The 143,451-nt window shown below is 42.3% G+C and overlaps 8 protein-coding genes and 1 long non-coding RNA gene across 14 annotated transcripts; 5 read left to right on the forward strand and 4 right to left on the reverse strand.

Annotated features, from left to right (window-relative positions):
* The first annotated feature begins 20,287 nt into the window (after positions 1–20,287).
* pld3 (phospholipase D family, member 3) lies at positions 20,288–33,601 on the forward strand. 3 transcript variants are annotated; one of them, XM_048264648.1, is made up of 12 exons: positions 20,288–20,445; positions 22,267–22,339; positions 22,758–22,808; positions 23,534–23,688; positions 26,175–26,355; positions 26,646–26,763; positions 27,372–27,499; positions 28,158–28,355; positions 29,139–29,278; positions 31,178–31,343; positions 31,765–31,864; positions 32,122–33,601. In XM_048264648.1, exons 2-12 carry the CDS (start codon positions 22,301–22,303, stop codon positions 32,322–32,324), a joined length of 1,479 nt encoding a protein of 492 aa, XP_048120605.1. In that variant the 5' UTR covers positions 20,288–20,445; positions 22,267–22,300; the 3' UTR covers positions 32,325–33,601. The 3 variants fall into 3 exon arrangements, with proteins under 3 accessions (XP_048120605.1, XP_048120606.1, XP_048120607.1); XM_048264649.1 differs by having other exon boundaries at positions 20,290–20,441; XM_048264650.1 differs by having other exon boundaries at positions 20,294–20,429.
* Positions 33,602–33,958: 357 nt separating this feature from the next.
* LOC125307923 (homeodomain-interacting protein kinase 4-like) lies at positions 33,959–37,302 on the reverse strand. Its single transcript, XM_048264054.1, has 3 exons — positions 36,159–37,302; positions 34,551–36,003; positions 33,959–34,102 (listed from the first exon to the last, which is right to left on the reverse strand). The coding sequence occupies exons 1-3, from the start codon at positions 36,713–36,715 to the stop codon at positions 33,959–33,961; spliced, it is 2,154 nt and encodes a 717-aa protein (XP_048120011.1). The 5' UTR covers positions 36,716–37,302.
* A 106-nt stretch (positions 37,303–37,408) lies between these two features.
* On the forward strand, positions 37,409–41,683 carry LOC125308268. The gene is made up of 3 exons (XR_007195860.1): positions 37,409–37,613; positions 38,571–38,982; positions 39,856–41,683. It is a non-coding gene; the product is annotated as an uncharacterized LOC125308268 (long non-coding RNA).
* A 6,332-nt stretch (positions 41,684–48,015) lies between these two features.
* On the forward strand, positions 48,016–78,390 carry prx (periaxin). Its single transcript, XM_048264262.1, has 8 exons — positions 48,016–48,181; positions 57,065–57,120; positions 59,539–59,646; positions 60,500–60,628; positions 61,444–61,603; positions 61,846–62,039; positions 62,141–65,831; positions 70,262–78,390. The coding sequence occupies exons 4-8, from the start codon at positions 60,593–60,595 to the stop codon at positions 77,350–77,352; spliced, it is 11,172 nt and encodes a 3,723-aa protein (XP_048120219.1). The 5' UTR covers positions 48,016–48,181; positions 57,065–57,120; positions 59,539–59,646; positions 60,500–60,592; the 3' UTR covers positions 77,353–78,390.
* Positions 78,391–79,235: 845 nt separating this feature from the next.
* On the forward strand, positions 79,236–90,005 carry si:ch211-14c7.2. Of its 2 annotated transcripts, XM_048265626.1 has the most exons (7): positions 79,254–79,362; positions 79,448–79,636; positions 80,206–82,550; positions 84,161–84,324; positions 86,269–86,393; positions 87,726–87,849; positions 88,817–90,005. In XM_048265626.1, the coding sequence occupies exons 3-7, from the start codon at positions 80,258–80,260 to the stop codon at positions 88,940–88,942; spliced, it is 2,832 nt and encodes a 943-aa protein (XP_048121583.1). In that variant the 5' UTR covers positions 79,254–79,362; positions 79,448–79,636; positions 80,206–80,257; the 3' UTR covers positions 88,943–90,005. The 2 variants fall into 2 exon arrangements, with proteins under 2 accessions (XP_048121584.1, XP_048121583.1); XM_048265627.1 differs by lacking the exons at positions 87,726–87,849; positions 88,817–90,005 and adding an exon at positions 86,606–87,091 and having other exon boundaries at positions 79,236–79,636.
* Positions 90,006–90,710: 705 nt separating this feature from the next.
* Positions 90,711–101,383, forward strand: kcnk6 (potassium channel, subfamily K, member 6). Its single transcript, XM_048264652.1, has 3 exons — positions 90,711–91,137; positions 95,402–95,797; positions 99,498–101,383. The coding sequence occupies exons 1-3, from the start codon at positions 90,822–90,824 to the stop codon at positions 99,731–99,733; spliced, it is 948 nt and encodes a 315-aa protein (XP_048120609.1). The 5' UTR covers positions 90,711–90,821; the 3' UTR covers positions 99,734–101,383.
* A 6,219-nt stretch (positions 101,384–107,602) lies between these two features.
* Positions 107,603–109,444, reverse strand: LOC125308548. Its single transcript, XM_048265111.1, has 2 exons — positions 108,433–109,444; positions 107,603–108,220 (listed from the first exon to the last, which is right to left on the reverse strand). The coding sequence occupies exons 1-2, from the start codon at positions 109,330–109,332 to the stop codon at positions 107,852–107,854; spliced, it is 1,269 nt and encodes a 422-aa protein (XP_048121068.1). The 5' UTR covers positions 109,333–109,444; the 3' UTR covers positions 107,603–107,851.
* A 7,598-nt stretch (positions 109,445–117,042) lies between these two features.
* Positions 117,043–121,010, reverse strand: sertad3 (SERTA domain containing 3). Of its 3 annotated transcripts, none has more exons than XM_048264786.1 (2): positions 120,796–121,010; positions 117,043–120,174 (listed from the first exon to the last, which is right to left on the reverse strand). In XM_048264786.1, exon 2 carries the CDS (start codon positions 120,160–120,162, stop codon positions 119,314–119,316), a length of 849 nt encoding a protein of 282 aa, XP_048120743.1. In that variant the 5' UTR covers positions 120,163–120,174; positions 120,796–121,010; the 3' UTR covers positions 117,043–119,313. The 3 variants fall into 3 exon arrangements, with proteins under 3 accessions (XP_048120743.1, XP_048120744.1, XP_048120742.1); XM_048264787.1 differs by lacking the exon at positions 120,796–121,010 and adding an exon at positions 120,311–120,512; XM_048264785.1 differs by having other exon boundaries at positions 117,044–120,174; positions 120,800–121,010.
* A 21,242-nt stretch (positions 121,011–142,252) lies between these two features.
* On the reverse strand, positions 142,253–143,254 carry LOC125308359. The gene is made up of 2 exons (XM_048264814.1): positions 142,399–143,254; positions 142,253–142,368 (listed from the first exon to the last, which is right to left on the reverse strand). The coding sequence occupies exons 1-2, from the start codon at positions 143,251–143,253 to the stop codon at positions 142,309–142,311; spliced, it is 915 nt and encodes a 304-aa protein (XP_048120771.1). The 5' UTR covers position 143,254; the 3' UTR covers positions 142,253–142,308.
* Between the last annotated feature and the right edge of the window lie 197 nt (positions 143,255–143,451).

Here is a 143,451-nt window from a genome sequence, read left to right on the forward strand (position 1 = left end):
GAGCTCAAAGCTGAAAGCGGCCCTCCGCTTCAAACAAAACTCGTCGGGTCAGTTCCCTTTATCTGTTGGACAAATACTACACTATTCCTCAGCATGTTATAACTCTGCGCAGATTCAGAACGCACTTATCTCACACAGTCTCTCTGGATATCAGGACTGATGAGGCATTTTACGTAAGATTACAGGATGTGCCATTATATGCCAGTGAAATTACGGTTGGTATTCTTAAAAAGAGATCGTTTTCTTCCACATCTATTTTAACCTGTAGCCCAACAGTCATTCTGACACTTTTGGACCAAATTCACTAAAAATCGTCCAGTCATTTAAAATGGCCAAAATGATTATTAGCATATCGAATATCAGTAATATTGTGTATCCCTAGCAGAGAGTATAAGTATATGTCACTAGCTGGGGTCTTAACTGTGTCTGTGAGCTGATAGCTGCTGCTCGACTACACCTGGTGGGACTGTGGGTGGGTCTTGGGTGTTGGGTGTTAGCTGGCGGGGGGGGGGGGTTTGGTGGTTGGGAGGACACAGAGGGATCCTCCGTGGCTTTTACAACTAAGCAAACACAGAGCTGATTGCTTTTAATGGGATCAGCTCAAAGTCAGTGTGTAGGGAGGGCAGGTCTGCCACCGCTGATAGTTGGGGGAGGTTGGGGGAGTTGAGGGACTGGGGTGGAAGGGGTGGGGGAGTTAGAGACTGGGTAATCCTAGACCTGGCATAAACACAGTCAGGTCAAACACTCACACAGACACACACTCATACATTCATGAATACATAGCATGCATCAAACTACATGAAGTACACGTATGTACAAGAGCATAAAAGGCATAGGAGCACCATGGCACTGATGGACAAACACAAAGACTCTCTCTCTCACACACACACACACACACACACATATAGATGGTGGTGGTTGATCAGGTATGGCAGCCCCACCCCCCCACACACACACTCTGACCGATCACAGAGGACTGAAGGTAGAGAGGTCCACAGGACAATGGTGAAGGGAAGACCACCAAGAGAGCAGCAGAGAGGTTGTGCTTTTTTGGGGAGGACCCACCTGGAGATTAACCCCCCTCACACACACACACACACACACACACACACACACCCTTAAGACAGTCCTCCATCTCCTCCTTAACCCAGAGGTTCTCATTGTATCTCACAATATCTTATTCAATGCAGAGTCTCCTGTTTGTTTTCTCTGACAATGCACTGCATTTGTCAGGGCCTCGTGTGGACTAGGTCCTCTTCCACTACCTGCTCTGCTGCTTTGTGATGTAAAGTGTTGTTTGGATAGCTTATTAGTTCCTGATATTGGCTTCTCCTATAACACCTCTGCAGTAGCACAGTGTGTAGCCCTTATCATTATGGTTCACAAATGCCAGTTTCCATCAGTGTGCAGTCAAAAAACTCCAATCCAGAGAGAAGAACAAAGAGTCCCTGGTGTATTAAGGCTAGGAATAGGATACTCAAGAACTTTTAGAGAGGATATTTGTTTCATTCATAAGAACTTACATGTAGCTAACAAAATGACCCTCCTGACTATTGTTTTGCCAGTGGTCTTACATGAGTGTTTACTATGAACTCCAATAAAGTGGTACAAGACAAAGAAGAAAGAGTAGCTGCCTGTGTGCATATTAAGGATTGTGATGATGTGAATTATCACTACCTCCAGACAGGGCTTGGAAACAAAATTATTTTTCAAACGTTCCGTTCCGAACGGTTCAGGTAGGCCTATGTTTAACGTTTTCGTTCTTGCATGCGTTCCGCCACCAACATATCGGTCCTGAACCGGTTCGAACATAAAATATCGATTCGTTCTTAAAGTTCCGGCAGTGTTTGGCAGGCCTATCAAGACTATTTTTGTGGACTTTACCTGAGAATAGACGTAGGCTACTCATTATTTCCCCTTGATTTAGCCTATACCGTAGCTATGCCCAAAAATAATAAATCACAGGCGGCATCCAAAAACATTCAGATGGGCTATCCATCCCATAGCCTACAGACTTACTGTAGGCCTAACCTATGCCTAAAAATAATTTCTTATCAAAAAATATTTCTGGATCGCCCTAAACTCCTTACCTGGTTATAGCCTAAGTTTTATCCATATGGAGATCTTCAAAGGCTTGGCGCTATAATTCCAACCCTGTTTATAAACTTAACCTGTCTGTTGCTGACAAGGCCTATCTCAAATTTCCGTTTAACTCTTCTACATAGAATAGGTTATAATTGCGCAAACATTTCAAATCTCGACTTTAAAACGTCAAGGCGTGGACAGGCAAAATAGGCTATTACGCATAGGCTACAAACAATTTCCAAATCAGTTTCAGTAGCCTACGCTACGAGCTGGCCTAAGATCCGAAGTGGCAGACGGATAGGTTACATTACAACAGCAAGACAATATATACACATTTGGACCAAAGGTCCATTTATTCATTTTTTTAAATGGACCTTTTTTCAGGTCCATTTATTCAAACTGCAGAAATCAAATTATTAGGCTGTTATATAGAGAACGAAAAAAAAACGTTATTAACCGGTTTTGTGGATTTCAGAATAACGTTTCTGTTCCGGAACAGTTGAAGACCATTTTGTTTTCGTTTCCGTTTCCGCTCCTCGTAAAATTCCGTAAAATTCCGTTCGTTTTCGGTTTTCGTTTTCGTTCCTTGAACCGGTTCGGAGCCCTGCCTCCAGATGATAAAGCAACATAGAACGTACAGTAATTTCCAGTGTATTAGCCGCACTGTGTATAAGCCGCAGGACAGTGTTTTATGCAAGTTAAGAAAACAAAACCATATTAATACCATATTAACTGCCGCCGTGTATTAACCTCATAGCTGAACATTTTTTGCAAAATCAATGTATTAACCGCGGCTAATAGTTGGGAAATTACGGTAGTTCTGTTCCCTTAAAATAACGTCTTCAAACTCATTTTGATGCTACACTGAATGTCTCTGACATTGCTAATGCTCCCCTGGAACACCTGGAACACCTGGTTTTGCATGATATAACACTGCTGTTGCGGGTAGGAGCCTTTTCGTCATCCAAACTGGGTTCTCCCTTAGCACTAAATGGGTACTCAGTATGTGTTTACCATACTGGGTAGGGTACTCCTTTAGCACTAAATGGGTAGTCAGTACGTTGAAAATGGACAAAAAGCATACTTCCTACACTGTGCTACGCTAACATCACTTCGCACATGCAAATTTTCACTCGAGCCAAATACTCTTTCGAAGTCCCGCCCCCTTAGTTACTGTTGCTAAGTCCGACAACCTCAGACGGAGTTGACTAGAACTTCAATGGTAGCTGTAAGCTTGTCTGTAAAAGTTACAACCCAAGAGGCTTCTTTTAGAGAGCCACGGACCTGATTTCATTTAGAATCCGTTGAACGACTCCAGTATGACATGGAGACACATGTATAAAAATTCTGGACTGCCATTGGCTCATCCGTGTTGGATGGGCGGGGCTTGCGATAGGTCAATTGTCACCACCCCTGTGCAATGTGCAGCCTGACCATGTCTCAGACTTTAGCGTTCTTGTCACCATGCCAACAGTTTGTTGTCCAGCATGCCATAAATTCTACAGAATCCCCATGTTTCGAAAGTATGCTCTTGTGGTAAAACATTGTTTTGACTGGTATATCCAATAATCATTTACCATTTAATTGACTAAACACAGTGGTAAGCATAGCCGTAAGGGAACAATTGCCATGCAATAAAGTCATTACAACAGGCCCTGCCTCATTGATGGCCTAAATATTACAGTAGTACAACGTAAAAAAGTTTTTATCCTTTATGGCACTTATTAGTCTTATCAGTTGTTGAACTCCTTCTCCAAAACTACACTTCCATTAATAATCCCCTAAATGCATTTAAAACAGTGACATACGCTATCAATGCAGTAAGCCTTGTGCAAGGCCTAAATACTTCCTTGTCACATCACGAGTGCTTAAAGGCAGTACAAAGTTTATTTTAGTTTTCCTCCTAAACATCAAACAAACATAACACTAGGGTTGAAACATTCTAAAGAAAGTCTGGGTTCATTTGGGAGTTTTAGAACCTTAAACTGTGATAGACTGGAATCTTTTGGTAGAACGTTCAAAACCTCCCTGCTAAAGGGTTAACTGTGAGTTACTGTGAATCAACTGTGGCCACAAAACCATTAACTTTGCACTGGACCGGTCTCAGGTTGGGGTCAGATCCTTTCAGCGGTCACACGCACAGACCCATCCAGCTCAACTAAGGGTCAGCCACTGGATGGGGGCTTTCTTCACTAGACAGTGGTAAGGTAGTCTAGAGGTGAAACTCCCAGTTAGAGAGAAAGAGAGAGAGATGGAGAGAAAAGTAGAGAGAGAGAGAGAGAGAATTGAGAAAGCTGTGACTGATGACCCATGACTCATTATTTTGAGTGAGTGAGAGAGAGCGAGAGCGAGAGCAAAAGGGAGAGAGAGACAGAAAAGCGAGAGAGAGCAAGAGAGCTAAAGAGAATACGCAGCAGAGAGAGCGTGAGCCCTGAGACAACACTGGCCGTTTGGCCAGGGATCAAGTGTTGGTCAGAGGTGACACCCGGAGCAGAGTGAAGGATGAGGATTCCAGCGCGGCGATGTAAATAGGGCTCCAGAGCGGCTCCCAGACTGGCCACATTGTCCTCCTGATGGACCTCTGACAGCACGGGCCTGCCAGAGCAGAGCTGGCCGTGTTTGGAAATACTGGTTCCTGCAAACACTCTCAGAGTGTGTGTGTGTGGGGGGGGGGAGAGAGAAAGGCTGCATCCATACTACCATACTATTTAATTCTGTCTGCATTTTTTAAACGTTTCGTTTTAAATACGGTCTCCATTCACAAACACGTTTGCAAATGACGTAATCTTGTCCGCACACAACACCATAGTCAGTGGGGGACACCTGAAGCTCGGATCACATGACCATTCATGCAATTGTCAGCAGTAAAATGTAGAATGTAATGCACTGCAGATATTACCAAAGACAGCAAGGCCAGTAAAGCTTGTATTCAAAGCCAGTAAAGATTGTCTCCATGTCATAGTCACTGCTGACAGGCTAGTAGTGGAATTCGAAGTGAGTCATGGAGAGTCAAGAAACATTTGACTGACAACGTCCAATCAGGAAGGGAACATAGGATCATTGCCAGATTTACCTGTCCACATTAACAGTGCTCAAAACCTCACTGTGTGCTCTATGTGTTCACTAATTCAAGGATGGGATTAATGCAGAGACCAAAATTCCTTGTATACTATGTAAGTATACTTGGCCTATAAACCTGATTTACATTTACATTTACAAACGAATGCAGCGTCTTCAAATCGTTCTGTTCCAGGTGCTTGAAAACGCCAAAGTAGTAAGAGACACAAAATTAACAAAAGTGTTTCGGATTCAAACAATAATGGAATAGTGTGGTTGTAACCATGTGGACTCGAGTCACATGACTTGGACTCGAGTCAGACTCGAGGCATGATTTTAATGACTTCAGACTTGACTTGATAAAATTCGGCATGACTTGCGACTCGACTTGGACTTGAATACTATTCACTTGAGACTTGACTCGGACTTTGCCTCTTTGACTTGTGATGACTTGACATGTCTCGAATCAAAACTACATTTCCTGATCGCGGACCAGTCACCCCACAGACGCTTTCCCGCGACTAAAAAAAAAAAAAAAAATAGCGGAGACAAGCGGCCAGTCCAGAGCACACAGTACTGCCGCTACCCCCACACGCGTTACGCACTGTGTGTAGGGCACCAATAGACAGAGGAAGGACCAACATTTAGCCAATCACTAGTAGCTTTACTGCAAACTGATTTGCACTCTTGTTAGAGAACGTTTAATGTCAAAAAGCACCAACAGCATGTTACATAAAGTTGATACTTTTCGAGTCCTCTCCATTAAGATCCAACTTTAACTTATGCTAGCCTACTGCATTTAATTGAGAACGATCTAGCACGCCACGAGAGGGAGAGAAAATGAGTAGGTTCCAGCTGGCTTGTCATTGTTGATGATGATTGATATCTTCTTTTAAATATAAGAAACATATAAAAGGAAATCGTGGAAGGCAACAAATCGAGATTAGAAGAGATTGTGAATTATCCGGTTCTCACTAGCCTACTGTACTGTTATAAACTATGAGATCCAGGTCACTATGACATAGCTGCACTCACTGTGATTTGGAAAGTGGACAAGAATATTATGAAGAGTTGTCTTTGCCTTGTGTAATGGAACTGGTCTTAATAGTCTTGAAGTATTCAATAATTTATTTACATGAAGCACATGATATGCCGATTAAAACACATTTCACTCAGCTGTAGCTAGGTGGCTACTGGCTACCAGGCTCATAATTCACTTTTAATTGCAAACAGAAAATGTCATACATGCATCATGTCATACATGCTTCTCTTTCCAAGGGAATGAAAGCTGTTTGTGCCAACTTAATATCATGCTTATCATTGGTAATATTGTGCTATACATGTGGCACAAACAATGTTTGAGTTTGTGGACTAGCCATATGCTATATTTGAACGGAGCTGGTAAAAAAAGATCATTATGAGAACGTGTGACACAATGGGCTTAAAGTGACAGTGCACCATTTACAAATGAGATAAACAGCATCAAATGTGTAGTATTTCTTAAGAAATACTTTAAAACAAAATTACTGTCATTATTATCTTTTAAATAATATAAAAGTGTTGACCTTGGCTTCCCTTATGAGTCAGTCTAATAAATTGTTTGCAGGCAAATCTGTGGCGTAGCGTAGTGAACTGCCATCAGTCAAATTATTACTCATCCTTACAGTGGGCTCCGTATGGAAGCCTGTTTGCGCCACATACAAAAAAAATCTGATCTATGATATCTCATTATTGTGAGATACTATCTCGTTATTCTGACATAGTATCTCGTTATTGTGAGATAGTATCTCGTTATTCTGACATAGTATCTCACAATAATGAGATACTATCTCACAATAACGAGTTACTATCTCAGAATAATGAGATACTATCTCACAATAACGAGATAGTATCTCACTAGCCTGGGTGTTCCCATGCTGCCTTGCGCGCGATTTGATTCACGCTGCTAAGGCAGCCTGGAGACCATGGAGCAAATTTTCGCCTGAGATAGGGAACCAATCACAGAACAGGGGGGAAAGCAAGACGATGATGAGCTATGCACAGACGCATTTGATAGACATCCGTGGCACCCAATAAACGGATCTTGGCATTTTTTTCAAATACGAGAAAATGAACGTTTGGTTCCCAGACCACGTCTCATTGAGAAGTGGTGGCGCTAGCCAGGCTAGTATCTCACAATAATGAGATACTATCTCACAATAACGAGATACTATCTCAGAATAATGAGATACTATCTCACAATAACGAGTATCTCGTTTTTGTGAGATAGTATCTCGTTATTGTGAGATAGTATCTCATTATTGTGAGATACTATCTTGTTCATAGACCAGGATTAGGCAGCATATTAATTTCAGTTTCGCTGCCCATGCACGCATGCCACAGTTGACGAGCAGATGGGGTGCACATTTTGCCATTCTTAAGTTATTTACTCAGAACCACTGTATTGAGTGTTGTCCACCGATTTCTGACCTTTATTGTCCATGCCATGATACTGCTAATATCACCTCATAGGCTGAAGGCAACACAACGTCAACCTAGCCTACATTTGAATGATTTTGTGACATCGCAGGAACAGTACAGGGGTTTTTAACATCATTACCCCATTGTGACTATATGAAATGTATATACAGTTTCCGTCAAGTCTACACATTATGCGCGTTAGCAAACCTACACTAGCCTACCCCATGCAGCAGGAGCAGGCTAAAATTAGCTCTGGAGTTTGTTCGAGGCGCCTGAACTACTGATTAAGGAAACCAATGAAAAATGCTGATAAACATCACCAAATGCCATTAGTTTTTGAACATTACGTGTTGGTAAACATCACGGTTCTGACAACACTCTCAATACAGTGGTTCTGAGTAAATAACTTACATTAAGAATTCACAATAACGAGATAGTATCTCATTGAGATACTATGTCAGAATAATGAGATACTATCTCACAATAACGAGATACTATCTCACAAAAACGAGATACTATGTCAGAATAATGAGATACTATCTCACAATAACGAGATACTATCTCACAATAATGAGATACTATCTCAGAATAACGAGATAGTATCTCACAATAATGAGATATCATAGATCAGATTTTTTTTGTATGTGGCGCGAACGGGCTTCCATAGCTCCGCAATTTGGAAAAACAATATATATATTTGCAGCTGTGCTGAGTGTTATGTAGCTATCCGTTTACAGATTACACAGGTATGCGCATGCATATGTCGTAAAAGATTACAAGAAAGAAACATTGAAAATATTTTAATCTGTATTTATAAACAAAAAATACTGTGGATTAGATGGAAGTGCTAAAATTATGATCGATAGTCTAATAATGGCATTATTAAGTGAAGAGTACCTGATGACTTGTTCAGGACTTGAAAAAGATTGGGACTTGGACTTGGACTCGACTTGGCTTTGATGTGACTTGGACTTGGACTCGACTTGCCCTTCTCTGTATTTACTTGGGACTTGACTTGGACTTGACTGCTAAGACTTGGGACTTACTTGGGACTTGCCAAACAGTGACTTGGTCCCACCTCTGGTTGTAACCAAAGAAAGAGGTAACTTAGCTAGAAACAAACAGACAAAAAGTTACAGAGAAAAAAAAAGGGATAAGCAGGAACAAAAGAGAGTTCAAAATATTTGGAGCATTTTATCACCTAACCTTTATTTCTCGGAACTAAAACTCTATTTGACAATTGTTTTTCTATTTATCAGGCTGGCACAGAACAACAGTCTCATGTCATTTCATTCCTGTATTGAAACTGTAGTTCACCAAGTCTCTCTCTTGCCTGTGTGACTAAGTGCTCTCTTTGTAGGTCTCTAGGTTGTGAAACCCTGTGCACGCTTTGTCCACTGCAGCCCACTGATAAAGATTAGTGTTTCACCCCTTCAGTCCCCATTCCGCCACATTGGCACCACGCCAACAGATAAAGTGGTCACATACCATCCAAATTAATGATTGGTCAGCTCCCAAACACCACCCAGCCCACAACCACCAGGAAGCTTCTGGAGCCCCCAAGATGAAGAATTCTGGATTAATGAGCTCTTTTGACTCCACCCAAAGCAAGAATGGCATTCCTACCATGCTGAATAGACGCTAACCGCTAGCCAGGGAATTAACCAAACAGGAGAGAGAGAGGGGGGGTATTTAGTCACTCTCAACATTTCAGAAGTAGTGAGTTAGAGGCACTTTGCCTGTGCAATGATCTAACTCTAACTCTAAATCTCTTAAGGAAGTCCCCCTTATTCCAGGCAACTTTGGTGTGGCTCTGCGGTATATACTGTAAGTATACATACTCTTATGATCCCGTGAGGGAAATGAGGGTGAATGAGGTTGAATACAGGTGAGGTTCCTAACCTAGTCAGACAACAAAACATGACTGGAAATCAGAATAAAGCTCAAAGCCTAGAGGACTAGAGAAAATAGAGAACTTACAACCTAAAGGGCATACACCTTACAAATGCCAACGGCACCACAGTTGGCACTGATAAAAGATTACACCAACGCTGACTGATATACTTTGGCATTATAGTTGGTGATGCTGTTGTGAAAACTTCTCACATTTTTGCAGAAGTGGTTTGACCTGGACCACCGAACTGCATAGTCTAGTCTTTGCACGGCCATACAAATGAAAGATTTGCAGATGGTACCAACACAAGATCCATTTGAAAACTTACATCACAACGTGACATATTTCTGCACACTATTGCTTTGAGGATTTTTTTTCTCAGTGCCTGATAAGATGTAACTGGAATTTACAGGTATCTAAGACTGCGATAGTGACATGGGAATTTTTGGCCATTTGGTGTGTGTGTCTGTGTGTGTGTGTGTGTTCTGTAAAATACACCACAATAAATGACATATATGTGTCTGTCTGACTCTTCCCTATGCAAAGTTTGGGGAGCTTTTTTGGGGACCTGCTCAATTCTTCACTCTTTCTCTCGTCTTAAATCTCTGCTCTCTCCTTCCTTCTCTTTCCCTCTTTCCTCTCCTCTACTCTTTCCCTCTCTCCTCTACTCTACTCTTTCCCTCTCTCCTCTCCTCTACTCTTTCTCTACTCTTCCCCTCTCTCCTCTCCTCTACTCTTTCCCTCTCCTCTCCTCTACTCTTTCTCTACTCTTTCCCTCTCTCCTCTACTCTACTCTTTCTCTACTCTTTCCCTCTCTCCTCTCCTCTACTCTTTCTCTTCTCTTTCCCTCTCTCCTCTCCTCTTCTCTTTCCCTCTCTCCTCTCCTCTACTCTTTCTCTACTCTTTCCCTCTCTCCTCTACTCTACTCTTTCTCTACTCTTTCCCTCTCTCCTCTCCTCTTCTCTTTCCCTCTCTCCTCTACTCTACTCTTTCTCTTCTCTTTCCCTCTCTCCTCTACTCTACTCTTTCTCTACTCTTTCCCTCTCTCCTCTCCTCTACTCTTTCTCTTCTCTTTCCCTCTCTCCTCTCCTCTACTCTTTCTCTACTCTTTCCCTCTCTCCTCTCCTCTACTCTTTCTCTTCTCTTTCCCTCTCTCCTCTCCTCTGCTCTTTCTCTTCTCTCCTCTCTTGTCCTCTCTAGTCATCTCTCCTCTGCTCTTTCTCTTCTCTCCTCTCTTGTCCTGTCATCTCTCCTCTCTCGTCTCTCCTCCTCCTCCTCCTCTCTCTTTGGGCAGCCGTGGCCCACTGGTTAGCACTCCGGACCTGTAACCAGAGGGTTGCCGGTTCGAGCCCCGACCAGTAGGCACGGCTGAAGTGCCCTTGAGCAAGACACCTAACCCCTCACTGCTCCCCGAGCGCCGCTGTTGTTGCAGGCAGCTCACTGCGCCGGGATTAGTGTGTGCTTCACCTCACTGTGTGTTCACTGTGTGCTGAGTGTGTTTCTGTAATTCACGGATTGGGATAAATGCAGAGACCAAATTTCCCTCACGGGATCAAAAGAGTATATATACTTATACTCTGGTCAGACTGCGGCCCCTTACAGTGGTGTGCAGGCCAACTCCTCTAGCTGGCCACTCGGCTGCACTGCTGCGGATAAGAGGAAGTGCTAGTTAATGAGTAAACGGCTCCGGTGCGCCCTGGACCTCTGCTGCTGCCGCAGGTGGAGCAGGCCAAGGACAGGCACTGATAAGGGCAGCGCTGGCCTGCACAGACGGAGTGGACCAAACACAGGCTCTGGGGGGGGGGCCTAGCCTGACAGAGAGGCAGGAAGTGGAGAGACAGAGAGGGAGGGAGGGAACACCCCTGGAAGGTCATGCGTGAGTGGTTCTGCCCGCTACTGGTGAGGTGAGAGGAGAAGAGTACTGATAAGAATGAGAGAGAGAGAGAAACAGAAAGAGAGAAGGAGGGAGATAGGGAGGGAAGAAGTGAAAGAGAAACAGAGAGAGAGGGAAAGAAACAGAGCGAGAGAGAGAAACGTATAGAGAAATATAGAAAGAGAAAAAGAGAGAGAGAGAGAGAGAGAGAGAGAGAGAGAAACAGAGAGGAGACTCACCTCTGAACTTTAACCTAGAGAGGCTCTATCTTGGATTGATCTTTCAGCTTCATACTGCACTGTTCATTAACTACATGTGTCTATGAAATCTAAAACTAAAAGATGTGTGTGATTATTTACATTAACGCCAACATAGTTATGACTTGAGGACTCAAACGTCTCCCTTCAACATTTCAGCTCATGACCTCATCATCATTTCGTCAGAATTCTTTAAGCTACAAACTCATTTAAATGTGACATTTGCATCCCAGCAGTGATAGCCCCATCTGTGTGTGTGTGTGTGTGTGTGTGTGTGTGTGTGTGTGTGTGTCCATGTAGGAGTGTCAGTATGAGTGGATGCATGCATGCGTCTATGCTTGCGTGTGTGTCTGCGTGTGTGTGTGTCTGCGTGTGTGTGGGTGTGTGTGTGGGTGCGTGTTTGTGGCTGTGTGTGTGTGTGTTTGTGTGTGTTTGTGTATGTGTGTTTGTGGCTGTGTGTGTGTGGTGCTTGGGTGTGTTTGTGTGTGCATGTTTATGTCTATATTTCTGTGTGTGTCTGTGTGGGGGTTTGGCCATTCTGTCCATCTGTGTTAGTTCCAGTAAGGTGTCATGGCGAGTGAGGCATTAGTTCAAGATCAATAGATTCCAATCTGCACTCTCTTTCCCACTAACTGGACCCGTTCGACCGGACTGGCTAATGAGTTACCTGGGCTCTCTCTGTGCCCTTCTGCTGCATCCCCCTGGAGAGACCTTACAGGTCCTTAAACCCTCTTACACCCCACCTCACACTCTTTAACCCTCTCTTTCTTCTCCTCTCTCTCTCTCTCTCTTCCTCTCTCTCTCTCTCCCGTCTTACACCCCACCTCACACTCTTTAACCCTCTCTTTCTTCTCCTCTCTCTCTCTCTCTCTTCTCTCTCTCTCTCTCCCCGTCTTACACCCCACCTCACACTCTTTAACCCTCTCTTTCTCTTCCTCTCTCTCTCTCTCTCTCTCTCTCTCTCTCTCCCGTCTTACACCCCACCTCACACTCTTTAATCCTCTCTTTCTTCTCCTCTCTCTCTCTCTCTCTCTTCCTCTCTCTCTCTCTCCCGTCTTACACCCCACCTCACACTCTTTAACCCTCTCTTTCTCTTCCTCTCTCTCTCTCTCTCTCTCTCTCTCTCCCGTCTTTCACCCCACCTCACACTCTTTAATCCTCTCTTTCTTCTCCTCTCTCTCTCTCTCTCTCTTCCTCTCTCTCTCTCTCTCTCTCTCCCGTCTTACACCCCACCTCACACTCTTTAACCCTCTCTTTCTCTTCCTCTCTCACTCTCTTTAACCCTCTCTTTCTCAATGTTTCTCTCTTTCTCTCTCTCCCTTTCTCTGGTTCACCCCATCTATATTTCTCTCTCTCTCTCCCTTTCTCTGGTTCACCCCATCTATATTTCTTTCTCTGACTCCTCTATGTCTCTCTAACTCCCCCACTATTTATCTCGCTCCTCTCTGATATGACCCCCCCTCTATCCATCTTTCCATCTCTCTCTTTGTCTGGCTGCCTAACTGCACCTCTCTCTCTCTTTCTCTCCCACTCTTCCTTTCTCTTTCTCAATTTCGAGTCAGTTGTATTGAGCTTCACTGGCATTATATCAAATTGAAAGTCGGACAAAACACATAAACACCACACACTGTTTAAACACACAAAACAAAACAAAAACTACACATATGCATCCAAAATAACATTCTCTCTCTCTCTCTCTCTATCTCTCTCTCTCTGCCCCCCCTCCTCATCCATGCATTATCGGCTAGCCTTCACCTGGTGAACAAACTGTTCAGCACTCTCTTCTCTCCCACTCACCTAACCCTGGGTCACAAAGTCCAAACTGTGGGGGTTGGGGTTGGAGGAACCTCAGGACCAAAGACCATATATATTGGGTCATTGGCCCGGTGGTCGTAGCTTGGAAATACGACAACTTACCGTGTTCTCCCCCCTGTGTTTCTATTTTCACTAGACAATGAACTGAGCATTTTTAGCAGTGTTGGGCAAGTTACTTTAAAATCGTAATGTATTATGTATTACGTATTACTGTCATTTCAAAGTAATTTGTTACATTATAATATTACTGTCTCTGAATTGTAAGGCATTACACTACTATTGCATTACTTTTAAGTTACTTTCACCAAAATATCTAGAAATATGGATTTGGCATTCTAAATGTAGTTTATTACGCTCAATGCAGCTCATTGCTCTTCCAATGGAGGGAGATGTGGTATAGCATAATGACTGAGCTAGGCTTAAGGCTAACAGTAGAATGCAATAGGAGCAGTGCTCATGATGCAATACAAGGAACAAGGAATTTTGTTAAAAACCGACAAAAGGTCAAAGTCTGGTAAATTGTGATAGAAATACTGTAACTTTAAGGCCTAGGCCTCCTCATTAAAATCAACAAAGCCTAAATCAAAGCTTACATAAAGAAATTTCAATATGGTGGCCTGCTGGCCATTTCGGTGCCCTAAGTGAGTGGCTTTGAGTGAGTGACATTTAAATGATAACTCAAACACCTAAAGTCATAGCCTGGCTAGCGCCACCACTTCTCAATGAGACGTGGTCTGGGAACCAAACGTTCATTTTCTCGTATTTGAAAAAAAATGCCCAGATCCGTTTATTGGGTGCCACGGATGTCTATCAAATGCGTCTGTGCATAGCTCATCATCGTCTTGCTTTCCCCCCTGTTCTGTGATTGGTTCCCTATCTGAGGCAAAAATTAGGGTGGTAGTTTCCAGGCTGCCTTAGCAGCGTGAATCAAATCGCGCGCAAGGCAGCATGGGAACACCCAGGCTACTAAAGTCAAATAAAAAGGCTTCTAATTTAAGACCATTACTGTGTGTTTTTAAACATTAATTTCTGAAGAAATGCTGTTTTACTTATAAATGGTGGACTGTCACTTTAACAACATTGATCTTTACGTTCTCATGATGCCCTTTTGCCAGCTCTTGTTTATTTGAGTTCTTTGATTATTTGATAGCACAATATTAACAATAATATGCACAATGTTAAGTTGTTATAAGCAGCCTTCATTGCTTTGGAAATGGAAGTGTGCAATGACATGTTGCTTCACATTTCTTTTTGCAATTAAAAGTGAATTATGAGCCTGGTAGCCACCTAGCCATCTGAATGGAATGCGTTTCAGTCGACTCGGCATATCATGTGCTTCATGAAATGCTTGGAAAACGAATTATTGAAGACCCACCAGTTACATTCTAGTACTACGTGGTGGAGATTGAGAGAAAAAGTATCAAACTTGCATGTAACATGGTGTTAGTGCATTTTGACATTGTAAACGTTATTGAGCGAAACGCCGTTTGCAGGAAAGCTACTTTTTATTGGCTATATTTGGGTGACCCCTCTGTTCTTTGGTGCCTGATGTGCATGATGCGCGAAGTGCATGATGCGCGTGGTGAGAGCGGTGGCACTGCCAGGCTACATACAACTTTTTTTCTGCATTTCTATCCCTTTATTCTCTTTAATTCAAGTTCACAGCACAAAGCTGACATGCACTACTAAGAGCATAGTTTGTGTTTTAACAAGAATCAAAAAGATTAGCATGGCTCACTTTAGATGTTTCATTAAATTACTTGTGCTATTTCGCGAGGCATAGAGAGATCTTTCGGTTTTGCACACAAAGTGCACTTACTTAACTACTATCCTTGTCTCTGAGAAGCTGAAAATAATGAGCTTAGGCTTATGTCTATCCAGCAAATAGAATCCGACTTCGAGTCTGCTGCAGCCACAGTCATCTTCAACTAGTATCAGGAGATAACGTATTATGCGCGATTTTTTCTTCTCTGTTGTTCTCGCGGTGGTGTTTGCGAATATGTATAAAAAAAACACCACTTAATTTCGGGTTCAAATGCATTGTAATGCGCGTTACTGAAGTTTGTACCGAGTAAAATATTACCCAATTTTTTTTAGTAATGCCTTACATTGCCGCGTTACTGCAAACAGCAATATATTACAGTAATTACATTACTTTTGTAACGCATTACTCCCAATTTTTAGTGACATTTAACTCTTAACACTGGTTCAGAATAATTGTTTACTGACCAATGGCCAGTCACTGAATTGGATGGCTGCTCAGGTTGTATTTGGGCATACACCGCCTTGAGCTGGGGGTTCAGATCGATATATACAGCCTGTGGTTCAGACCTGCTCAAAGAGCAGTTACTAGTTGGGCCTCAAAACAATATTCCATAAGGCTTGAGATAAAATATTTGTGGATATGGAGTAGCATTCAGTTGTACTAGGCCAGGTCTCATAAGTCTCTCTCTCTCTGGTCTGGTTTTCTGAAGTCTATTCCTAGTACCTAGTAACGTGCTACAAACTACTGAACTACTAGACTAAAGTGATGTCAATTTGATGACTTTCTCAGGCGGTGCGGTGCAGTGCACACACTGATCAAATGCATCCCTTAGCCATCCTATAGGGGGCGCTGATACGTACTGTGTCTGTTGGCTGGTCTCTGGGCTTGACAGGCTGGCTGGCCGCAGGCCGGGGGAGGCAGGCGAGGAGACTGGAGTCTGTGTGTACACAAATGGGTGTGTTAATCCCATGATGCCCCAGTGCACACACCCAGCCCAATAACACAGGGATACCGGCCTCTTAAACCTCTCACAATGCTCTCAATAGTGTGTGTGTGTGTGTGTGATTGTGTGTGTGATTATGTGTGTGTGTGTGTGTGTGTGTGTGTGTGTGTGTGTGTGTGTGCATGTGTATGTGCATGTGTGTGTGTGTGTGTGTGTGTGTGCCCATAAAACTTTTGACCACTTAATGTGAAACCAGTAAAACTTCAGCAGAGTCAGGAGAGTCAGTCAGAAAAGCAGAAAAGAAGATATATGTTAGAGATGTAAATCTCCATAAAAACTGTGATGCACTCGCACTCGCACACACACACACACACACACACACACAGGCAGGGTGTGCTCAGATATTGCTCACTTGTGTTGAATATGCCATTCATTACACCTGTTTTATGTCTTTGCTTTTCCATGAGAATGTGACTAGGTATCTGTCAGCTGGTCAGACACCCTTTAAAACCCAATCCCTGACATACACTATATAGACAAAAGTATTGGGACGCTTGCCATCACACCACAGGAACTTCAAAGACATCCCATTCTATATCCATATATAATATGAACTTGGATCTATTTTACTCAGGGCTTTCACTCATTTGGGAAGGATTCACTCAAGAAATACAGAAGAGTATTTGTGATGTCGGGCACTGACGTTGGACAAGAAGGTCCGGCTGGCTGTTCCAGTTCGCCCCAAAGGTGTTTGATGAAGCAGAGCTCTGTTCAGCTCTGAGAGTGGCCAGTCAAGTTGTTCACATGGATCTGCACCCATTCTACTCTGTCAATGAGTGGACCTGGTCCGGGACCAACTCTGTTCCAGTAGTCTGTTCTCTAGGGAGTGTGTGCGTGTGTGTGTGCGTGTGAGAGAGAGAGTGCTCTGTGTGTGTTTGTGTGTGTGTGTGTGTGAGAGAGAGAGATAGTGCTGTGTGTGTGTGTGAGAGAGAGAGTGCTGTGTGTGTGAGAGAGAGAGAGAGAGAGAGAGAGAGAGAGAAGGCTGTGTGTGTGTGTGAGAGAGAGAGTGCTGTGTGTGTGTGTGTGTGTGAGAGTGTGTGTGTGTGTGTGTGTGAGAGAGAGAGAGAGAGAGAGAGAGAGAGAGAGAAGGCTGTGTGTGTGTGTGAGAGAGAGAGTGCTGTGTGTGTGTGTGTGTGTGAGAGTGTGTGTGTGTGTGTGTGTGAGAGAGAGAGTGCTTGTGTGTGTGTGTGTGTGTGTGTGTGTGAGAGAGAGAGAGTGCTGTGTGTGTGTGTGTGTGTGTGTGTGTGTGTGTGTGTGTGTTTGTTTGTGTGTGAGAGAGTGCTGTGTGTGTGTGTGTGTGTGTGTGTGTATGTGTGTGAGAGAGTGCTAAGTGTGTGTGTGTGTGTGTGAGAGAGAGAGTGCTGTGTGTGTGTGTGTGTGTGTGTGTGTGTGTGTGTGTGTGTGTTTGTGTGTGAGAGAGAGAGAGAGAGAGAGAGTGCAATGTGTTTTATGATGTGCGGTGTGTCACTCACTATCCACCTCCAACTTCCGTGTTGTCGAGGGGCCATAAGCGTACGCTGTGTTGTCGAGGGGCCATAAGCGTACGCTGTGTTGTCGAGGGGCCATAAACGTACGCTGTGTTCATTGTCTGCGAGTCACGATGACGAAAGAGTCCAGGAGAAGTGCATGGCAGCATGGCAGCATGGCAGCATGGGTGAGAGTGTTCTGCTGTGTCTCCCTCTTTTGTGTCGTGTCTGACAGGTACAACAATAGCTGACCAGAGTCTACTGGGTGATCAGTCCACCTCTGTCAACATTTACACCATCACTGCTTATTTGATTTGCTTTCAATTCTGTATGTGTGTGTGTGTGGGGGGATCCACCATGCAGTCAAACGATTGCCGCATTGTGATTGAGCACACCTATTGCCAACAGCCTGTTCAATGGTCATGTTAATATCTATTTTTTACACCGAATGAGTGGAAGTCATTGTCCTTCTTTCATCTAGCAAGACAACTGAGAAAATATGAGTGGCCTGTGTATGTGTCTCTCTCTGTGTGTGTGTGTGTGTGTGTGTGTGTGTAAGTATAAGTATATACTCTTTCGATCCCGTGAGGGAAATTTGGTCTCTGCATTTATCCCAATCCGGGAATTAGTGAAACACACTCAGCACACAGTGAACACAAAGTGAGGTGAAGCACACACTGATCCCGGCACAGTGAGCTGCCTGCAACAACAGCGGCGCTCGGGGAGCAGTGAGGGGCTAGGTGCCTTGCTCAAGGGCACTTCAGCCGTGCCTACTGGCCGGGGTTCGAACCGGCAACCGGTTAAGTCCGAAGCGCTAACCAGTAGGCCACGGCTGTGTATGTATGAGAGAGAGAGAGAGAGAGAGAGAGAGAGAGAGAGAGAGAGAGAGAGAGAGAGAGAGAGAGAGAGAGAGAGAGAGAGAGAGAGAGAGAGAGAAGCCCTAACCCATAGGAAGAGTCACATTTGCATGAAGTAGCTATGCATGAAAATGTACATCTTGCAACACGTGTGGACAGATACAGTAGTCTACAACACACATCCAGTACCTCCTCCCTTTAGCTTCAACCCTTTACAAATCATATTAAACAGCTTATAAATACACCATGTGTGTGTGTATGTTTGTTTGTGTGTGTGTGTGTGTGTGTGTGTGTGTGTGTATGTGCGTGTGTGTGTGTTCAGGTTGGATTCTGACAGTTTGCCGAAATTAGTAGCTCCAGGATGTAAAATCTTAACCTATTAAAAGATTAGGGTCAGGCAGTTGTTGTAGATCCGGTTGATTTTAATTAGCCTGCATAGTTATTGTTTATTTAGCCTAGTGAAATAAAACTCTAAACACAAAGAAAATTCCAGACTAACTTTTGTTTACACTTTTGTTACACTTATATTAGCCTAGGACTAATAGTAATCTCCCCTAAACTTGGAATGTCTGCCGTTTATTTACATGTAGTTGCCTATGGTTAACAGCCCATATCTATTATTTTACAACAGGCCTATTAACATGGCTAAAATGAATTGCAAATTAGGCTACAATGACCAAATGAATTCATAGTTGTTTGCAACGTTATTTCTCTCCATCCTCTCTGTTGTTTGGAAAGAGGAGCGTGTGATAATGCCTAGTCTACTTTGCAAAGTGCATGGATATCCGGGGCAGTTTTGTCACTCCCGCATTAATTCTACACACCTGACCGTATCCTGGAGGAGTAGCATGGGTTCCTGGCTCTCAAAGACTCGCCCTTTAACTGACAGATCACTCCCTTCAAACGTTGCCATCGTTTCAGACGTTTATGACTGTCAGCCTACTGAGCATACAAGTTGATGCATGGCCATTAGGCCTACCCAACAGCATGCTCTGTTTTTGTTAGGCCTACTACTGGCTATTTTGTGATTGTCATTAATATCCTACAACTGCCACTAGTTTTTTTGTTTTGCTTTTGCTAATACAGATGTAGGCCTATAGATTATTTATTATAAATCTTATATGCTATAGGCTATACAAGCAGGCCTAAGACTTATTTAACGATGACATGTAGCCATGTCGTGAAATTATTTTTTTATTTTTTTTTTATTTTAGTCTAGTTAGCCTAGTAGCCTAAATGCTACTCGTTTCGGCTATTCTAAAATATATGGCATATGCCTCCTTTTAAATGCCCTGGAAAAGACTAGGCTAAATTTAAAAGACCACTTCTACTTGTAAAGTCACATTTCAGTAGGCATGTGTTGTGTAGGCCTATGCCTATATCGTGCTAAGGCCTACTTGTGTATTTTAGTCATACGCATATCGGTCATATTCTCAATTGTAACCTATCAATTGAAACCTATAAGCTTGTGACTTTTGCTTTGTTAATAGAGCTTCCCGAACCATTAAGTTACGGACAAAATCCCGTTGACTTAATGAGTCTGTCTCTGTTCAGTATCGATTTATCCTATGGCGTCCTCTGCTGGTCAAATTAGGCTACTTCTGTGGCTCTGCAAACATCAGGCACGGTCAAAGAAGCCGCGATCACACACAACACAGTCTTGTGTTGAAATGGTTGAACGCAGTGTACGTCAGATGCGTCGTGCGCTGCTATAGGTCGCACTGGCGAGCGTAATCACATGACCAAGCTACCCGGCGTTGTTGGCCACCGTAGAAGGAACTCAAAGACATTATAAATTGTTGTCACTAAGATCAAGCAGTTAAGTGCAACAGAAGTGGAAAGAGAGCTCCTCGAAACACGCAGACCGACATTTCGAACTGTCGGCTAATAAACAGCTGTGAGTTTCCTTGTAGGTATGTGATCATTTGTCTTTTGAGCGTGCTCCCCTATGCCGTTTTTTGCTATGGTTTTGATCTGTTTCTCTTGAATCCAAATCAACACTGCGTTTCCCCCCAGTCACAGTTGTTGTAATCAAACAGGCGTTGCATGTTACTCTACTTTATCTCATAGGCCATTCTAATTTGTTAAGGAGAGACTAATGCTCAATCTCATGTTATGGAGAACTAATGCATGCATTGCAGGCTTCAGGCTACTTCAGCAGTTTTGACTCCAAAGTCAGTCTCACCAAGTCGTTTGTTGTAAACAAGTCTACCCAGGTCTACACAGTTTAACAGGATCCCTTTTGAAATACCAGCCATATATGTCAGTAGGCCTGCATTTAATGCTTATTGGGGTCTACATGGAAAGACTGTAACCTACAAATATCTGATCTCCAATTTGATCCAGTTGACTATGGTAGACGTGGCCTCTATCTGTAGCGTGCACCCTGGGATCTAAATGCGATAAGGGAACACCCGTGACTGCAGCCAGTCATGGCTTTTAGTTTTTTTCCTGTGATTTCCTGGGTTTGAAACATAGCTGTCAGACTTGCAGACTCTTCCATATCCTTTTATCCTTTTATGATTTAAGTGGCTTCTTCTTATGGAGATTGGCATTTTGTTGTTGGGGCAGGTAAAATCAAACCACTATAACATGTTGTCTAAACCAAGCCTTTTACCTTTCCTGACAAGTTTGTAGGCTTACACTTTCTCCCTACCTCTTACACACACACACACACACACACACACACACACACACACCCACCCACTCTCTCTCTTTCTCTCTCTCTCAAACTAAAAATAGCCAAGTTGTCCTTGTCCATTTTTCCCATTTGATAGCTGGCTTTGTGTTTACAGAAAGCCAGGTCACCCATAGACAGGCGTGTTTTTGTGCAAAGTGCAGCACATGAATTCAAGCTGCCACAATTGAATTTACCCGTCTAAATGGAGCGTTTGTCTTTCAAAAAACATCCCTGTTTTTTCCACTGCGGCTCCAATTCCAATGACACCAAGACCACAGAAGTTTGCAAGCCCAGAATAGCGCTTACAAAGGGTTCTGAATATTTACCACTTAGCTGTTTTGAAAATCTTACTGTTTTCATGTTATTATGATGTAACTGTGATGGAAAGGCTGGAGAGCGAGAGAGTGGGGGAGACAGACACGGCAAAGAGAAGATGCTAGCCTAGCTAGTGCTCATTCATATTCCATCCCATCAGCATTCTCTCCGGAAGCCACATCACAGGATCAGATCAGCTGGGTGTCTCTGTGGTGCCAGTGTCTTAGCAGTGGCCCCCACACAGACACACGAAAACACACAACAGGAGTATCACAGGGCCGGAGAAACAGACGTGATGCTTTTTATTATGTTCATTGCTGTTATGTTATGTGTTGACTATCAGGTCTCATTCTGAATATTGGCTTTGCTAACTCCTCAGTGTGATTACTTCTCAAATGTGAATGGAGTGTGTTTGAGAGGGAGGCAAAGAGAGAGAGAGAGGCAAGGGCAGACACAGTCAGATGTCAACAACCAGGATATTTGTGTGTGCATGCTGCAGCACCTGCCTGCCAGCACATTCCCCATTATGGAGCGGGCATGGCCCCCATGACTATAGAAATGCCAGGCCTGTGTAGGGGTGACAATAGACACACACACACACACACAAATTCATCAGGACTACATTTTGTTGGAGATTCATTTAAAATGCTGTCCAAACGGACAGAAACATTGCTGAAATGTAATTCTAATTCTTGGTGAATTTTCACGCGTAAAACATTTCTCTTTTCTTCTGTTCTAGAGCTGCTAAACATCGATGTGAAGGGCTTCTAATCATGACAACAAGGAAGAGCCCTGATGTTGCATATCAGAAGGTAAAGATCGCCAGATGGGCTACACACGCCCACACACAGAGCGTAAACATCGCTTTAGAAGACTGGTCTAATTTTGTTCGATTGGGCGCACTGCTCTCGTCTGGTGTGGTCAGTTCCATTGATTATAGTGAAAGCTAATTCTTGCAGCACACGCTCCACAAACACAACGCTTCAGTCGCACGCCTGCTGTAGCCTGGCTGTTGGTATAGCAAACTACATTCAAACTTCCCAGTAGGCTAAGGCTTTGCTAGACTAACCAGCCTGCATGAATGTTGTTGCGTAAGGTTTCCCATCTGAAAGTTGTGAGTTGTCTTGTGTCACATGATTCCCATGAGATTGTGGTTTCTAGGCACCCGACAACAACATTTGATCTCTGCATTTCTATTTTCATTTTTTGTTTTTGTCGTCCTTCACAAAGATGGCAGATGTAGAGCCGGCCAGGGGGGATAGCCTCGCCAAGTCACAGACGGTAAGGGCTCATTAGTAGTTACTGTAATTAATCATAATGTTACAGCCATTGTCATAAAAGGGTGTGTAGAAAGTGTAAACTTTGTTTGGAGAAGTTATTTTGTTATTTCGAGAAACAAGACTTTAAAGGGGAAGTTCATCAGCTATGGCCAGATAGTTCTCATATAGTTTGTCTGTAATGTGTCTCCGACCTCAGCTTCGTTAAATTTGCTAAATGAATAAATAAAAATGACACTGGCAACCTTAATCCCCCACAGTGACTGAAAGATAACCACAGGTTTTCCATGTGCATGACTTGACTCTCTCTCTTTTCCCCCTCCCTCTCGGTCTTCTACTCTCTATTCCTTTTCTCATTCTCTTTGTTCTCTCCTCTCTCTCCCTTCCTCTATCCCTCTCTCCTCTCTCTCCCTCCCTCCATCCCTCTATCCCTCCCTCCGTCCCTCTCTCCCTCCCTCTATCCCTCTCTCCCTTCCTCTATCCCTCCCTCCCTCCCTCCCTTCCTCTATCCCTCTCTCCTCTCTATCCCTCCCTCCGTCCCTCTCTTCCTCCCTCTATCCCTCTCTCCCTTCCTCTATCCCTCCCTCCCTCCCTCCCTTCCTCTATCCCTCTCTCCCTCCCTCTCTCCCTCCCTCTATCCCTCTCTCCCTCTCTCCCTCCCTCTATCCCTCTCTCCCTCCCTCCCTCTATCCCTCTCTCCCTCCCTCTGTCCCTCTGCCCTGGGTCCAGTATATCCGGTGTGTCCTGCTCGTCACCACCCTGGCCACCGTGCTGCTGGCGCTGTTCTTCCTCCAGGCCCTGCTGGTGCCCGCTCTGCCCTCTCCCTCCACAGACGCCTCCAGCCCCAGGCTGGTCCTGCCGCGCACCTGTTCTGATGCCTGCAGGTACTGTAAGAGTGTTGTCACACTTAGTCCCTTTTAGCCTGCTAAAGGAACTCGGATCGACGATTTTTTTTGGCCAAACTCAGACCCCTCTAAAGCGAACAGTGCGCTCGGCAGTCTCAGGCACGATGCGCTTTTAAAGTCTACGGTGCAGTTCACACGAAGCACCCTGGGGTTCACTTGTTAGCCTATTCTATCCTCCTTGACTTGCCATTGCCTAAAGAGAAGGCAAGTCATCTATTATAAAAACTATTATCATTAGGCTCATGATGCAGACATTGAGTCATTGGTCTGAGTTCGTTTAGAAGGCTACACCCACACACTCACTTCCTGTCACCCTTTACTACCTTATCTGAATGAATGTGAAATGGGCAAAAATATATTTAAAAATAAAATAAAAGTTCTCAGGCACTCTGCTGGAATTCAGGTATGGGCTAGGGTTAGTTTAAGATTTGAAAATCGATTTGATGTGTGTGTGTGTGTGTATTTATATATTGATTTTCTCTTGACCAATATGTTTGTTCTGACTGAAAATGACACTGCCACATGCCAAAAGGTGGTAAGACAATGTGGTAGAAACATTAAAATTATCGTTTTTCATCTTTTTTAACATTTTTATGAAAAATGGCATGTCCAAAATTATTCATACCCTTTTTAAATAATCAATGGAAACATCTTTATTTATCATCAAAGCTCCCAAAATGGTTCTTATAATACCTACCAAGCCTCTCCATGTCTCCACAATGATTTTAGACCGCACCTTTTTAGCAGCAATCTGGGTTTTTAGGGCAGGAATGATTATTTGCCATCACTTTGGCCTTGTGCTAACTTTTTTGACTGATTGAGGTCTGAACTCTGGCTGGGCATTGTTCTCTGTTAACCATTTCTTGCCTTGTTCTTGCCTTATGTTTTGGATCATTGTATGGTTTAATGGTCCAATGATGCCAATTGGGGCAGGTCTCTTGGCACACTGCCTGATCTTTTTCTCCAGAATCTTAGTGTAGCTTCTCTTAGTGTAGCTGTTTACTTTAAGAAGGTCCTGGATAACATAGGTACACCTGGTGATTTTTCCAGAATTTTTTGAGACCTAAGTGCGTGGGCCCTGGTTGAATTGACGTGGAATGACCCAATATAATACTTTTTTGGGGAGAGAAGGAGAGACCACTCCTAGTCATTCAATGGCTCTCATCGGTCATTGGGTGGTTTAACGAAGAGGTGTTAATGAGATTCAGCAAGAGGGATTACAAGGAAGATCACTTCCTTGTAATCCCTCTTGCTGTTCTTGAAGCATTGTACTGACTCATGACAATTGACACTCTTGTGGTCTCAGTTGCAAGTTTATTTTTCCAATAGTAAGTATGGCTAAAGGAAAAAAAAAAAAAACATAATAGCTGCTAATTTCAGACTAGATTATGCAATTATCTGGAGTGACTCCTGATCAACTCCAGATAAAGACTGCATTTGTTTCAGAACCCATAACTCAAAATTATGTTGACTTTGTTGTTGTTGTTGTTGAGAATGGGGAAACAATATCAGGATGCCACACAGTATGAGCAAAGATTGTTAAGGCGGAGCAAGATATTTAACCAGGAGCCACTTCCGGGAACCCGGATCGCACGAGGGGGGGTGGGGGGTCAAAATCCCCCTTTATGCAGAGCAGTGGCAGCGACTGCTCCATTGAAGTCTATGGGCATAGCTCAGAATTTCACCACATATGCTAAGATCTTGGTTCTATAAAGTTAAGAATGGGAATTTTGGGAGTACCTTTTTAGCATTTTTGAACATTCCAGTCTGGAGAAAATCGACCTTATATCAGGTGTGCGCCGGTTATTTATGCCGCTGCTGTTGGCCGGTTGCAACGTACGCTCATCAATACTGTACGTCACCGACACGCCTCTTTATGCAGACAGGATTCGATCCCCATTTCGCGTCCATAGACATGAACTACGATGACGTATCTTGCTCCACCTTAACAATCTTTGGTATGAGCACAGATTTCATGATGTCATTGTTGTGACCTTTTGAGTATTTTCAGAAACCGAGACATATCTGAAATGTGGTGAGTGACAGAAAGCCATGCTCACCACCCATTCAACCACAGCAGGTGCACAGCAGTTCATGGCTCACTTCATTAGTTCTGCTTTCTCACAGATGAACTCTCAGGAGACATTCACACATTTTGCTTTTGACTGTCTGTGATGCAGTCACCCGTGTAGTGGTGGCTTTGAATTTGCATTTCTCAGAAGGAGTTGTTGAGGAACGAACCAGGGTAACCTTGAAGAGATATTGTTCAAAATGATGGTCTCTCCATCATTTAATAATGGGATTTAGACAAGAATCACACCCTGGACTGATTGTAGCCGAGCTGGGAATTATTTGTCCTATTTGTCCTGAATCCCACTATGAATCCAGTACACTATGGCAATGTCTTTGTTAATGGTGTGATCATGTAGTGACTCTCTTGTTGGTCTCTGCTGTTGCTGTTGTAGGATCTCGTTGGTGGAGAGCATTCCAGAGGGGCTGGAGTTCAACTCGAGTGCCACACATCCGTCCATCTATAACACCTGGCGTGGCCTGATCCAAGGGGCTCGCAGCAGCCTGGACATCGCCTCCTTCTACTGGACCATGACCAACAATGACACCAAGACCCACGAGCCCACAGCCAAGCCGGTGAGAGTCTGAACTCTGAAGGAGTTGACCAGGTCAACCAAAATTTGGATACAAAGATATATTGCATTGGATTATTGCGTTGTCAAAGCTGGAAATTACTTTGACTATACTGGTCATATTTTAGTGTGAAGAAACTGACCATTTTCAGTTCTGCTATTTCAGTACACCTAGGTATTCTGTCATCTCAAAGGAGGATTTTTTTTGTGTTATTAATAACTAAAGAATGATCTTCCGGTAACTTAACTACAAGTATAGAGTTGTTATCCAGCTGGTGTGTGCTGTTGTGGCAGGGCGAGGACATCCTGCAGGAGTTGGGGAAGCTGTCTGGCACTCTCCCCGTCCGCATCGCGGTGAACACTCCCACAGAATCTCAGCCCCAGGAGAACATTAAGTTCCTCAAAAGCTCAGGTAAAGAATCTCAGCCCCAAGAGAACAATAAGTTCCTCAAAAGCTTAGGTAAAAAATCTCAGCCCCAAGAGAACATTAACTTCCTCAAAAGCTCAGGTAAAGGCAGCCATGAGATTCTCTATAATTGCTGGACCTTGTAATAATTTACATAAATAAGTGGCTTTGGATATAAGTGTTGTGCCAAATGAATAATAAAAATAAAAACTCAGATTAGCATCAAGCCTTGGTAAAGTAAATGAGAGTTAGTGGTAAAGCCATAGGGTGTAGGGGCTCTTTCCCCATTTGGTTCAGTTCAGTGTTTCTTTTGTGCACATCCTCTTTGTGTATGTCGTTGTCAATAACCACATCTATAATACACTGTACTTTCCCCTGCTGTGTAGTATTGGCTACTTGAGTGCTTTCTGCATTAGTACAATAACTGCCCGTAAGAGACCGAGTTTCACTTCTGGTTCAGTTCCTCTAACTCACTAAACGCAGGATGTTCTGGAAAAACATATTGCTCATCACATATTTCTGTGAAGCACCATGTTGACGAGAACTACAAAAAAAAAAAAAAAAAAAACATTTTGACAGCCTCCATGCAGTGAGACAATGACCTCTTTTGGCAGGTGCCCAGGTGCGGACAGTGAACATGAAGGCCCTGACCACAGGTGTGTTGCACACCAAGTTCTGGGTGATTGACAAGAAGCACATCTACATTGGCAGTGCCAACATGGACTGGAGATCTCTTACACAGGTAAATTCAATACAATTCAATTCAAAAGGTTTTGTCATGGCAAATAGTTTAACATTTGTATTACCAAAGCAATTGTTACCTAAATATATCAGGACAATAGACTCATTAGAGGAGCAATTAGACTCACTCACAGAGCCATTACAAGCTTTGGTGTCAGCAATATGAACTGTGTGAATTAGCTCAGCCTATAGATGGAAAGAGAAGCTAAAGACCATAATTAACTGGAGTAAAAACATATGCCATTCCCTGACCTGGAATCTGGAATCTTGTTGGTGGTATACCAGTTGGCTCCACCTCAGCCCTGGCCATGTTTAGAGTCCTATTACTTTATTATTCTTTAGTGCAGTCTGATGGCAGTGAAGCAGTGAAGCATCCATTGTTAAAAAACAGTGTAGACATGGGGACTGGGAACTGACATGGCTATACCACAATGCTAGATATAATCCCTCTAGTTTTGGTTTGTGTCCTCTATCTGTCTTTTGGGGAAGCATGTTGGCATCTGTATAAAGGTCTCATTTAGTCCCACACTCATTTTCAGTTATTGTTTATTTATATACTGTATGAATTTAGATTTGTTTTATTTTATTTTATTTATTTTATTTGTTTGTTTTTGTCCATGATTTCATCATTCGTGTGTGTGTGTGTGTGTGTTAACTAGGTGAAGGAGCTTGGTGCAGTGGTGTACGACTGTGGCTGTCTGGCCGAGGACCTGGGGAAGATCTTTGAGGCGTACTGGTACTTGGGTCAGAAAGAGAGCATCCCATCTCCGTGGCCCAGTGAGTACTCGACGTCCTACAACAAGAACAAGCCCATGGAGCTGAAGCTCAACGGCACAGACTCACTCGCCTACTTCTCGGTACGTAAACATAAGACAACCATATGTTAGTGTTTTTTTTTGTTGTTTTTTTTAAGTATCTTTTTTGGACTTTTTATGCCTTTAATGACAGTGGAGAGTGACAGGAAGTGAGTGGGAGAGAGAGCAGGGGTGGGATCCGGAAAGGACCACGGGGCTGGAATCGAACCCGGGTCGCCGGCGTACGGTGCAGGTGCCCCAGCCAGTTACGCCACAGCTGGGGCCATGTTAGTGGTTTCCTGACAGTAAATTATATTGTGCTCTAATAGATTATATGAGCAGTTGGCTACTAATTATTGCTCTCTAAAGCAAAGTTGAACAAAAACATGTGTTCATTCAAAGGGCTAAAAGCATGTGATGGTGCAATGAAGCAGAAAGTTTTGAATGAAGGGCTATAAGTAAAACAAAAAAATAAAACAATAGATCAGTCAAGAGTTATGTCACAAAAAAGTTATTTGCCATGATTTCCTTACTGGCCCAGGCATGTAGGCTAAGGACTAGGCTACACCAGGCACGTAACTGAAGCGTTCCGTTCGCGTTGCGTCTGCTGCATCTGCTGCATCTGCCACGATAATCAATGGAAGTAGCTACACCAGATGTGATAGCGGCGCGTACGTTGGAAAAAAATAGACCAGTTATCTCTAAAATGTATTTTACGCGTCGCGAACGGAGCGATTCAGTTACGCGTCTGGTGTAGCTTCCCTGTAAGCCCCTGCTGTCTATATACATAAAGTCTGATTTGATTGATTGATTGATTGATTGATTGATTGATTGATTATGCTGCAGAGCTCTCCACCTTCTCTCTGTGCCGAGGGCAGGACCCAGGACCTGGACTCCATCATCAGTGTTATTGACGACGCACAGCAGTTTGTCTACATCGCCGTCATGAACTACCTGCCCACCATGGAGTTCTCCCACCCCAAACGGTCAGAGGGCCACTTCCGAACCTTAAAAGCTTCTGACTGTGGCGTAGCATTGAGTGCTCTATCTCTCCACACTGAATCCATTAAACATGCTGATCTATTGCGTCATATTCAGAATAGCAAAACAACTTGAGCAGAAAGACCAAGGACCACTTAACCAATAAAACAAAAATCACGGACCACCTAGCTAAAAAAACAAAAAAAAAACAACAGTAGACCTACTTCAACAGTATATTACACAATAGGCCTACTCACTGAACCACCTTGCTTATTGTCTTTGCACCTTGCTTATTGTGTCAGAGGATCCATATGATTTAAACTGGCGTAGCTTACATAGGCAGTGTTGGATTTACATACAAGTTGGTTCAATATTGCAAACAACTGCTCTATATTATATTTTATCACCCGGAGAGAAGAAATACTCTTTTCTGATTGGCTGGCGGGGTGGCTTTTAATTCTGAATAACGGGACACCTATGAAGTAGATCTGGTAAAAAAAGTTTAATCGCCGTTCCATATCAATGCTTATGAATGGTAACTATAACAACGATAGTAGGACGACGGTTAAGCCTGGAGGCAGGCTTCGCAACAATGGAATCAACTGTAAACAAGCTAACTGTCCATGCTATCGCTGTTATAGGGCCACCAAAGTTGTACAACAAGCTGAACTAGTGAGCTTCTTTTTAAACAGAACCGCGTGTTTCCTTTGCTTTACAGTGGCAACCGGGTGATGAGCGGGATAACGGCCTTCGAGGTGTGTCCTGTTATACGGAATTAATGGACGAGGGCGAGGGGCAAAAAACTCCCCGACGCGCAGCCTCCGTCTGAGTCCATTAATTCCGTATAACAGGACACACCTCGAAGGCCGTTATCCCTTACTTACCACGTCTGCTTGCGGACCACTTGTGATAGTTTGCGGACCACCAGTGGTCACCACACTTTGAGAAACACTGAGTTAGAGCATTCCAAATAGCGCTGTGCTATACTTACAACCGGACCCGCGTCACACAGAGCAGGTTGTTTGCGCCATGCCCCTTTTGAGGGGAAAACATTCCCTCAGAACAAGCCAGAGTGAACCGGTAGACATGTACCAACCACATATGGTCCCTGAGTTTCTTTTGCCTACCATGTCCTCCAAAAAAATCCTGACAGAAGAAAATTATGGCTACAAGCCATAAGAAGAGAAGACCGTATGACACTTCTGGTCACTGAGTGGGGTTGTTGCACCACTTTGTACTCGGGAGACTGAAGGGACATGTTTTTATATTAATTGAATTAAGCTTTTGTAGGTATCTTTCACGGTCAACGACCCGCAAAGTGGTTATGTATTGAGTGGTCATATTGATTTGTGGTATTTTTTGTTATTTACTCCTGCGATTTCTGTACGAATTACGTTTATTGACCCTATTTTGCGTTGGAGTCAATGAGGGGTTTTTTGTTTTCCCCCCGAAAGGGGCGGGAACGTTTGTCACGAGTCAAGTTCCCGGATGTGCCGGTCTAACGTATGTCCAGTCCAGTTAGAACATTCCAAATAGCCCTGTGCCATGTCCAGTTCCAAATAGTGAAAAATCAAACTGATTTTTTCTGATAACGCTCACTCATATTGCATGCAGTGAGGACTTTTAATTGGTTTTCCTCAGATTTGCTCTACTTGAGTGTTTGTACTGTAAATTATTATAAGTAATTCAGCAGATGGCATCTTTGCCTTCCGTGTTGGAAAACAATCTCAGGCAGGATTTTTTTAATGCATTTGATTTAGAGTTATATAAGAGTATAAGTATACCCAACACTATGGAAAGTTGTCTGCTAACCTGACTGCTGTTGATTTATATAACATGTCATACATTTCCTCAAGGAGCCTGTTGAAGCTATCATTTGACCTTTGAACCCCCTTTGAATATAGCTATTGGGCGAGCATTGACACGGCACTGCGTCGCGTGGCGTATGAGCGGCGGGTGAAAGTGCGTCTGCTCATCAGCTGCTGGGGCAGCACGTCCCCCCTCATGTTCCCCTTCCTGCGCTCCCTCGCCTCTGTGCACGACGCCAAGACCAACCTGGACATCCAGGTGGTGAGTAGCGCACACCCAGTGCTTGGACAGAGAGCCATCCCCTCATTCTTTCTTTCATTTCTCTCTTTGTTGCTTGCTTTTTGTCTGTCTGTAATTAGTCATGTGATGTGTTGTGTGGACATTGATGTGGTAAGTAACCGGTACTCACACCAAGCTCTCAGACGGATAGCCATGTTTTCTTTCCTTCGTTCTTTCTTTCTTTCTTTTTTGCTCTCCTTCTTGCTTTTTCTTTCCTGCTTTCTGTCTGTCCGTCTTATCTTTACTGACTTTCTTGCTTTCTTTCATTCCTTCATCTTAAGATCCATCATGACAGTCAAATTGTTTTCAGCGTCTTTAATTGGTTTGCACTTTGGTCAGATTTGCCTGTATTTAAAAAAAATAGATATGCTATAAAAGAACTAATTTGCTAACTTTCTCACAGAAAATCTTCACAGTCCCTGCCACACCAGAGCAGAAACGCATCCCCTATGCCAGAGTCAACCACAACAAGTACATGGTCACCGATAAAGTGGCTTACATTGGTGTGTATTACCGTACTTCAGTTTGGATTATCGTAGTCCAGTTCAGATTACAGTAGATTTATAGTGGTAGTGTAATGTGTTAAATAATTTTGAGGTATGGCCTGAATAGATGTAATTTATTCAAATTCAAGCTTCTCAGATCAGTGAAAAGATGACATCCTAGCAACACTAGCACCAATGCCATTACTGTCAGACGTGTCTTGTAGTAATGTTGAATGTTTGAAGTAATGTTTGAAATGTCCCTTTGTTTTGCGCAGGAACCTCTAACTGGTCTGGGGACTACTTTGTGAACACGGCCGGCTCCGCCCTGGTGGTGAATCAGACCCAGTCTCAGTCTGCGGACCCCACGGTTCAGCAGCAGCTCCAGGCTGTGTTCGAGAGGGACTGGGAGTCCCCGTACAGTGCCCAGCTAAGCCACAACGCCATGGACGGCCAAAAGGACCTGTGCCATAATGTCTGACACTACACACACACACACACACACACCTCAGGCTTCTGAAGCCACACATGCGGCAGCTCTGTTCCAAGCCTGATTGGCTCCCAAAGGGAGTTATTTTTAAAACTAAAACTTTTAATTCAGTCAACCACTAACAAATAGCACCAATATTGTCTTAACCGCGAATTCAATCAGGTAGTATTGCTGCTGTGTTTTTGATTGCGCTTGGATGCAACATTGCTATTTTGGTACCTAAATGATCCCAGTGTTGTTAATTGTAGGTAAACTTGTGCGATGAGTATGTTGAGTTGTTTGGGTTCGGAGGAGAACAGTGAGTACTATGCTGGGTAATCCTCATAAGAAGGTATTCAGTGGACTTTGGATTGGTGATTGTGACACAAATGTTTACACCAAGCGGAAGCCCTGTATCTGGATACATTTTCTTTTATTATTTTGGGCACGATTTTTGAGTAAACAGAGAATAAACTGCTTTTTAGTAGTTTTTTTTTAAATTATGCACTTTGTTTTTCTTAAGAGGGGTACATGTTTTTTACTCAGACACCAGCCTTATCTAACCTAATTATCTCGCCAGTATCTCTACAAAAACATTTTTGGTTCATCAACTGAAATACATTGTATATTGCGGTGTTAGCTGCTTTACAAAACCTTCAGTATTTTTTTTTTTAATATGGATTCAACACTTGCAATACCTCTGAAATATACTTTCTCTTTTGTGTCTTGAGAAGGATATTTGGTGAATGGTGAATAGTTGATTTAATCTCAGGAAGCTGTTGTAAACAGGGTGGTTTGTTTATTGATTTGTTTATGAGGTTCACGTTCTTTAACTTACACATTGGAGACCAGGGGGGTATTCCAAGTATGTGGTTTAAAGGCAAACCTGGGTAAGTTAACTCCGAGTAAGTGGTAAACCTCTTATGGCATTGTTTTGTAAGGACAATGAAAACATACAGCATATCTATTAGGAGGTTTACCCCTTACTGAGTTAACTTACCCAGGTTTGCCTCCAAACCACGTACTTGGAATACCCCCCAGTTAAAACATGATCACAGCGGCCACAAACTCACTATGGCTATTTAAAGCGAAATTCTTCATTCTTGGTTCATTCTTGTTATTTTAATACTGAATCTGAACATTTTTTTTTTTTTTTTTTTTTTCAAACTTGCCATTTTCCATCCCATGCCCACTGTCTCTCATGTGACCAAGAGGGAACACTGCTGTTACAAACCTGTTGGACTTTTTGGACAGTTTTGTATTTAAAATAAATGGATTTGTGAAAATTATTATTATTATTATTATTATTATTATTATTATTATTATTATATAGAACAGTCTTCCTCAAATAATTGGTAAATAATCTAATATATTCCTATATCTCATAATCTCATATTTATTTCATAAATATATCATTCAATGGCATCAACTTTCTTCAATCTCTGACATAATTGCAAATTGCCAGGTGCTTCTTGCAGGTTGGAGACAGACAGAGCATCTGAAAGGGTCTTAACCTTGTGCAAAGCTGAAGCAACAGAAAGAAAAAGTCTAGGAGGCTCAAAAGGAGTGATTGGGACCAAGGATGGACCCAACAATTATGTCTGGCGCTTTTCCTTGCTTGTGCATGTGCTGCATCCTCCAAGCCCTCAGTAATGCATGAAGTTGTGTGCGCAACCTCCACTGCGGGCCGAAGGGCCATAGCCGTGGAAGGTGGACATCTGGGCATCGGGCATCCAGCTGTTGGGGTCAGGCCACTGGGGTGGATGAGCCTCTGGCTCATATGGAAAGTACTGGAGAAGAGATGAGACAAGAGAAGGGTCTGGAAGTTTCAAGTGGTAAAGCACTAGAACAGGGCAAAGTCATCATGGGTTTAATTCTCAGGGAATATAAGATCACACACACAGAATTTAAACATTCAATGTACTATGTCATTTTAAACATGACATTGTTAAACAAATGTAATATAAAAGGTTCTGACTATACTTAAACACATTTTCCTTTGCTGTATTTCAGCATTATAAGTGTGGACAGGTTTGTTATTGTTTGTGAATAAAATTGTAATTCAGTCTGTGTAACTCATTTCAAGGCTGACCACTATTAATATTTTTTAATGAATGGCTTTGAAATTAGATTTGATTTGACCCAACTAGCCTCATATATGCTTAAATGTTCAAAGCTGAAGTGATAAAAAATGGCTCTCTTACGTTTGCTCTTACACACTCTTGCGTGCTACCTTACCTGCAGGACATATTCTCCACCAGCCTGCACAGCTTGGTCACTGTATTCAGGATAGTTCACACTGTGGTCATCCACCATGTCCTGGGACATTGGGACATCACCATCTTGGCTTTCGATCACACTCTGGGTAAGAACCTGGGTCAGAAAGTCTTGGGTGACCATATCTTCCAGTAGAAAATCCTGGGTTTCTGCCAGGAAGACCTGTGGCGGATTCACATCTTGCTCACACATGGAGTCGTCTTGAGGGTAGAGCACCAGCGACTGGTCCAGGGTTCCCTCTTGGGCAGGCTCATGCTGTGGTCCACAAGTCCCTGGAGCAATGCCTTCAGTCTGAGGAAGCTTAGCCATTTGCTGCTTCCCACAGAAGCTACTGAAATACGACATTATTGACTCGCCCAGAGATCTCTCCCGGCGAGTGCCAGGGACAGTGGAGTAACCAGTGGCACCCATTTCTTCATCTGTGCCCTTGTTGGGTGCTGGACAGTTGTCTGGGTCAGAAGCTTGCCGGTTTGGAGTTTGATGGGCTCGATCAGACTCCTCAGACGAGATTGTGTCAGAGGTACCCATGTCCTGCTCATCCACGATGCACAGATCGTCCAGCTGCTTTGTAGTCTTACGGACTCGGCTGTAGACCAGATTGTGTTGGCTGTGTACTGCTGAGGTTGCACCACAATTGTCTATGCGATACTTCCCAGCAAAGGCTGCCTGGCAGCTGCCACTGTGGTACTGATGCTCCTGTTTTGCAGCAGCAGAGCGTTGAGGCTGGTAAGCACCCCTTGGGTGAGGAGGTTGGGCCTGTGTCTCTGTCTGGAGACGGTGTGGTCTTGCGCCATCTCCCCCAGAAGTTCTGGCTGGTGTCACTGCCTCTTGCAGACAGCGACGAGACATCTCGTAATATTGCTTGTACTCCTGAGCAGCACGCAAGTGGTGAATGGTGATGAAGTGATGGCGCAGGGCTGAGCTGGGATTGATCCTCTGGTGCGAATCCAACGTCAGCGTTCGCTTTAGGAGCTCTACCATGCAGTGTCGGTCCATAATTTCTGCAGCTATCTCCTCATTATGGAATCCCTCATCTGTTTGAGGAACCTCTACAGACTCAAGTTCATCTAGAGAGCTGAAGATATACTTCCGTCGCCCAGAAGAACCTGCTGTCTCTGTGGACTGGGGGACTCCACCTTTGCCAACAGAACTAGGATGCTTTAGCTGCCATTTAGGTGCCCCACGACTGTTCTTTATGAGTTCGAAATATAGGTGAGCCTTGCTAGCTGAATTGAGGAGATGGGTGTGTGGAATTCCCTGGGTTTCACAAATGTAGCGCACCTGGTCATATTCTGACTCTCCAGGGTACAGAGGCCAGCCAAGAAAAAGCTCTGCTATTATGCAGCCGAGGGACCACATATCCACCTTTTCACAGAATGGAAGTCCAAGAAGTATTTCTGGAGATCGATAGAATCTGGTTGGGGACAAGAATCAAATTTACACAATCTTGTTATAAAACTCTTGAGTGCCAAGAAAGGTGCCTTTAAATAAAATATTATTATTATTATTATTATTATTATTATTATATCTTTACACCTAAAATGATAATCACATTGATGCACATCTGACCTTGACTGGATGTATGGCTCTCTTACAAAACGGACTTCATTGAAAAGACTTGCTGAGCCAAAGTCGATCACCTTGACTCGGAAGGGATGGCGAGACTGATCCACGATCATGACATTCTCAGGTTTTAGATCAGCGTGAATTATTGCTAACTCCTTGAGCTTAGCAAGGGCTTTAAGCACTTGATAAGTAATCGTCCGAATATTGCGTATGGCTAATGGTCTAAATCCATTATCTTTTTGAAGTTGATACAAATTCTTCTCCAACAGCTCAAAAACCAGGTAATGACAACTCTGACCAGGAAAAGCCTCGTAGAATTTTACAATATGACTCTTGTCCAAATTTGCAGAGCAAAGGACGGATATAAGTTTCAATTCATTCTTAATTACGCGACTTTTGTGGACATCCGTTTTCATAATTTTTACAGCAACTAATTCTCCATCACTTCCTCGCCAACATTTTGTGACTTTACCAAAAGTTCCTCTTCCAACAGTGTCCAGAACGTGGTAAACCTCAGTTTCAGAATAAATATCTGACATTTTTGTAGGACACTCGTACATGTAGCCTAAGCAAGATTCAATTCAATAAAAAACAGCACAAAACTGTTCCATATTAGAAGAATGCAAGATGTAACAATTCACGACGTTCCATCATTGATACATGCATTCTATTTGCTACAATGTAGGCCTATTTAGGCGCATATTACACTCCATAAGCAATACACTAGAGCAATCCAGGATTAACAACTTTATTAGACTTTGCATACAGGATTGATTATAGAGGCACTCTGGGAGTTTTTTTTTTTTTTTTAAATAAAAACGGTGAACAGAACTGTGTTCATGGTTAATTTTAGGCCTACGCTATAATCGGCTAGTGTCTCCATTTTCTGTCAATATTTGATATAGCCTACACAAACCTATTTTTAAAATGTTTTAGATTGCATGGTAGCCTATATTAGGCCTGCTGTCTTCATGTATCTATCTATAACGTTGGCTTTACATAAAACTATTGCCAAGGTCAATGTTATTTTCAGCACCACATCCAAAAAAGGAGATTTCACTGTCCATGTGCCCGCCAATTGTCTTTTGTATTACTCTCCAGCTGGCTAGAGGAGGGGCATGAATCGAGTCACGCAGAACGACAGGCTTCCAGAAGAAGCGAAAGATGGCGGTAAGTAGCGGTCTATGGAACACCGTGTTACTTTTGTTTTGAAATACAGTTAAATATTTGCAGAATATATGATGCACTTAATGGTTGCAGCATAGATCACATTCGTCGTTCCAGATGCGATTTGTGTGTGGTATGAACTTCTCAATGAAGTTTCGTTTTAGTGTTATCCACATAATTTGCCCTTTTAGTGTATTTAAAACAACATAATGTTCGGTTATTTTCAGCATCTCCTGTTGCAAAGTTTACTCAAGGTAAACTCTGACAATTCAGACTTTCTATTCAGAGAACGTAAGTAGCCTAAGTAGGTTTTGAATTTCAAATCAGAACTCCTTATGAGAAAGAATCAGATCTGTTCATTTCGCTCTTTGCTTTAGTCAGTATTTTATCAGCATTGTCCTTGACACATGCATTGTCCCTATTAGAAAGTGCCAGGTTTATATCTTATAGCCTATCAGTTTTGTTTCGTGATAATGATCGACATATAGCCTAACTTTTATTACCCAGCCTACTGGTTTAGACGGGGGTTTGTTGTCAAATGTTTTGTTTTCAGCAACATGTAGGTCTAATGTTATTTTGCGTTTGCAAGAAGTTGTTTTAAACAGGACGAGAAAGCTAGCCTAACGCTTCTTAATACAGATTGCATCTTAGTAAGAAGATTATGGCATTCATAGGCTAGTCTACACATATCTCTACACAAGTTTTCTATGCTATTAAAAAGTCCTTAAACATTGAAAAGGACCTTTAAACGTTGAAAACCAATCAATGTCTGACACTCTCAAACATCGTATTTAATCGTGTATGCCTAAATAAAATAAAATGTCATACACTGTCGTAACTTCTTTGGTTCATGTTGTTTCATGGTAGCAAATTAGGTCGTAATAATCCTTTGTTAATATAGCGAATACTCACCACCAGGGGGAGACATTACTGCCTGGTTCAGGAGAGCAAACTCGCTGCTGCTTGTTTTCTTTTTCTTTTCTTCTTATAAGACACCACTATGCTTTTAATACTTTTGCATTACGTTGTGTTACATCTATTGTAATGGTTATAACCCACCATACAGCTTGTTTAATGATTAAAGGCTAATACAACTTTATTACCCCCCAAACAACTTAATATTTTAAATCTTAATGACCTACAATTATCAGTCGTACTCCCATCAAAACTACAGGTATTTATCATAAGCTTAGTAGGATTAAGATCTCAACATTCACTTTGGCTTCTTCCTTCTTTTTTCCTCTGTAGGGGCAAAGGTCATGCAGCCCCACCCAGTCCCGAGTTTGTTTTATCTGGAAAGACGGGAGGAGACGCCCTGTCGTGATGGGTGATCATGATTGCGGACGTGATGGTGGTCAGTGGATGTTCATAGCAAACAACATTCCTGAGCAGGACAGCCCTGTTGGAACCTGGATGTTAAAGTTAAATTGAAAGTTGGCTGACTGGTATTTAGCAGACACTTGTATCCAAGGCGCCACAGACTCGCAGCGGTGGATTCGAGAATCGAACTCAGGTCGACTGATTGTTAGTTGGTGATGTCACCGCCGCTCCACCACGCCCGAGATTATGGCAGAGTGGTGTTACGGGCCACACCGTACCCTCCTTCTGACCTTTGACCCCTAATGGTATGGGCGCCATGCCAGCCAAGCCAAGCCAAGATGTGAGTTTACCAGTGAAACGGTATTCTCAGCAGAGCCAATAGAATAGAATAGAATTGTACTTCACTACAGAAAAACATCATTAAAGGTGCCATGTGTAAGAATTGAGGTTAAAATATCCAAAAAAATTAGCTACACGCATCAAAAGAATGAGAAGAAATAAGGGCGATGATGTAATTAAAAGAATGACAAGGTATAGTGCTGCAGAGATATCAACCTGAATTAGCATGCTAAATTACCAGCCACAGCCCGACAGGTGTATACTCTTTGGTTCAAGTACGCCCACAAGCCGTGCGAGTTATTCGTGTATTGCAGTTTGGCTGGCGGTTATGTTGCCCGCATACCGCCTCCCATGGCAGAAACTGGTATTATGACACCTGTCGGGCTGTGGCTAGTAATTTAGCGTGCTAATACCTCAATTCTTACACATGGCACCTTTAAACCTTAATATTCAATAGTGTTAACATACATGCAACAAGTAACAATAGCAAGAAATCAACAAATCTGCCAACTGTATTTATTCTGAAGTCAGTAGCTATTTTGATAGGATTTTATCATCTACATCTATCATCTACATAAGCACACTGTTAATAAACAGTTTATTATTAGTTCTGATCATTATCCTGATAATGTATGTAATTTCATTAGCCAAATTTAAAGAAAGATTCTTAATTGAGAATGTGGAAAATATTGGTATAAAAGTTTTTCTTGCCTTTTATGAAAACGCAAAGTTTTTCTTGCCTTGTCATACTTTTTTCCCTGTATGGCCATTGATAGTGTTATGGAGTTTAGCGCATCTTGTGATGGATGAAGTGTGTTGTGGGGATAATGCTGGCGTTGTTTTGTTGTTGGTAACCATGTGCTCTGTTCCGTAGCATCAGCATCATAGCGACTGCCTGTTCCAATCCAGCCCCACCTCAGTCTGAGGTGGAGGAAGAGATGGAGTGAGATGGAGGAAATTATGACTGCTGTGTTTACCCTAAATAAACAGTCAACAATGAGTGGAACTTCCCGTTATGTCTCCAGCTGTGAGGTGTGTGAGTGTGTGTGTGTGTGTGTGTGTGTGTGTGTGTGTGTGTGTGTGCGTGTGTGTGTGTGTTTAACTTTTTGTGTATATTTGCCCTACAAAGTCCCAAAAATTCTACATAGGACTCCTGAAGGTTTTACACGGTCAAGAAAAAATTAACGGTCATATAGGGATTAATCAGCTTAACCAATTTAGGACTTTGTGTGTGTGTGTGTGTGTGTGTGTGTGAAGGGTATCAATTCAATCTGCACTTTAATTACCAGCCTGCCCTGGCAGTGGGCAGGTATGGTGACGAGGGTGCGGACAGTATTCCGGTGGATGTCCCCTCTGTCCCTCCCAGACCTGGTCCTCTCCACCTGGTCTGGGGGTTTCAGGGTCTCCACTACAACACACACACACACACACACACACACACACACACACACACACACACACACACACACACACAAGGGGTCTCATGTTGAGGGCAGTGACAATGATGCAGAGTGGTCACTTAGGCTGAGCAGAAGTGCTCCTGAAGATTATGTGGATTTCATCATTAGTTTTTGGATATCATCAACACTCTCATAGTCAGCTTTGGATATCATCAACACCCTTATAGTCAGCTTTGGATATCATCAACACTCTCATAGTATCAACAACACTCTCATAGTCAGCTTTGGATATCAACAACACTCTCATAGTCAGCTTTGAATATTAATTGGATTGCTAGCTATGGACAGCAGCAGATCTTAGTGAGATCCACAAGACCACTCAGCCCATGTCACTGCCCTTAAAATAGACCCCATAGTGTATGTTAGTGTGTGTGTATGTGTGTGTTTGTGTATCTGTATCTGTCTTTCTGCATGTCCGCACTGCACCTCACCCATAGGAGACTAAGAGAGTGGGTGGGATTGGGGTGGGAATCTCCTCCAAATGACTCGTAATGTGGTAACAAGATCCCTATCCAGATTGATATCAGCTATTTTTCTGTGTATGTTCATGTCCAGGTTTTTTCTTTCCTTGGGTTTTGTTTAATTCTTATTTGTGCCTTTCATTGGTTAAATCCCAGTATTCTTTTCTTTTCAGATGTATACAAACTGCTTGATTTACATGTTGACATTTCATTCGATAAAGATTTAACCAACTGTTTTCTATTCTGCTTTAATACTTTGTTCATTGAAGGAACGACTGATAAAAGAGAGGGACGGCTGATGTCAGAGTGACATCAGAGTGTTCTACACATCCTCTCCAAGACTTGTCACACTGAGCAAGACCTCTGCAGATGTTACACACACACACACACACACACACACACACACACACACACACACACACACACACACACACACACACTGATTTACTATACATGTTCAGGATACCAACACCAGAGCTACAAGTGAAAAACTGCAAAACACAATAGATCCTTTTTTTTAAATGACCAAATTGGACAGAATGGAATTCAGTTAGAGATATTAAAATGAATTATTAAATGGACTTAAATGAAGTTAAATTAATTGATCTGACATCATCCAGGATTGTCTGAAGAAGGTACAAGATTGTATGTCTTTACAACAGCATGTTGTTGTGAGGATGCATTGCTTGACATGGTGCTCTTTCTCAATGAGTCCTTTTCCTGATTTACTGCAATCTCTCCGCTGGTGGTTTGAAAATAAATAGTCCCACTCACAAGGACATTTTTGGCTTTTTTGTCTTCCTCTGGTGTGACAGACTTACACATTCAATTACACTGTTTCCCCTGACATTTCTGTGCCTAATGTTGTTAGTGTTCTGGCTCCAATTGGTTACAAAACAGTCTCATGGTGTTGTAGCAACAGCTAATTTCATTAGTAATGTTTCCTTAAATAACCCATCGATATTGGATTGAGCTCACAACAGATGAGAGAAGGTGAACAGTCTGACAACATTTTTAACTCGGTACCTAACAGGACTTATTAGGAAAGAAAACATTCTTTTTTGGTGAAAATTATCATAATGACCTTCCATTGTGAGGAAACTTTTTCTACATTTGCATGTGGGTAGATCAAGCTTTTAATGTAGGCCTATTGTTTTATATATAGATCCAAATAATGTAAAAGTGTTCTGATAATTGTTAAAGTTAAACACAGAAGTCACTTGTAATGCCTTTCGACTTCCTCAGCTGTGGCACCAAGGGGAATTCAGACGAGATTGCTCTCAACCTCAGAGTTCAGTTAGTCAGTTGAACACCCAACACCAACTCCCTCTGTGTGTATGTGTGTGTCTAGGAGTTATAATTATGGGCTGTATTATGGTTATGGTTATGGATTTAGCAGACTTAGAAAGTGAGAGATTTAAATTTAATTCTGGCTACTATAGGGAGCCAATGGAGAGTAACTAGGAGAGGAGTTACATGTGTCCTCTTTGGCTGATTGAAGACCAGGCGTGCTCCAGCATTTTGAATCAGCTGTAATGATCTTGTTACACAAGCGGGTAAGCCAGCTAATAGTGAATTACAATAGTCTAACATGTTAGTCTTCAATAGTTTAGAGATGACCATGGTCTGAACAAGAAGTTGTGTGGAATCTTGTGTCAGATAAGGTCTGATCTTCCTAATGTTGTAAAGCATAAACCGACATGATTTTGCAATAGAAGCTATATGCTCAGAGAAGTTAAGTCGGTCATCAATTACAACGCCCAAGTTTCGTGCCGATCTAGTTGGGGTCAGTGAAGTTGAGTCAAGCTGGATGTTAATCTGTTGGAGAATAGCTGTTTTAGCTGGAAACACCAAAAACTCTGTTTTTGAGAGATTAAGCTGAAGGTGCCGATCTTTCATCCAGGCTGAAATATCCTTAAGGCATGCAGAAATCCGGTGGGAAACACTAGAGTCATCAGGTGGGAAAGACAGGTAAAGTTGAGTGTCGTCTGCATAACAGTGATAGCCAAATCCATGGGAGCGAATGGTATCACCTAAGGAAGTGGTGTAAATAGAGAAAAGCAAGGGTCCTAATAGTGATCCCTGAGGCACACCTGTGGTGAGGTCATGAGACTTAGATACCTGTCCCTGCCAAGACACGTTGAAAGAACGCCCTTTAAGGTAAGATTCAAACCAGTCAAGAGCTTTTCCAGAAATTCCCAGTTCAGATAGTATAGATAGGAGAATGTCATGGTTAACAGTATTAAAGGCTGCAGATAAATCTAGTAGAATTAATACTGATGACTGAGGACTTAGCTACTCTCAATGCTTCAGTCACAGACAGAAGAGCAGTTTCAGTAGTATTAATCACGACACAAGTTGGAACTGGTTTCAGTTAGTGATACCTGTCTTCATTGACTGTGTATTAATCTATGTCTGTACTGCAGAAATGACTCTTGAATTTCCCCTAGGGATCAATAAAGTATCTATCTATCTATCTATCTATAACACTATCGGCCAGAACTAAATTCCTTTTTGTGTAGGTTTCTCACTTACTTGGCTAAATAAATGCCAATCTGATTTGGAGAGGGACTATGCCTTGTTTGCATCCCCCGCCCCCTCCTTCATGATCCTAGTGTGGCAGGGCCTCTGTTAGAGCCTGTTCATGAAGCCCCAAACACATGTGTTTGTGTGGTGGTCATGTGACATTTGTTGCTCACATAGAAAACTTGCTAGATGCGCTCTCAAAAACGGCCAGAGAACATCTCAGATCTCAGTCATGTTAAGATGTATGATCTCTGATCTCAGTCATGTTAAGATGTATGATCTCCGATAGACCAGTGTCTCCCTTTGAAATATGATTTAACCTCCATCTCCTCATTTAGTAGCCTGTGTATAATATATATTTTTAAACGTTTGAACTTTTCATTTCATCACTTGACAATACATCATGATCCTATGGGCTGATGAGGCATCAAGAGAGTGGAGATATCAAATCATATCCCCAGCTGCAGCTGAAGCTTCGGAGCCGCGTTGTGTGTGTTTGTGACTGGGTGGCCGTGAGCAAATGTGTTGTTCTTTTCATGACATTGTGGGCGAGTCTGTGCTCGGTTGGCCACGCAGTCTAGTGGTCAGTGCGCCGCTAAGCCCTGATAACAAGGCTGTGGTGCTCCGGAGCTAAAGCTGCCCCGCCACTGGACAAAAGGCAGGGGCTTTAGAGTGAAGGCCCCAAACTGCTGACGCGGAAGTTGAGCTAATACAGCATTCTGCCCTGTCTCCCTCCTGTCGCCCTCTCCCCTGCCCTCTCTCTATCACTTTCTCCCTCTCTCTCTTTCAGTCTGTTTCTCTCTCTCTCTCCATCCATCCCTATCTTGATCAGTTCCCTCCTCTCTCTCTCTCTCGCTCTCTTTTTCTCTTTCTCTCTCTCTTCCTGCCTTTTTCTCTCCACCCGAGACCCTCTCTCTCTCCCCCACATGCTAGCTGGTAGCTGGACCGCTACCACTCCTTTGACAGAAGGGGTTGCCTTTCCGAGAGCCTGTCCATCTTGTTTTTTATTTTCCGCAGGCTTCGCATCTTGACTCCTTTTTTTCCTCCCAACCCCACGTCTATTCTGTTGTCATTCTGTTTCTGTCCTTCTTGTTGTCCTGAGGTGTGTTGAGTGTGTTGTGTGTGTGTGTTTGTGTCCCGAGTCCACACAGGACCATGTGTGACTGCCTACGTGGGATATTCCGGGTCACCTGGGCACCTTCCTCAAGTGCAGGTTTGTGAAGAACTTGTGTTGTGTTAGTGTGTGTGTGTGTGTGTGTGTGTGTGTGTGTGTGGTGGGGGTGGGTGGATCACACTGAAGAATATAGATAGATTGGATCTGAACGTCAATATACAATTACTGGTTTGTTTGTTGTTTAATATTTGTTAAATGGTTGTTGTTGTTTGCCTATGACACCAAGGATCATTGGAAAGTGACAGTTGACTAAATTACATTTGAAGCTAATCTGAAAGTTCTGATATAATTGAATGGGCTTGTTGTCTTCTTGAACATAATTTGTTATAGTATTTCATGGGTCATTTGTATCAGTTAGAAATGTATATTGACATCCTTTTCAATATTGGGTGGAAGGACTATTCTGCATGTCTCTAAACGCTTGCTGAGTGATAAGCCTTAATGGGAATAGAGGTGCCATACCAAACTTATTTTTTTGTTTAAAAAGAATGATTATCGACAGCTCATCATTCCTTTTCTTAAAAAGCCTGTGTGGAATATTTCACACCAAGCCAGAAAGGCTTTTATAGCTTGTTATTCTGTTCAAGTTGTGATGGATGTTAATTCCATGCCTTTACAAAGATGTAAAATGTTTAAACTGACCAGACTTGGCAATGAAGCTGATCCTTTGATGACAGACTGCATTAGTTTGCATATTTCCGGCTCAAATTTAATCGCTTGTATTCAATACATTTCCTGTTTGCCCAGGAGTGTTTGAGTGTGTGTGTGTGTGTGTGTGTGTGTGTTTGTTTCAGATATGTGTTATGGGTAGCATGACCACACTGTTGTATTTAGGGATGTGTGTGGTCTTGTGAGAATGTGACACTTGTCACCCATCATCTGCTCAGTAGATAGCACCTGTCCCACTCTGGGTAATATCTTTCCTCACATCATTATGATTCATCCTACCCCTGACCAGTCTGTACAACTTTCTCTTTTGCACACACGCATGCACACACACACGTACACACGCACACTCACACTCCTTTCCTCTCAGTCAGTCTCTCTGTGCATTTCTCTTCACTTCTGTGTTGCTTCTCTCAGTCCTCTCAGTCCCTTCCTCTGTCTCTTCCTTTCCTTGCCGTTTCTGAGTCTGTCTGATTCGACTTTAAATACACACACACACACACACACACACACACACACACACCCTAATGCGGAGGTGAGGGCTCAGATGGAAATGGATGGGCGGTAGAGCCCATTGTTTGACTGGACAGTTAATGTATTGCTCCTCTTAACACGTGGACCATAGTCCTCCTGGACATCTGCTCTGGGCCTTCTCTGTTTATCTCTCAGTGTCCTTCCGAAGTTCTTTTGCTGCAATGAGAGCGGAGAAGGTTGAGGCTTCGAGCTTCCTTACCTGTTCTCCTCAGAAACAAATTCCTCTCTTCACAGCGAGTTCATTGGAGTACTTGACTTGCTTTGTTTGCCGTGTTTGTTTGGTTGCACTTGTTTTGTTTTGTTTTGTTTTGTTCAGCAGCAGGTGTTTGGCACACAATGCACTGAATTGCTGGACTATGGGACTGTTTTGCTACTAGCGTCAACAGTGCACTGCAACCACAGTGTGTGGGGTTTAGCATCGTCTCTTCCCTTTTCAGACCTGGAGATAAGTGTGGGACAGAAGGACAGAAGGCTGAAGATCTGGCATAGATCAGTGCTGCCTTCTCTACGTACATACGGGGATACAACAGGTGCAAAGCTGGCATTTTCCCCAAGTACTAGCACCAGTATGCAAAAAATCATATCCTGTGCGATACTGAATTACTTTGATGTTGTTTGGAGCTCAGCAACTCAGTTTGCCCATCAGAGCTCAGTTTGCCCCATCAGAGCTCAGTTTGCCCCACCAGAGCTCAGTTTGCCCCATCTCCGTGGTTTTCAGTCAGAGCCAGAGGTGTCACGAGGTAAGGACCCCTCCCTGGCGTGCTGCTCTCTACATCACCATCTGAGCCACACAGCCCAGCCCAGCCCAACCCAATCCACCCCAGCCCAGCCCAACCCAATCCAGCCCAGCCCAACCCAATCCACCCCAGCCCAGCCCAACCCAATCCACCCCAGCCCATCCCAGTCCAGCCCAGCCCATCCCAGTCCAGCCCCGCGTTTCAGGTTCCTGGCCTCGTTATCTGCTGACGATGGGGGGTTGTTCTCCCTGCCGGGACACCCCAACGTTTGCCAAGCCATCTAGCAACACTGCCTACCCCACCCACCCTCTCCTGCAAACTCCTAACCTTACTTAACCCCCCCACACACACACACAACTACAAACCTCCGTAGCTTCATCTAAACTGCCCCATCACCCACTTTCTAGCTTGGCGTCCACCCGGCCCAGTTAAATCCCACTGTTTGTGCACCGCAGACTGATGGACAGAGGCAGCACAATGTAAACACCTGGCAGTCGGCGCGGGCAAACGCGTCGCGCTGGACGAGATGTGGCATTCCGCGCACAGCGCAGTGGCATTGGCCATGGCCCGGTCTGGACACCTGCCTGTCCAACACCCTGTGATCAGGGGCAGGGGGGAGACATCAGCACGTCGGGCACCGCACCAGGAGTTTCAGGTTTCGTCCCCCACCTCCCCCACCACCAACCCATCACCCCTGGGGAACCTGATCGAACACGCCCTGGAGATGAGACGGAGACGGGAATGCAGTAGCGGTGGCACGGTGGCATGCTGGCATGCCGGCGTACGCAGAGGAGGAGGAGGAAGAAGAAGATGAAGACCAGAACACACAGGCGTTAAACTCAAAACAACAGCTGCTGCTGTCCAAACGTACCTCATGATTGCACTCCAAAAATAACACCACAAGTCTATTTGCAATTTTTGGCCTCCTTGGACTAAAAATAGCACCCGTGGAGGCATTTGTCTACTATGCAGAAGGTCTACCACTGAGGTTTGTCTCTGTTTTGTCCACCTTTGTTTTGGTATGCTGCTTTCACTAGCGCTGTTCTGTTAGTCAGCAGTGTAGGCAAACAACGGCTGACTACTTCAGCAAAGGGAGACTTGTAGATTTGCTGAGCCACCTACAGAGCTGTTTTTATTTTCGTCTTTATGTGTGTGTGTGTGTGTGTGTGTGTGTGTGTGTGTGTGTGTGAGAGAGAGATAGAGTGCAAGAGAGTGAGTGTGTGTCCGTGAGTATCCTCTCTCCCTCTTATACTGTCACCCACATAGAGTATGCAGACCCCAAGAGCCGCTTGGTCCAGTCCGAGCCCGCCCTTCTGCCCCCAGTCCTCTTTCCCTGCCCCACCTCTACGCACACCGTATTTGGGGCATCCCCCAGTGGCTAAACCAATTGGCTCACTGACCCAGCCCCCACCCACCCCCCGCCCCTCAGGGGATGCCATGGCACTTTTTCATGGCACATTTAGGTCTCTCGACCAAGAGAGCGCAGCCTGGAGTCAGTCTGCCTGCACACTGGGGGGGAGCGGAGTATGAGTGAACGAGCGAGAGTTTAACACGCCACAGATTGAAAGCACACTGACGCACTCCGGAGGAAGAGAGCGCTAAAGGGAGACACAGCTGGGGAGAGAAACTGGGCAAAAGACAGGTAGGAAGGGCAGGAGTGTGGAGTGGTATTGTGGTGACAGGTGGTGTTTGGGGAGGCAGGGGGGCAGGAGTGGACATATTTTTAGGTAGATTTCTCGTTTAGTGGACCAAGTGGACAGTGGGGTCTGTGTCACTGTGTGAAGAGCGTGTGGAGTGACAGGAGAGTCCAGTTGTTCTGAGGCATTCTGGTATTACAATAATATATTGCATGATTATTTTAATTACTACTCATGGGTCCATATGCTGAGACAACTTAGTGTATGATATTGTCACCATAATGCATTGCACTGATATGAACAAATAGCTCAAGTCATACAGTACTACTGTATCGTCATATCTCAAAGTTTAATTGCCTGATCGCTCATGATGAAATTAGAATGTCCCATTCCTTAATTTTGGCCCCTACCTTCATCGCCTTTGAAACTTAATCCTTCACATTTGTAATTAGTCCGAAGTAATCTTTTTAAATTATGCTAATCTTTTTAAAGTAATCTTTTTAAAGTTATGTACCTATGATGGAAAGGAACTAGCTGCAGACTGAGTTGTGACTGTCAAATGCATTGATACTTTGTAATTTAAACATATCTCAGAAAAGCCACTGCAGCACACAACATAACATCATTTGACAATGTGCAAGTCCTTGTTTAGAGCGTGTAGGAATATCATCCTGGAGCTGCTGCATGTATTCGTCTCACTGGTACAAACTCTGTGCGGGTAACCAGAGAAAGGTGTGTGTGTGTGTGCGTGCGCGCGTTTGTGTTTATTTCCAACTCCCTGCATTTATTTAACACAACAGCTGTTAACTGTGGGTCATGAGATCTGCCTGCGCTGTGCTGTGATGGGCTGTCCTGTGCTGGGCTAGCTAGCTAGCTAGCTTTAGGACTCGGCATGCTGTGCTAGAGTAAAGGGCACAGCTCATTCAGAAGGCATATGGAGAAGTGTATTTTACTGTGTGTGTGCCGTGAAAGCCCACTGAAAGGACCCCTTTCCATTAGCCAGTTTTCACAAATGAGTGTGAGGGCAAATATGATCAAATCAGAATGTGTTTCAAAGCAAATTTTCAGGTCAAATAAGACACAATGCATTGATGACAGGTTGCAGAAAATGTTTTTCACAGAGCCCCTTTTGATGCAAATCAAAATATTTAAGGGCCATTTTTTTGCATGTTAGTTATGACTGACAAGTGAATGGCATCTCATACTGGAGAGTGCAGATGAAGCTTGTTGATGCTGAGGCCATATTTAGCATGGCATTTACAGAATCTTTCAAATGCGTTCAGTGGGCTCTGATTGAGTAACAGTTTACTGGAGCCTAATGATTGGCTGTAACTTGGTATACTACCAGGATCATTCAGAGAGGGTGAGATTGTCCATGCAGAGGTTTGTCCATGCAGAGGTTTGTCTGACGTTTGACGCTTTTTCCAGATAAGGACTCCTTGGAGTGTGGAAATACAACAGTTTTTTACTAAAGATGGAAGAAGCATGAATGATTCAAACTCTTCAGTATAACGTCAGTTGTCCTGCCCTGCCAGTCTCTCCAGGATGAGTGTAGACTTGCAGCTATCTGTTTGGTAAGAGAGATGGCTTTGGTCCCAAGCTTAATTATTGTCCTAAAACTCTTTGTCGTGTGTGTGTGTGAGCGTGTGTGTGTGCGTGTGATCCCTGTGGTATTCCTCCTGAGGCTTGGTCATCAGACACGTTAACGGGATACCATAACTCCCAAGCTAGAGTTAGGTGGAGCGTCGGGGGGGCAGGGCAGGGGGCACAGGGCGGCGGTCCTGAAGGTTGAGAAACCAGCTGTGTTGATGGGCTATAGATAGCCTGTCATGCCATTGAAGAACGACTCCTAGTGACCCTCTCGTTCGCTCCCGCTCGAAAGCCTCCATGCCTGGTCGGAGTGTTGAAATAGCAGCGCTCAGGAGCATGTGCTTAAACAGGGGTTTGAATTTGATGTCAACACATCTTGAAAGTTACCATAGCAGAGACATTACCCTAACAGCGCATAGTATTCATGATACACATTGTTTTAAATCAGGGAGGTATTCAAGTTGCCTGAATCAGAATATATTCAGATTACATAGACCCCCATTATATGTGGCCACTAAACTGAAGACATGGTGGCAACACAACTTGCCAGTATTATTTATCGCAAATGTTTAATAGTGTGGAGGAGAAGATCAGTTTATAGTACTCTGATGAGTAGTGCATCATGTATGATTTAAATCAGTGTGGTAACTACATATGCAGCTTCACAGACACTTGAAGCATGCATGATAGTCTCACGTAATGTTCTCTGAATAACAAAAAGAAAAAATATTATTTCTTAGACAAATATGCTTTTCTCTTTTGAGAGAAAAGCCCTGTGTACTGGCCATTTTTGGATCCCAAGTGCTGGTGACATTCAGGAATATCAGACTTCAAAAGTAAAGATCATCACGGCACACTGGTTGGATATTACAAATTGTTTATTTAGAGCGTTTTTAATAAACCATTCATAATATTAGACCAGTGTGCAATGATGACCTTTACTTTTGATGTTCTTCTCTATCTTCTGTTTTAGCATATTCATTCTCAGTGTCATTTTGCTGACCAGTCAGAATTTGTCAATGTTTGACACATTTACAATCAGATACTATCAGTTTCTTGTATGTTGACTGACAGCATTTTTTCATCAGAGACAGAAAACTCGTGGTGCAAACAATGTTTGTAACTCGCCTCAGAGAGAGAAAATCTCTGTTTCCTGTTTATCTGAAGGCATTTCCTGATGGGCTGTTCATGCCCATGGGAGGGGCACAACTCTGCATCAGTGCTTTTTCCCAGACAAGATGTTTTTTTTCCATGAGTCACGAGAGAAAGAGTGAGAGAAGGAGAGGAGAGAGAGAGAAGAGAGAGAGGAAGAGAGAGAGGGGGCTGGGGGATGATAGAGAGGGAGTGGGAGGGGGGGGGCAGACATCTGCCTCTGTGCCGTAGCATCACAGTGAGATGATCTCCTTGGAGGCGTTTGGACACCTCTGGACTCGTGGCCCCATGTTGCCACTATAGCTACCATGGGACGGTTGAGCGTCCCTGTCCAGCCTCTATCCCACTTCACTCTGGAGAGAAGGGTCCAGGACTTATTTTCTTTATTTAACAAGACAACACACAACAGCCTCTTGTTCGGGACCTTTCTCTGAGACTTGTCAGATGGAAGGGATCTGGTAACATGACTTTTTTATGTCATATTTGTCTCAGTCGTATCTCTTTTGTTTCTGCTCTTGGACCAAAGGACACTACATTGTTTTTACAAAGCAAGTTTAAATGACTTTACTTATGCTGATATAGTCCTGTTGTTTCTGACAACTTGTAAACTAAATGTAATATGCCCAACTTTTGGGTGTTTTTTTTTACAGTTAGCTTATTTGCTAATGCACTCTTAAAACAAATGTTGCATTTTTTAAACATTTATCTCTGTGTCCAGATAGGGACAACGCATTCATTTTAATAGTGTGGTAGTCACACCTTCCGTGTGTAGCCTTCCACATGTCAAACAGTGTGGTCATGTGTTAAAGTTCACACTAGCATCTTGTACAGGTCGGTCCATGGATGCTATTAGGTCTTGGGCCTCTTTCCTGGGAATGCCAGCTATTCTGAGGAGGTCTTTCCCCTCATTGTCTGCACATAAACAGGGAATTGACAACCAGCTAGTATTAACCTTTACAAAGGGGCTGTTGTGGGATTGTTTTGGGCAGAGAAGGCATTCAGTTTTAAAGAACTCCTCTAAATCTCTGCACGGCAGTATAGCAAGGATGTGGACTATAAAATGATTTTGCCCTCTGGCAACACGCTGAAAGAGTTTGGCTGCAATACAGCTGACAGTATTTTCATCACTGATGAAAGTCATTGTGGTATGGATCCACAATCAATCAATCCGCAATCCTTAAAGCTATGGCTCTATGATATTCCACTGAAGCCGTGGGAAAATGTTTTAGAATCATGAGTCGTTCATCTTGTTAAGTCTAGGTCATCTTTTAACTTGATTAAGAATGGGAAAATGACGACTCAAATGTCCACTGAGTTTCCCCGTCCCTGTTGCCTTTGCTAAGCAGTGTTCAGCATATTTTCAGTCTGAGTAAAGTACCACCATTACATTTCCTGAGTATTTTTTGTTCATAAAACAGACCATCTATTGATTTCAGAGGCACATCATTGAAGGATGTGCGGGAACAGCAACATCTGCTCCCATCTGCATGACTAATGAATTTGCTTTGACAGCCTTCTTCATTGTTTTTAGCATCAAAGTTCGAGGTTGCTAACATCACAACTGCCTCACATTAAGACCACTCGTGTGAGACTGACACACACTGGCTAAAGCGGCCTACCTATACTGGCAGTTTCACCTATGTAATTGTAAGGAGGATATTGATGACATTTCTTACTATGGATAGGAAAAAGCACTCAAATGCATCTTATGCCTGTAATTTAACATCTATATGGAAGGATGAACAATAGGGGATGATTAGAATTAGACTACTGACACCCCCATCACTTTAATTTAGAATTAGAAAAACATTGTAATCAGAGCAAACAACAACATTAGAGGTGCAACTCCAGTTGGTGGAAGTCCAATTTCTTAATTCCCATTCCGGCTTTGGCATGGAGTGTTGCACTGTTGAGCACAGGAATGTCCAGTCTATTGATACTAATGCTATGGTTTCTCTTACAAAGTGAGAGTAGATAACACTACTGGGACCACAAATCATCCCATTTAACAAGGCACTACCACTTCCCCAAAGGTGCTTTCCTTCCCTCATTGGTCTTCTGAATAGAATCAGCACCAACATTAAAGCTTCCGTTAATGCTGCTTCTGTGGTCTCCACTGTGCATGGTTAATTCAGGAATCAGCTCACAAGACAAATCTGCTACTCGTAGTAGAACCACACAAAGAGGCATGAGCTGTGAGCTCTCATTGTTTAAGATGGATGACACTAGGCAGTGGTAGGACAATGACTGTGGATACATCGTTTTGGCAGTGCATTGTTTAAGTTGGTAGCACGGTATTAATAGGTGCTCTTTTTATGGATTTGTAAGGCTCATATGAATGAAGAAGGGTGCATTTCATAACAGTGTTTTTGCTGTTCACGAGGAATAATTTAGTTCATTTTTAAAATGGAAGTTCTCTTTGCTTGCTCATATGAATGAAGTGGGTTTCTTTTCGGTTGTTTTTTGTCATCAGGCTTGTGGAGTTTACTCAGTGCTGGAAAAAAGCCCACAGCCCAAAATAGCCAGAGAGTGAAGCTACACATTCCTCGTTCCTCTTAGGCCAGCGAGACCTCCCCAAGGGAATCAAACACACTAATGTGCTCTCCAACACCAAGGTTACTCTCTCTCCTCTCTCTCTGTCACACACACACACACACACACACACACACACACACACACACACACACTCACACTCACACATACTCCCTTTCCCTCTCCCTCTCTCTCTCTCTCTCTTCTCAGCTCTTGTTATCTATTCCAACACAGCAAAAACGTATTTCTGGCAAACACTCTATGCTATGGTGATGTCTGGGCCAGATAAACAAATGTGTGACCTCAGCTTTGAGTGACTGCAGGAATCAGACATACTTCTGGGCCTTAAATTGTAGAGTCTATATTATGACAAAGACAACATGCTTATGTAAGCCTTTGCAAAAAATATCACAATCTCTGTTTATGCTGAATCTTTCCTTTGATAGGTCATAGTTCATAGTTCACAGACCAGACCGTAACCTGCAGCTGTCTACCCTGAATGCCACAGAGCACAAAGCAACTTTGTGCTGGAACACTCTGTATTATATTACACACACGTTACTGGTCAAACATTACATAACAGTCACTTTGACATAACAGAGAGCATTTTAAGAGATTATACTACTGTCTACATATCGATTACCCCATTTGAGATTAGGTTTAGCAAAAACAAATTCTTTAGTGTAGGCTTACAATATTACAACATTGCTGATCTGCTCCTGCCAGACATTACTTAGCGTAGGAGCTGGTGTGGCCCTGTTTTGGACCAGCCTGGAGCCAGATCAGGCCACAATTCAGTTCACTTCTAAGCTGACATGTACGCTGATAGAAGCCGACTAGGAAATGGGCCAGAGTTATTTCCACATCCAACTGCCCATGCGGGTACATTTTGTTTACCACACATTAACAACATAGCATGGTCTCTATCTAGATGTTGGCTACTCTGGAATGGACAGGACTCACCAGCTGACCAGGAACTCCACAGCGGAGTGATATGAGAGCTATTGATTACTCATTACTTTTGAGTATGCTTGTAGTAGCTAACTCGGAAATTGTTCTGGTTGAGTTTGTGGCCAGATTCGCTCCAGATCACAACCACAATCTGTTTCCACAGATGATTCTGATTTGTACTTAACATGCTCGTGTGGGTGCTTCTTGCTTTTCAAGTGAGACAGAAAGCGGTGCACGGCAGCAGTACAGATGTGTGTCAGGGCCGGATGCTATATAAAGCGCCCAGTTCAGCTATGAGGAGCCCGCCGACCCAGCCGCCCGCTGCCCACCTCCCTCCTCTGGGCAGAGCATCCCAACACCCTCGCCCAGAGCAGCTGTCCCCTTCACTCAGGCAAGAGCCTGGGCTCTGGCCGTCACAGCCCTCTCTAGACCCCCACCCCCACCCCCACCCCACCCCACACACACACACACACACACACATACACACTACTCCACTCAAAGCTCTCCTGGAGACTATCACTCTCCACTGAGTATGCCCCTCAAAAAACAAGCGGTGAAGGGAACGGTTCTGTTACACACTGAACTATGTGGGCTGGGTCTATGGCTGTTGTCTTTACATGCTTTGAGATGAGCGTTTGGTGTAATGGGCTGTTATGGCATGTGCCGTTTTTTGGACCAAATAGTGTGCTGGGAGTTAGAATGCACTGGAATGACCCTAGCCATGCAATCCTCGCCTGCATAAATCTGCAGGCTCGTTAACAAGTCTTGGCACGTCAGGTGTAACGGTAGATAAGCCTATGAATGTAGAGCTACAAAGTAGGTTCTTGGCCATATTGATGCAAAAGGAACCGAAATCAATCCGCACAGTGTGTGTAGCATTTAAAAAGGTTAATCAGCTAAACAGCCGGGTCATGTACTCCATTATGTTGTCTCGTTAAGTTATATCTATGAACTCCGAAGTTATCTCAAGTAAATAACTTACAAACTCAGAATACCTCAGTAGATTTCCAACAGCAATGAGCTCATGATAAAGCCCCGTAAGCACTATGGACCCTTTCAACAAAAAAAACAAAAACAATGCTTGAACGTTCTATTTGGGTCCCAATCTACTTCCTCTGCATTAAGATAACATATGGAATGTTAAATCTGAAGCCTTGTGGGGCCAACTATGATGCTGATAATGGAACTCTCTTGAAAGGGTCTATAGGCCAGTTTCAAGTACAAAGATTAAACCTACTCCCAGAAAAGGGAACTTTGATGAAAACCTTCACTGAACATTTTTTTAGCCTAGGACTAGTTTTACAGGAAACCTGCTCACAATCCCTGAAAATAATTAGATAAGATTAGCTTCAACTTCTTTGTCATTGTGCAGAGTACAGAGACAATGAAATGCAGTTAGTGTCTAACCAGAAGTGCAAAAAAGCAGAAAAGTGCAATGTGAACAGTATAAACAGGTACTGCAGTGTAAACAGTATCCCATACTAAGCATCATAAGCTCTTAATGTGCGATTTCACTAAAAACCAAACAAGCACATAAGCAAAAAAAAGTTTAATCTCCATATGTTTTAGATGACTTTAACAGTGCTCCGTCCACAAACATCTTTCCCACTCGCTTAGAAATACTCTCTCATGCAGTCGGCCACTAAAAGGCGTAAGGAGCTTGGACTTGTGAGCCGCTGATGCCAGTAATGTGTTCTTGTGACTCGGAGTGGAATGAGGGGTGCGCTGACACGGAATACTGTACAGTCTCCTGATGCCTGATAGAAACCTGAGCGTCTATCACCGGGAGGGTGGGGCACTTGAATTCCTGCAAGTGCGTCCCTACCCAGACAAACACTCCGTTGGACCCGAACGGGCAGCCATCTCTCTCTCTCTCTCTCTCTCTCTCTCTCTCTCTCTCTCCACTAAGTAAATTCACATACGTGTCAAAAGGGGAAACCTATCATGGAAAGAATTTTTAAAGTGCCATTCCTGTGCACCCAAGAACCCTGCTGGTATCAGTCAATGATACGAGGATTTACGTAATTCATCTTCACGTGCTGCCAGCTCATCTTAAGAAACTCACCACAATTTAAACAAACATTACGCACATTACACAGTGCAAGAAATGGACCCCACCTAGATTTCACCCTCTTATTATTTAATTAGGCCCTCCTATATTTTGTTTTTTGTGTTTACTCTCTTGCTCTTGTGTTTACTCAGTATATCCAGACATGGTGGAACAGATGTCTAGGTGAGAAACTAGAAGTGTCTGGTTGAATAGGATCCCACTGGTATTTAAGACTTGAGCCGTCTGGATAAGTCATTTACGGTCCTTAATAAGTGTGAACAGGAGGGGTTTGGATCTGATTAAACAGGTCTGATTATTTTCACAGCAGGGCATCTGGTGTGAGGGAATCTACCCCACTGACATGATCAAAGTACTGGTGTTTTAAAAAAACAAACAAATATTTTGTTAAGTCTGCTATGGACTGCCATTCAGAGTATGTCTAAGCTTCAGCATTTTCTCCAGGGGTGTTTAGATGCACTGTATGTACCAGTGATAAACAGGTTTGCACTGTTGCAACTGCTTTTATAATTTCCGGGATAAGAATATATTTTCTTCATAAATTACACTCTCGTCCAGTGACTAATGAATATGCAAAACTGTGCTTTTTTTTTAGACTCTGACAGAGAATTGGAAGAGAGTCATGCTTTTTCACAGACCAGGGAACCAGCTGTAAGTATCACCTGGACGAGCCTGACCTTTCCAGTGACAGTCATCAGAGCAGTCAAAACAAAGTTGTCCATGATGCTCTATGCAGGATATAACACTCCCTAGTTAAGATCACACTGAAAGTCCCTGAATTTCTACTTAGCCTGCTTAAGTTACAAAGGCAGAAAACAATGATGAGCAGTAGACAAAATCTTCCACAAAACCATGTATCTGTATCATCTTACATTGTGTATGTTTTGGAGCTGAACTTTCTAGTTTCCTTGAAAACAGACAATCCCTCCAATTCCTTAAATTATACTTATACTCTCATATTTTCTTTTATGGTCCATACAACATCCTATTGTATTTTTTTGAGTTGCCCTTCATCATTTTAAAACCATAGACCTTTATATGTGTTTTATGTATATTAAGCAATCATTTAAATATCCTTTACAATAATTGTGAGAACTGAAGGTAGAAGTGCATAGAAAGTGGGATTTTCAGTAAGGATCCTTTATGTATCAGAGCAAATTAATTCAATTTCAAATTCAGTTTCAAGATTATGGGATTCAGTTACAAACTTATGAATTCAGTTTCCAAATATACTATTCCAATATGTTTTTTTTTTTCAATACAATTGCTCAAATTCAGCCATTCAAATGCAAATACAAACTATTCAGATTCAGTTTCTAGTGGCACAAAAATCACTCCATATCCTAGTGTAGCAGGGCGAGGTTTTTGCAGGACGGCACTAAGAGCCAATCACTGTAGCCAGGCTACGCCACCCTGGGCCTAGCACCCAGGGAATGAGTTAAGAGAACACATAATTGCACCATTGCACACAGGTTCGTATACACGAGGCAGAGACGTGAATTCCAGTGAAAACATGACCAAGTTTATTTAACTGAAGTCAGGGAAAAGGAAGGGGGGATAACTGCAAAAAGACATGAAGACTAGTCTGGGTTAGGAAAGTACAAAAATATTTATTATGTTTTCTTGTTGCACTTTTGTTTATTTAAAATGATCACAACTAACAGGTTCCATAGGGGAGGTATGATGGAGTGGAATGAGCAAGGCAGGGGCTTACCTGGGGGAGCAGGATGAGCAAGGCAGGGGCTTACCTGGGGGAGGCAGACTACTGAGAATGTGCCCTAGAGCCCACACACATGCACACACACACAGGGCTTACCTGGGGGAGGCAGACTACTGAGAATGTGCCCTAGAGCCCACACACATGCACACACACACAGGGCTTACCTGGGGGAGGCAGACTACTGATAATGTGCCCTAGAGCCCACACACATGCACACACACAGCAAGCTTACCTGGGGGAGGCAGACTACTGATAATGTGCCCTAGAGCCCACACACATGCACACACACACAGGGCTTACCTGGGGGAGGCAGACTACTGAGAATGTGCCCTAGAGCCCACACACATACACACACACACAGGGCTTACCTGGGGGAGGCAGACTACTGATAATGTGCCCTAGAGCCCACACACATGCACACACACAGCAAGCTTACCTGGGGGAGGCAGACTACTGATAATGTGCCCTAGAGCCCACACACATGCACACGCACAGCAAGAAAGATCAAATAGTAACACCGCAGACCACAGCAAACATTCTGATAGTTCACACCAAAATGTGCATCTTTACTGCACCACCACTAGGTGACTGACTAGCCTCCCGCCAGCAAGAACCCTGCCTGTCAAATTACCAAACAGTTAAAAGTTGTTGCCCCCAGACTCTATGGAATAGAGACACTGGATAACTGGATAACTAAGATAATTAAGTAAAGTAAAACAAAAGGGTACAAGTACAATGCAGGCAGTGGCCAAGTGCAAGCAAAGCTAAACAGTAACAAAACAAAACTAGGGCAAGACAAGACAAGACAGCAGCACGACCTACGCTTAGGACAACACGGATGGAAAGGCCGTGCTACCTGGAAGACAAACAAAACATACATCAAACCTGATACCATTTCCCAAAACATCCACATTTATTTTAAAGCTATACATACCCATACTCTTCTCTATACCAATTTTCCCAGTGACAACAGATGGAGGACAGCATATCCATCCATCTACAGGGCTACAGATAGAAATGGAGTTTAGCTACACCAAGCACATGGTTTAGTCTACAACATTAGGGCAGCAACATACCTGACGGTCGGTAGACCCCAGTGCTCAGACGAGGGACAATGTCTGAGCACTCATTAGCAGAGGGCAAGGGAGAGGCCAGGAGGAAAAAGCAAGCAAGCAGACAAGGTCTGCCTGCTACACTAGAATCCATTATGTTGACTTTTACAACTAACCCTTACATCTCTGCTTGTAAGTGTACTATGCCATGCATCTAAACCAAAATCTGTACCTTTCTTGTATGATAATGTATTGTTGCAACATAAACCTAAACCAATCCCCTACCTGTCTGCGCAGGTAAAAGACAAAAGGCGGTCTCCCCCCTCCGACAGGCCTCCGACAGTCGCACACATCAGCCCCCACCACAGCCTCTCTGCTGAGGAGCAGGAGAGCCCGGAGAGAGTTGTGAGTCTCGGACACACATATGACCATCACACTACAACACTAGTCACTCACACAGACAGACATATACAAATATACAGTACATTCATATTCAGAAACATATGGGGCCCTAATTGCATTGACAAGCAACAAGACAAGTTTGGCAATAAGCAAAGTGTCTTGGGCATGAACTAAAACTATCTTGCTAATGCTATTACATTAGCTAGATTACTTTACCTTAGCTAATTTTAAGTTACATTTTTGCTTTTTCTCTTTAAAAGGTGCTCTGTCCGAAGTCACACGTTTTTTAGGCTAAAACATTTTTTGTCACTTACAGCAAACATCATCTCACCATCCGCTAGCTGCCTGTGTCCTGAATACACTGTAAAAAATGTGATCTCTGTGGACAGCCCAGGCTCCAAAAACGGCAACAAAAACAACCTGGGCCAACCTGGCCCATAAAAACATAACACACTGTTCCAGCAAATCACCAACGAGATGCACGTTTAGGAGAGTTTCAATTACACGTAAGGGAGGGGGAGGGAGTAGCGGGTTTACAGAGTAAACAAAACTCTCTGTTTTGTTTGAACGTCAACAGAAGTGACGTTACCCAGCATCGCTTAGAGCGCCTTTAATGATACCAAATGTAGAGCTGAACAATTTAAGATCATTAAAGTAACATGCCAACTATTAGTTCAGACCAGTTAGCCTATAGCTATCCAATAGCTAAAAGAGACCTGTAGGCTAACTGGTCTCACCCACTTCCGGTTGAATATGCTAAGCTAGGCTAACAGTGTCAGACTGGGTTACTGGACATACAGAGAAGAGAAACCCCACCTTGAAGCTGCTAACCATCATTTTGTCACCTGAGTTTCAGGTCCAGAAAGAGAAACTCCATGCAGAACTGAAACAGGTGTTGAGTCTGAAAAGAAGCCAGCTAAGAGAGACGTCACACTCCACCCAAACAGAAATGGACAGCCCACCACCACAGAAAAGTACCACAGAGGTAGGCTATTCAAAATCATCCTCACCCAGACAGTTTGAGGGATATCTGGTCATCAGTTACAGGAATATGTGCTACTGAATTGAGAACATAGATTGAGTGCATGCTACGTACAAACAAAATGTCCGCGACTCCCCAGGGTAGCCTGGTCCTACCAGACTCTCGTACATTTCATAATGAACAGTGAGTCTGGCCACTTTCCATTGCCAAGCGTTAACTTCCTTGAAGGCGTGTACTCTGTTGAAATTTAAAACTATTGGATCTGCCCAGAGCCACTCTAGATCTGCCATAACTTTGGTTGTGACATATGTCATACGACCTCAACATCATCATTCTCAGCCACCCCCTCTGTTCGCTGAATGGACAGGTAAAATTTGGCCTGAGAAAACCTGAGAATATACCGAAATCCTAGACGATGTACTGAAGGAAAATGAAAATTGAGAGGAAGTATGTAGGAGGGCGGAGCCAGGCTATCCCCGGGGCTCCATCACCAGCAAAATGGTCCTGTGTTACCATTCACTGGTCATTTTAACAGCATCTTTATCAGCTCTATAGGACCACAAGGAGCAGTTTGTTGAATCTATTATGATTACAATCACAGACTGTGCCTTTAAGCATAATTCTAAGATGCAGCTGAATATTTCACATGTTACCAAGGGTCCAAACTGAAACACAATTTGATATCAACATAATATTCTAGCTAACATAGAACATTACAATATACTGTAAGACATTCTTAATGACTACTGTCCATTAAACTTACTATAAGTCTTAGGAAAGCAGCATTTGATGTGTCATGTGTCTATGAACACACACAGGAGGAGGAGCCTATCTCTGAGCTGGTCGAGGTGGTCATGGAAACGGAAGCTGAAGCAGGAGCAAGTGGATACAGTGTGATAGGCGGTGGAGAGAGGGGAATCTTCATCAAGGAAGTCCTGAGAGACTCTCCGGCAGCTAAACATCTGAGCCTCCAGCAGGGTAAATACAATGTTAGTGTGTCTGATCAACTGTATCAGGAATAAGACAAAATCATTATGGGTATAATTGGCAAAGTGAAAAAAGATAAAAATTTAACAAGATAAAAAGTTCCATTTTGTTCTCTTGTTGATATGATAAAAAGGAACAAAATTAAAGGAAATGAATTAAAAGATAGAGACATGATCAACCTCAAAAATACACACTATTTTAAATAAGTTTTCAATAACTCTTCCTTCCTGCAGGTGATCAACTGCTCAGTGCTAGAGTCTACTTCGATAATGTGAGATATGAAGATGCACTGAAGATTTTGCAGTGTGCAGAACCTTATAAAGTCTCTTTCTTCCTGAAGCGGACCATACCTCACAATGAAGTCGCTGTGCATCCAGGTGCAGCCAGCGTTGATCTCAAAGGACCCAAAGCCAAAATGCAGAGAATGGTACACTGAAGTGCATTTTTTAAATTTTGTATTGCTCACCTGACATCAATAAATACAAGAGGTTGACTAGAAAATTTGTGTATATGTTATTTTTTTTACAGAGTGTCAAAAGCGTCAAACCCTTCAAGGCAAAGAAAAAAAGGGGAGGACGTTTTGGATTAAAACGGCTGAAGGAGAACAAACAGGCCAGAGCTGAGACCGATGAGGAAATGGAGGGATCTCCAGGGAGGCGGGAGGGGACTCCTGTCGATGTGGAGTTTGTGTTCCCCAAATTCAAGCTGAAGAAAGGTGGCAAGGCCGCTGCGGAGGGAACAGGGAGAGCCGAGGGGGCGACGTTCATGGGCAGGAAGAGGAGCAAGATAAGATTTCCCCGGATGAAAGTCAAGGGTGGGGCCAGTGGGGGAGGGCATGTTGGTACTGATGTCACAACACCGCTAGGGGAGGCAGAGGTCACCAGAGATAAGAACAAGGCGAAGGGAAAGGGAGAGAGATATGGTATAACAATCCCTAAAACCAAAAAAGTCAAGGTAGAGCTCTCTTCGTCGCAGGACACTCTGGAATTTAAACTCCCCAAGGGAAAATTCAAGGCATCCTCGGGGTCTGCAGAGGCAGCAGGGATGGCGGTTAGCCCACCTGATGTGGAGATGTCTGTCAGTTTGCCATCTGGAAAGGGAGGAGCAGGCACTAGTGAGTCAGACTTGAGCTCTGGAGCCAAGCTGAGGATGCCAAAGCTAAAGCTGCCCAAGGTCAGGCTGTCTCGTCACTCTGATGAGATAGACGGAGCAGCCGATATTAAGGGTTCAGACAAAACGAAAGTGAAAATGCCATCGGTTGACATAACATCTCCAAAAGTTGACCTGGGGGTTTCCAGTGGAAAGGCTGAGGCTCAAGGAGAACTAACTGTTACAGGACGCGATGGAGAAGCAAAGACACTACTGTCAGGCATAAAGCTGCCGACTATTGACTTCTCTGCCCCACAACCAACTAAGAGATCTGTGGATTTGCAAGGTAAAAAATCAGATGTGAAAGGTCTTGATATCAAATGTACAAAAATACACATGCCTGATGTAGATATATCCCTGCCGTCATTGGCAGTTAATTCAGGTGAAAGAAAAGGCGATGAAATTGATGGAACATTTTTGTCAGGAGCTAAAATAAAAGCTCCGCAACTGGACATATCCATTCCAAAGCTACCTGAGGGTACTGGAAAGGTAAACCCTGATTTGGATATTTCTCTTCCGAAGATGCCCCAAGTAGATATTTCCCTCCCAAAAGGAAGAGTTCAAGGTGATGGTGGTAATTGTGACATTGAATCAAGTGCTAGAGGAAAAATAAAAATGCCTGCAATAGATGCTAAACTTCCTACTTTCACATCTGATGAGGAAGGCCCTAATGTAAAAGGAGGAAAATTTAACATGCCATCAATAAATATTTCACTTCCAAAAGGAAAAATTGAAGGAGCTGTTGATGTGGATGCCAAACCAAAAGGGGGCAAATTCAAGATGCCGACATTTGATGTTTCCCTTCCAACACTAAAGGGTCCAGAAGGTCAAATCGATATTGAAGGCCCTGAAATGAAGGGTGGAAAATTGAACATGCCATCAATTGACATTTCACTTCCGAAAGGAAAGTTTGAAGGAGACATTGATTTGGATGCCAAAGCAAAGGGTGGCAAATTAAATTCCTTTGATGTTTCTCTTCCGAAAATGAAATCTCCAGAAGGTGGAATTGAAGTTCAGGGACCTGAAATGAAAAGTAGCAAAATTAGCTTGCCAACAATAGACATATCTCTTCCAAAGGGGAGTATTGAAGGTGATGTTGATATGGAGGGAAAAACAAAAGGGGGGAAGTTCAAAATGCCCACATTTGATGTGTCCCTTCCTAAATTAAAATCTCCCGAAGGACAAATTGATATCGAAGGCCCTGAAGTCAAAGGTGGGAAGTTTCACATGCCATCAATAGATATCTCACTTCCAAAAGGCAGTGCAGACATGGATGTTGATCTGGATGTGGATGGCAAAGCAAAAAGTGGAAAATTCAAGATGCCAACATTTGATGTTTCCCTTCCAAAAATGAAATCCACAGGGGGTGATATTGAAGTTGAAGGACCTGAACTCAAGGGTGGGAAGTTTAACATGCCATCAATTGACATTTCACTCCCCAAAGGAAATATTGGAGGTGATATTGATGTCGATGCCAAGGCCAAAAGTGGCAAATTCAAGATGCCGTCTTTTGATGTTTCTCTTCCCAAAATAAAATCTCCAGAGGGTGAACTTGACATTGAAGGGCCTGAAATGAAAGGTGGCAAAATTAGCATGCCCACTATAGACATATCTATTCCAAAGGGGAGTACTGAGGGCGATATTGATGGCAAGGTAAAGGGTGGAAAACTCAAGATGCCTACTTTTGATGTTTCCCTCCCAAAACTGAAATCGCCAGAGGGACAAATCGATATTGAAGGCCCTGAATTCAAAGGTGGGAAATTTAACATGCCATCAATAGATATTTCACTTCCAAAAGGAAATGTTGAAGGAGAAATAGATGTGGACTTGGACGCCAAAGCAAAAGGGGGGAAATTTAATATGCCATCATTTGATGTTTCTCTCCCAAAAGTAAAATCTACAGAAGGAAAAATTGATGTAGATGGCCCTGAAATCAAAGGTGGAAAGTTTAATATGCCATCCATTGATATTTCTCTCCCAAAAGGAAATGTTGAAGGAGATGTGGATGCCAAAGGAAAAGGAGGCAAATTCAAGATGCCCACATTTGATGTTTCCCTTCCATCACTGAAATCTCCAGAGGGTGGAATTGATGTTGAACGCCCAGAACTCAAGGGTGGAAAGTTTAACATGCCATCACTTGATATTACACTTCCCAAAGGTTATGTGAAAACAGATGTTGACGTGGATGCTGAAGGAAAAGGAGGAAAAATCAAAAGGCCGAATTTTGACATTTCCCTTCCAAAACTCAAATCTCCTGAAGGGAATGTTGATATAGAAGGCCCTGAAGTTATGGGTACAAAGTTCAAAGTGCCATCAATAGATATCTCACTTCCAAAGGGAAAGCTTGAGGGAGATGTAAATGTAGATGGCAAATTGAAGATGCCCACATTTGATGTTTCACTACCAAAACTGAAATCACCAGAAAGTGAAATTGATATTGAAGTACCTGAAGGTAAAGGTGGCAAAATTAACATGCCACCTGTAGACATATCTCTCCCAAAAGGAAGTCTTGAAGTTGGTGCAAAGACAAAAGGAGGAAAATTCAAGATGCCAAAAATAGGTATCTCACTACCAAAAATGAAAAAAGCAAACAAAGCAATACATATTGAAAGGCCAGAAATTAAAGAAGGGACTATCAATCTACCAAATGTTGACATTTCCCTGCCTAAAGGAAAGATTGAGGGAGATGCTAACCTGGAAGGCAAAAAAACAGAAGGAAAATTCAAGGTGCCCACATTTGATGTTTCCCTATCAAAACTGGAAGGTCCAGAGGGTCAAATCGATATTGAAGCCCCAGATGTCAAGGGTGGAAAATTCAATATGCCATCATTAGATATTTCACTTCCAAAAGGAAATGTTGAAGGAGACATTAATTTGGATGCAAAAGCAAAAGGAGGTAAATTCAAAATGCCCACATTTGATGTTTCCCTTCCAACATTTAAAGGTCCAGAAATTGATATTGAAGGCCCTGATGTCAAAGGTGGAAAACTGAACATGCCATCAATAGATATTTCACTTCCAAAAGGGAAGATCGAAGGAGATGTTGATGTGGATGGCAAAGCAAAAGGAGGCAAATTCAAGATACCCACATTCGATGTTTCCCTTCCAAAATGTAAAGGTCCAGAGGGTCAAATTGATATTGAAGGCCCTGATGTTAAGGGTGGAAAACTCAACATGCCATCAATAGATATCTCACTTCCAAAAGGAAATGTTAAAGGAGATATTGATGTAGACACCAAAGCAAAAGGAGGAAAATTCAAGATGCCCACATTTGATGTTTCCCTTCCAAAATTTAAAGGTCCAGAGGGTCAAATCGATATTGAAGGCCCTGATGTCAAGGGTGGAACATTCAACATGCCATCAATAGATATTTCACTTCCCAAAGGAAATGTTCAAGGAGATATTGATGTGGATGCCAAAACAAAAGGAAGCAAATTTAAGATGCCCACATTTGATGTCTCCCTTCCAAAACTGAAGGGTCCCGAAGGTCAAATTGATATTGAAGCCCCAGATGTCAAGGGTGGAAAATTCAATATGCCATCATTAGATATTTCACTTCCAAAACGAAATGTTGAAGGAGACATTGATTTGGATGCAAAAGCAAAAGGAGGGAAATTCAAGATGCCCACATTTGATGTTTCCCTTCCAAAAGTTAAAGGTCCAGAAATAGATATTGAAGGTCCTGATGCCAAAAGTGGACACTTCAACATGCCATCAATAGATATTTCACTTCCAAAAGGGAAGATTGAAGGAGATGTTGATATGGATGGCAAAGCAAAAGGAGGCAAATTCAAGATGCCCACATTTGATGTCTCCCTTCCAAAATTTAAAGGTCCAGAGGGTCAAATCGATATTGAAGGCCCTGATGTCAAGGGTGGAAAATTCAACATGCCATCAATTGACATTTCACTGCCAAAAGGAAATGTCGAAGGAGACATTGATTTGGATGCAAAAGCAAAAGGAGGTAAATTCAAAATGCCCACATTTGATGTTTCCCTTCCAACATTTAAAGGTCCAGAAATTGATATTGAAGGCCCTGATGTCAAAGGTGGAAAACTGAACATGCCATCAATAGATATTTCACTTCCAAAAGGGAAGATCGAAGGAGATGTTGATGTGGATGGCAAAGCAAAAGGAGGCAAATTCAAGATGCCCACATTCGATGTTTCCCTTCCAAAATTTAAAGGTCCAGAGGGTCAAATTGATATTGAAGGCCCTGATGTTAAGGGTGGAAAACTCAACATGCCATCAATAGATATCTCACTTCCAAAAGGAAATGTTAAAGGAGATATTGATGTAGACGCCAAAGCAAAAGGAGGAAAATTCAAGATGCCCACATTTGATGTTTCCCTTCCAAAATTTAAAGGTCCAGAGGGTCAAATCGATATTGAAGGCCCTGATGTCAAGGGTGGAACATTCAACATGCCATCAATAGATATTTCACTTCCCAAAGGAAATGTTCAAGGAGATATTGATGTGGATGCCAAAACAAAAGGAAGCAAATTTAAGATGCCCACATTTGATGTCTCCCTTCCAAAACTGAAGGGTCCCGAAGGTCAAATTGATATTGAAGCCCCAGATGTCAAGGGTGGAAAATTCAATATGCCATCATTAGATATTTCACTTCCAAAACGAAATGTTGAAGGAGACATTGATTTGGATGCAAAAGCAAAAGGAGGGAAATTCAAGATGCCCACATTTGATGTTTCCCTTCCAAAAGTTAAAGGTCCAGAAATAGATATTGAAGGTCCTGATGCCAAAAGTGGACACTTCAACATGCCATCAATAGATATTTCACTTCCAAAAGGGAAGATTGAAGGAGATGTTGATATGGATGGCAAAGCAAAAGGAGGCAAATTCAAGATGCCCACATTTGATGTCTCCCTTCCAAAATTTAAAGGTCCAGAGGGTCAAATCGATATTGAAGGCCCTGATGTCAAGGGTGGAAAATTCAACATGCCATCAATTGACATTTCACTGCCAAAAGGAAATGTCGAAGGAGACATTGATTTGGATGCAAAAGCAAAAGGAGGTAAATTCAAAATGCCCACATTTGATGTTTCCCTTCCAACATTTAAAGGTCCAGAAATTGATATTGAAGGCCCTGATGTCAAAGGTGGAAAACTGAACATGCCATCAATAGATATTTCACTTCCAAAAGGGAAGATCGAAGGAGATGTTGATGTGGATGGCAAAGCAAAAGGAGGCAAATTCAAGATGCCCACATTCGATGTTTCCCTTCCAAAATTTAAAGGTCCAGAGGGTCAAATTGATATTGAAGGCCCTGATGTTAAGGGTGGAAAACTCAACATGCCATCAATAGATATCTCACTTCCAAAAGGAAATGTTAAAGGAGATATTGATGTAGACGCCAAAGCAAAAGGAGGAAAATTCAAGATGCCCACATTTGATGTTTCCCTTCCAAAATTTAAAGGTCCAGAGGGTCAAATCGATATTGAAGGCCCTGATGTCAAGGGTGGAACATTCAACATGCCATCAATAGATATTTCACTTCCCAAAGGAAATGTTCAAGGAGATATTGATGTGGATGCCAAAACAAAAGGAAGCAAATTTAAGATGCCCACATTTGATGTCTCCCTTCCAAAACTGAAGGGTCCCGAAGGTCAAATTGATATTGAAGCCCCAGATGTCAAGGGTGGAAAATTCAATATGCCATCATTAGATATTTCACTTCCAAAACGAAATGTTGAAGGAGACATTGATTTGGATGCAAAAGCAAAAGGAGGGAAATTCAAGATGCCCACATTTGATGTTTCCCTTCCAAAAGTTAAAGGTCCAGAAATAGATATTGAAGGTCCTGATGCCAAAAGTGGACACTTCAACATGCCATCAATAGATATTTCACTTCCAAAAGGGAAGATTGAAGGAGACATTGATTTGGATGCAAAAGCAAAAGGAGGCAAATTCAAAATGCCCACATTTGATGTTTCCCTTCCAACATTTAAAGGTCCAGAAATTGATATTGAAGGCCCTGATGTCAAAGGTGGAAAACTGAACATGCCATCAATTGACATTTCACTGCCAAAAGGAAATGTCGAAGGAGACATTGATTTGGATGCAAAAGCAAAAGGAGGAAAATTCAAGATGCCCACATTTGATGTTTCCCTTCCAAAATTTAAAGGTCCAGAAATAGATATTGAAGGGCCTGATGTCAAGGGTGGAACATTCAACATGCCATCAATAGATATTTCACTGCCAAAAGGAAATGTCGAAGGAGACATTGATTTGGATGCAAAAGCAAAAGGAGGCAAATTCAAGATGCCCACATTCGATGTTTCCCTTCCAAAATTTAAAGGTCCAGAGGGTCAAATTGATATTGAAGGCCCTGATGTTAAGGGTGGAAAACTCAACATGCCATCAATAGATATTTCACTTCCAAAAGGAAATGTTAAAGGAGATATTGATGTAGACATTAAAGCAAAAGGAGGAAAATTCAAGATGCCCACATTTGATGTTTCTTAAAATTAAAAATGCCCACCATTGACATCTCACTACCGAAAATTAAAAGGCCTGGAAGTGGCATTAATATTGAAGGACCTGAGGTTGAGGGGCGAGGATCAGCATGCCAACAATTGACATTTCACTTCCCTAAAGGCAGTGTTGAAGGAAATGTTGATGTGGATGTGGATGCCAAAGGAAAAGGAGGAAAATTCAAGATGCCAACATTTGATGTGTCACTTCCAAAACTGAAATCCCCTGAAGGTAAATTTGACATAGAAGGCCCTGAAATCAAAGGTGGAAAGTTTAACATGCCATCAATAGATATCTCACTTCCAAAAGGAAATGTTGAAGGAGATATTGATGTGGATGCCAAAAGCAAAAGGAGGAAAATTCAAGATGCCCACATTTGATGTTTCCCTACCAAAAATTAAAGGTCCAGAGGGTCAAATCGATATTGAAGGCCCTGATATCAGGGTGGACAATTCAACATGCCATCCATAGATATTTCACTTCCAAAAGGGAAAATTGATGGAGATGTTGATGTAGGCATAAAAGTAAAAGGAGGAAAATTCAAGATGCCCACATTTGATGTTTCCCTTCCAAAATTTAAAGGTCAGAAATCGATATTGAAGGGCCTGATGTCAGGGTGGAAAATTCAACCTGCCATCAATAGATATTTCACTTCCCAAAGGAAATGTTGAAGGTGCTGTTGATGTAGACATAAATGCCAAAGGTAAAAGGAGGGAAAGTTCAAGATGCCCACATTTGGCGTTTCCCTCCAAACTTTAAAATCCCCTGAGGGAAGAATTGACATGGAAGGCCCTGAAATCAAAGGTCCAAAGTTAAACATGCCATCAATAGATATTTCACTTCCCAAAGGACATGTTGAAGGAAACATTGATGTGGATGCAAAAGGAAAAAGGAGGAAAATTCAAGATGCCCACATTTGATGTTTCCATTCCAACATTTAAAAGGTCAAGAAATAGATATTGAAGGCCCTGATGTCAAGGGTGGAAAATTCAACAAAAGCAAAAGGAGGCAAATTCAAGATGCCCACATTCGATGTTTCCCTTCCAAAATTTAAAGGTCCAGAGGGTCAAATTGATATTGAAGGCCCTGATGTTAAGGGTGGAAAACTCAACATGCCATCAATAGATATTTCACTTCCAAAAGGAAATGTTAAAGGAGATATTGATGTAGACGCCAAAGCAAAAGGAGGAAAATTCAAGATGCCCACATTTGATGTTTCTTATCCAAAAATGAAATCTCCAGAGGGTGAACTTGACATTGAAGGTCCAAAATGTAAAGGTGATAAGATTGATATGCCATCCATTGATGCATCTTTTCCTAAAGGGAGACTTGAGGGCAATGTTGATGGTAAAGCTAAAGGTGGAAAATTAAAAATGCCCACCATTGACATCTCACTACCGAAAATTAAAAGGCCTGGAAGTGGCATTAATATTGAAGGACCTGAGGTTGAGGGAGCGAGGATCAGCATGCCAACAATTGACATTTCACTTCCTAAAGGCAGTGTTGAAGGAAATGTTGATGTGGATGTGGATGCCAAAGGAAAAGGAGGAAAATTCAAGATGCCAACATTTGATGTGTCACTTCCAAAACTGAAATCCCCTGAAGGTAAATTTGACATAGAAGGCCCTGAAATCAAAGGTGGAAAGTTTAACATGCCATCAATAGATATCTCACTTCCAAAAGGAAATGTTGAAGGAGATATTGATGTGGATGCCAAAGCAAAAGGAGGAAAATTCAAGATGCCCACATTTGATGTTTCCCTACCAAAAATTAAAGGTCCAGAGGGTCAAATCGATATTGAAGGCCCTGATATCAAGGGTGGACAATTCAACATGCCATCCATAGATATTTCACTTCCAAAAGGGAAAATTGATGGAGATGTTGATGTAGACGCCAAAGTAAAAGGAGGAAAATTCAAGATGCCCACATTTGATGTTTCCCTTCCAAAATTTAAAGGTCCAGAAATCGATATTGAAGGGCCTGATGTCAAGGGTGGAAAATTCGACCTGCCATCAATAGATATTTCACTTCCCAAAGGAAATGTTGAAGGTGCTGTTGATGTAGACATAAATGCCAAAGGTAAAGGAGGAAAGTTCAAGATGCCCACATTTGACGTTTCCCTTCCAAACTTTAAATCCCCTGAGGGAAGAATTGACATGGAAGGCCCTGAAATCAAAGGTCCAAAGTTAAACATGCCATCAATAGATATTTCACTTCCCAAAGGACATGTTGAAGGAAATATTGATGTGGATGCCAAAGGAAAAGGAGGGAAATTTAAGATGCCCACATTTGATGTTTCCATTCCAACATTTAAAGGTCAAGAAATCGATATTGAAGGCCCTGATGTCAAGGGTGGAAAATTCGACATGCCATCAATAGATATTTCACTTCCCAAAGGGAAGATCGAAGGAGATGTTGATGTGGATGGCAAAGCAAAAGGAGGCAAATTCAAGATGCCCACATTCGATGTTTCCCTTCCAAAATGTAAAGGTCCAGAAGGTCAAATCGATATTGAAGGCCCTGATGTTAAGGGTGGACAATTTAACATGCCATCCATAGATATTGCACTTCCCAAAGGAAATATTCAAGGAGATATTGATGTGGATGCCAAAGGAAAGGGAGGGAAATTCAAAATGCCCACATTTGATGTTTCCCTACCAAAAATTAAAGGTCCAGAGGGTCAAATCGATATTGAAGGCCCTGATATCAAGGGTGGACAATTCAACATGCCATCCATAGATATTTCACTTCCAAAAGGGAAAATTGATGGAGATGTTGATGTAGACGCCAAAGTAAAAGGAGGAAAATTCAAGATGCCCACATTTGATGTTTCCCTTCCAAAATTTAAAGGTCCAGAAATTGATATTGAAGGCCCTGATGTCAAAGGTGGAAAACTGAACATGCCATCAATTGACATGTCACTGCCTAAAGGAAATGTCGAAGGAGACATTGATTTGGATGCAAAAGCAAAAGGAGGCAAATTCAAGATGCCCACATTTGATGTCTCCTTTCCAAAATGTAAAGGTCCAGAGGGTCAAATCGATATTGAAGGCCCTGATGTCAACGGTGGAAAATTCAACATGCCATCAATAGATATTTCACTTCCCAAAGGAAATGTTGAAGGAAATATTGATGTGGATGCCAAAGGAAAAGGAGGGAAATTCAAGATGCCCACATTTGATGTTTCCATTCCAAAGGGTAGTGTTCAAGGAGATGTTGGGGTGAATGTAGATGCTGAAGGCAAAGGAGGCAAATTCAAGATGCCTAGTTTTGATGTTTCCCTACCAAAACCGAAAACACCAGAAAATAAAGTTGATATTGAAGGCCCTGATATCAAGGGTGGAAAAATTAGCATGCCCTCAATAGATATTTCACTCCCAAAAGGACATGTGAAAGGAGATGTGGATGTAAAAGCAAAAGGTGGCAAATTTAAAATGCCAAAAATTGGCATCTCCTTGCCGAAAATGAAAAGGCCTGGAAGTGGCATAAACATTGAAGGACCAGAATTTGAGGGAGGGAAGATCAGCATGCCAACAATTGACATTTCACTTCCTAAAGGCAGTGTTGAGAGAGATGCTGCCATGGAGGGAAAAGTGCAAAGTGGAAAGATCAACATGCCCACATTTGATGCCTCCCTTCCAAAACTCAAATCTGCAGAAGGGAAACTTGACGTAGAAGTCCCTGAACTCAAAGGAGGAAAGTTTGATATGCCATCAATAGATATTTCACTTCCAAAAGGGAAAGTCGAAGGAGATGTTGATGTGGATGGCAAAGCAAAAGGAGGCAAATTCAAGATGCCCACATTCGATGTTTCCCTTCCAAAATTTAAAGGTCCAGAGGGTCAAATTGATATTGAAGGCCCTGATGTTAAGGGTGGAAAACTCAACATGCCATCAATAGATATCTCACTTCCCAAAGGTAGTGTTGAAGGAGATATTGATATGGATGCCAAAGCAAAAGGCGGCAAATTCAAGATGACCACATTTGATGTTTCCCTACCAAAACTGAAAGGTCCTGAAGGTCAAATTGATATTGAAGGGCCTAATGTCAAGGGTGGAAAGTTCAAGATGCCATCAATAGATATTTCACTTCCAAAAGGAAATGTTGAAGGAGATATTGATCTAGCAGCTGAAGGAAAAGGAGGCTCAATCAAGATGCCTATATTTGATGTCTCCCTTCCCAAATTCAAATCTCCTGAAGGTAACATTGATGTAGAATCTCCTGAAGTCAAGGGTGGGAAGTTTCACATGCCAACAATTGATATATCACTTCCCAAAGGGAGTGTAGCAGGGGATGTTGATGTGGATGGGAAGATGAAAGATGGAAAATTCAAAATGCCTACATTTGATATTTCCCTTCCAAAAGGAAACATTGAAGGAAATGTTGACATTGATGGTCATGGACAGAAAATCAAAATGCCTTCAATTGATTTTAGTCTACCTAAGATGAAAATGCCAGAGGGAGAAGTCAAGGTTGAAGGAACAGATATCAAAGGTGGCAAGTTCAATATACCATCTATAGATATTTCCCTTCCAAAAGGAAAGGCCAAAGGGGACGTAGATCTGGATGAAGACAAGAAAGGTGAAATGTTTAAAATGCCCACATTGGATATATCATTGCCAAAAACATCCATTACTTCAGGTTCAGCTACCTTAGAAGGGCCTGAAATTAAAAAAGGAACTGGTAAAGTACCAAGTGTGGACATTGCACTACCCTCTGGAGAAGCTAAGTTAGGTGTTGATGGCTCATCTGAAGGCAATACAAGTAGCACCATCAAGCTTCCAAATGTGAAAATACCAACAGTTAATATATCTGCACCCAAAGTTGACTTGGACTTTGGTCTTACAAAGTCTAAAGACAATGACAGAGAGGACATTGAACTCCTGAAAGCTGAAGGGGGCAGACCATCCTCAGGTGCCAGTTTTGATGTACCTGACGTTACCCTGAAAATGCCAAAGTTTTCTCTTCCCAAGTTTGGTGGAAAATCCAAAAGTGGAGGCATAGAGTTGGAAGGACATGGTTCAACGCCATATTTGGAGGCTGAGAGTAGTTCTCCATCAGCCGAGGTAGACCATGATATCAAAGCAAAAGGAAAAATCAAAAAGCATAAAATTAAAATGCCATTTTTTGGAACATCTAAGAAGGATGTGGAGATCAACGTCACTGGTCCAGGATGGAAGAAGGAAAAAGAGGCAGACATTAAAATGCCATCACTTGAGATATCCTTACCAGCAACAAAAACACCAGAACACGAAGTTCTGCTCCCCAAAACTGAGGTAGATGTGTCTGAGGCTGATATTAGAGGCTATGAGGGTGCGTTGAAAATCCCCAAAATGCCCACCATTGACATATCGGTCCCTAAAGTTGATGTGGATGTTGCTCTGCCCAAACTGAAGCATGATGTATCAGCTGATTCTGGCACGCATGTGAATATAGAGGGAGAAGGTGGAAAAATGAAGATTCCAAACATCAAAATGCCAACAATAGACATATCTCTCCCAAAAGGAAAATCTGGTGACATCAAAACACCAGAACTGGAACTTGATGGAGAGGGTGGAAAATTCAAATGGCCACATATTCAGATGCCCACAGTTGACATATCACTCTCAAAAGGAAAATCTGTGGATGTTAATGTACCAGAGGTTGAAGTTAAAGGAGATGGTGGGAAATTCAAGATGCCCAGTGTTAAGATGCCAGTGGTTGACATATCACTTCCAAAGGGACAAACAGGGAACATTAATGCACCAGAAGTTGAGGTAAAAGGAGAGGGAGGGAAATTCAAGATGCCAAATATCACCATGCCAGCACTTGATATGTCTCTCCCAAAGGGGAAATCTGGTCAGATTGAGGCAAATTTGGAGGTTGAAGGTGAGGGGGGGAAAGTCAAGATGCCGGACATAAAGATGCCAAAGGTGGATGTTTCACTTCCAAAAGGAAAATCTGCCGATATTAAAATACCAGACGTAGAACTGGGGGTAAAGGGTGGAAAATGTAAAATGGCAGATGTCAAGATGCCAACAGTTGATGTTTCACTACCATCAGCAAATCTTAAAGGCAGTGGCAAACCAGAATTACACATCCGAGGTGAGGGTGGCACAACCACAGATCCGAAACTCAAAATGCCCCAAATCAGTGTATCTTTACCACATGTGAGAACTGGTGATAATGAAACTTGCCAGCTCAGAGGTGAGGGAGAGGGCAAATTCACAATGCCCTCTGTTGAAGTACCCACTCTCCCCAGAGCTGATCTTGATGTAATTTTGGGGAAGCAAAAACAAGGCGAACCAAGTGGAAATGTGGATGCTGATGTCAGCAAGGATGGAGAGCATAAAGGGTTGAAAATCAAGATACCAACAATTGATATAGAAGCTCCCAAAGGTGATCTGGAGCTGAACATTGGATTACGGAAAGGCGAAGGAAAAAAGGATCGTAAAAAAATTGAATTTCCTGATATACACCTAAATCCGCTTGTGTCTGAAGGCAAGGTGAAAGGGCCAAAGGTCAAAGGCACAAAATTCAAAATTGGTATGCCAAAAATGAAAAACACAAGTTCAGAGATTGATGTCAAACCAGAGAAGGACAATGAGGGAGTAAGCGGACGATTTAAAGTTAAGAAGACAAAAATGGGCAAAGACTCTGCACCAGAAGTCACTGTATCTGTCCCAACTGAACCAACTATTGCGACAATTGGCTCGGACCATGACATCAAAACACCAAAGATTCCAGAAATAGATTTTGACATTGGAACCTCATCTGGATATTCCGAGGCAGACAGAGATAAGGGAGGCAAAGTCAAAGTTCCTAAGTTTGGTGTGGCTTTACCCTCCATTTCTTCATATGAGGGGGGCAATATCAGTGGAAAACTGGCAGATGTCAAAGGTTTTTCTGTGCCAGACCCAGAGATCGATTATGAGGGTCCTAAAATGCCAAAAGTGACAAAAGCAGTTTTTGTTTTAGTGAATCCTCAGGCTGACAGTTCTAATGTATCAGGTGAAGAAGAAGGGGTACATGTCAAGGAGAACCAAAATAAGATGCCCGAGATTAAAGTGAAAGCTGGTTTAGGAAAGTCTGGCTCTAAGGGTAGGGGAGGGGCAGAATGTGGCGAAGAGGAGGTGGAGGTAGATGGGAAGTCAAAAACGGGCAAACTGAAAATGCCCAAGGTTGTGCTGTCTCCAGGAAAGAGTGGCTCATTTGACGTGACATCCAAAACATCTGACTCAGGGAGGGAGGAGGTGGCAGGCCTAAATGGTGAAAAAGATGGCTCAAAATTTGTCAAGCTGAAGATGCCAAAACTTGAGTTCACGTCACCTTATTCGAAAAACTTGTCCGAGGAGGAGCACCTTGAGATGAGCACAAAGTTGGTCATGAAAGAATCTGACAAAGAAGGCAAGGGAGCAAAATCGAAATCAGGAAAAATTGCATTTCCAGGCTTCAAAAAGAAAATCGAGAAAGAAGAGGTAGAGACTGAGTCCACTTTGGTGTTCTCTACAGCCAGGACAGAAATGCTGGCAGAGAGAGAAAGCTCGGAGTCTCCTTCTCCCCAGGGGTTTGTCTCATTTCTGCAAAGGCAACACGAATCATCCACAGGATACAGCACAGAACAAGTGTACGAAAGAGAGGGGTCGACTTGGTATGAAGTCCCTAGAGTAACCTTAAGTCCTCACTCTGCTGGGCTGCTTCAGATGACACCTGAGGGATCCCCATGTGGCAGTAGATCCTCTCCTCTGCTCTCTAGCGACGAGGCGTCAGGTGACTTTCACATTCAGATGCCGCGACTACAGATGGCCTCACAGGGTGAGCATAAGGAAGAGTACATCGTCACAACAACAACCACAACCAGAGAGATGTCACATGACAGTAGGGCCTCGCCTCATCATTTTGGTGGCGAAGCCTTGGGTGGTTTCCCCCTCCACATGCCTCAAATGCAGTTCACTACACAGGGTAGGCTAAAGGAGGAGCTCATCGTCACGACAACTAAGGAGGAAACCGTTACAGTGGTGACCTCAAGGTCAAAGTCACCAAAACAAACACTGGCAGAGCCTACAGGGGAGTCGTCAATTGAAAAAGGCAGTAGTTCACAAATACCTCGGGATTTCTGAGGCACAAGGTGATATGTGGGAAATTGTCAGTATTTTTTATTGATATGTTTTGTATTAGTACAGTTGTCATTGTTTATTTTCTATTTTGATCAATGTCATTTGTATGTTTTTTTTTTGTTTAAATCAGATATAAAATATATAGTAAATATCATTGTACACATTCATCCATTCATACATAATTCACCCATTTTTTTTTTCCAAGAGAGTAGCCCAAAATTAAATTATGTAATTTATGTGAAATGCATTTTGTTCTGTGTCTGATTGCATTAGTGGCAAGGAATGTTAGCAATCAAACACATTCACAAGTATAATATTTTTGTAGATAAAAAAATATATAAATGGGTGGATTGCAAGGGCTTCTTAGCATGATAATTCATTTAACATTTTTTGATATTTTAAAAGCTGTGTGCTCATCTGCCTTTCCTTGGTGCCTTAATGATATGAAATATAACTTTTTGCTTTTATTTATTATTCTAACTTTAACTATGTCAGCATCTGAATTGACATGCATTTAATTCAGAGGATTGGTTACATTTGTATGAACCCATTGTACAGATGAGGCCTAAAAAGTCAATGTGCAGAAATCTTAAATTGTTCATATTTTCATATTGTAAAAATATCCTGTTAGGATTTGTCATTTGGGAAAAGTCTATTTAATCATGCACATTTCTTTCATTGGAATGATCACCTTCGACAATTGTGTTTCAACTGTCCTCATAGCAAATGCTTTAAATTTTGTTAAATTAATTGGAGAGATGAGGAAATATTATTTCTGTTTTATGGTGAATTTATTAACCTGGTTTTACCCCTGTGTTGGGAATGAGTAATACATAATATTGTATCAGGTCATCCATATTTAACCTTATTTATGTGTATAGAACACTTTCTGCAATTGGACAGAGTAGCATGACTTAATTGAAACAGTTATTATATGCCTCTTTGAATTCAGGTTATATGGTAAATTATTGTTCATATGGAATTTGAGCGAAAGTTGTAATTTACAAGAAAATTAATAAAATATATTGCTAATGACTCTGATATTGACGTCATGTAATTGCTATGCTTCTCTATTTTTCCTGCGAGAATGAAACATGTTGGTTTGGCCTTACAGCCTATACTGACACACCAGTCATGCATTCCAGGATGGGCAAACGTTTATGTGCAGTGGTTAATTTGTGCTATATGTGTCTTTGCAAGTCTGTAACAAAATGTCGCATCCCATTACATTACATGGAAAGGTGTGTAATGACTCGCCTGTAGCCTAAACATCCTACACTACATTTTTTTTTACTACAGCCTTGGTGTTTCATTATCAGGCAGCGTGATGTGATGAAGTCTACAGTGACACGCTAGCGCCCTCTAAAGTTTAGGGTAGACTAGTCCGTTTGACCTCCAAATAAATGAAACAGCCATTTGAGTTAACATTAGTCATATAAATATAAATAAATTGCTGTTTTACCAACGATTTCGTTACGTTAGCTCGACACGCACTATTCTGTTTTAACCTGTTGAAAATGCCCTCTGATATAGGCTACTGATTAGGTTACCCATCTGAAGCTCTGTCATTTCGTGTCATTTCGTCCATCATATATTTCTGGAGATACTGTAGAATAGGCCTCCATTGACATAACAAAACCACCGAGTCCACTTCTGCCGTGCGTGTTTCACTGCCACAAAGGATGGTGTAGTCTACCAGAACGGGACAATACAAACCAAACACGATTCATGTTGATTCTCGAACGTGCCTGCGCGTTGGCGGTGATGATAGGTGAAGTGCGTATGTGTGTATTAGGGAACGTGTGTGTGTGTGTGTGTGTGAGTAAAATAGAGAAAAAAAGGAAGAGGAGGAGGAGGGCGGATGCGGGGGTTCAGTGTATATAGGCAGCCTACTATTGGACTGTCGAGAGGCACGCACGCTATTGCAGAGGCGATGCGTCTACTGAGCTGTCTTACGCTGGAGAACTGACAAGATGCGCTGTCAAACCACCGAACAACCGCGGGGAGATGGAGGTAATATATGCTCTAGTATCAGGTGAAGTCCAAGAGACACCATTTTCACGTCTTTAATCTTTGTGGTTAAATGATAACATTACAGTGGTTAAGACATCTTCTCGGGGAGACGTGTGTGTTTTTGGGATACTGAGGAAGAACATGGGAGAGATGTGTATTTTCTCACGAGGCAGCCGACGTCCTCATTACGCACTGCGATTTAAATAGTGCATCATCCTGAGAAACGTGTGACATTTACGCGAATCGAGATCACGACTTGCACCGCACTGGCCAGGTAAGAGAGCTGGATGGATGGCGTCTTTAAATTAATCATCTCTCTGATGCTATACTACTGTATGCACTGTATATGTCCTGTAAAATTCTACCGCATAACTGATTCTTTAGCTTCGTTGTTGTGTTTCAATAGCCGCTATTGAAAACATAGCTGTGTATCACATTTATGAGCTGTAAATGCAGAGCTTATCCTTATGAAGCTGTTTCAATGCAGTACTCCATTCATCCGGAAGAGTCCAATGGTATAGCCTATGCAGGTTATGGGATTCTACTCATTTTGTCATAATAGGTGATTGGCTATTTGATTAGTTAGTCTTATTATATCCAACTTGGCATTAGCTTACTCATTACATATCTATGGATTTCCTCTGGCATACCTGAAAATAACTGAATTAATGTAAGCAGAATTGATTAGTACCATGTAATCACACACTGTTTAAAATCACACATGTGTTTGTGTGTGCATGAGGATGTGCTGTTTATAAGGGGGAACATAAACCTGTTGTTTTCATTTACTGACAAGAAGAAATAAACTACAACAGGTGACCTTGTTTTTCCCCCTATCCTCAGCACCTGATCCAGTGCTCCTGAGAGTTCACCTGGCTCTGAGGCAGCCACAGGAATGCTTCAGCAGAACAACAACAATAACTACCCATGCCTGGACCGTGCCATCCTCCAGGACAGTGGGAAAAGCAGTGTGCCATTTGCCGGCCCCCTGGACTTCGGCGACATGTCGCTCATCAAGACCCTGCGGGCGTGGGCACGAAGTGGCTTGAGTGCCAAGGCGAGAGATGGCACTGCCCCTTTGCATCATCACCTCGCCAAGTCGTGCCAACCAAGCAGCGGGTCAGGTCAAGGCCCAGGGGCTCCCCTGACCATCAGGCCCGCCACTAGCGGCTCCGCGAGAGGGGTCGTTGGGGGAGGTGGACAAGCGGGCCTGGGCGCTCTGGTTACCGTGGCGACGCTGAAGGCCTCAGAGGGTGGGCGTCAGACACAGACACGTTGCCTCCTCCTGAAGGCTGAGGGCCGGAACTACGTGTGCGCCGTCAGTGGCGCCAACCGGGGCGGCCTGACACCCCCATCCCGCGCCACTTTGGTGGGCAGCTGGTTGCGAGAGACCGTGGTCGGGTCCAAAGACGCCTCAGGAGCGAAGAGCGCGGCTCGGAGTGGCCAGTGCGACGGAGAGGTGTTTCGCGTGAAGCCCAGGCCTGCGAAGAAGTGGCGGAAGCTGCACTCGCCCACTACGATCACCACGCACACCGACGCGGCTCAGAGGGGCCACTCGCCCACTACGATCACCACGCACACCGACGCGGCTCAGAGGGGCCAGGAGCACGATGGCAGCCTTCACAAGCTGGAGGAGATCCAGCCACAGCAGCAGCAGCAGCAGCAGCAGCAGCAGCACGGGGCCAAGAGAAACTGTGTGAGCGCACGGCTCAACATTCACGGGAGGAAAGCCAGAGGGTCGGCGCAGAGGGGGAGCGGTCGGACGGCGGACAGGAGAGGGACAGCGAGGACAGCGTCCAAACAGGACAGTTCACACGACACCTTTAACATCATTAACGTCCCCTGTGCCGAGCACTGCGCCCACTCGGTAAAAGCCGACCCGAAGAAGCCCTGGACTGACTGCACCGCTGCTGGATCTGAATCTAAAGGGGAGGCCTACAGAGTTGTCACTGAGCCCAGTTGCCAAATCCGCCATTTTAAAGAATCCCCAGACAAAGAGGAGAAAAAGATCACTCTCCACATCAACAGCTTAGGAGAGGCAGAGGAAGAGGATCCTTTGTCCCTGGACAGAACTGGCGAGACAGTGTGTAGCGTAAAGGAGACTCATGAGACAACACAACAGAGAGCTAAAGAACTTACTGAGGAGTCTCTGCCCAGTAGATGGGTCAGCAACCTCAGTCCTGGGAGACGCTGTTGTACTGAACTGGGCCTGGAGAAACAACACTGCTGTTGTAAGGATGAAGAAACAGGTTTTACAAACAGCAAAGACCTGTCCAAACCGGGGCCCTCCGATAAAGCAGACAAAGAGGAATTAGAGGCTCTTATTAGGCTGTCGTTGTTAGATATAAAGCGACCTTATGGATGTCTGTGTGTGGAAAGGGACTCTAAAGGAGGAGAAGAAGTAGATGGTAGAGTTGAGAATGGCCCTAAATCAAATCTTCTCAGCGAGTCTCCGCAGACAGAGAGGGAAGAGGCACCACAGGGGCTGGTGAGCGTGGAGGCCCGATCTGGGCAGAATCCAGATGAGGCTGTCGCAGCAGCAGAGGATCATGGGAAGGAGGGACGGCATTCAGCAGGGGCTCTCAGAACCTTTGCACTCACCGAGGGAGGAGGAGGAGGAGGAGGAGGAGGAGGAGGAGGAGGAGGTGCCGCTGGTGGCGGGCACGGGGAACAGCAGGACTTGGGGATTAGATCAGCCGATAACAATCCCCCTTGGACAGCTCCCACGGCGAGCAACCCAGCCAGGACCGGCGCCAATCCTGCTGTTAGAGTCCCTTCCACCACCAGAACCACCACTACTGCTGCTACCACTACCACTGCCGCCGTCGCTCATGCTCACCCTAATCCTGCCCCCCCGGGAGCCATGGCAACAGGCCCAAAGAGGGAGAAGGCGGAGACCGAAGGTGGGGCCAGTGAGGCCGGAGAGGCCGAGGTCGACGCAGAGGCTGAGCCGCCGAGTGAGGGGCCGCTGGGAGAGCCAAGCGTGGCAGAGACCCACGCAGCCACCACAGTGGCCACAGCCGGCCAGATCCTTGGAGGAGGAGGAGGAGGAGGAAGAGGGCGGGAGGGGGAAGAGGAAGAGGAGGAGGATGAGTTCGGGGGGTTCTTGCAGGCAGGCGAGGCCCCGGTCTGGGAGGACGGCTTCGCGGAGTTCCACCAAGTGCCTTGTGGGAAAGTGGAGGTTTCTGGTAAGTCCTTTCAGCTTTGTGTGGCTTGTGTCGCTAAGAAGCTGATCTTAAGTCTCAGCTAAAGGATTGTTTGTACACTAGCACAAATATGTAGAGGTACAGAAAACTAGGGCAGTATCAAAAGGCAGGTGTTAAAATAACACCTTTTTTTAAACATTGGTGCCAGACTGGAGGAAGAGGGCCTATAATTAGATGAACGCCTGGCTGCCGCGCCACCTCAAACTCAACTCACCTAGAAAACGGAGAAAGTGACAGAGTAGGGGCAGCTCTTTTGTTTGCGTTCTCACATGCCGGCAGGCGCGTAGTCCCACGGCTCTTGACATTATTCAGCCACGTCTACTTTGGCCTGAATTCCCCCCCCCATCCAGAACCACCCCCCATCCTCCTCCAAGGCCCAGGCCAAACCCATGTGAAGGTATTAATTATTGAGGGCTCCTGCAGTAATGTCACTCTCACAGGGGGCCGCTCAGGGCTGTAAGCCGGTGTACGCCTCGGGCGTGATGATGGAGAGAGAGAGAGAGAGAGAGAGAGAGAGAGAGAGAGAGAGGGAGTGATAGAGAGAGGGAAAGAAAAAAAGAGAGAGTGAGAGATAAAGAGAAAGAGAGAGAGCGAGAGAGAGAGAGGGAGTGATGGAGAGAGGGAAAGAGAAAGAGAGACTGAGAGATAAAGAGAAAAAGAGAGAGCGAGAGAGAGAAAGAGAGAGGCTTACCCAAGACCTCAGGGACAAGGATGAGCTTCTCAGCTCATCATAGGCATGCAAACAGCACACACAGATTCAGTCCCAACAAGGAATAGTGTCACTCTCTGGCAGGGACGAGTTGCAGATCCTCTCAGCTGACTCGCTTAGCTGCACTCATATGTGCTAAGGCTGCAAATAATGTTTATTGTTATTGTTGATTAACTGCTCAAATATTTTCTTGACTAATTGATTGGTTGTCTGATCTATGAAATGTCCGAAAATGGTGAAATGTCAATCTGTTTCCCGAAGGCCAAGATGACTTGCTTTGTCCACACCCGAAGATATTCAGTTTACTGTCACAGAGGAGTAAAGAAATCAGAAAATTTCAAATATTTGCCGATTAATTTAATTGTTGACAACTAATTGATTAATTGATTTATTGTGGGAGCTCTAATATAAAACTCAAGACATACACACACAATCTCCCACGTAAATACACACATCCACTTAATATCCCCACAGGATATCTCATTATCTTTTTGTCTTCCTCTGTCCCTAATGGGTACTTAGCCAAATTATTATTATCTGCAATATGCCTTAAGAGACAGCCAGGTAGTGATTTTAATGACACAGCCCACAGCCCAGCGTTCAGAATTAATCTGACACGTTTTTCTGTTGTTACTCTAAAGGTGCACGCTATTTCCAAATTAGAGATTAACATTGAATAATACCCTGCCTCTTCCATTGAATAATACCCTGCCTCTTCCAATAAATTGTGTGTAGATGTTATACAATGCAACCACTATCCACAGATGTGCATTATTTCCCCAAACAGTTAACTTAAATTAATCTTGCAGCATTAAAGAAGACTAAAGAATGTTTTTGATGTTACTAAATGTTGTCTTTTATGTCCACTGTCCTGAACCTGCAGACAAAGGTAACGTGTCATCCTGGCAATCTGATTGGACAGCGAGTTCATTCCACCAATCAGACGTCTCCTGGGCCGCCTTCAGCCAGGACGGCGGGGATGAGATAGCATCTGGGAATTGGTGGCCGCAGACGGTCATGGAGGACGAGGCAGATGATCTTAATGCAGTAAGCTACCATCTCAAAGTAACTTTTAATGATCCCTGACCTCTCCCCCTTGGTGCTGTTTCTCTGGAGTTTAAATGTGGCTTTCTGTGAGGGGACTCTTTCTTGTGGCTTGAATAGGGAGCTGACAGTTTTGTCAGCTTGTTTGTGTTTGTTCAATTAAAACAATTTCGATATGATAAATTGAAGACGGCTTTGAAGTTGAACATCTTTCAGCCCATGCTAATTGGTAGGAGTGTGCAATTAAATCTGAAATAGGGCATATTTAAAAATTCTCCAGTTTTGTCCAATTTAAATAATGAAGTGCATAGAAACTGTACTTGCATTCATCTATGCCACAGTCATAAGAAACTCAGTGGAAAAGTAAGCCTAATTAATTTAAAGATGCTCTGTTTACTATTCTCAAGCTTTAGTCTCAGATTGGCACAGACAATTTCTTATCTCCAAATAAGCTTAAGCGTTGAATGGTTGTACTGTGAGTAGTTTCCTCCCTTGTTAACAGTATAAGGGAGCTGTTTTAGCTAAATTTAGGGACTGCTGAAACTGAATTACAGGGGAAGAGAGGTCAGACTCTTCCTCCATGATCTCTTATGTTGCCAGAGCAACCATCTAGCCCCACACAGCAGCAGAGCTGGTGCAGAGCGGTAGCTGGCCTGATACCAGTCCCTCCAGGATTCTGTGTTTTTACAAAGGATTTCCCACAATTGCTATTTTTATGGAAATACTGCCACAAAAAGTCATGACATTTCTGAATGATTTGCAACCATGATTTTAAGTGCATCTTTTGAGAATATTCATTGCAGCTAACCTTGGCCCCGACGATCACAATAAACCTTGTAGGATCTGGGAGGGATCGTGATATACTGTAGTGTGGATCTGCCGCATCCAGGCCAAAGCAGAACCAGATCTGGCCAAGTTGGATACTCTTTGGGCCTGTTCTAGCCTGGAAACCAGCCACAAAATGTATTTGAACTCGGGAAATTCGGTCTGGAGTCACTTCATTGAGAAGTCTCTATGCCCAAATCAAATCAGAGGTGTTTAGACTCCTTCAATGCCCCATGGCGTCAATATTCAATGCCATTCAGCGCTAAGTTGGTGCCCAGTTAGTCAAAACCGTCTAACAGGGACATGATCCTACCAGATCAGCAATGGTACATAGTGCAACATCAAGTGTTCCGGTGCACATTGGCAATGCCAGAGACTTCATTAGACATTTTAAGGTAAAATAACTGTGTTGCGTTGCTTTTATATTCATTACATTATCAGAGCCGGACAGTAACGGAGTACATTTACTTGAGTACAGTACTTGAGTACAGTTTTGAGGGATCTGTACTTTACTCGAGTATCATTTTTGGGGAGTACTCATGACTTTACTCAAGTACATTTGAGAGGCAAATATTGTACTCTTTACTCCACTACATTTCTATCCATAACTGTGAGTACCCGTTACTTCTTCTAAGAAAAAAGAAAAATCTCGGAAACCCTCAATTTGTTGTTTCCCTCTCAAACGTGATTGGATTGTGCAGGCGCCACTGATTGGGAGAGCCTATCAGCAATCACCTTCAGCTTTCCGCTAAAGTCAACTCCATGGTCAGATTTAGATAAGAGACGAAACCGTAGTAAACCATAGTAGTATAGCAGTAGTAATGCAATATTTAGAAAATGTAGGCTACTATTGTACTCTTGATACTCAAGTACTTTTAAAAACAAGTGCTTCAGTACTTTTACGTAAGTAGACATCTGACTGTTGTATCTGTATCTGTACTTTTACTCAAGTAATGAAGCTGTATACTCTGTCCGCCTCTGTATATGGTGTTCAGTTTGCACTGTGTTGTGAAACATTAACATTTCATATGTTGGACATTTTAGAAAGTAGTACAACTGACTTGGTACTGGTTTTACCCTAAGGATTCTAATTAGCCTGCTTCTGTGTTGGGTTTTGTGCAGCCAAGGGTGTTTCTAGAGGCCTTCCCACCTGTGCCGAGCACGACCTTTGACCTCAATGGAATTCCAACACTGAAACAGCTCCTGCAGGGGACTGCGGAAGAGAAGAGAACCCCAGAGGATCATGGGTATGTAAGGAGCAGAGAGAATAAGAATAAGAAGTGTTTGCTGTGCAGATCTCGAGCAGGCCCCAGCAGAATGCATGATCTATATATCAAAGGGATGGGCTCCATGGTTATGAGAGAGCATGATGAGACCATCAAAGCAGATATGCATGTCATTTCCATAGCAAAGGCACATCCTGTGTGTAATCCTCTTGTTCTTGTATTGGTTTCCCAAGGTCAGAGAGAAGCTCAGGAAACGCTTGTGTGCCATGTGATTGCATTTCCATAGTGCAACCCTGAAATGTGAATTTTCCGTTAACCTTTGGGTGTTCAAACAAGGCGGGAATTATTTGGACACAGAAGAGATAGATTGCACACAGAATAATTAACCATTGCAAGATTGACTGTGCCTCGAGCAAGCATGCAAACAAGAAATAATTGATTCCACAGATTGTGTGTGTGTGTGTGTGTGTGTGCACACGTGTGTCTGTGTGTGTGTGTCTGTGTTTGTGTGTGTGTGTGTGTGTGTGTGTACGTCCATGCTGTAGGCTCTTTGTTTATAGCCATTGATGAAATCTGCATTTGTTTACAACATGCAGACAGAAGGAGTTAGCATATGCTGCTTTTGATGTCTCTCTCTAAAACCTGAACTCACCTCCCTCTAGTGGTAGATAAGAAGAACTGTCAGTGCCTTACAACAACCTAGCCAGACTAACTTGACAGGGTGCAGATAAAGTAATTTCTAAATAAAATGGATAGCAGTGTGTAAGTGAAGGTATATATTTAAATATTAGGCATAACAGCAATGAGAATAACAATTAGATATAAAAAACTGTAAAAACAATGAGAAACCAGACCAGAGCTTTATCTGGGCTAGATCAAGTCCTGTTGAACATCATTTTGAACACTCTCTCCATGTTTACCACTGATGTAGCTCAACTACATTTGTGGAACATGCTCTCCAGATGCACTCCAGACCTAGACATCATCTCCGCACATATCTAAATTCTTAAAGGCACAGGTGCCCGATTTGGGGCCCGTAGGCCACATTTGGCCCAAGTTTTTTTTTTTTTTTTTTTTTTTTTGGCCCGCCTTTTTAGTTCTGAACGTATGTCAGCGGTATATGACCACAGTTTTACATGGGAAAGCGGGGGTGCTGTGGAGCTCCTATAAGCAGAAATCACCAGGCCCATGACGCCCAAGTAAATAGCCAGGGTCACTCAGTCCTCCACCCAGATTAACTTTTGACTCTTTGTAGGGAAGAATTTGGGCACCGATGCTTAAGGGCATCACAAGACTGTGCATTGTAGTGCTATGGCATTGCACATTATTCACTCCGACATCTCTACTTGTTAGAGAGACGAGCCTGTTGGATGGCTTCCAGGACTTGAACAAGATGTTTGGCCTGAAGCACAAACGGACTGAATCTCCTTCCTGGAAGCGCCTCCTGACATCGCTGCAGGTGGACTCCCGTCGTTCAGTAGGTGTTTGGCTTTATTTTCTGATGGTTATCCACAAACTGCCACAACAGGCTGTTGGTGTTTGGCAACTGAAGTGCCTAATTATGTTTCATCCCATTACATAACAGCCTTAGGACAACAAGGGCCCTGTGTAGGCATTCATTCATGAAATACGACTCAACCAGTACAGTATGCTATTAATCATTTAACACAGAAGTGAACACACGTAAATGTTAAAGAAAATGGAAATTTGGTTTTATGAATTACGAAAATGAATGAATACATTCATTTTATGGTCACCACAGAAGGAAGAATAGCACAAAAGTCATATAACTTAAACTACTTATTGCTGCTACTCTTAACTTTTACTTAAATAATACACCTTTGTAAATTGAATATTTATTTTTATGTTAATTTAGTTTTAACCTGTTTTGTATGTTATTTTTTGTTATACTGTTGTAACAGACTTTATCTTCAATCATTAATGATATTGAATTGGTCTCTATTAGTTGTTTTATAGTACAAGCCATGAGGGGTATACCTGCCGGAGAATGGTCACAAATATGTGATTATAATGTTTGTTTCGACAATTATGATGCGACAATTACCCTAGAGATTTCCCCCATAGACTGTATAAAGAACACTGAAACTATGGATTGTTTGTGTAGAATTCTAGAAGGAACCAGGAAAAGAATTCACTCCTCAACAGGTTAAGGGGGGGATCACATTAGCCAGCGGCAGGTTTCTCTATGGTTCGGCAGAGTAACGGTGGCAACGTTGGCGTAACGCTAACGCTAGCGTTGAGCAAGCTGAGCGTTGAGCAAGCTGAGCGTTGAACACAACGGTGGAAGCCGGAATTGAACCCACAACTTTTCAGGCTACTGCAAGCTAGCCCAGCTCCTTAACCACAACACTACCACCGCCCCAAGGAAACCTTTACATAATCACATTATTGTTAAAACTTTTTTCATTCACTTCTCTCTCTAGACCCATCCGAAGGACCTGCCTCAAGGTCATGACCTCAACACTGGGCATCCTGTGGTCAGCCTGCAAGTCCCACTGGCCAGCAAGAGGAGGCTCTCATACGACCTGAACAGGAACCTTCTGCCGTGAATTCCCACAATGCCCCTTTGCCTGACACCCTCTCTCCCTCTTTCTCTCTCTCCCTCTCTCTATTGCGGCGAGATCTGCTCAACCAAAACAACTCACGGACCGCTTTATGGATGCAAGACAGACAGAAAATGTTGAGAGGTTCCATGTGTTTTGTTTGGTTGGTTTTACTGGGTTCATAACTATTTTGATTTGGGTTTCTTAGTCCTTTTGTTTCAGTGTCCTTCTAGTCATCTCTCACTAATAGTGACCAATCCTACAGTGCGACTATGATTTATTCCCATTTAAAAGAAAGAATGAGGATCACTAACATCATCCACATGCCTGACTAAAACTGGATGAGTTCATGTGTCATCAGTGCCAATTGAGCTAGCAGGTTCCTCTGGCCCTAGTCTGGCTCAGACTCCCAGTAAACTGTTAGCTGATGATGTTTCTCGCATCAACACCGTAACCACCGCAACACTTAGTGATAATTCTGTTTAGTAAAGAAATACATGTATTTTTCATTAGGGCTTCAGGAGCTGCATCTGTTTTCATTTGTTACACTGTGTATAAGTGTCAAAGGTCAAGCTACTGTTTCCCATTGCAATCATGAGACATTCATACTGTATATTTGTGCAAGTATGGATTCTTTTTATCACAGTTTATCAATAAGCTTGAGTTTAATTGCAGTGCCCTATGAGGACAAAGATTTAAGACACACAGGACTGTGTGTCTATGCAGAAAATGTAAGCATAAAAGCATTCATGCTCCACTAAGACTCTGATGACTTCCTGTTCCAATGTGAATGTTTGTAGTGTCATGTAGTACGGATCATTGAAATCTGAAGTGTTTGTGTGATATTTTTACATTAATTCACCAAGGGAAAAAAATAATGTTTTCTGGGTTGTTTAAAGGGCAACTTTTAACATTTTAAATTGAGCTTGTTATTCGTGTTGAAACAACAGAAAGTGTCATGTGGCCATGTAGTTTACAATGTTTCATCTTTGACCAAATTATATTCTTTTTTTTCCCTTTTATTGTCTTGCTGAAGTTTCATTTGGGATTATTAAACTTTTTATGAGCACCTGTGTAGCCTACTGGATTAATAAATTAGAGGTGAGACCATAGTCTTCCAACATGAGTCAAGTGTTGACCCTCAAAATATAGGCCTACCTACTGTACCTCAAAAGATGCTGCTGCATGAATGATTTCTTTGAAAAACTGAGAACTCAGGCAGTGAAAGGGAATGTTTGAAATAGCTGAGTCATGCTGTAGTGTCCTGTTTTGTCATACTCTGCATTGTTTGAGCAGATGTGTGAAGACCTTACACGACCCTGTTACTTGCACTAGAGAATGCCTGCAGGGAACTAGAATCAAGAATAGGAGTCAATGCAAAACATCCATAAAAATGGCATATCATCCAGCTATTCTTTCCCTGTGGGGGCATGTGATTTGGTTTCCACTACATCACATGAACGTGTCGACTTATTTTTTGCAACACATTCCCTGGATTGCTTTTTTACAGTGGATTTATGTCAGTAATTCCATTTTCATGACCACAAATGAAGAAAACTCCCCAAAACACTAAACAAATGACTCATAATAAACAAGTAATTCATAAAAGGCTACTGCATGCTTCCCGAGAGTGCCGTTTTCTGACCTATTGAATACCTGATAAATTCTTAAACAACTTTTTAGCGCATCAGACAACTTTCTAAAAACACTGAAGACATTTACTTTCCTCGTGACCCAGTCCCGACCTTATTTCCTGGCCAGCGTTTCGCAGTGGGTGGAGGATCGCGAGAAGGTGGAGTTCGATTAAAATTGCCCTGTTCATGGGATTGCGAGTGAGGAGAGCATATTTGGGCGAGTTTGTGTGCGACCAGGCACGCCGCCAGCGATGTCTCCGCTGTTTAGAACTTGCATGCTCCTAGCGGGGTTTGTTTTATTCTACATCGCTTACCTGCTTTTAGGGGCGCTTGTATTCTCGTATATCGAGGGTCCGGTGGAGGAGCAACTAAGAACGGACTTGACGTCTCTCAAACAACAATTCCTTAACCAGAGCTGCGTCAACTCATCGCAGTTGGACGACTTTTTGGAAAAAGTTTTGAAGGCCAACAAGTACGGTGTCTCAGTACTCCGAAATGCTACAACCCATTCAAATTGGGATCTGGCCTCCTCATTGTTCTTCGCAAACACTTTGGTGACGACAGTAGGTGCGTACAAATGTACCAAAAGTTTCTTATCAACGTTACAAGTCTAGTGGAATAGTCAAACATAACTGCTATCGTTAATTTAATCATATTCCTACATAGTTGTCACGATAGGATACACAATCGTTAGTGATTGGCTATATTCAAACAACGTTTTAGTTTGTTAGATATTTTTATGTTAAGTCATAAGTAACTTTAGGCTACAACAAAAGAGGCAAGGCATCAGACGGCGCTACCGCTTCCGTGGGTCTTGAATGAGCTGCATAAATCAATTACTGATGTTAGTCAAGGACATTTGCATACAAAAGTAATTTCATCCATTTCATTTTGTTTGCTTTCTCCAAATGGTTTTCCCGGTTTATGTCGTAGTAGCTTCAGCTATTTTTTTTTTCATGCAAAAGGAAACGCTCACTGCGCCACGTTGTAGTTTTATCAAAGGAACTGTATTAAAATATGCTGGCAAGTCGCACCTTGACATTAGCCTATTTGCAATTGCCCACCTGCAATTCAAAATCTGTGATATAGCCTAGTTAAAACGATGGTGGGAGTAGGCTAGGCTACAATGCCGAACTACCTCTGAGGCCTTTGGCTTTTTTGGAGGAACTATATTTTTTTTCCCCTTCAGTTTTAGATTTTCGGTGATAAGGATGTAGGCCTATTCGTCATTCCAACACGTTGACCTGTGCGTGTAACCGTTTCTCCGCTTTCGGTTATCCCGGGGGACATCCGCGAGGTAGATGGGTAATTTAAGCCGATCCTCGGATATAAACAAACATGGATTGAAATCACCGTGGCCTATCTAAACATGTATCCATGCTTCTGGCGCACACGTTTAAGGGTGTCGGGACAGTTGAACATGTGTAATTCTCCTGGTCAACCAGTTACTCCAAAGACTGCCAAGTAAACTTGGCTTGTGGGCATAACTTTCCTCACTAAATGTTAAGGGTGTAACGCAGTGGTGTAGTCTGTAGTGGGTATACTGAGATGTAGTAGGCCTATAGCTGTAGTGGATATATTGTGATCAACCCCAATCAATACCTATCCTTGCCTATTTTAAGTGGGTATCCTGAGATGGTGATTTCTTATACTGCGTAGTCCTGCGTAGGCCCATCACGTAGACTACACCACTGGTGTAATGGTACTCAAAATCACAGTTCGGTGTGTAGCCTACATCGGTGTTGAAGTCAAGGTTCGGTTATTATTATTTTTTTTACAGTAAGCCTGTAGGTAGCTACTGCTAACCTAAAATTCACTGACAATATTGCTGAACTCTAACGTCTTCTACCTAAATGGTTCGGTACAAATACGTGTGCCTTTACACCCGTGAACCTCATAAAACAAACAAAATCAAATTGTCAGCACAGAGGAGACCATAGAATTATGCCATCAAAAGTCAGCTTGCTCACACAGGCCTAAGCGTCTTAGGTGTAGGCAGGCCTATGTGTAAAATGCCAGTTATGTGTAATAATTATCTGCCAAGTGAAACATTTGGATGTAATGTCATCTGGTTTGTGCTGACCAGACCCCCTTTCGTAAGGTGTCATGCTGAATTAGCATGTTGTGAAAGCTTCATCTTAACTTTTTCAGGTTGTCTTTTGGAGCCAAGCTTCGGCCTGTTATGTGTGGGATCACACCAGTAATACATTTGCATAATGCTAAAGATAGTGAGGGGAAGTCCGTAGTAGTTCAAGCTAAGAGGAAGTAAAGACCTGATATATTGTAACTGTCTGTACATCACTAGTCTGTGTTGAATGAGTATAAGTATATATACTCTTTTGATCCCGTGAGGGAAATTTGGTCTCTGCATTTATCCCAATCCGTGAATTAGTGAAAGACACAGCACACAGTGAGGTGAAGCACACACTAATCCCGGCGCAGTGAGCTGCCTGCATCAACAGCGGCGCTGTGAGGGGTTAGGTGCCTTGCTCAAGGGCACTTCAGCCATGCCTACTGGTCGGGGTTCGAACCAGCAACCCTCCGGGCCTACTGGTCGGGGTTCGAACCAGCAACCCTCCGGTTACAGGTCCGAAGTGCTAACCAGTAGGCCACGGCTGCCCTCAATGAATGAGTGTAAATGGGTGTATCTCTTTACCGTGGGGATGTGGCTAAGCCTAGTAACGAACCTGGGAAATTAACTCTGAGTAAGTGGTCTACCTCCTTAAAGAAAAGCCCTAAAGTTCCATTCAGATTTGTTTGTAAGAGATCTTGATGAGACCATCTCTCAGAGTTAACTTGCCTCAATGTGTCGCTAGATCTCATACTTGGAAGACCCAGCAGACCTACATGCATTCCCCTGTTATGTTTACTGTCTGTGTCCTTTTTCCTTAGGCTAGTCCATGTGTTCTAAATAAATGTGAGTGTGTCCAATACGGAAGGCCCGTCGATAAGGCTAGTCTTTGTTCAGAGAAGAAAAAAAAATTGGTCCAGTGTATAAGAAAACTGAAAAAAGCTCTAGGTGATTTGTTTTGTTTTGTTTTGTTTTGTTGTTTTTTTTGTTTGTTTGTTTGTGTACTCCAGATGGGGGTTGTTTTCTGTTTCTAACAGAGAGCACTTTGTTGTCTAAAACAGCCACTGGAGACTGGAGCCCTGAAAGATACAGGAATTCAGAACCATTTGTTTTGTTTCATTTTTCACAACAAACCAGAACAAATCAAAATCAGTCGATGGCAAAAAAATGGAAAAACAAGAAACCTTGTGCAAACCTTTGTGCTGAATCCCATTCGTGTAGAAAACAAGATTAGAATGTAGGGAGGGTTTATATTCCTCTCATGCGATATGGAATTTTAATGAATTGGTTTGGTTCTTAAGATCCAAATCCTGTTGCAGATTTATAACTAATTTCATTGTTTAATCAACAAAGCATATAACACAAGCCCACGAGAAAAGCATTCCTTCCATACTTTGATGTAATGATGCCTCTGCTCACCCCCAGTGCACAAGCTTTGAGGAACATGGTGCATAACTTTCAACTGTGCAATTTCTCATCTAGCCGTTAGGCCATAAAGTTACATTTTTAAGGTGCACAGATTTTAGGTTGTTGTTTTAATGTTCGTTTATAGTTCGTATTCATTTATAGCCTTGTTTCAGTTCAGTCGTACTGTCCATAATAATGTAGGGCTTTGACAAAGATGTAATCATACTGGCACTTTCTTTGTGGGCTTTTCCCCTTTAGAAGATAATGACCAGTAAACAGAAGTCTCATGAACAAACACGTGAAGTAAAATTGGGAAGTGGGTAACATAGGCACGCTGTTGTTCCAGTAATTGTGTGGAATGTTTTGATGTACAAGTGCGTGCATTTGTGTATTTCACTGTTAATGCACATGGACAATATTGAACAGGCCCTGTGTGTGCTCAAGGCTTATATATGTACTTTCGCATGTAAACTGAACAGTTGTCCATTTGCGAAAGTGTTTATGTTGAAATTGAATCCCTCTTTATCCCCCTTTCCCCTTCCTTTTCAGTTCCCTCCTCTGGCCCTTCTCTACTTATCTCTTATGCTATCGTTTGTCCCCTCTCTCTCCCTACCTCTGTCCATTTATCTTCCCTCCTCATTTCAGTTCAATTCAGTTTTGCTATAATGTAAGAATATGTCCAGAGCCTTGAACATGAACCTTGAATCGCCCTCACTAGAGCAAGCAGGTGATGGAAAAAGAAAAAGAGAGTTTTTAAGAAAAGGAAAAACTTGTTTTAAGAAACTGCACTGCATAAATTACTAGAATTGTATAATCTAAGTGAGATGAATAACCTTAAATGAAGGGAATATGTTCTTATTTTTCAAGATTTTAACAAGATTTGTTGTCTAAAAAAGCCACTGGAGACTGGAGCCCCGAAAGATACAGGAATTCAGAACCATGTGAGATGAATAACCTTAAATGTCTAAGTGAGATGAATCTAGGTGAGATGAATAACCTTAAATGAAGGGAATATGTTCTTATTTTTCTATTATTTGCCAATAACAAGACATTTTTAAACATTTTCGCACTTGATTTAAGTATTTTTGACCTTGTTATAAGTGAAAATCTTCTTGTTCTATTAGCAAATCAAATAAGCATATATTCACCTGGTTTAGATTTTTTTTTTTGTCTCACTTCGATTCTGGAATTCATTTGCAATGCATGGATAAATCCACAGAAACCAAACCGTGGGCAAATCCACAGACCTCAAACCGTGGGCAAATCCACAGACCTCAAACCGTGGGCAAATCCACGTCCATGTCTGCTTCTCTCCTCCCCTTTCTTAACCCTTCTCTGTCTTCCCTCTGGCAGGGTATGGCCACACCACGCCCCTGTCGGACGCGGGCAAGGCCTTCTCCATCATCTACGCGCTGGTGGGCGTTCCCTTCACCATGCTGGTCCTGGCGGCCTGCGTCCACCGGCTCATGCACCTGCTGACGTACGGACCCCTGGGTGTCCTGCAGCAGCGCGCGGGCGTGCCGCCGCGCCTGGCCAGCACCGGCCACTTCGCCCTGCTCCTGCTCCTCGTGGTGCTCTGCTTCTTCGCCGTGCCTGCGCTCATCTTCAGCGCCATCGAGGACAACTGGTCCTTCCTGGACGCCTTCTACTTCTGCTTCATATCTCTCTGCACCATCGGCCTGGGCGACTTCGTGCCGGGCGAGCAGCAGATGCAGCAGAACAGGGCGCTCTACAAGATCTCTGTGATGGGTAAGTGAGAGTCATGGGTTGGACCAGGCGTAGAATTGAAACGCAGGGCAGTAGGTCAGCCTCAGGTATCTCTCCCAGACATGCGCCCTTTACAATTAGGAACGAGAGAATGTAATGCCATCCTGTATATTTTATTAGCAATGCAAGCATATATGTTGTTGTTGTTATTTATTATTATTATTAATATTATTATTATTACTTCTAAAATGTGTCTGCTATTCATGGGTTTCATCAGGTCCCTTTCTACAGGTGTATAAAATCAAGCACCTTAATCATTAATGCAGACTGCATGGTGCTTGATTAATACACCTGTGGAAAGGGACCTGATGAAACCCATGAATTATGTTTCCAGGCATGTTGCCCATCCCCTTGCAATGGTCAGCATCTGCAAGGATGCTAATTGTCTTATGGGCTTCACCTGCCAATATTGAGTGTTGAATGTTGGCATGTTAACAGTGAAAAAGACAATAAAGACTTTGCATTGTTTTAGTGGGGTAAGGAGACCCAATGAAGATGTTAAACCTACAATATCTCTGTAAAGGTCGTGCTTCACAGCCGATGGCTCATCTTGTTTGTACAACAAGGAAACCTTATTATTTTCAGATAATTTTTTCAATCCATTGTGGGATAACAATAGAATGTTGTTTGGACAAAATCTTGCTAGTCCACTTTGAGAGCAACCCAGAGTCATAATATTTTCGTGGTCTAAATCCTGAGTTAAATGTCCTGGATGGATTTCCCTTGAGGGCAGTAGACTTGTGTATTTCATGATTCATTTCAACTGTAAATTAACCAGCAGTCTCCTCTTGTTGTTTCTGCTTGTTGTTCATTTAAGGACAATGACTGTGCCTTATCTCTGACCTCACTGAGGTGACGGCTTTGCGTTGCGACACACCCTGTGTGACCAACTGCCATCCGGCTTGCTTGGTTGGTACTGCACTGGGCAAATATCAGCAGTTGGCATTCTGCCCTTCCATTGCATTAGCCGCCTCTGTTTAATTTCATTAGTTTTTTCCTCTCATAGTTTTCTACTTCTACTTTTACTTTCTACTTTAGCTCGTTGTCTTCGTATGACCTCTGGAAAGCACCAGGGTCTCTTAACAGATAGGCGGTACATAAATAAAAATGATGAGTTTGTTGTTTAAAAAAAAAGCGTATTAGGGAAATGACTGTCCTTTAGCAGGGCTAGTATGAAAAAGGAAGGTGTGTGTGTGTGTGTGTGTGCGCACGTGCGCGCATGGAGGGGTTTTAACTGTAAATGCCCTCACCTCCCCTGGGGAAATTCTCACCATTTTAAAAAGTGTCCAGCCAAACTATAGCATTCTGGCTCTCTCCTGAAGTAAAATATTCCATAAATATGTTACAAATCACCCTAGTTTCACTTTCTGAATGACTGTATGTTGGAATGTAATTCTAACAGTGGTGTTATAGCTGTATCTCTAGGTGATCATACTGTTTTTGATTTGGAAAATGTCTGTATGCTTTAAAGCAAAACAATAGCAGGCTGACATGAAATCGATATATAGTTTCTGCATTGAGGGAGACATGCCATGTGACTTGTGACCGGTTTGCAGCAGGTTTGTTTTTATTTGTTCATTTTCTCAGGCTGTCCTCAGATGAGGTCCAGTTCTCTTAGGGCCACGGTGAGCTTTACAGCCTTCCTGTTTAAGCACCTGGACAGACTTGCGTGACTTATTGTGAACTGTTATTTAGTCATAAAGTTTTATTCACTTACCTGTGGTATGCAAATTTGCTCAAGCTGGTTTGGACGTGATTAGTTCTTAGGAACAGGATCTGTCCCTTATCCTGGGGCAGTCTAGTCCATCTTCACCCCAGAAGCTGTGTTGAAGGCCCTTTGCCAATTTTACATTGCTTTGTTCTGCCTGGAGGATGGAGAATGTTTACATTTTTTAATTTTTTTAATTTTTATTTATTTATTTATTTAGCTGATTGTTTTACCTAAAGTAACTAACAAATACGGACTAAGATGCGTTCAAGCTATGTCATAAAAAGAGACTTTAGTGTAACAAATACTACCTTGCTAAGGCCACTCGGAAACCAGAGGGTGAGTGTAGAAGTTGAAGTACCAACCACAAGTGTATTGAAAGGAGATGGTAGTAGATGGAAAGGGAGGTGCCTGGTAAGTGAATGATCGGTCATAGAATGCAGGCTACTGTGGCTGTTTGTGTATTAAATATTTTGGCTCAATTACTAGTGCAGCTCTGTTAAACTGTCTGAACTGTGATCTGCTACAGTTTGAAACATTAGTTAATTGTTGGTTAGTAGTTAGTTGGGCATGATTACACCTTTCTGGTGGAGGCTCATCACTTGGAAGGTGGTGAAAAGGGGAAAAAAGTCTGCTCAGTGACCTTTTTAGCAAAGCACTTAATCCAATGTATGTATTGTACAGTAATGGGATTGGGGGCTGTGTTTAAAGAATAGTATCTTGTTGGCCCCAGCCGTGGCGCAACTGGCTGGGGCACCTGCACCGTAAGCCGGCGACCCGGGTTCGATTCCCGCCCCGTGGTCCTTTTCCGGATCCCATCCCGACTCTCTCTCCCACTTACTTCCTGTCACTCTCCACTATCCTGACGCATTAAAGGCATAAAAAGCCCCCAGAAAATATATGTGTGTGTAACTGTCGTAGCAGCAGCAGCGGTGGTGGTGGTGGTAGCAAAGTCCTTTTAGGCAAGTCCCTCCACTCGGCGGCCATATTGCATAACGCTTTTTGGGCACTTATCGGGCATCTATTTCGGCAGGAATGTGTGTGCGCAAGGCTTCACGACACCAACCTTGCTCCAGTGGCGAGCTCACAACACATGATTGGCTCAATGTATTCACAACACACCACGATTGGCTTAATGTATTCACATGTCAACATTTTGCCATGGAAGGGGTGGGGTATGTGTAGACAACTGCCATTTTGGCGTTAAAAACTAACCCCCATGCATTTCTATGGAGGATTTTTAGAGTGCTGTTTCTCCTCATTAGAAAGTCTCTGGTAGTAGTAGTAGTAGCAGCAGCACTAATAATAGTGGTGGTGGTGGTCTAGTTTTCATGCAGAAGTGGTGCTTCTGCATTAAGCCTCAGCTTAGGCCCCATGGATTAAACAGAAGTGTGTTGTATTCTCAAGAACATGCATGTTGATGCGAAACACTAGAGCTTTGGTTATTTGTCATGTAGAAGAGGTGGTATGTTCTCTTGTGGCTTTTAAATGCATCCTATGCAAGTTCTAATATAACGGCTTCAAAGTAATTTTGATGATGAACTAACGTGTAAAGGTAGAAGGGCATGCCTTTCGAAGCCATATCACAAATTTCTTTAGTTTACAGCACTACAATTGTGTGAAATAGCTGACATGGAGATTATCTTCACGGGTTCCTATCCTTTGACTTGTATACAAATCCACATGTATTGTGTCCAGGGGAAAGGGGTCAAGCCATGTGTTAAGTTATAAATACCAAGTGGTATAACTTGTGTAAAATAAGAATACTTTTGGGGGGAGCCCAGTAACAACAAAAAACTGCTGGATGCCTTTAACTTAACTGCCAATGCTGTAGTTTGGGGAGAATTTGCACATCGCATTTTTTTTTTTTTTTTAGACAGTGTTTAATTTCTCTTGCAATCTACCTGTGTTTTAAGTGAGTCATTTATATGATCTGAATGGTTTTAAGATTCCTTGTTTCGTTTTTCTTTGCAGTCTACCTCTTTGTTGGTTTGATGGTGATGTTCCTTGTTCTGCGTACGTTCCACAAGTTGGCCGACCTCTACGGTCTGACTGCGTTCCTCCACTTACCCAGCTGTGATGAGGACCTGGCAGAAGACAAGGAGCCCATCGTGGAGGAAGGCCGTGAAGACGACCCTCCAGAATCGAAGGCAGTTACCAAGCCCTTGGACCCAAGCTCCCAAGTGTCCTACAACTCCATCAGCAGATGAAGGACTCTAGTACTTTTGCGCCTCTGTATTTTTTTATTTTTTTCCTCTTTGTGTTTGTTGTTTTTGTTTGTTCGTTTTATTTATTTGTTTTTAATGGGTTTCAGTGATTACGTCATCACCTCATCCCCTATCCTATGAATAGAACGTGGCCAAAGGGGAATAGTGGGGGCCAAGCTTTGGCTGGTGCATCCCATGGGTATATAGGTTTGACCCCACAAGAGAACACCCGAGAACAAATAGGATCAAATGTGTTTGTGCTATAGTACAGTGGACAGAGGTGTAGCAATGGTTGATATTTGCTGATTTTTTTTTTTTTTTTTTTTTTTTTTTTTAGGGTTTGTGAGGGAACCAAAAAGGCAAGTCTGGGAAAGACCAGCATTTGTAATTCACAACTAGGAGGAAAAAAACGAACACAATGGGCAAAAACCCCCACCATGTCTAAACTTGACACTGCCATGCAGAGCTAGTGTGAGGGAGTAAAAACCCAGCTATCTATTCTAGACAGCCAGGCTGATTTAGCCTGTTATCTGAGCACAGCATAAGTATTTACTCAGGGGAGTTGTTTTTGTGGTTATGGTTTGAAGGTAGAGGCATTTTTAAGGTTGACTCTAGTAAGTGACCCACTCCTGTTTCCTTGAACATCCCTTATCCCTGACCTCTGGATTTCAGATAGAGATTCATTTTAATTTGTTTACAATGCAATCACAGCCTGTTACTGTTTTTTTTTTTTTTTTTTTTTTTTTTTGGTACTGAAGTCAATCTGGCCTAAAACTCCAGGCTGCCAGGCCCGATGTGCTGACTTTGGTACTTTGGTATCATTTAGGGTCTTGTGTGCTCTGGTGATTTCATCAGCTGTTTACATGAGCAGAGCATGTGGCCCAGACGTCAATATTGAATCATGAATAGTGTCGGCCTCAGGCCCCATGGAAATTTTCCTGATCTTGTCCACATCCATGTTGTTTTGTTATGTTGTTTTGTTTCTCCAGTCACATGTTGTTTGCTTTGGTCAATTTGTGCCCCAGATAGTCCATGTCATTGAATTGCACTGCACTTTTGTGACCAAATTTACAACTGTACCACCAGCAAATCTCTTAGTCTTCGGTCCGTCCACAGACACTCTGCAAGACCTCTGGCAATTTTCTGCTTGTCTTGAAGGACTTGGGTGTTAAAAAAAGACTGAAATAACTTGACTTGCACATAAGTGGTCTTTACGTCTGTTTGTGTACTTATGCCCACATGCAGACCCACTGCACAGAGTGTAATGTCAATCATGTATATTTGCTCTGTCATACTGCGTGAGGCTGTGCTTCTCTGTTTGTGAAGGAAATTATGTGGTTAACCCTGCGACTCACTTCTCAGACCTACTCCACATCAGAAACGTGCAATTCACAGGCCACAGTCCTAATGGAGAAACATGCTATGACAGACACCAGTGCAATTTCTGATAGAATTATCATGTTATTTATCATTGAATTATACCTATAGTTGTGTTACTGAAATTAGTTTTTTTTTTTTTTTTTTCATAAATAGGACGTAAAAGGGCGCTTGATGAGTATACTAACATGAGAGGGTAGTTCTACTTGTCATTCTATTATACTATGCTGTTTCACTTTAAGTTTTTAAAAAATAATAATAATAAAAAGAGAAGGTAAACAAGCAACTTTTTCCTTTGATATTTGTTGGTGATTATGCATAACGAATCCACAGTCTAGGTGAATATTTGAATTTGCTCTGCATAGGGGTATTTCACAAAACCTAGATAAGGGATTAAGCTGGGATTTTTAGGTTATCCTGGATGAATTTAGCCTTGACTTGGTTTCACAAAAGAGATGGCACATAAGTTACCATGGGGATTTATTCTCTGCACCTACCAGGCTAACAGCCAAGCTAAGTTAATTCTAATGGTAATTATGTTGTCTTATTGGTTCAGCTAGCTGTCATTCACATCAGACCTCCGTGGTCATTTTAAGGAGCTATATTCCATTTATAAACGATTTGCTAAAGGTATTTGCTCGCAAAACAGATTGTCTGCCTACTAACATATGGTTATTATTTTAATTGTGATAGCCTTATAATTATTAACATAGGCCTAGGTACTCTGTTTGCTTATTTTAGTGATAGACGTTTGATGAATAGCCTACTGTAGTTGATTGGAAGTGGGGTGGGGTGGGACACGTGTGTGCATACGTAAATTTGCATTCAGTTGGTCTACCACGCCTACTTCTGCTGTTTTACAGAAATAGCCATGATTCCCCATTCCAAAAAGGATCACTTTACTTCATTGTTAGTCTATATCAATGCCTTTGATCTAGACTATCCTTGTTCCTTGTCTCGGCACGCAACGTCATTAAGAAAGCGCTTGCCACTGCAAAGATGCCTTATACCTTCGAGAACTTGCCCCTCTACTTCCAATCAACTACAGTAGGCTATTCATCAAACGTCTATCAATAAAATAAGCAAACAATAAGTAGCCTACCTAGGCCTATGTTGATAATTATAAGGTTATCACAATTAAAATAACTATATGGTAGTAGGCAGACAATCTGTTTTGTTTTGCAAGCAAATACATTTAGCAAATAGTTTATAAATGGAATAAAGCTCCTTAAAAATGAGCACGGAGGTCTGATGTGAATGACAGCTAGCTGAACCAAAAAGACGACATAATTACCATTAGAATTAACTTAGCTTGGCTGTTAGCCTGGTCGGGACCAGGCTAGGTGCAGAGAATACATTTATGTGCCATCTCTTTTGTGAAACCAAATCAAGGCTAAATTCATCCAGGATAACCTAAAAATCCCAGCTTAATCCCTTATCTAGGTTTTGTGAAATACCCCTCTGGTGTTAAATGCACTGCTCTTTGCCATCATATAACTCATAGGCTACTGTACAAAGCCCACCCTATACCGGACACTGTTCAGGCCAATACCTCCATGGTTCAGGCCACCTGAGAATATCACGGACCGCCCCCGTGATTATGTTGCAAGTGTTCTGCCGTTGGAATGTGTGGAAAAACATGGATGCCGCAATAAAGGTTAAAGCATACGCTCACTAATCTTAAATAAACCACTGTATTTGCTTGAAGATATGGTGTAAGACGCTTGTGAAAGAAGGATTTTCGATTTTTACAAAAAGAAGGAAAAATCAATTTTCAAGTGACAAAAACAGCAAATTCTAGCCTGGGTCTGGGTGCCATTCCGAACTGAGTCCCGCCCCACGGGAAGTATGTATGTACGGGAAGCAAGTATGCTCGCCCCAAATCAGGCTTTACGATGATGGACAGGTGAGCAACAGAGCTTGGTCTATCACGTCATCTGAGCACGCTTAGATTAGGCTTATGTTTGAAACAAAAACGCTGTGGCTAGAAGGATACATGGCTTTTAAGACCCCATTTGGAAAATTCATATTATTTAATGAGTTTGTATCACTGAAAACGATGATTTCTGAAAACTTTGGCCAAAGTTGAGATGTGCGAAAACTGGTGGTTTCACTTTCATCAAGGGAAAACAGCGCTGTTGCATTGCGACATGTTCCCTCGTTCGTTTGAAATCTCTGATTGACCACCTGTTCGAGGGATTTGCGACAGCCTTTCCCAGCTGTTTAACATGTTTGTAGCATATCACTGTTCAACAGAATTATTTTAAAAACGGAGGGGATATAGGAGCAGAAGGATGGTTCGTGTGTTTTCTTCCTACACCTCACGGTAAGCTATTTTGTTGGTCTGATTGGTTAGGTCTATCCAATTGAGTGCAGAGGCATTCCCCCCCTGTATCGGTTGAAGCACGCCCCATAATTACGTCCCAATGGAGCAGTATCAGACTCATATTCTGACTAGAATTTGAGTATGACAACGTCAGGCTAAGCAAATTCTGAAGTTCCCATTAAAACTGTTGGACATGACAGTCCACATCAGTCCCGGCGGCATGGGGGGGCTTTGGGGGGCCAGGCCCGTCCTGGAAGTCATCTGTGCCCGCCCTGAACGAGCTTGGCTGCTCCAACCAACCCCAATCCCATAGATTGATTTTGAACACTTATTAAATGTAGGCCTAGCCTATACGTTTGTCAATCTAGCAAGTAGCAAATAAAACTGGTAAAATCTGTATTATTCCGTAGCTAATCAATCAGGAACATTAGGTAGGCCCATCACCTAAATGGAGAGGAGGTTACGTGGCGCAGTCTAGTTAGTTTGATATTTGATATTCGGATATTCGACAGATATTCAAAAAAAAAATTATGCAGCCGGTTTCACCCCGTGTTTGCAGACAATGTACAAACAGATGACCTGTCTACTTGCTCCCAGCCGACCTTAGGGACCGTCTAAAAAGTACCTTCTGAATTACCTTCATAGTCTTTTTTGTCAATAGCTTTGACATCATGTGACCTAGTGACTCCAAACCAATTCAAAATAGTTATCCTATATGGGACTCATCAGACAGACCTCTTTTTATAGAAACTATATGCACACAGTATTTTATATGAATATTTTAAAGAAAATACCTTATTTCCCATAAGGAATGGTCTCCTTTTTTTCAATACCTCCCAAGCCATGTGACCTAGTGACTCCAAACCAATGCAGAATAGTTATCCTATATGGGACTCATCGGGCACACCTCTTTTTATAGTCACTATGCACACTGTATTTTATATGAATATTTTAAAGAAAATACATTATTAAGAAAATACACCCCCCCAAGGTGTCTGAAGTGACGTAGGGACACCAAACCAATGCAGAATATCCTTTATGGGACTAATCAGACACACCTCAAATTAATATAATTTTTGCACATACTATTTTATAGTACCCATTTGTTTCCTATGGAAACTTTCTATAAATAATCTGTTTTTTTCTCAATACCTTCCATATAATAGTAGATGGCAAATAATTTTTCATATTGAATCTCTGATCTCTGTCTGATAAGTACCCCATAGCAGAACAGTTTTGTATTGATCTGTGTTGTCTAGGACCCCTCATATGGCAGCTATTGAGCAAAAAGCTGTTTTCCATAGGAAATAAATGTGATTCTTTAAAAAAAATTAAATATTCATGCAAAATATTATTTCACATTGACGTGTGTCTGATTAGTATCACATAGCAGAACAGTTCTATGTTGATCTGTGATGTCTAGGACCCAGTATATTGAAGGTATTCATATATTGAAGAAGTTGCTACCCAACTTCTGGTTCAGGCAATAGTCATCTCACGACTCAACTACTGCAATGCCCTCCTGACAGGTCTCCCAGCCTGCGCAGTGAAACCATTTCAGATGATCCAGAACGCGGCGGCGTGCCTGGTCTACAACCAACCCAAAAGAGCACATGTCACCCCACTGCTCATCCAGCTACACTGGCTACCTATGGCGGCCCGCATCAAATTCAAGGCTCTAACGCTTGCCTACAAAGTAGTCTCCGGTTCTGCTCCCACCTACTTGAATGCCCTCATACAGACATACGCTAGCTACCTCCAGACCGCTGCGCTCCTCAGATCTAACGACGTCTAGCTCTACCACCGTGCGCTCAAGCCAATCCAAACTTTTCTCATCTGTTGTTCCTCGTTGGTGGAACACACTGCCAGCTCCTACAAGGGCAGAGACATCCTTCTCCATTTTCAGAAAACTCCTGAAGACCCAGCTCTTTAGAGAACATCTCCTCTCATAGCAACACTTACAACAAGTCTTACTGATCCTAGCACTCACCAGCCCTCTCAAACTGACAAGTAACTGTTAAAAACAGCACTCACTAATGCACTTATTCTTACTGTACTCTAATGTTTTTAAATTGTCCTAAAATTGTTGAGAACTGCTCTAAAACTTAAACTGTTTACTATGTTGTTAGTCGCTTTGGCTAAAAAGCATCAGCCAAATGTAATGTAATGTAATGTAATGTATTGAGCACAAAGCAGCTTCCATAGGAAACAAATTGGTTTTCTTTAAGAAATTAATATAAAATAGTATGTGCAAAAATCATATTAATTTGAGGTGTGTCTGATTAGTCCCATATAGGATAACTATTCTGCATTGGTTTGGAATAATAGGATAATTATTCTATATTGGTTTGGAGTCCCTAGGTCACACGGCTTATTGAAAAAAGGAGACCATTCATGATGGCAAATAATGTATTTTCTTTAAAATATTTATATAAAATACAGTGTGCATAGATTGACTATAAAAAGAGGTGTGTCTTATTAGTCCCACATAGGATAACTATTCTGCATTGGTTTGGAATCACTAAGTCACATGGCTTGGGAGGTATTGAGAAAAAGGAGTCTGTTTCTTATATGAAATAATGTATTTTCTTTAAAAAATTCATATAAAATACAGCGTGCATACAGTGGCTATAAAAAGAGGTGTGTCTGATGAGTCCCAGATAGGATAACTATTTTTAATTGGTTTGGAGTCACTAGGTCACATGATGTCAAAGCTATTGACAAAAAAAACTATGAAGGTAATTCAGAAGGTACTTTTTAGACGGTCCCTAAGGTCGGCTGGGAGCAAGTAGTCAGGTCATCTGTTTGTACATTGTCTGCAAACACGGGGTGAAACCGGCCACATACATTTTTTTTTGAATATCTGTCGAATATCCGAATATCAAATATCAAACTAACTTCACCTCGGTGTCTACTTCACTTCTGCACTAACCCCTGTCATCCGATGACAAATATAGCTTATCGGCTCGCAGGTAGGCTATATCTCATATCGTAGTTAGTAGAAGTAGGCCTAGTAGTTTATGGGTTTGTTTGATAGCGTTAACCTTTACAGTTTTTTTTCTTCTGACCTAGTCGGAGAACAGGGAGCTTACCACTCCAGGGCCGAAGTTATCCGTAACTTCGGGGCTAACTCCCTAACACTCTATCTGAAAGTGGTTAGCAAATGAACGAGGAATTTGGTTTTATCTGCGGATTTATTTTTGCATTATTTTGAATATGACTAGCTCCAGTCTCAACAGCACGTCTACTTTTTCCACACGCATCTCAGTTCTAACACACATATCCCCTCTCGCTTTCTCTCTCTCCATCCCTGCGCACAGGGCTCTCTTAAAGGAGCTTAATTGGAATGTTTTGTCAAATGTAAGCTTGATCAATTTAAGTTCCAGTGCCCCCCCTGGAAAGGTGTAATGCCCGTCCGGGAATTTGTGTCTGCCGCCGGGTCTGGTCCACATTGACTACAAATTAACTACAATGTGACGTCGAGCCCCCAACTGGGCAACCTGGGTAGCAAAATCTTCCCTGGAAGAATATTAAACTCAAAAGTTTTGTAGACTACGTGTGTATCACGTTTTGAAACTGTAGAAATTATTTGTAACTGTAAATATGTAATTGTCAATATCACAAATATGCCCTACACTTACAAATCTATTCTACAGGTACGGATCGGTTTTACAGCTAAATCATCCTACAGTTAAAAATATTTTACAATTACAAATATAGGCCTATTCTACAATTACACATCAATATTCTATGCACAAAAAGCTGTTCTACAGTTACAAATATTTTTTACAGGTGCACAGACTTTTGCACCACCTTAGGGATGAGAAGCGTCTCATAGGGTGATATCAGCTAAATTGGGCCACTTTTTAGTAAATCATTTGGGAAAATAATATAATACTATATATGCCTTTTCCAAGTGTTTTTATGATTACTAATGACTGTTTTTGATCATTTTGTGTTGAAATTATGTCATAAAATATAATTATTTAGGCCCTACAGTTCTTGAAACATCAACTGTGCCAACTTTTTTTTGCATAAGCAGTTTCAGGTAAAATGGGCCAGCATCTAAGGTAAAATGGGCCAGCTGTTTCAGGTAAACATTCGGCCAGTCAAAATGCAAAGGGAATGGTAATTTATCATCAATTTGAATTTCAAAACAAATATTCATATGTGCCATTAAAAACACATTGTGGGTACAAACTCACATTTTCAAATGTGCAATTAAAATTTTTTGGAACAGCACAGATCAGTGAATAGATCAGTGACAGATCAGTGTGTGTGTGTGTGTGTGTGTGTGTGTGAAGAACACATTTTGAACGAAATGCGCAAACTACAAAAATTCATACAAAACTGGTAACTGATATATTAAACATTAAAACATTGATATCATTAGTGTGTGTATGTGATGAAAAGGTGTTTCAAAGACAGTCTTTGCAAATGAACCCATCGTCAGCACAGATCCCATTCTCTTCGCCACAGGTTTCGTGAAACCAGGCAGAACAAGGGTCACATTTTACCCATTCCTCAGTAGCCTTAGGATCCTCTGGGTCACCATAGTGGGTGTTGCAAACTTTGCAAGGTGACTTGCTTTTCTTTTCCTGCTTTCCTTTTGGTTGCTTGCTGAGCGGGCACTTGCTGGCTTGCTTAGCTGGTTTCTTGCTGGATGTTTTTTTTGTGATATAGTCAATGTGTTCCTCACTTGAAAGATTATATGAGGGTGGCTTCATACGTTTTCTGATGGCTCTCTCCCTTTGTGGCACTGTGATCAAGTCAGTGAATGTCACAGACTGAACAAAAAGAAAATGACAAAAAGAGCCTATGTTATTGCAAGACATAGGATAATTATTTTGTGTACATTTTATATGATTAGGGACTAAATTGTGTGTATGTGTGTGTGTGCGTGCATGCATGAATGTGCATGTGTATGTTTGCGTGAGCATGCATGTTTAACATGTCATGCAACATGTCAAGTTTGAAAGTAGTATAAAATATCACTTACTGTGGAGGTGGAAGGTCCCTCATCCGGGGAGTGTGTTTCTTCCTGTGGTGTGAACTGGTTGAAGATATCATTATCTTCCTCCGGTACTTCCTCCAACACAACCTCTTCAAACACCACCTTCTCATCTGGAAAAAAGTACAGTGGTTCCACAGGTAGCAGGGGTGTCAGGGAAGCAGAGGACTGAAGTCTGGCTGGCGGATCGGCAGGCGACTGAGGTCTGGCTGGTGGATGGGAGGACTGATGTCCAGAGAGCAGAGCTGATGGCTGGCGGGCAGAGTGGGTCAAGGTCAGCAGGGGCGACCATGGTCCAGTGGGCGGGGTTGGGAGAGACTGCGGCCTTGTGGGTGAGGATGGTAGAGTGGATGGTAGCACTCTTTCGGTGGTCTTGCTGGGGGCAAAAGCAGTCTCAGGGAGGATGTCTTTATTGAGTGGGAACATCCCTGTCCCCCGGAACCCTGCCTGGGCATTTTCAACAGTGGCAGCCTTTGCCCAAGCCCTGCTGAACACCGTAAAAAATTCCATCCTTGACAGCTTCTGCCCCGCCATCATCCTCGTCCACTTCCTGCCTTCCTGGTCCCAGTGGTGCTTCAAACTCTTAAAGAGGGCCTTGTCTGCCGGTTGCAGCGCATGGGTTGTGTGGGCAGGGTAGCACATTATGTGCACATTCTTGCTCTTCAGTAGCTTAATAAACTCCATGTTATAGACATGGCTACTGTGGCCGTCAAGGAGGAGAAGGTGGGGCCTGGGGTCATCCTTAGGGAGGGACTGAATGAACATTTGACCCCACTCCAGAAAGAGGTCAGAGGTAATCCAGCCATTGTCTGAACACCTTACGCTGGTGTTCTCCGGGCACCCCTGTAGCCACTCAGAACGAACACGCTTCCCCTTAAAAATAATCATGGTTCGGCTGTATATGCCTTCTGCATTGAATGCTGCCAGACAAGTTGTTGTCTCCCCCTTCTCTCCGGCACACACCTCCACACATGGCTGGCCAACCTGCCCAACGACCTTTGTGGAACTTAACTGGTCCTGAAGGCCAGACTCGTCCACAGTTCAGATATGTGACGGTGTGCCCATAATACCCAGCTCGACCAGAAGACTCTCATATTGGGTAAACCACTGGTTGACCACCACTTTGTTAAGTCCAGCAGCCCGTGCTGCAGATAGGACCTCTGGTTTTCGCATCCCAAGCTCTGGGTTGCGCTTCAAAAAATTGTGGAACCAGTAGTATCCAGCCCTCCCTGCTGTCTTGGAAAAACCAGATATCTGGTTCTTAGCTGCGAAATCAAAGGCTACCTGCTGGACATCGCGTTTGGTGAATGGAAAACCCCTCTGCGCCAAGGTCTTTAGGGTGGCAGCAAGCTCCCTTTCCGCCTCCTGTGGAAGGTAGGGCTTCCGCCCTGTGCGTGTTTGCTGCCGTCACCTTTCCACTAATGCGTCTTTGCAGCGTGGGCGGCACACCCCATGCTGCGTGACAAGAGGTGCACACTCACTGGAATTCCTGTCTTCACTCCCTCCCTGTATTCATCTAAGGCCCCCTTCGTCCTCTCCACTTTCCACAGATTGTAGTTGTTTGGCCTTCCTTTCTCTCCCTGTTTTATCTTTGTATCCTCTCCTCTCTGGCCCTTGCTCCTCCTCTCTTTTCTCTCTTTCTGTCTCTTCTCATTTCCTCTGCATTTCTTTCTCCTCACCTGTTCTCTCACTTCCTGCTTGTCTCCTCTCTGCTTGTCTCCTCTCTCATCCTTCCTCCTCTCATTTCCTCTCTCTTTCCTTCTCTTCCCTCTCTATGTATTGTGTGTGTGTGTGTGTATCAGGATTTGTAACTGTAAATATGATTTGTGATTTAACAAAAAAATAACACGAACGATTTTAAGTATTACTCATATGTGGGTCACTTACAAATATATTCCACAGGTACTAAATATTCCACAGTTGCTGTCTTTCAATTACGAAACTATTCTGCCATTACAAATCTCTGCTACTTTTGAGACTGTTCTGGGGCTTCCTGTTGAATAGCCAATGGCGATGCTCAGGTTTGACTAGCAACCATGAATCTCAGTTCACTAACCAATCACAGGGCAGTCTATGGCAGGAGCAGCGCCGTCGTTGTGTGGGTGCAACCAAACATGGAGTCTACGCTTGGAGCACGCTAGTTTACTTTTTGTAGCTTTCTCTATGATCTTGCATAAGTTGCATTTGACTTCATCAGTAAGAGTGACATGGTCAGGTCCCAAATCATGAGGTAGTCAGAGTATCTCAAGATGGCGCTGTGCTATGCCAGTTTTTCTTAATTGGTGGGTCGTGACTCGTGATCCAAAAGTGGGTCGCAGAGCTTGTGTTAAAAAAGAAGAAATTACTCATTTAAAATGCTACCTTCTCAGATCTAATATCGGACCTTTATTTTGATAGACAGTCATTGCCGTGGACATAGATAGACAATGTTTATGTGACAGGTCATGTTAGACATCATTTTAGCGGTAAACACAAGTAGGCTACAACCCTGAATATTTGAAGTAGGATATGGATTCATTTAAATTGAGGACAAAATGGGACAGAAACCCCAGTGTGTGGTGTGCAGTGAATTGCTGGCACATGAGAGCATGAAACCAGTGCCGCTGTTGGCCATTTTTGTTTGATGCTGTTTGCTGCTAGTTTGATGCTGTTTGACTTATTTATAAATTGCAACCTGTCACTTTAAGGGCAGTGAGTCTAACAACCTTTTTGACAGCTCCATTCAAACTATGTATAAACAAACTCTAGTATTGTTTGTGTCACATTTATAGCACACTATTAACAATGATATGCATAATATTAAGTTGGTATAAACAGCCTTCATTGCTTTTGAAATGGAAGCATGTCATGACATGATGCTATTTAGACATTTTCTGTTTGCAATTAAAAGTGAATTATGAGCCTGGTTGCCACCTAGCCTGGAATGTGTTTCAATCGGCATATCATGTGCTTTATGTAAATGCTTAGTTTAAGTTTGGGACATAGATAATATACATCCTACATAACATTAATATAACTTAATTTTCAGTGCAGGTTAGGTGCATCTCCACTGAATTTCAGCATAACATTTCTAGTACAGGTAAGCATATCATTTAGCTTTCTCATTCATTTTGATATGTCAGAGGTAGCTTGTCTGAGGCAAGGATAATTGTCTAGTCAGTATTTCTTACTTAAAGGTGCTCTAAGCGATGCCATGCGTTTTTTTAGGTTAAAACATTTTATGTCACTTACTGCAAACATCACCTAACCCACCGCTAGCTAACGCGATCTCTGTGGACAGCCCAGGCTCCAAAAATGGCAACAAAAACAACCAAACTGTTCCAGCAAATCACAGACGAGATGCGCGTTTAGGAGAGTTTCAATTGCACGGGGGGAGGGGGAGGAAGTAGCGATCTAGCTCTCTGTTTTGTTTGAAAGTGACGTTACCCAGCATTGCTTAGAATACCTTTAATAAATGAAACGAAACTTAAAGAAAGAGAGATGTCCTCTGTGGTAGATACGGCCATGTGACTGCAACTAGGCTACGTGACACCTGATGGTGTGTTGAGGCAATGATAATGGTCTCGCAGCTAGTTTTACTTAATAAATTAAACGAAACTTAAAGAATGAATTACAGATGTCCTCTGTGGTAGATACTGCCATGTGACTGCAACTAGGCTACATAATGGTCTCATCAGCTAGTTTTACTCACAAATTAAACGGAACTTAAAGAAAGAAATACCAAGGACATGATCTCGGTGGTAGATACGGCCATGCTCGCAGTTTATAAATGGTCAGTAGTGGGATCCGGATAACTTCGCAGTCTTCTCTAGCCTTGTCTTCGTTGCCTTTATGATTTCCTTTAAAAACGTTTCTTATATAAAAAAAAAGATAGCAATTATCAACAAATGACAAGGCAGCTGGAACCTGCCACTCCCCCCCGTCTAGTGTGCGCTCAAGATGCGTTCCCAATTAAAGCTGCAGTTGGCAAGTCTGACAGATTGAGGGGACTTCCAAATTTTGAATGTTTACAACTCTCATGCCCCTCCCTCACTACCAACGAGCACCCTCTCATCGAGTTTGTGCTTGTCAGTGCCATGGAGGTATTATATATAACGGTCAGTGCGCATCAGACTGTGATTGACAGTCAGATCTCACACAGCCCTGCTCTGATTGGACCAGAAGAACTGGGAGCTGTGGATTTTTGCAAAACAAATAACAGGCTCTAGGTGGAGGTAGAAGTGTGTATTTTTTTTTAAAAAAAACGGCTGATTTATGTTGTTCTGTCGGAGCATAGATGACCTTCTTCAGGAGTAAAAACACATTAAGTGAAACAGTGCATGAGGTTACATATAATCATTGATTCATGACACCTGTCTTTTACAAAGTCATGACAGCCAAAAAAGCATCATGGGAAATGCAGTCCATAGATAGACGATGAAACTTATCTAAAAACAGGAAACAAGAAACAAATCAATGCAATGTACACATCAGGCTTCAGCCGTCATAAAAACAAAGCATAAAAAACATTTCATTGTTTATAGGAATACACTCATATCAAAATCCTCATTTAGGCCCAAAGGTTGTAATGTCTCCAAAGTATGGATCCAAAAAAGCTCTCGATCCACTGGATAATTGTCATCTCTCCGTCTAATTGAACTTTTGTGTTCACTTATTCTTTGTTTAAGTGGATGGGTAGTTTTACCAATGTACATTTTATCGCATGGACATTTTAACAAATAAATTACATTTTTTGTATTACATGTAATAACTCCCTAGCCTAGAAATCTAGATGCGCCCCTAACCTACATTTGCTGCCAGGGCTAGTCTAGCAACTCTCCGTTGGCTTGTGAGCTCCAGAAATCGAAACTTAATCAGGACATTGAAATCGTGTATAGAGTCGTTTGGTGGGCTTAACATAATGATTGATGCAGAGTTGCAACGGTTTGGCTTGAATTCCCTGCTATTTGAAAACAAATATCCTATTGCGTCCTACTGCGTGCAGAGGGAATTTGAAAGACAACTGATTATCCCGCCCCTCGGACTGAGCACTGCGAACGGTGAGTGCCCAGACCCTACATTTTAATGTGGGTCTGGCTCGCCAGGCTAATAACTCCCTTGATTTTAAATGTCTTTCCAGTTAGAGGATGTTTAAATTAATTTGTTTTCTCTGAATTATGACATTGGGCACAATTCCGCAGGGATAGTTCCCAGGTTTGACTGGGGCTAGCAGTGCCTGTTTAGGGGGAGGCAAAATAGAGGCTTTAACAAGTTTGTTGCGTAGGTTAGGGCCTCTTTTATGAACAAAAAGAGGTGGATCCTGAAAGTTTTTTGACAGGGCTGGATCTGTGGCTAAAATGTGCCAATGTTTTTGAATGTTTTTTTTAATGATGTGAGCCTGAGGAGTATAGGTAGTGATACAAGAAACTGAGAAGTGCTTTTCCTTTTTAATACTTTTTTTCAAAAGGTCAGCTCTAGACTTAGAGAGTGCAACATCATACGCTTCATCAACACACTGAGCTGTATAGCCTCTTTCTTGGAAGCGCTGTTTCATTTCTACTGCTTTCTCTTTAAAATCTTCATCAGAGTAGCATAGTCGGCGCAACCTGTAAAATTGACTTTTTGGTAGGCCAATTTTTTAAAGCTCTGGGGTGGGCACTCGTAGCTAAAAGGAAGGTATTGCGGTCAGTTTCTTTTTTATACAGTGTAGTAGTAAGGCTACCATTACTTAGCTCAATCCACATGTCTAGAAAAGAAACTCTTAATGAGTCATATTCCAAAGTAAACTTCAAATCAGAATTACAACCATTCAAAAATGAAACAAATGCCCCTAATTCTTCACTTGTACCTTGAAATAGGCAAAAAACATCATCTAGGTATCTGTACCATTTGAGGATTTTTTCACTATAAGGGTTGATATCTGGATTATAGACAAATTTCTGCTCGAAAAATCCAACATACAGATTTGCGATTTGCAGATTAGTGAATATGATCAAAAAAATCTTGCCAACTGCAGCTTTAAATGGAGTAGCACAACGTTGAAATCTGCTGCAGTGGAGATTGAGAGGACCCATATCATCATTGCATGTAACATGCTGTTGCTGCGTTTTGACACTGTAAACGTTGGGAAGAATGAAAAGCAGTGTGAAGTAAAGCTGCTGAATTTTGGTGCCCCTGACGCACAGTGCGTGATACACGTGGTGGTAGCGGCGGCACTGCATGAAACCATCAAAACTAAAATGTTACATGGAAACCAAGCACCGGCCCCTGTCAAAGACAAACCTGTAAAGTGGACTAGTTTGAAAGGTGACAGTAGGTCCATCTGGTATTCTCATGTTACTGGTAATACTCTTTAATCTGTATGGTGTCCATCTGGTATTCTCATAATGTTACTGGTATACTCTTTAATCTGTATGGCATCCATCTGGTATACTCTTTTTATTTATTTATTTTTATTTATTTACGTTTATTTGACAGGGACAATGCCCAATATATAATTGGGCCAGATTATAGCCACAAGGCTAATTGCCATCTGTTGTACCTGGACAGGAGTTGATGTTAATCAAATTATTAGACAACATGTATGAGTGGGGGCAATGACCCAACACACACACATCACAGTGATATGTAGAGAGTAATAAAACTGAGTAATGAGAAGGGAAATAAAACATGAAATAAGATAAAAAATAAACACAGAGACAAGAATCAATGACTAAAAATGTTCACAACGTTGGTTTGCTTTCAACCATTTCTTAAGGCCTAATTTAAAGGTGGTGAATGTGGTGCTTTGGCTAATAATGACAGAGATGCTATTCCACAACTCGGATGTTTTCACTGAGAAAGTGGTTAGGCCAAAGGTGAAATGCCTAAACACACTTTTGCAGTCCCCCCTAGATGATGCTCTTGTGGTCCTTATGTGACTTGTGGGTCTACAAAGGCTCACAAATTGTTTAAGGGGTGGTGGTGCAAGATTATTGATAATTTAAAAAAATAACAGGTGTTTAAAAAGAAAAGAAAATTGTCCAAGGTAAATAAACCATACTTCTGTATGATAGTAACTGTAAGATTTGTTGTCCTCTTTAATCAGTATGGCGTCCATCTGGTATTCTCATGTTACTGGTATACTCTTTAATCTGTATGACGTCCATCTTGTATTCTCATGTTACTGGTATACTCCATGTCCTTTTAGGCAAGTCCCTCCACTCGGCGGCCATATTGCAATGCTTTTTGGGCACTCATCGGGCATCCTATTCGGCAGAAATGCGCAAGGCTTCATGACATCAATCTTGCTCCAGAGGCGAGTTCACAACACATGATTGGCACGATGTCTTCACAACACACCATATAACTGGCTCAATGTATTCACATCACACCACATGATTGGCTCAATGTATTCACATGTCAACATTTTGCCGAGGAAGGGGTGGGATATGTGTAGACAACGGCCATATTGGCGTTACAAACTAGCCCCATGCATTTCTATAGAGGATTTTTTGAGTGCTGTGTCTCCTCGTTAGAAAGTCTCTGGTATACTCTTTAATCTGTATGACGTCCATTTTGTATTCTCATGTTACTGGTACACTCTTTAATCTGTATGACGTCCATCTGGTACTCTCATAATAGTGCTCTGGTATACTCTTTAATCTGTATGACATGCATCAAGTATTCTCGTAGAGAGTAATAAAACTGAGTAATGAGAAGGAAATAAAACATGAAATAAGATATAAAAAATAAAAAACACAGAGACAAGAATCAATGACTAAAAAATGTTCACAACGTTGGTTTGCTTTCAACCATTTCTTAAGGCCTAATTTTAAAGGTGGTGAATGTGGTGCTTTGGCTAATAAATGACAGAGATGCTATTCCACAACTCGGATGTTTTCACTCGAGAAAGTGGTTAGGCCAAAGGTGAAATGCCTAAACACACTTTTTGCAGTCCCCCTAGATGATGCTCTTGTGGTCCTTATGTGACTTGTGGGTCTACAAAGGCTCACAAATTGTTTAAGGGGTGGTGGTGCAAGATTATTGATAATTTAAAAAAATAACAGGTGTTTAAAAAGAAAAGAAAATTGTCCAAGGTAAATAAACCATACTTCTGTATGATAGTAACTGTAAGATTTGTTGTCCTCTTTAATCAGTATGGCGTCCATCTGGTATTCTCATGTTACTGGTATACTCTTTAATCTGTATGACGTCCATCTTGTATTCTCATGTTACTGGTATACTCCATGTCCTTTTAGGCAAGTCCCTCCACTCGGCGGCCATATTGCAATGCTTTTTGGGCACTCATCGGGCATCCTATTCGGCAGAAATGCGCAAGGCTTCATGACATCAATCTTGCTCCAGAGGCGAAGTTCACATAACATGATTGGCACGCATGTCTTCACAACACACCATATAACTGGCTCAATGTATTCACATCACACCACATGATTGGCTCAATGTATTCACATGTCAACATTTTGCCGAGGAAGGGGTGGGATATGTGTAGACAACGGCCATATTGATTGCTACAAACTAGCCCCATGCATTTCTATAGAGGATTTTTTTGAGTGCTGTGTCTCCTCGTTAGAAAGTCTCTGGTATACTCTTTAATCTGTATGACGTCCATTTTGTATTCTCATGTTACTGGTACACTCTTTAATCTGTATGACGTCCATCTGGTACTCTCATAATAGTGCTCTGGTATACTCTTTAATCTGTATGACATGCATCAAGTATTCTCATAATATTTTGTTTGAGACTAAATTATCAGTCCACACGGTATACAAGTTACGGTCATGGAAACACACGGACACACCTAACAAAGAAAATGTGCACAATCCTCGGTATATGGTCCATTATAAACTTTATTATGAACATGGTACAAACAGAACACTACTGATTGCATAGACATAATTCAGTAAGATGGCTTGTATAAGCCCTCAAAGGCAGCTGCGAGCATAGAAGTGCCCATCTGTAAGCAACAAAGAAACACAGTGTAACTTCTGGGCTATACACTCAAGCTCTGGATATTCACATTGGTTTACTTCTTTGAGCGGCAGTGTGATCGTGTATTACAGATGCGACTCGACATCAGATTACAGTTTACAATTTACTTGCGCAGTAAACCAAGTTAACTTCGTAGTATAAAAAAATAAATAGTCTCATTTCCTTTCTGTGACAGTTTTCAGTAATTAGACTATAAATTCAAGTACATATTAAAGTAATTATAGCCCAATTCAATTAACCATCAATTCATAACCATTTTAAAGGACAAAATGGCTTTCTTTTTCTTCTTTCTTTTTTTAAAATCTAAAATAGCCCCAATCTTGTCACATCACAGAGCAAAGTGCATTTGCAAATCCTCACAGCCAAACTCAAAAATAAACAGGTACATTATTAATAGGCCAACACGGAATAAGTAAGTATCAAACTAACAAATACAATAACGTAAAACACAAAAAATATCAAAATATATGGATAAGGCAAAATTCACTTTAAATAGTAAAATCAAATAGATGACTCTTTAGAATGAAAGAATGCTTCAACACATAAGCAAAAAAAAAAAAAAGACTTTTTGCCTAATGTGAAGAACTCTAATATTTCCAGCTCAAATGCTAACAGGTAAAAGAGACTATGTATACAGGGCCCTTACTACAACAAGTGAATATTGTATTCAATCTCTCCACCACAAGATTCGAATACCAAACATTTAAGTTGACACATAGGAACACAATAATATAAAGATTTCAAAGATTCTGTTATTCAAAATCATTACTTTGACCCATACAACCTAGATTCCTACCCTCTACCACCTTCAAAAGAGGTTTTAAGAGTTCTTTCAGTTGTGACCAAAGTTTTGTAAACAAAAAAAAGAAAAAAAAAAAAACATCAGAAATAGGATGACCAGAAGGAGTACTCTGACGGCACCATTTTGTTTGAGGTAGGGTTAACACAAGACTAGTGGTGGAAAATTCACAGCACAACTTTCACTGAAGGTGATCAAAGGATTGGCTATGTTATTTCACATTTCTAAAATAGAAAAACAAAAATGTCAATTTTAAGCTCCATCTTCTTTTTCAAACTTGGCATTTAAAACTGGGAAGCTCTAAATTGCATTGTATTTCCCCATGTTAGTAACTCTGCTGTCTTACAGTTGTATTCATACACACCAGTGTCATTCAAGTAGACTGAAATAAAACTTTTGTTAGAGTTCGCTGATGCTGACAAATCCATTTTGACTATTAAAGTTTGACTAAAGCTACGCATTTCTCATTCCTCTGTACACAGCACCACCACTGAGATGCTGAAGCTGCACAGCACACACACTTGTGTTTTACGCTCCTCAGTGTATACAAATGACCTCTTCCTTTATGAGCCATTTGTCCTAACACTGCCAACTAAATGCCGGCAGACAGTTTCTCAACATGGATCAAGCCAAGTCCTAGACTAAACATTTTTTTCCTCCCCAATGGAAAATTTCATGGAAGATTTCAGTTAATCTACATCTAGGCTTAATCCATGTACGGAAAACCGACTCCACGACTCCAGGTGTTATTTCCGAACTTTTCAGTTCATAATGAGTTTATAGAAAAAAAAAAAAAATCATAGTTTGTTGTAACCCTTCAAAAATATTTTTATACAGTAAGGTTTCATAAATTGTCATTATATACTTCTAACATCTGAGTAGAAATCTAGCCAGACATTCACAGAACACAGCAGTATTTCATTTGCTCTGCACTCAACCATAGTGCATTAGTTCCTTAGTGTTCCCTTTGTGTACTGTACAGAGAAATAAAAGTACAGATATGGTCATTGAGGTGTTGATCTATGGCTCTATAATACCGGACACATTTCCCCCCACTTGTGTGTACGTTTTTCTTCTTCTTCTCTATAGCACAACATTTCTCAGGACTCGACTAGTATCTCCATGATGTGCTCAAGTTCGTGTAAGTCTTTCACGCCCTGATTGGAGAGCGTAGGGGAGTGGGACCCGGAGAGTGAAGGCAGGTATTTCACCAGCTCCTCGTTGGCGATTGTGGTGAAGGCTCGCGCCCCGAGCGAACTCACCTCTCTGTCAAACACAGACATATCCACATCCACGAAGAGGCTGTCTAGAGTAACATCATGTAGATATGTTGGGCGTGTGACAGCCATACTACCCAGGGGACTTCCTTCAACACGTCTGCCACACTCCTCTCCTCTCTGTCCTGTCCACCCAGGCCTGTGTCTGGGTCCTGCGTCCAAACTTCCAGGGAGATTTTCAATGGACCCCAGGGGCATCCTCTGTGGAGGAGACAGAGAAGGCTGGCTGCTGTCTTGGCAACCATCTCCATCCAGCTCCTTCAGGATAGAGGAGATGGCCGTGGACAGGGAGAATTCTTCCTCAGCAGACGTGGACATCCACTCATCTCCGTGGTTTTCAGTCAACGTTGGGCAGTAGGCTACCGCGGGAAGGGACTGGACGGGTCCCTGGTGGCTGAAGTTGCTTTGCTGGACAGGAGCTGGTCGGGTCTTGACCGGTTCGACGGGAGGTACCACCGTGTCATTCGGACTCGGCATCGGCTCCTCTAGCTGAATCTGACGCAGGGTGTTGGCGATCAGCACGGAGCGGCGCAGGCTGGGTTCCACCATAGTGAGGTCCCTCTGGAACTTCTCAATGGAAATGTCGAGCACAGATTGCCGCTGGTGCTCCCAAGCTGGGCCTATTTCCTCTGGTTCTACCGGGAACTTCCTCTTCAAACCTTTGGAAGTCATTCTGTAAGTTACCTATAAAAGATGAAAATAATTAAAGTTAACGTTACTGGCAAAAATGTAAGACATAACTAATTTATAAACATAAACGCTGTAATTCAACGATAACGTAGTCAACTTTAACATTACCATTCTTAAACTTTAACATTACCAGTCTTTTTCATCTGTTTTAACACTGGCTTTCAAACAGTAGTATGTTATTTCAATGGGTTAACTTTAGATTTATATTTCAGAATAACGAAAGAGATTGTAAAAGAGAACAAAACTCAAATTCCACGGTAACTTAAATCTTCGAACCGAGTAGTCTAGTTCCCTTTTCAGTTCCCGGCAAAAACGAAGCAAATTGCTAGCTAACGCTAACGTTAACCATCAATGCTTTCTCATCAGACAAAACTCAACGGTAAACAGCTGGTAAGCTAAGGTATTCTCTCCGCTGTTAGCTCGCTAAACATGTTGCCACAGCCGGTTATCGTTAAAGATATATCGTTATAGTAAAGTATGCCTCTGAAAGTAATCATACAAAGATAACGTTATGTACCAGTCAGCGCAACGTTGTTTTCGCACATATCTAGTAACCGTAACAGATAACGGTAGCTAATTTAGATAGCAACTAATCGGAAAATTAGCCAAGTTTACCTACTGGTCAGTGTAGAGGAATCCTCTTCTTCGACGTGGATGTTACACTTTGAATGAATAAGTTATAATGTAAGAAATTATTCCGCTTCAGTCGTTCAGGATAAGAGCCACACAGGAGACATCGGCAAAATATGTAACGCACCTATTAAATACTGAGGTAAAAAGTTGTAACCGACTAGGTAAAGTTGCTACAAAACACACATCTTCCTTACTTCCCGCCGCCTGATGATTCAAGTTTTGAGGAATCCAGAGAGCAGGCGCGTTTGTAAGGAAGGGGTTCATGGGAATTGTAGTTTCTAGAACCGCTATCTTGAGTTTCCTTTTTCCTTTGACGTTTAGAACCATAGACTGTATATATAGAACTTATTTTCTTGTATATAATGTAACTGTAGGCCTACCTTTTCCTAACTCAGTCTACAGATTGCCTATTTAATATGCTTTGATACCAATTGACCATTGTAGGCCCTATTTCCCAATTGCCCAACAGTCTTTCCGTCCCAGCCTGAGATGGAGAGGCACTTGATGAAGAAGTGGCCTGCCTGTACATTTACATTACACAAACATTCAGTATGAGGCTCCTTCTTACACACACACAATGAATTACAAACATTCTGCATTGCTCTGTAGCTGAACTGGTAGGGTTGTAAAGGGCACTATATCATTTGTTTCTGAGAGTTGAAATGTATTAAATGTACACTTTGCATGTAATATTATACATGTTATGAGAAAAAGGTTAAAATACGCAGTATATGTAAAATTGAAATGTGATACACAAATATAAACTGCAGAAACAAAAAAAAAAATGTTATTTCATATCTTCCCAAATACATCAACCACGTGTAATGTTAAGAAACTACTGTAACTGACATAGTTTCATGACGTTTATGGTGTTTCTTGTCCCATCACTGTAGTCTGACCTTTATAGATAGAAAAGGCACACATTTTGCCATGCACATAATATGTGATAATATATAATACATATAATATATAATATATTATATAATATATAATATATATTCATGCTCACAGGCAAAGCATTTAGTTTGCTGCCCTCTTGTGGACATGTGGTGTTATATGTTTAAATGCAACTGCACATGATGGTCTACTTAAACCTGTAGTGCAGTGCAACACCTCCTTCAATCACTCTATAAAGTGAGGGCATGTTCTTAGAGGTGCATTACTGAAAGTGATGCATGTCACTGGCAAGACAAGGCCCTCATTCAAAAGGTGGACAAAGTATGAAGTCTTACGTTACTTTAACCTTAAGTTAACTAAAGCTAATTTAATAACAAGGCAAAATCTATTTGCATTTTTACAAGATCCAAACTCAAACTACGGTGGATCTGCTCAATGCTCCTACATGCCCCACATACAGTAGCTTTAAGCTCATGCACAAGACACTTTGCTCATTTTCTGACTTTGCACTTCATCCACTATTGAAATGAATTGACCCTGTATCTTTTGGACTTTCCAAAATAAATCTGTTACGTTGATTGCAATGCTTTGGCATCGTGTGGCCTGCGTGTGTGTCCTCGTGGTGACTCACAAAGAGTTCAGTCATCCAACCAAACAAGAGCAGGGAGGGACAAGTTTCCTACATATCACTGGCACCCAACATGAAGCGGAAAAGAAGTTATTGGGATGCATCCCAATGTGTGTGTGTGTGTGTGTGCATGCATTTGTGTGCATGTGCATTCCTCCACATTTTATAGAGTGATACTTTACATTTAGCATAGAATAGTGTAAAAAAACAGTTGCAAAAGTTATTTCCATGCACGTTAGGCCTACTACCACACTCTGGTTCACCACTGACTTTTTTTCTACTTCGCTACCTACAGATGTTTTACCGGTATGATATTTCGAAACGCCATGTGATTTCCCATAGACAATCGACGCCCGGAAGTTGGATGGATACGGAAGTTACGGACGCGGGACTTATTCTGGAGAGGTCTATTCGTTTGTGTCTCATGACGTCACTGTAGCTTTACGCCGCCATCCTTACGACGATTCGGGCAGCTCAGCCGCCCAGTGGTCACACAACAGCTGACCGTCTGACAGCTAACAGCTGATAACCACCACAAACTGTTCCTATAAAGTCACAATCGCCTTGTTTCCCTTCCCTTCATGTTCTTTCAATGAGTATAAACCATGGAGTGAATAAAATACTTATAAACACATCTTACAATATAGCTGCAAGCAGCAATGTGGGGGCCAAGCAGAAGGTTCAGCAGGCCAGATTTGCCATGTAACTCAATGCCGTTGCATCAGACATATAGCATTAAGCAGTCACAGCAAGTTCCATGCCAAACAACCCAAAATTGGCTGAGTTACAAGGTCAAGTTTCACATCAAAACATAACTGATTTTGTGTGGCTGAACAAGGGCTGAGTGTCACTGCCCCCTCACCCAGCCAGCCCACCGCCGCAATCGCCCCTGCCCGTCCCACCCCGCCCCATCCTTGCAGGCACGCTTTAGAATGAACTGGATGGAACCTGCTGTCATCAGTTTCACATCAAAAATAAAAGATCTACTGAGATATGATCACACTTGCTGTGATTTAAACATAGAGGTCAAATTGATGTCATAGGGTGTGTTGAACTCGGCTTGGCCCAAGGATTCCAATGATACCTCATTTTGACAATCGGGTCAACCAGGCAAAAGTTACGTCCGTGAACACACGTCCAACTTTGGCCTGTTGGTGGTGCTAGAGCGATTGAGGTGCCGGCATGAAACTTGGTGAAATTAATTATTGGACTGTCCCCAAACAGTGTGCAAAATTGTATAACTTTTTACCAGACGGTTCTATGGGCTGCCATTGACTTCCATTGCAGAATAATGCACATCAGCAACTACTGGCCAAAATGCATTTGTGTCAATTACAGAGCCCCCTAGAGGTCAAACGTCACCGAATTTCTTGAGCGTCCTCCCGATGGGGTCTGGGGTACATGTTCTAAGTTTGGTTTTGATACATGAAAGCGTTACTGAGATATGACCTCACTTCCTCTTTTGCGGCTTCTCCGCAAATTTCGTTTGGCTGTTACAGGCCAATGCTTCTGTCAATTGTTCCAGAATTCAATGCACTCATCAGGCATGGTCTGAAGATGGTCTCTACCAATGTTGGTGAGGATCAGCTGAAATTTGTGACCTGCGAAAACTTGTACGTGTTTTTGATTTAATCCAACATGGCGGCCGAATCAATTATGATGACATCACAAGTTGACCTGGGTCGGCTTAAGGAACTCCAACAGTATTACCAGAAACCACTAGTGCATTGTAATTCTAAGCACAACAGCAGCTACAGGCCAAAAGGCATGTTTCTTAATTGCAGTGCCCTCTAGAGGCCAAAGGTCACACAATTTCTTGAGCATCCCCCTGATTGGGTCCTGAGTCCATACAACAAGTTTGGCTTTGATACATGCAAGGGTTGCTGAGATATGATCTCACTTCCTGTTTGACGACTTCGGCGCAAATTTCGATTGGATATTACGGGTGAGCGGTTATAGTTTCGAAAATAAAACACCACAACTTTTGTGAGGCTGTGTGTCAAGTTTGGTGACGATCGGACAAAATTTGTGACCTGTGAAGTTTTAGTTTCACTTTCACTAAAATCCAATATGGCGGAAAATCCATCATGGCGGAAAATTACGTCATAGGGTGCGTTGAACCTGGCTTGGTCCAAGGATTCCAAAGATACCTCATTTTTTTAAATCGGGCCAACTGGTCAGAAGTTACGTGCGTGAACGCACGTCCAACTTTGGCCTGTTGGTGGCGCTAGAGCGCTCCAGGTGCCGACTTGACACTTGGTGAAATTAATCATGGGACTGGGCCTAATTACTGTGCCAAATTTCATAACTTTTTACCAGACGGTTCTATGGGCTGCCATTGACTTCAATGACAGAAGCGTAATAATAATAGGGAAGAAAACATAGAAACACAATGGGTGCCTTCGCAGCTTCGCTGCTTGGCCCCCAATTAAAGGACATTATCCAGATTAATTACAGCTATAGCTGTGAGCTAATGACACTAGTGGTAGGCTAGCTTGCTAGCTTAGAACTCACTACATGTAGTAAGTGAGTAGGAAACTACCACCAAAATCATACATTTGAATTGTTTTTACATAATACTTACATTTCCCATGATTAAATATAAATCCTTGGTGGCCAGGTGCCGCACTTTCATGTTTTTGACCCATCCAGCCACAGCATATTGATAGGCAGGGGAGCAGTTAAAACACTTTTTAATTAGGTCTAAACGTAATTTAGCCTACAAACCGATCGTACCACACTGAAAGCTAATATTTGGTCACTATAACCTACATCTGTCCTCTGTCAAATACAAATGCATTTCCAGCTTTGAACAAAACCGTTAAGGAATTATTACAGCAAAAGTGGGACGTGCGTTTCATTCCTCCCTCCTCAGGACAGTTGAATAAGGGGACGAATGAACATAGGCCTAAGACTACAATAATATAAAACGTCCCACAACTTCAAAATGTTACTACATGTCATGAATGGTAGGCCTACTCCCAATAGGGGTTATTTTAGATAGATTGTTGCAGGGCTATAGCCTCTTCGTGCATGTCTGATAACTCATTGCCATCATCGTGAAGCGTGTAGCCTATGAAGCGGTTTTTGAAATATCATGCCCTGTGGATGATTCTGCGATGTTTATAGCTAGAACGGTAAGCTTTCCCATTTATATCATGTTTATATTGTTGGAAATGTCTTTTCACTAGGTTTTTACGTGGGTTAGATCACGGCACATCCAAATAAGTAGGCCCCACCGGCCGTCAGTCTCCATGGATAACATGGGAAAACTCGACCCCCTACATGGTGGGCCCAAATGCATTTTCATCTTCCTAAAACTGTTTTTCCATGTCTCACCTCCATAAATGATTGTTTAAACACAGTTATTTGTGCATTTAATTAAAATACATGGTTACAGCCTGGTCGGGACGATTGAGCTTGTTTCAATCGTCCCGACACAGACATAGCCCTAGGCCTAGCTTGTTTTGCTTTCCATGTAAACAAGCATGCGATATGAAAGTCTGGGATTGTGGAGAACTAAATGGTCTACTGAATAAGCATGAAGTTGAACCTTTAAATGAAAAATAGTCATTAGGCTAACAATCAAAAAATAACCTTTAATGAAGTTTACTTTTGCGCATCAAAACTCGTTTATCGCCTGTAACTCCGTGATACAATGACATAGCAGGAAGATATTTGGCTGATAAGGATGTAATATGCTCTATGTTTTGACCGAAGGACGTTTGTCTATCATCATTAGCCTACACTCGGAGAAAAATGTTTCATTCGTCCCGTGTTTCAATCGTCCCAGCTCTTCTATACTCTTGAATGCCTTCCACTGTATGGGGAGGGGTTATGAACAAGGTAGGCTATGTATCGCGGAAAGCCAATTGGGCAAGCCTGGGGCAGATCATAAGGGACAAAATAAATCTGGGGGTAACAAATAAGGATCGGAGCCTAAAATTGAAATGTTCTCTCTCTCACACACATTCAAATGTGCAGTGTGGGCGGCCATACTGGGCGAGATCAGTCATAAATATGGCGGCGTTCTATTTGATAGTGACGTAGATGGCATCTATGAATAGACCCCTTCAAGAGAGTTCCATAATCAGCATCATAGTTGGCCCCACAAGGCTTCCGTTTTAACATTCCATATGTTATCTTAATGCAGAGGAAGTAGATTGGGAACCAAATTGAACGTTCAAGCATTGTTTTTGTTTTTATTGTTGAAAGGGTCTATAAGTGTTAAATTATAGAAGTAAAAAGGTTTACATGTGTAGATTATGTAAATTGTATTCTTTTTACGGCATGTTTACAGCAATTTTTGGTCGAAGGATTCCGAGACAATGGAACGCCCTAGTGAAAGCTGTAAATGCAAACGGGCGCTTCAAACACCAATATCTTGCGGCAAGAATCTGAATTGCAGTGTTATGACATTGTTATTCATTGCTTTTGATTACTTTTAAATAAATGCACAATTGGTTAAAATGATCTCTCATGTATATTTTGGTAACTCTCAGTAGAGGTTAATAGCCAATAGCGCGCCAGGTGGATAAGCCAGCTTGTGATTGGTCCCGGCAAAATTGCAACGGAAGCAGCAGAAAAAGATGCACAGGTTTCCAGCCTGAGCTGCAGGGCGAAAAATAAATGGCCGACAGATCAGGCTGGGTTCACCCAGCCTATTATGGGATGTTACACATCTCCTTCATTTTCATTTCGCTCATTCAACAAAATGGCGTGACTGGTGGGAACCGCATGTGATTATTTGTTTGTCACATGACCAAATTAATTTGAAGGTGATGAAAAAAAACTGCTTTTCTGATAAACCATGCTTTCCTGACTTTCCTGATAAAACTATGTGTTTAAAAGTGTCACATTTTTGCATAGTGTTGCTTTCAAAAAGTGAATGCATTGGTTTTCCATAAAAACATTAAAAAAAAAACAAGAATCTTACATGTAAATGCAGGTGGTTTGTTTGTTTGTTTGTTTGTTTGTTTGTTTGTTTGTTAGTATTGTTTGTTTATTTGTTTGGTAGCATTGTTTAAGGAAATTCATGGAATTGTTATTATGAATGCCATGCATTCTGCTCATTCCGTTCATGGGGACCATACAATAAATTAATATATTTGTAATGTACATTTAGTGACTGTACACTACGCATGCACACACACACACTCATGAACACACACACACACAGAAATGCACACACTCACATACACACACACACACAAATAAACGCGCGTGCACACACACACACACAAGGACACACACACACACACACACAAGCACAGACACACACACACACACCAGCGTTTCTGCTTGAAAAAACAATGGTGCCGGTCAAAGTAACCGGCAGAGGTTTCGTTTTCTGGACATTTTGATGATATGCCGGTCAAATATCCTATTATCACTTCAAGTTCAGGAAAACTGGAGGCCAACGTTTTTTGTATTTTGCATAGATGTGTTGTCCCAATAGTACCCATGAGATTTCATTTACAGTTTTTGCCTATTGCTTACACAATTTTTGCAGAATTTGGCTCATTAAGTCAAAACTCTATACACAGCCAAGACATAGCACTTGGAGATAAACAACTCACATCTATGTCAAAATGAAACACTGCAATCAAAACTCAACAATCATTTCTAAAAAATTGAATTATTGCAACAAAACCATACACACATGCACTGTTTAAATTACTCTTTCAAATCAACAGCAACACACTGATGCGTTTTTATATAAAACACTGCAGTCTTTGTGTTTCTATTTTTATTGTAATTTTCTTGGACTCAAAAGTAGAATTTCTGCTGTTATCAACTGACATTTTTTGCAAGAAAAGTTTTTACAAAAAACAAACATTCTTACAGAAATAAAGAAAAGTAGATTCACACTTACAGTATCAATACAATACTAAATGTACTCTAAATGAATAAAAAATGTAACAACAAAACAAAAGTGTGTGTGTGTGGGGCTTTATGGATCCTGACTTCCTTTCAGATCTGGCCACAAGTCCTCAACAACATCACAGGTGATGCCCTCTCAGGCTAGGCAATGGGGAAAATATCACCTTGTGTGCCATATGCACCCTTAAACTGACCCCACCTCGATGTCTCTGCGTTCCCCTTCCATTGCTTGCAAAAGAGGCGTGCAGGTATGTGGTTGGTGGTCATATACTTTTCATTGGCCCACTGAAAAGAATTCTTCCATAGGTTTTAGATATGGGGAATAAAGGGGCGAATACTGTAAACTGTACACGCCACGGGTACTCAATGTACTTGCTTCAGCCGCTTTTCTTCTCCAAGAAAAACGAGCGTGGGGTTTGACGCCCTTGAATTATGCAAGCCAGCCGCTGCTTCTCCACACACACACATATACACATGCGATGTGACAACTCAATTCTTGGCTGTATGCCTCCAATTTTTTACCTGGAAAAAAAAGGAACTTACACAATTATTTTACGTAACGGGGGGATATGCTTTCATGGGCACTTTTGGAACAGCCAAAGCTGATTGGTGTTCAGCTTTCTCTGTGTTTTCAGGTATGTGTGTGGGTTTCACCAATGTGCTTGCATTTTGAATAGAAGTGTTTCCTCAATCAGGAGATTTCACTTTTGAACAAACTGTCAACTGTAAGAAATCATGTGTATAGTGTTTTGCTATAAGTGTGTTGCAGAATTGCAAACAATGTGCAAAGCAGATAATGTGTTTAAGATATGGTTACACAGTGTTTAAAGTATGCTACAAGAAGTTTAGGTATTGAGGCTTTGGTCTAAGGCCAAGCATTCGATTTTAGTGTGTAAGCAATGGGCAAAAACTGTATTAACGGAGTGTCTTATGTATGAAATAGTGTGTAGTGTGCTGGAGCAAGTGTGTTGCAGAGAGGAGCAAGTGTGTTGCAGAATTGGAACTAAAGTGCAAAGCAGCGCTTTTGTTTAAGCTATGGCTTAAACTGCTGTTTAAGCTATGGTGTTTAAGGTATAGTAATAAAAGTTTCAAGTTTTGTTACTTTGGTCTAAGCATGTGTCTTTCTTTTGGTCCGCGATTCCATGATACCATCAATTGTGCCGCAAATTATCCGCGGACCAGCAATCTGCTCGTCGAGGAGGCCCTAACCCTGCAGATCATAGACAGAGAAAGCATGCTCTGGGAACAGAACACAGTTGCATGTCCAGTGTAGCCATCTGTCTACACGGAAAATGACAAGTGTCTTGGTGTGCGGTTCGGGGGTGCGGTTTGCAACTTCCACTTCCAACGTCACTGATTCCGACCGATACGGCCAACACTTCGGCTTTTTCTCTGGTGGTGGTGGATCTGACCGGACATCTGAGGCATCAGAAGTTACCGATTCACCATCATCCGTCGCGTTTGGCCCCTGGAAAAAGCTTTTAAGGCTAGTCTGCCTGGGCCTGGCCATATTTGAATCTTCTCACTCATTCGTTCATTGTTTATAACAGACATTTTAGACATGCACTTTATTTGAAATGCAGAATGTTATTTAATAACTTTAAAACGGTAGAGCCTGTTCCTTTGAAACATAGGCAAAGGACGGCATATTCTTGCTTAAGTATAGGCCTACATTTTAGGCTTATTCTCAAATTCAGATTGTGTTAGGGGAACGGGATTATTAGTCAATTTCAATCTGACAATTTGACCGGAGAGATTTAATTTTATCGGATATTTTTTTTTTTTTACCGGACAACAGAAACCCTGTTGTCAGAAACACACACACAAACACACACACATAAAAACACACACATACACACATGCACACACTAATTTACATACAAAAAAGAGTAGGGGATGGAGTAGGAGATGGAGACAAATTGACAAGTGTGATTTATTTTTGCATAGAGAAAGTGCAGGACAGTTTTCTTTTAATAGTGCTTCTATGTTGATATCTGACATACCTTTCACAACTTGAACACTGGTAAATGTGGTCTGGTTAAAGAAAACTAAAAGGAACTAAGAAAGAGGAAGACCTGTTCATTTCATAATGACCTGTTCTCACTCACTCTAGTCTCAGGTAACACTAAACTAATTTCTCTTAATCTGAATGTGGAAAGTGAAGTAAAGAAAAGAACTCCTCCGGTACTAAGGAGTGCTTTTATGAGTGTTCTCCTGAATTCCACTATGCAGTAGCCTGGGTGAACCCAGATGAACCTTTTAGCAATTTGCTCTGCAGGTCCGGCGAAATGGATCCCATTGACTCTCAATTCTGAACTACTGAACTATTTTACTACTTTCAGGGGCATAACCAGCAGTGAAATTAAATTTAAATAGGTGCATTAAACTATTATTATTACACGGCTCTTCACAATGCAAGTAGAACGCTCCATTGACTTGAATGGGATTTCCCAAAGTTCTAGCGGTCATTATTTTGACCGCTAGAGCAGCGCAGCGGCAGTCATAGGTTTAGTCAGAGTTTTTTTCCGGATTTGTTTTTCTTATTTTTCTCCGTCGGACTGGACTCCCGAAAGGAGGGTAGGGCGGACACAGTTTTCTGGGAATATCTTGAGAACCGTAGAGCCTAGGAGGACCACTGTTTGTTTTTGTATGTTTGTCTCAGGGGGCCATGTCAACCCATCCCATAACCACTCATTTGATGTATAGCACCACCTAGTTAAAAATGAAAAAGCAATAATGAGGTGTTGTAACTGCAGGTATATCTGGCTGATATAGTGAAAACTGCACGAAATTGGAGGTGTAGGATCATTATGACACCCTCTGATTGCATGCCAAGTTTTGTGGAATTCCGTTCATGGGGGGCCATACAATAAATTAATTTATGTGTACATTTAGTGACTATACACCAACTGACCTGTACAGTAGATGGCCGCAGTTTTCTGTGAATATCTCAAGAACCGTAGGGCCTAGGGTGACCAATATTTTTTTGTATGTTGGCCTCCAGGGGCCATGTAAACCCATCTCATATCCATTCATTTGATGTATAGCGCCACGTAGTTAAAAATGAACACACACATACAAACAGGTACACACACACACACAGAGTAGACATGCAACCATATGTACACACGCACTCACATGCACACACACAGGCACGCACGCACAGACTCACACGCACACCGGCCCGCTTACAAACACACTCAAGCCACCTCGCATACACACACATAAACACAAACACACGCGCACATGCACATGCACACACACACACACATAAACACACCCACCCACACACACATAAAAACATACATATGCAGGCAAGCAGGCACACGCATACACACACATGAACACACACACACACCCCATTACCCCAACACACCCACTCACAAGTCGAACACACACACACGCACAGACACATAAAACACACACACACATGCAGGCAAGCAGACACAAGCACACACACACAGACACCCGTCCATGCCTGTTGAACACTGTCACCATCAGCGCAGCCATTGGTTGTGCTGAATGCACGCGACTGTGATTGGATCTTGAGGGGTTTTAATGATTCGGAAATGGGTGTCAATGGGATGCTTTCCTGCCTGACCTGCAGAGCAAATTCTAACATACAGGTACATCTGGGTTCATGATGGCTAACTATACAGGCCACAAGAAATCAAATAAAAAATGGCTATTATCACACATATAGGATGAGATACATTTAATATTTATTATAATATTTCTCTGGTTTTCAACTTTTCAACAAAAACAATTTCGAACTGGTTTTTTATTGTGGTTCAGCCGTGGCTGAACTGGTTACCACTCTGGACTTGTAACCGGAGGGTTGCCGGTTCGAGCCCCGACCAGTGGGCCGCGGCTGAAGTGCCCTTGAGCAAGGCACCTAACCCCTCACTGCTCCCCGCCCCCGCCGTTGGAAGCAGGCAGCTCACTGCGCCGGGATTAGTGTGTGCTTCACCTCACTGTGTGTTCACTGTGTGCTGTTTGTGTTTCACTAATTCACAGATTGGGTTAAAATGCAGAGACCAAATTTCCCTCACGGGATCAAAAAAGTATATATACTACTTATACTTACTATACTTCAAAATCCCTGTGCACAGCCCTTCTTCCTCCAGGTGCTGATGGTGTCATCCAACTGCACTTGCAGTCATACAATTTAAACATAATAAAAACCCAGTCCGAAAAAAGTGTTCTATTCTTAGAGAGCACATACAGTATATGGAAAAGAATTATGCGTTTCCCTTTTAGTTTAACATGCTTTCAATACAATTATCTGCTGTGCATTTGTGTTCTCAAATGTCAAATCAAATATTTGTTTGTTCTCAAATTTACAAGGAAAATAGTCTGTACCCACAATCTAAAAATGAAAGCAAAACCAAGAATGTGTTGTACAGTTTTCAGTAAGTGGTCAGCAAAGGTAAGCCAGGGACATCACTTTCTTTCTCTCCTACCCCCATCAACACACACATCTACACAATTTTACAAAAGTATTTTCATTTAGAAAAGTAAAATTGTAAGCGTTGTTGAAAAGTGGAAAAGTTGAAATAAGAAGCTGGATCTGTGGGTTGGTTGTGTAACACCACAAATCAGTCTGCACTGCACAAACTAAGACTTATGCATAAGACACCAGTCATTAATCAGAACATGCTGTATGGCCACAATAAGAATGTATTATGAATTATTGTACAGTGTATATTGAATATGCTTATTGTTCAACAAATATCACGTTTGATTTTACCTACATGACATTTACATTTACATAACACCTCTTGGGTTTGTTTTATCTCTTCAGTAGTTCTGTGTGTCAGTCTCCCCTCAGCATCTGGTAAGCAAAATAATTCTTCTAAGTTCATTTAAATCCATCTCAGCATTGTATAAGCCTATAGGCTACTGTATTGAAATAGAATTGTGAAAATCTCACATCTAAACCTCTTACACAGTAGATTTCCATTAAGATATCCATCCACCATGATGGCATAATGGCATTTGATAGTCATGCATGGGCTATGAGGTTTGTGTCTGTTGTATTTCTTTGTAGTAGCTGCCCAGATCAGGCTGGTGAATGGGACCAGTGGGTGCTCAGGTCGAGTGGAGGTGTACCGCTATTACCAGTGGGGAACTGTGTGTGATGATGGCTGGGACATGAGTGATGCTGAGGTGGTGTGCAGAGAGCTGGGGTGTGGCACTGCTGTTTGTGCCCCTGGGTCAGCCTACTATGGGGCAGGGACTGGAGAGATTTTGATAGATTATGTTGCATGCTCTGGTACTGAACAGTCTTTGACCCAGTGTTCCTACAAAATGAACCAAAACTGTGAGCATCGTGAGGATGCAGGGGTGGTGTGTTTCATGGAAGGTGAGTAAATTTGTATAATGGCATCAAAGTAAACATGCTGAAAAATCAAGCAAAGTGAATCTTTGTGAATGTGACTCTTTTCCATTTCCAGGTCCCTCCATCTCTCTCATCTCCTCATACTCCGCAGTCTCAGTTGGAGAAACTGTTCAGATCAGCTGCTCTAGGAGTGCATACCAGTGCAGTGGCAACTTACTTCTGTACAGAAATGGAGTTAATTTGAATTCAAAGGCTCTTAGTCCCTACCAGAGCAGCGCTACGTTTACTCTGTCTAACGTGGACTCCTCTCACCAGGGCCGTTACACATGTGCCTACTCCTCCTCCTCTACTCATAGCAGGTCCATTAGCATCACTGTAGGTGAGTAAAGAGTTGTCAGCTAACCAGACACACAATGATAAAGTGAATGAAATAACTGGGTAAATAGACTAATCACATTAAGCTGGAAACAAGTTGAGTGTTGAGGGATCCTCGCTGAGTTTACAGGGTTCCCACGGGTCATGGAATTTCTGAAATATCATAGAATTTTGGAAAGTCTATTCCAGACATGGAAAGTCAGGGAATTTTATCATGTTTGGGTCAAAGCAGGGCTGGCGGAAGGCAATCCTGCGCCCTGGGCGAAATAGGAATATGTCGCCCCCATGTTCATAGACTGTGTGCCACTTTCGACTGTGTGCTACCTTCGCAGAAGCCCCTGGCTGCAGCGTGCAGATCGGGGCTGGTCTCAATGTGGGGGAGCTCAACGTTGCTACTTTCCAGCGCTACTGGACCGCAAGGAGAAAAAAATGTTGCGGGACAATTGCGACCATCAGGCCTCATGGAAAAAATGGTAGCCTACAATTAAGCAATTAGGCTTTTCACGTAACATACTATTATAACATTATTATTACAGGCTATTATACAGAAATCGGACTACCTATTCAATATTATGCCGTCTGTTAGGTGTGCATTTAAACCTGATATTAGGAACGCACTTCGAGTGTTGCTGTCTCATATCACCCTGCGATAGGACCAGAAACAAGCTCATTGCTTCCCTGATTTAGCCTGGCGAGCCAGACCCACATTAAAATGTAGGGTCTGGGCACTCACCGTTCGCAGTGCTCAGTCCGAGGGGCGGGATAATCAGTTGTCTTTCAAATTCCCTCTGCACGCAATAGGACACAATAGGATATTTGTTTTCAAGTAGCAGGGAATTCAAGCCAAACCATTGCAACTCTGCCATCAATCATTATGTTAAGCCCACCAAACGACTCTATACACTATTTCAATGTCCTGATTAAGTTTCGATTTCTGGAGCTCACAACGGAGAGTTGCTAGACTGTAATGTAGATGTAATTTGGTGCCGCTAGGGGCGCGTCTAGATTTCTAGGCTACCCCTGATTCGGTGACATGGTGAGATTCAGATTTTACCTTATTACATTGTCGTCCCTCTGCTACGTTCCACTGCTAGCAACCTGACGATTCAGGCTGAAGATCAGCACCCATACGGGGAGAAACATTTTTCAACCTGTGCACTTTCCTGTATTCTGCAGCACTATGCTTTGCACGTCTCATTCATAGTTATTATGATTTAAAGGAACCATATGTAAGATTGTGGCCAAAACTGGTACTGCAATCACTTTCAAATTACTGTAGAGCGGTGTATCGCCTCCCCCTCCCCCTGACTCGAGGTTGCCAATCTGGAAGCCGAAACAGTACTGTCTTCTTGATTAGTAGATAGGCTGAGGGTGGCGCATCAGGCCAAAATACAACATGACATGACAAAACACAACATCAACATCAGTTGACGGCTGCAACTCCACTTTTTAAATGACAATATCCTGGTCGGACTACTGTTGTCATTGATATAAGTATTTGAAATGAACATGATTTCTTAATGTCTAGTGACATATCAGGGCCATTTTAGGATTAATTGAAATACATTTCTTACATACGGTTCCTTTAACCGATATCACTGAAAATGAATTACTTGCTGCTCCCGCATTTAAAAACGCCTATGTCATTATTTTGACAATCAGTGTGTTTTCAATGTTGTAGCCTATAGCTCGCCACGCTGTGGTGCCCCTGGTAGTTTGGCGCCCAGGGTAATTGCCCAGAATGCCCATGCCTTCCGCCGGCCCTGGGTCAAAGTCATGGAATATCAAGGAATTTTGTTGTAGAAGTTTAACATTTATTTGCCAAAATACATTAATACAAATATTTCTATGCAGAACTGGTCTATATCTGGTTATTTGCTTTACTGCTTCCTTGAGTATCCCAACGTTGTTTATTCAATGGCCATTTATTCATCTCCCACTCTAAAAAGTAAAATATTCTTGAACGCTATACGTTTGTAAATAGTATAGTAAGACATGGAATTCAGTTTTTTTGGCAGGGAAAGTCAGGGAAAAGTCATGGAATTTTGCATTTGACTTAAAGTGGGAACCCTGGCTTTAAGCCCCCTCTGTCAATGATGAAGTAAAATGTCAAAATCATTGTCATTGTCAAATATGTCTTATACATGAAAAAAGCCATGGTTATGAGTTTTATTATGTTTTCTCTGTATTGTTTGTCTTGTTGCACACTACTCTTTCCAGTTGCATTACATGAGCCAAGTCTATTTAGCCATTCTAGCTTTGGTTACTTGTCATCTCATTTTAAATTGCCCCCTTCCCCAGTGGACCTTGTGCAGCCCAACCTCTCTCTCAGTGCCCCAGATGGAGGGCTGTTCTGGGGGCCTCAGGGGCCAGAGGTGACCAGGGGCCACAGCCTCTCCCTCATCTGCTCTACTGAGCCACAGCACCAAGGAGGCTCCTTCCACCTCATCTTTGATGGGTCTAACAGGACCAGGACTCAGCTCGCCGTCAACCACTCAGCCTCCTTCTACATTCCTGAGGCAGACTACTCCCACCAGGGCAACTACAGCTGTGTCTATGAGGTCACTGTGTCCAGCCACACCTTCAAGTCAACACAGACAGCACCACTGACAGTCATCGTAAGAGGTACAGTAAACATCCAGCACTTGAGTATTATTTGTTTTTGTGTTTGTTTGTTGTTAGCTCTTGTAATGTCCTGTTTCTTTTTCTAGCATCCCTTACTCCCATCATTGCATCTGGAGTGATTTCAGGGTTGTTCCTGTTTTTGCTGATCCCTGCCATCCTCTACCTCTGGTGATGAAAAAGTGTTTGAGTGACACAAATACACACACCATCCAGATGAACACTGTGGCACACAGTGAGTAAAAAAGCATCTCATTAATGAAATATATTACATTACATTACATTTGGCTGACATTTTTAACCAAAGCAACTAACAATATGGTAAACAGTTTTTTAAAGCAATTCTCTCAAAAACTCTAGAACAGTTTAAAAAAGGTAGAACGCAATAAGAATAAGTGTATCAGTGAGTGCTGTTTTTAAACAGTCGAGTGTCAGTTCTAGTCCGGTGGTAAGTGCAAGGATCACCAAGACTAGTTGTATAGCGCTACGAGAGGAGATGCTCCCTGAAGAGCACATCTATTAGCAGTACTTATCCTCCATCTTTACCTAAGGAATTGACATGTAATGCTTTGAAAAACTAAACCATGATAATGTCTGAAATCTGAAATTACAAATATATGGATTTCATTATGGAGCAGGTGGGTCACCTTATGAAGATGAGAACATCTATATGAATGCAGTCATGCCTGCTGACCAGAGGGATCACAGTAAAGACACTGATGGAGATCTGGAAGAAGATTACGTGAATGTAGAAGAGCTGCATGGCCCAATTGCCATAGACAACGACTATGAAGAGGACATCTATAAAAACTATAATTGAGACCGGTCTGGTACATGTGGATTAACCCTTAAAGGAGTACAGTGTGACGGGAATGTTGAGAAATGAACGTTCTAAAGAATATCTGGGTTCATTGAATTCAACATAGAATTTTAGAACCTTCAATTGTTGCAGAACTTAGAACGTTCAAAAACCTACACCTTTAAGGGTTAAAAGCTGTTCTGTCAGTATCCCTGTGAGACTTTGTTCACTTGTAGTCCCCTGCTGGTTCCCTCTGTATCTAGATTGTTGATGTCTGCCTCTGTTTTGGTCCACAATGTGCTTTTTTAACCTTCCTGCCAACTTTAATTCCCCACCTGTTCCCCATTCTGATTGGGTTACCCACCATATTGATACCCTGCTCTGCCTGTGTTTTTTTTGTCAGATTGGTTTTGCTCATCTTCAGGTAGTCGCTTACAGTGCTGTCTTAAAGCAATCCATGCTGAGCTTCACTTTATGCCAGAAGGCATTGTATGAAGTCCAGTTTGCATTGCTTTAATTAAGCCAGCACTGTAAGCCGCTGCAGGAATCTGAACACAACAACTGTCTTATAATTCTTACAAATGTTGATACTCTAATATTTTTATTATCTCTGTGTCCCATTTAACGTTATATCAATCTTTCAAATTTGATTAATTTGTTTTCCGATAGTTTAGGATTCACATTTATTTTCATATAGTTTGACTCAAGAAAACTATTATAATACTGTATTCTTCAATCACTTTCTTTAGTTTATATATCGATTCATCTGGTGAAGCTAAACAAAACTATTATATAATATAAACAGAGAGATAATTTATGTATTTCTTTCTCTGTTTTTATACCTTTAACATCTGTGTTTTGTCTCACCACTATTGCTGTCATTTTGTGAACTGTTTGAAGGCCTGGTTATGTTACCTTGTAGAGCCTTTTGGTAAGATTAAATAGTGTTTCTGAAAGTCAGAAAAGCTTCATGTTCCTTTTTAGATTATCCCTAACCTGTAGGGTGTTACAACAAAATCTGTGCTTGTAATAAAACTTTATCTGCACTTGGACCCAATCTTTTCAACACTACAGCTGACACTTCATCACACACAATAATATTACTGAACCTTTAGATTAGGGTAATAAGAGACCAACCACGATCCATAGACTGCCATTCATCTTGCCATCCCTTTGGCATCAAATACCTTTACATCTGAATTGGTTTGACATCAAATGAGTGTGTGTGTGTGTGTGTGCACGCATGCATGCGTGCGCGCATTCCTCCACATTCTGTAGATTTAGTATAGAATAGCGTAAATTCATGTCAGATTTCCGTCAAAAGTTAACTGTAACTGTTCGGCAGGAACCATGTAGTGAGATGGTTTACCTCTGGTTTTACCTCTAGGTGGCAGTATATCTCTGTATATGACCATATTTTACTGTTCATTGATGCAGTTCATTTTTAATCCACTTGTAATGTCTTGTCACTTCCTGTTCTTTTTTCCCAGAGAGCAGCAAGTTCCCGTGATGGCTGGGCTCAGTGTGGAGTGGAACTCAGCGTTGAGCTCAGCGCACGTTGATCATGTCCCGTACTGCCTCAGTCTGTCATTCAAGTGTACATTAGAGGTCTGAGCCCAGTCCCAATCTGCACACTGCAGCCAGGGGCTCCTCGAAAGCAGTTGAATCTGGCCCTGCTTCAAGCAAGATCTGTACTGTCCAGTTAACTGCCATATCAAATTTAGTGAAAGAGTCAGATTGCACAAAAACAGTTCAGCCTGGAACACAGAACTGTGCTCATATCTTATTGCTGTCGTGTTGCTTTAGGTGTTCCCTTGAAAGTGAATGCATTTCTTTTCATGTCAGATATAAATTATTATTTTTAATAAATAATTATTTTGAGAAATATTGTAATTGGTCAGAAAAGACATGGATTTAGTGGACAACATTTAAAAAAAAAAAAAAAATAAGAATGTTGACATACAGTATTAACTTACTGACATAGATTTGATGACTTACAGTTCTTGACTGTATGATCTGGTTGTCTGTATGTCTGGTTAAAAGAGGCTTAAAAGGTGCCATGTGTAAGAATTGAGGTAAAAATAAAAAATAAATGAGCTACACGCATCAAAAGAATGAGAAGAAATAAGGACGATGGTGTCATTTAAAAAAATGGGAGGCGGTGTGCGGGCAAGATAACCGCCAGCCAAACTGTAATACACGAATAACTCGCACGGCTTGTGGGCGTACTTGAACCAAAGAGTATACACCTGTCGGGCTGTGGCTAGTAATTTAGCATGCTAATTCAGGTTGATATCTCTGCAGCACTATACCTTGTTATTTTTTTAATGACATCATCGCCTTTAAAGCACCTTTAAAGTGTAACTCTCGCCAAAATGCATCCCAGGGTGTTTTTTTGAATGTTTTGAGTCAAACTTTCGTTTACAGTTTTTCTCAATCGCTTTGGTGCTTCTTTCAGATCAGAATTAAAATTCTCATAACTATTAGTTCAACCTCCACAACATTTAGTCATTTGTGCACATCATAGTAGCAATTTCTCCTTCCTCTGAACAAATTGCAAATACTTTTGGACATGTATCAGTTGCTTTCATACAATTCGCTGCTGTTTTTTAACATTATCATTTGCTTATGTCATGTCAGTCAAAATGAACTATACTTATGAATGCTGAATAGTCGTTCCCAATAAAACTAATAGTCTTCATTTCATTGCTTGAGTCATTACATACAAAATTGTTGAACTAGTTATCAAATTGTCACAATGCTGTAGAATTGCAAAGAGCATACAGTAAAATATGCATTATTCAGTGTCTTGTACTCACTTACTCACCTAACTACAGCAATGTGTAACTTTACTGTAGTTTTCAAATGGCTGTACAAGTACTGTATAGTGCTGTCTTGAGCATGTTCAGGTAGTGTCACCGGTTCTGACCTTTTTTTGCATTGGAAAACACTGAGAGAACTGTCATAATGAAAACATGACAAAGCCATTTGACTGTCTTGTTCATAAACGATGGTGTCAAGACTTCTCATTTTGATGACACTGACAGTTTCATTGACATGAATACCTGCTTTTGAGGAATGGACTATCCATTTTGAGCAAGTGGCGATGCTTTTGCAGGTCATCCACTAGGTTTTGCAGTTTGCACTAATTGTTTTGAGAATTGCACTAACTGCTGTGCAAATGTTAATAGTGATGTGAGAATAGCACCAAAGCGACTGAGAAAAACTATAACAGCATAATTACATCCGAAGCGCCACTTTTAAGTTTTGTCCGCGTTGTCGTGGGAATGCAAGGGGCACTACTATTCTGATACATGATTGTGTCAAAATCGCTATTTTTAAATCAATATGAAGGCTCGACACAACATGAAACTTTGATCAAGGTGTTATCAGTGTCTCTACACATGAACTCGAGCATTGAGAACATTGCTCGTGTACACATAGTTTACTAAAAAAGAAAGGTTTTGGACAACTAACTCCTTGACTGGCAAGATTGCGGCGAGCAGAAAAACCAATTGAGTTGTAATGCATATGATGTTTCTGTAACCAACACCGGGATATTTGATGCCCTCTCTGATGAGATACGCCCACACCTCCTGCTCTCAGATAGGAGAGATGCCCTGGTGATTCCAGATCCATGCTGTCTATATGTTACAGTTTTTCTCGATTGTTTTGATGCTTGTGTCAACTCTGACATCACATTCTCAAAACAGTTAACACCGGTGTCTGAACAAAAGCACTCTGGCAAAATGACACATTTTGCTTGCAAAAGGATGTTACTCTCTCAAAACACTTAAAACATGCAGCAAAAGCAAATCTTGCCTTCAAACAACACATCCTGTCATCAAATCACTGTGTGATATCAATCAATCATTACACACTAGACAACAAAATGCAAAATATAGTTCTCAAAATTAGCTTTTTGCTATGTCTGTTTAATTTCTTTTTTCATTTTTCTGGTATCACAAAAAAATAAAAAAAATATAAATATACAGAATAAAAATGTATTCATTCCTCCCAAGATGTAACTGTCATTAGTGTGTTAGACTTACAGTAAGCACCTAGACAAGACAAATTTCATTTACAGTTTTTCTCGATCGTTTTGATACCTGTGTCAACTCTGACATCACGTTCTCAAAACAGTTAACACCCGTGTCTGAACAAAAGCCCTCTGGACAAAATGACACATTTTGCTTGCAAAAGGCTGTTACTCTCTCAAAACACTTAAAACATGCAGCAAAAGCAAATCTTGCCTTCAAACACTACAACTTGTTGCCAATTCAAAAACACTCTTTAATCAATCATTACACACTCGACAACAAAATGCAAAATCTAGTTCTCAAAATGAGCATTTTTGCAATGTCTGTTCCATTACTTTCTCATTTTGCTGGTATCAGAAAAAAACTGTGAAAAGACAAAATGTACTGAATAAAAAATAATGTATTCATTCCTGCCAAGATGTAACTGTCATTGACATGTAAGACATACAGCAAACACCTAGCAAGATACTGTAAATTTCATTGAACTACAACTTTCATCGAAAGGTGTATCAGAGATTCAGACGTATACAAGGAATCGATACCACCTGTGAAAAGATGTTTTCCTTTTGTTTAGCATCTTGAATTTCCCCTGGGGATCAATAAAGTATATATCTATCTATCTATCTATCTAACCAATAGAGTGTGGGGCTTTTGAATGACACCTGTGTTAACTGTTTTGCAAAAGGGTGTGAGAAATTTGTGAACCCAATGAAAATGTGTGAACACATGATGACTTCTGCTGTGGATCGAAAGTAGTCATGAAGACCAAATGGGTTCTAGTTTATTCTTACTGTTTCTCTGTACAAGCCAATAAGGTAAAATTGTGTACCTGACAAGTTTCAGCTACCTTGCCTCTGTAGCCTTCATCAGAGGTGTCACGTGATGTTGGTGTGACGTCGTCTGAGCTGTGTTATATGGAGTTTTCCATCCCACCTGATGTGGTGGGATGGCCGTGTCCCCTGGGGTGCTCCAGGGGGGGGGGTGGGCGCCCTCTGCTGTCTGGTGGTTTTTCATACAGCCGGGGGCGGCCCTGCAGGACTGTGTCCCAGGTGTGGGATAGCTGGTAGGCTCCTTCATCCCGGTTCACAGTCTTTGAGGCCCGCTTCCTGATTTCAACCGCCTCTTTGATCCATCGATGGAATTTGTTGCTTTCCGTTCTGATGACCTTGGCTGCGTCCCAGTTCATAAGATGGTTTTCCCTCTTACAGTGGTCTGAAATGGCAGATTTCAGATTTTCTTGTGTTGCTTTCATTCTTGTTGCACGGGTGAGCGTTCCAGATGTTTCCTTTTCACATTCTTTCTGGTGTTCCTTTTTTCGTGTGCCGAATTGCCGGCCTGTCTCTCCTATATACATTTTATTGCATGTTAGGCAAGGGATCTCGTATATCACATCACACTTTTTCTCAGGGGGAATCTGATCCTTAGGATGTACTAGGATTTGGCGAAGCTTGATGTGTGGCTTCACTGGTGTGATGATGTGGTGTTTCCTCATCGCTCGCTGTACGCGTTCTGTGACCCCCCTGACGTATGGGAGGGTGACCATGCCTAGGTTCTCAGGCCTAGAACCTTTTTTCTTTTTCTCCTCCTTGTTATTTCTCTGGACCTCTCTCTTGCCTTTGTTTATGGCCCAGTTTGGGTAGTTGCAAGCTTTGAGTGCCTGTTTTATGTGGTTCTCCTCCTCCTCTCTGTCATGGTTGTCAGTGATGACCTTGGTACGGTCATATAGGGTGCGGACCACTGATAGCTTGTGTGCTGTGGGGTGCTCTGATGCCCATAGTAGATACTGGTCTGTGTGTGTGGGTTTTCTGTATATTTTTATCTTGATGCTACCATCCTCAATGTGATGTATTTTCATGTCCAGGAAGGTGATGGATCTATGTTCTTCCTCCTCATGAGTGAATTTTATGTTTCCAGTTTAAGTCTATGGTGTTTTAGATGGTCTGTGAGTCTTCGTGTGTGGCGGTCTTGATCTTCTCAAGATGTCGTCCACATAAGCGTCTCCAGAGGGTCAACCTACATTCTTTGGGAGCGGTGGCGATGGCTTTGGCTTCCA

The sequence above is a fragment of the Alosa alosa genome, chromosome 15 (assembly GCF_017589495.1).
Source record: "Alosa alosa isolate M-15738 ecotype Scorff River chromosome 15, AALO_Geno_1.1, whole genome shotgun sequence".
In the NCBI taxonomy this organism is placed as follows: domain Eukaryota; kingdom Metazoa; phylum Chordata; class Actinopteri; order Clupeiformes; family Clupeidae; genus Alosa; species Alosa alosa.

Bases quoted from the DNA above. Each gene is read 5' to 3' on its own strand.
- pld3 (XM_048264648.1), top strand. From the start codon at position 22,301: ATGACAACAAGGAAGAGCCCTGATGTTGCATATCAGAAG. The intron at 22,809-23,533 runs GTAAGGGCTCAT...CCCTGGGTCCAG, and splicing joins GCCTCGCCAAGTCACAGACG to TATATCCGGTGTGTCCTGCT. The intron at 31,865-32,121 runs GTGTGTATTACC...TGTTTTGCGCAG, and splicing joins CGATAAAGTGGCTTACATTG to GAACCTCTAACTGGTCTGGG.
- LOC125307923 (XM_048264054.1), bottom strand. From the start codon at position 36,715: ATGTACGAGTGTCCTACAAAAATGTCAGATATTTATTCTGAAACTGAG. The intron at 36,004-36,158 runs GTCAGATGTGCA...GTCCCCAACCAG, and splicing joins GAGCCATACATCCAGTCAAG to ATTCTATCGATCTCCAGAAA. The intron at 34,103-34,550 runs GTAAGGTAGCAC...TCTCTTCTCCAG, and splicing joins GTGGAGAATATGTCCTGCAG to TACTTTCCATATGAGCCAGA.
- prx (XM_048264262.1), top strand. From the start codon at position 60,593: ATGGACAGCCCACCACCACAGAAAAGTACCACAGAG. The intron at 62,040-62,140 runs GTACACTGAAGT...TTTTTTTTACAG, and splicing joins AAGCCAAAATGCAGAGAATG to AGTGTCAAAAGCGTCAAACC. The intron at 65,832-70,261 runs GCAAATTCAAGA...AAGCAAAAGGAG, and splicing joins GGATGGCAAAGCAAAAGGAG to GCAAATTCAAGATGCCCACA.
- si:ch211-14c7.2 (XM_048265626.1), top strand. From the start codon at position 80,258: ATGCTTCAGCAGAACAACAACAATAACTACCCATGCCTGGACCGTGCC. The intron at 82,551-84,160 runs GTAAGTCCTTTC...CTGAACCTGCAG, and splicing joins TGGGAAAGTGGAGGTTTCTG to ACAAAGGTAACGTGTCATCC. The intron at 87,850-88,816 runs GTAGGTGTTTGG...TTCTCTCTCTAG, and splicing joins AGGTGGACTCCCGTCGTTCA to ACCCATCCGAAGGACCTGCC.
- kcnk6 (XM_048264652.1), top strand. From the start codon at position 90,822: ATGTCTCCGCTGTTTAGAACTTGCATGCTCCTAGCGGGGTTTGTTTTA. The intron at 91,138-95,401 runs GTGCGTACAAAT...TCCCTCTGGCAG, and splicing joins CACTTTGGTGACGACAGTAG to GGTATGGCCACACCACGCCC. The intron at 95,798-99,497 runs GTAAGTGAGAGT...TTTTCTTTGCAG, and splicing joins CTACAAGATCTCTGTGATGG to TCTACCTCTTTGTTGGTTTG.
- LOC125308548 (XM_048265111.1), bottom strand. From the start codon at position 109,332: ATGATTATTTTTAAGGGGAAGCGTGTTCGTTCTGAGTGGCTACAGGGG. The intron at 108,221-108,432 runs GTAAGTGATATT...CTTTTTGTTCAG, and splicing joins AGGGACCTTCCACCTCCACA to TCTGTGACATTCACTGACTT.
- sertad3 (XM_048264786.1), bottom strand. From the start codon at position 120,162: ATGACTTCCAAAGGTTTGAAGAGGAAGTTCCCGGTAGAACCAGAGGAA.
- LOC125308359 (XM_048264814.1), bottom strand. From the start codon at position 143,253: ATGAAAATACATCACATTGAGGATGGTAGCATCAAGATAAAAATATAC. The intron at 142,369-142,398 runs GACAGCAGAGGG...CCCCCCCCCCTG, and splicing joins GGCTGTATGAAAAACCACCA to GAGCACCCCAGGGGACACGG.